The following is a 144179-nucleotide window of genomic DNA, read 5'->3' on the forward strand; positions in this document are numbered from 1 at the left end:
ACCAGTGGTTTCCCCCAGATAATATAACAGAAAATCAAGGAAATGAAAGACCGTCATGATGAGGAAACATATCTCAAAGCGACAGCAGTTTGAACTGGATCAAGAGGAATGAGTGGGATTCTGAAAGATGGGTATCAGCTGGATAATTCACACAGGGAGAGGGAAGGTGTGAGAGTGGGAGGCAGAGAGGCAGCAGAGAGAGCATAAGTTAGAAGATTTGAAGAAACCTGCAATCAGCGTTCTGAGGTATTAAAGAGACTCTTTCGATCTTAGTGATCTCTCTGCTTGCAAACTTAGACTCATTCACACGTGGCATTGAAACATGTATAATATCATATATGAAACGAGTCGCCAGTCCAGGTTCAATGCACGATACTGGATGCTTGGGGCTGGTGCACTGGGATGACCCAGAGGGACGGTACGGGCAGGGAGGAGGGAAGAGGGTTCAGGATGGGGAACACGTGTATACCTGTGGTGGATTCATGTTGATATATGGCAAAACCAATACAATATTGTAAAGTTAAAAAAAAAAAAGTAAATGCGGACGTGGTTGGTTATTCAAAACCTAAGATTCTGCAAAGTTTTAGGATAGGATTTAAATCAAACCAAGGAAATAAAAACCAATGTTTAAAGAGTAAAGTCATGAATCATAAAAGTCAGCTATTTTATAGCTTGAGCTATTTAAGTTTGAAGCTCAAGAAATTACATCTTTAAGTGCCTAAGTAGTCTTCAGTTGACTTTTAATTAACCTCTTTCTCCCATTTCTCATTTAGGGAAATTGAAAAATATTTTTATAGGCCAACAAAACTTACTTTAGAAACGAATTATCCAAATTTGAGAGTCACTTATAATAATCTTTCAAAACATGTGATATTTGCAGTTGAATCAAGCCAAAGTGTATTTATCCCTTATCAGTCCTAGTTATCTTGGCATCATTCTCCTATTAATAAGATTCAGGCAAAGCTTAGCCTTCCAGTGCAGAAGTGAAAACCCACAGTGATTTTTTGAAATGATTTTCTCTAATCAGGTTACATCTCGTTAGTTGTGATTATTTTCTTTTAGATTCTGATGTTTACAGATGCTTTTTGTGGTAACAATATTTAAAATGTTCTCCCAAGTATATGCCTGCCTCTTCCTACAGATCCTTCTTTCTCTGTCCTTCTGGGTTGGAGGAGAAAGATTTTTTTTTTTCCTATTTAGCTTAACCTATATCTCAGTACAGAAAAGGAAGGAGTTTCTATTTCTTTACACCTCCACCTCCAGCTCTAAAGAACAAGATGATGGTAGATTTGCTTTTATATATATATATATATATATATATATATATATATAGAGAGAGAGAGAGAGAGAGAGAGAGAGAGAGAGGTTAGGTCATTCATTTTCGTGGAGTCCCCTAGCCACTTTGTAACCCCAAATTATGAGATTCTTATGCCTTCCGTGATAACTGGCCACCAAAAAACGATCCCCTAGCGTGTCAGTCAGGGTAGGCTACATTGTGCTGCAGTAACAAATATACTTTACGATCATGGGGGCTTAGAAAAAATGGAAGTCGATTTCTTCCACACACAACGTCTGATGTGGCTTGCCTGGGATGCTCCTCCATCCTGTGATTCAGAGATCCAGGGTTTCTTCAGCTTATAATTTAGCCTCTTTAGCATGTTCCTTCTAAGGTCACTTTAGCATGGGGAAGATAAACGGGGGAGAAGCACACTGGCTTGTTAACTGTCTCCACCTGGAAGTAATGTATCATTCTGTTTCAGATTCTTTGGACAGAAGGAATCATTGGCCTCAACCTAATGGCAAGTGCAGGTGAGAAATGAAGGGAGATGCCCAGAATATTTGTTGAGAAATAACCATCTCTGCCTCAGTCAGATGATTGATTGCACTTGGTTATCCTAAATCAAGCTTGGAAGAAACAAATGGAAAACACATTCTTTTCAACACATTGAAATGAAATCACTGTCCAGAAGTAACCTGGAATGCAAAGTATATACATTCTGGAGAAAAAGTATACTTATTGCCCCTTTCCAGCAATAAGACTTTTGGCACATCTCATGGACACTCTGAGTCTCAGCGTCTTCATCTGTAAAATGGAAAGAATACCAACAAAACAGTTGTGAGGATGGAAAAGGAGGTAGCAAAAATACTACATATTCAATTTGAAAAGCAGTCATTATTATGATTGTATTTTGTTGATACTAATAAAATGGTGATATCATTATCATCATGCAAAATCATGTTTGTCATATTTAATTGACCAAAAATAATTAGGACAGTTTTGAAATGTAAGCATCTCTGAGACTTCCTAGTTAAGCTCAGAAGTGGCTTTTGAGCATTTAACTTACTATTAGCAGGAAATATAGCATATTATTCACCTTCAGAATTTCTCATTTCAGATTTTTTTTTAAACACCAAACTTTTGAAGTAATCCCAACAATTTTAAAGAGACCTTGGAGTAAGCAGAGAGGTGTGTTTCCATGACAACATTTGACCAACACACAGGGAAGAGAAGAAGGAAAAGGGGTTCTCATTTAATGAGCACCTACATGATGTTATATAGTATGCTTTAGATCCAATTTCTGTCCAGAATGTGGGGAAATGCTATGACATCAGTACGATGATCACAGTTTTATGGAAGAACAAACAGGGTTAAAGGTAGAGAGAGTTTCCTCAACCATTTGAAATGTGGCCCCAGTGGGATCTGACCCATCCTTTTGCCTGTAGCTCCTGCCCAGGTTCTCCCCGAACCACTGAATCTCCTGCAACTGCAACTTCTTTCTGATTCCTGTGCTGAGTTTCCCATGATCCCGTGGCTTTATTTCTCTTTGTTCTGAGACATTCTCGGGGCTTCTCAGGGGTTAACATATAAATCTTCATCTCCAGCTTGCTCTCTTACCAACACACTTGTCCCGTTCTCTTCTGACAATAGGATAAATATCCTTAGATTCATCAACTTGCCTACTCACAGAGTTCTTTCTTATTGTAGAATGCCTGGGATGACAGTGGAGAGAGGGGTCTTCCCTGGTGGCCCAGGCATTAAGAATCCATCTGCCAAAGCAGGGGACATGAGTCTGATCCCTGGGAAGATTCCACAGGTCGTGGGGCAGCTAAGCCCATGTGCCACAACTACTGAGCCCTTGCACCTAGAGCCAAATTTCTGCAACAAGAGAAGCCACTGCAATGAGAAGCCCATGGACCACAGTTAGAGAAAGCCCACGCACAGCAATGAAGAGCCAGTGCAGCCAAAAATAAATAACTTAAAAAAAAAAAGTGGGGAGCGCTGGAGTACTGGAATCACAATGCTGATCCATCCTAGGGAGGACCCAGTAGGCAAGGATCATCAGTGCTGACCCAGATCTAGGGGAAGATGTGGTGAGGAGCAGAATACTGGCATGATGTCAAAGGGGTCTTCCCACAGATTGCTTCTTAGTTGAAAAAGGAAGGCCAGTCACCATATGCTGGTGAGAACAGATGACACTTAGGCTTTGTGCTCAGAATTACCTTTAGCAGTGAGGAGCAGGTGGAGACCATAGCCTCTGGATGTAACGTGTTGAGGAGGAAACACCATTCCTTACAAGTCACCTGAATCTAATCAAAAGGGAAAAATCAGGCAAACCCACAGTTAACATTCTACAACTTGTCTGGATTCTTTAACGGCTGAGAAACCTTCCAGATTAAAGGAGACTAAATAGGCGTGACCACCAAATGGCCACCAGACCCTGTACTGAAAGAGAAAGGGCTTAAAGGATATCATGGGACAATTCACAAATATGTGATATTGGAAGGTAGATTTAATGAAAGTATTGTAATAATGTTAAATTTCCTAAATGGAACAGTGAAAGTGAAGTGAAAGTCACTCAGTCGTGTCCAACTCTTTGTGACCCCATGGACCATACAGTCCATAGAATTCTCCAGGCCAGAAGAGAATGGAGTGGGTAGCCTTTCCCTTCTCCAGGGGCTCTTCCCAACCCAGGGACTGAACCCAGGTGTCCCGAATTGCAGGTGGATTCTTTACAAGCTGAGCCACAAGAGAAGCCCAAGAATACTGGAGTGGGTAGTATATCCCTTCTCCAGTGGATCTCCCTGACCCAGGAATCAAACCAGGGTCTCCTGCATTGCAGGCAGATTCTTTACCAACTGAGCTATCAGGGAAGCCCCAATGAAACAGTAGTGTGGCTACTTAAGAGAATATTCTTATTCCTAGGAATTACACACCAAAATATTAATAAGTAAAAGGGTAGAATATAAGTAACCTACTTTCAAATGGCTCAGAAAAACAATATTTTGGAATTTATAATTCACACATACATAGGTGCATGTATATGAAGATACATGTGTGTATGGATATTTAGCTGTATGTATGTATGGAGGACAATAAACCAAATGTGGCAAAATGTTACAGACTGGTGAATCTGGCAGAAGTGTAACTACAAGTTCTCTAGAGAGAAAGAGGCTGTTTTTTCTGCCAATTCAATGAGCTTTAGAAGTTTAAACAAATTGAAGTTTCTATTAATAGTGAGTAATTATTGTGTGCCCATCATTTGCTATGGTGTGTCCCAGGCAGGTCACAGGCATTCTTTCTAATTTTTTTCAGTAGCTCTGGATGTGGAAATCATTTTCATGTTTTGAGGAAATTGAAACAGGATACACTCACTGCCGGATGTGGCAGAGTCCTGGATCTGAGCTCAGGCCAGGCTCATCGTGCATCACTAGAAGGGATCATTCATTTGTGGTCAGGCAGAAAGAGGCAGGGTTTTGCCCTTCCAGAGCTCACAGGCCTTGCAAGGCTAGAAAAGGAATATAGAAAAAACAAATACCATATGATAACCCTTATATGTGAAATCTATTAAAAATACAAAATACCTTATTTACAAAACAGAAATAGTCCTACAGACATAGTAAACAGCTCACGGTTGAGGGAGAGGGATAAATTAGGAAAACAGGATTACCCTATACACACTACTCTGTAGGGGCTTCCCAGGTCACTCTGCGGTAAAGAATAAGCCTACCAATGCAGGAGCCTCAGCAGACAGGAGTTTGATCCCTGGGTCAGGAAGATCCCCTAGAGGAGGAAATGGCAACCCATTCCAGTATTCTTGCCTCGAGAATTCCATGGACAGAGGATTCTGCTCAGCTATTTGCAATGAGTCCAACGTGACTGAGCAACAGAGCATATGCAAGTAATGCTGTATATAAAATACATAAACTCTAAGTATCTACTGTACAGCACAAGAAAATATACTCAATATTTTATAATAACCTACAAAGGAAAAGAATCTGAAAAAGAACAGATATACGTACATGTATAATTGAATCATTTTGCTGTACACCTGAATCTAACACATTTTAAATCAACTATACTTCAATTTAAAAAAACACATAAATAATAAAAAATTAAACTAGAAAGAAGGAAGAAAAGTGACTGGATGGCATAGAGTGCTGTGAGAAGTACTGTTACAGTCTTCCAACCATTATTCATTGAGCACCTACTAGCTGCCGGGTGTTATGCTCAGCTCTCTGGGACCAGAGCTGTGGGGAGCAGAGCCCAGAGCTCCCATTGCAGTGTGTGTGGTGACGCTTGAGGGCAAAGTACCTCAGGAGCACCTATGATGGACGGGAACCTCATCCAGACTGGGGGCTTCTCACAAAGGACGTGCCTGCTGCCTTAAGATTCCTAGAGATGGATGAACCTGTGAAATCTGGCTCACCTCTATGTTCTCAAGCCTAGCACGTAGGGAGCTCACTAACTGGTGAACTTGAAAATAGAGGTGTTCTATCTTGTGTGCCTGGAGAAGGAAATGGGACCCCACTCCAGTACTCTTGCCTGGAAAATTCCATGGATGGAAGAGCCTGGTAGGCTACAGTCCATGGGGTCGCAAAGAGTTGGACACGACTGAGCGACTTTACTTTCTTTCTTTCTATAGTTCCTTTTGGAGAAGGAATGGCAACCCACTCCAGTACTCTTGCCTGAAAAATCCCATGGATGGAAGAGCCTGGGAGGCTACAGTCCATGGGGTCGCAAAGAGTCGGACATGACTGAGCAACTTCACTTTCTTTCTATAGTTTCTTTTGGAGAAGGAAATGGCAACCCACTCCAGTGTTCTTGCCTGGAGAGGCCCATGGACAGAGGGGCCTGGTGGGCTACAGTCTACGGGGTTGCAAAGAGTCGGACACGACTAAGCAACTAATACACACACATACACACACACACATACATCTTGTGTACAGACTGCAGTATTCCTAATTGAATGAATGAGTGAATGCATGAGCAAATGAATAAATCCTTACCTGCAAGGAGCATAGTGAGACGAGCTCTGCCATCAGGCAAGCTTCTCTGTCATCCTTCCAGCCACCAGTGTCAGCAAGTCTTTCCCGCACTGATCTAGCATTTAGAGGAATTTTGGGGGAGGCAGCTGGCGATAAACCCATCAGGGTGGTTCCTGGTTACCCTGGCTTCTGTGTTTTCCTTTCAATTGGAGGAAATGCTTTATTAAGGAAAGCCATTCAGATCTCTCTTTCTCTCACAGTCTCTTTACTTGCTGCTGCTGCTGCTGCTAAGTCACGTCAGTCGTGTCCGACTCTGCAACCCCATAGATGGCAGCCTACCAGGCTCCTCTGTCCCTGGGATTCTCCAGGCAAGAATACTGGAGTAGGTTGCCATTTCCTCCTCCAATGCAGGAAAGTGAAAGTGAAAGTGAAGTCGCTCAGTCGTGTCCAACTCTTTGTGACCTCATGGACTGTAGCCTATCAGGCTCTTCCGTCCATGGGATTTTCCAGGCAAGAGTACTGGAGTGGGTTGCCATTGCCTTCTCCCCTCTTTCCTTGAGTCACTCAATATTTTTTCAAACTCTTACTTTCACCAAAGAAAATCAAGCCACCTTTCTGAAGCTCTGCCTCTGGTTTTGTCTTAGTCAATGTTGGGCAAAGCCAGCAGCCCACAGGCCTCTGTAGGTCAGAAACAAGGGTCCTTTCGCTCCATGCAAAGACCATAACCATCACAGTAACACAACTACATCCTTCCAGTTTTGCTAGGGGCTTTTCCGTATCTCTTTTCATGTACAGAGTACTTTTAAAGAATGTGTACAACATGTGTGAATATACTGCTTAGGGATTTCCACATTCCTTTTGGTTGTGCTGCAAAAACCTGTTTGGAAGCCTCGGGGGCCTGCTTTTGGTGGGAAGGGGCCCCCTTAGGGCCAGAAGCTCACTTATTTCTCCGCCCTTTGCTCAGCCAACCACATCAGCCAACTCAGCTGCTTGCTCCTGCAGGAGCAGTAGCAGTAGCAGCGTTAGTCGCTCAGTCGTGTCCAACTCTTTGCGACCCCATGAACTGTAGCCCACCAGGCTCCTCTGTCCCTGGGATTCTCCAGGCAAGAACACTGGAATGAGTTGCCATTCTCTTCTCCAGAGGATCTTCCTGACCTAGGGATCCAACCCAGGTCTCCTGCATTTTCAGTTCAGTTCAGTTCAGTTCAGTCACTCAGTCGTGTCCAACTCTTTGCGACCCCATGAATCGCAACACGCCAGGCCTCCCTGTCCATCACCAACTCCCAAAGTTCACTGAGACTCACATCCATCGAGTCAGTGATGCCATCCAGCCATCTCATCCTCTGTCGTCCCCTTCTCCTCCTGCCCCCAATCCCTCCCAGCATCAGAGTCTTTTCCAATGAGTCAACCCTTCGCATGAGGTGGCCAAAGTACTGGAATTTCAGCTTTAGCATCATTCCTTCCAAAGAAATACCAGGGCTGATCTCCTTCAGAATGGACTGGTTGGATCTCCTTGCAGTCCAAGGGACTCTCAAGAGTCTTCTCCAACACTACAGTTCAAAAGCATCAATTCTTCGGTGCTCAGCCTTCTTCATAGTCCAACTCTCACATCCATACATGACCACAGGAAAAACCATAGCCTTGACTAGACAGACCTCTGTTGGCAAAGTAATGTCTCTGCTTTTCAATATGCTATCTAGGTTGGTCATAACTTTTCTTCCAAGGAGTAAGCGTCTTTTAATTTCATGGCTGCAGTCACCATCCTCAGTGATTTGGGAGCCCAAAAAAATAAAGTCTGACACTGTTTCCACTGTTTCTCCATCTATTTCCCATGAAGTGATGGGACCAGATGCCATGATCTTCGTTTTCTGAATGTTGAGCTTTAAGCCAACTTTTTCACTCTCCACTTTCACTTTCATCAAGAGGCTTTTTAGTTCCTCTTCACTTTCTGCCATAAGGGTGGTGTCATCTGCATATCTGAGGTTATTGATATTTCTCCCAGCAATCTTGATTCCAGCTTCTGCTTCTTCCAGCCCAGCGTTTCTCATGATGTACTCTGCATAGAAGTTAAATAAGCAGGGTGACAATATACAGCCTTGACATACTCCTTTTCCTATTTGGAACCAGTCTGTTGTCCCATGTCCTGTTCTAACTGTTGCTTCCTGACCTGCATACAAATTTCTCAAGAGGCAGGTCAGGTGGTCTGGTATTCCCATCTCTTTCAGAATTTTCCATAGTTTATTGTGATCCACATAGTCAAAGGCTTTGGTATAGTCAATAAAGCAGAAATAGATGTCTTTCTGGAACTCTCTTGCTTTTTCCATGATCCAGCAGATGTTGGCAATTTGGTCCCTGGTTCCTCTGCCTTTTCTAAAACCAGCTTGAACATCTGGAAGTTCACGGTTCACGTATTGCTGAAGCCTGGCTTGGAGAATTTTGAGCATTACTTTACTAGCGTGTGAGATGAGTGCAATTGTGCAGTAGTTTGAGCATTCTTTGGCATTGCCTTTCTTTGGGATTGGAATGAAAACTGACCTTTTCCAGTCCTGTGGCCACTGCTGAGTTTTCCAAATTTGCTGGCATATTGAATGCAGCACTTTCACAGCATCATCTTTCAGGATTTGAAAGCACTCAACTGGAATTCCATCACCTCCACTAGCTTTGTTCGTAGTGATGCTTTCCAAGGCCCACTTGACTTCACATTCCAGGATGTCTGGCTCTAGGTCAGTGATCATACCATCGTGATCATCTGGGTTGTGAAGATCTTTTTTCTACAGACTTCTGTGTATTCTTGCCATCTCTTCTTAATATCTTCTGCTTCTGTTAGGTCCATACAATTTCTGTCCTTTATCGAGCCCATCTTTGCATGAAATGTTCCTTTGGTATCTCTGATTTTCTTGAAGAGATCTCTAGTCTTTCCCATTCTGTTGTTTTCCTCTATTTCTTTGCATTGATCGCTGAAGAAGGCATTCTTATCTCTCCTTGCTATTCTTTGGAACTCTGCATTCAGATGCTTATATCTCTCCTTTTCTCCTTTGCTTTTCACTTCTCTTCTTTTCACAGCTATTTGTAAGGCCTCCCCAGACAGCCATTTTGCTTTTTTGCATTTCTTTTCCTTGGGGATGGTCTTGATCCCTGTCTCCTGTATACTGTCACAAACCTCAATCTATAGTTCATCAGGTACCCTATCAGATCTAGTCCCTTAAATCTATTTCTCATTTCCACTGTATAATCATAAGGGATTTGATTTAGATCATACCTGAATAGTCTAGTGGTTTTCCCCACTTTCTTCAATTTAAGTCTGAATTTCGCAATAAGGAGTTCATGATCTGAGCCACAGTCAGCTCCCAGTCTTGTTTTTGCTGACTGTATAGAGCTTCTCCATCTTTGGCTGCAAAGAATATAATCAATCTGATTTTGGTATTGAACATCTGGTGATGTCCATGTGTAGAGTCCTCTTCTTGTGTTGTTGGAAGAGGGTGTTTGCTATGACCAGTGCATTTTCTTGGCAAAACTGTGCATTTTAGGCAGATTCTTTACCATCTGAGCTGCAGGGAAGATCTATACATGTTCCATAAATTGAAGTCCGCAATGGCAATCCACTCCAGTATTCTTGCCTGGAGAATCCCATGGACAGAGGAGCTTGGCAGGGCTGCAGTGCATGGGGTTGCAAGAGTCGGACATGACTTAGTGACTAAACCACCACCACCAGTTCCAAGTAACATACATTTCATTTGATACATAGATCTCATAGCAGGGGAAGAAAAAAAATATCAGTTGGAGACTAGTTCAGTTCAGTTCAGTCGCTCAGTCATGTCCAACTCTTTGTGACCCCGTGAATCACAGCATGCCAGGCCTCCCTGTCCATCACCAACTCCCAAAGTTCACTGAGACTCACGTCCATCAAGTCAGTGATGCCATCCAGCCATCTCATCCTCTGTCGTCTCCTTCTCCTCCTGCCCTCAATCCCTCCCAGCATCAGAGTCTTTTCCAATGAGTCAACTCTCCGAATGAGGTGGCCAAAGTACTGGAATTTCAGCTTTAGCATCATTCCTTCCAAAGAAATACCAGGGCTGATCTCCTTCAGAATGGACTGGTTGGATCTCCTTGCAGTCCAAGGGACTCTCAAGAGTCTTCTCCAACACCACACTTCAAAAGCATCAATTCTTTGGTGCTCAGCTTTCTTCACAGTCCAACTCTCACATCCATACATGACCACTGGAAAAACCATAGCCCTGACTAGACGGACCTTTGTTGGTAAAGTAATGTCTCTGCTTTTCAATATGCTATCTAGGTTGGTCATAACTTTCCTTCCAAGGAGTAAACGTCTTTTAATTTCAGTGGCAAAGTTACAATATCTTCTTCATAGTGTTTGTAAGAAATATAGGCCCAGAAAGGGAAAGTCTTTGCCTAAAATCACAAAGCTAATTAGTGAGGGAGCAGAAACTAAGTCCGCATCCTAGGTATCATTCAGATTTCTACTACAGAACACATGACTGCTGCATCTGGCTAAACCAATCACAGTGAACGAAAAGCAGAAGTGATCTGGACCAAGAAGGGAAAGAAACATAACAATTTTTAAAAAAAATCTTGCAAACTGAAGTCTCTGTGTCCCTGGTAGGTCTGGTTCTCTGACTCTTGAGAGGTTCCAGAAGGTGGGGTGAAGCCACCTCTCCCACCAGGAGCCATACATTCCCTCCAGAAACTCACCACCATCTCTTTTGGCTCCAGAATGTTCTTCCAGACAGGAAATAACTCACCCCTGTCCTGACTAAGTAAAAGACTGGATTAGAGGCTTGAATGAAATAATGGAAGGGGACACTTTCTTTCTAATGTAAAACAATAGGACTTTATCATGTTCAAGCTGCCTTGCAGCAGCAGAGAAAGGCAATCAGCTTTAGGTAATGGAATCACCAGGGCTTCCCTGGTGGCTCAAATGATAAAGCATCTGCCTGCAATGAGGGAGACCTGGGTTCGATCCTGGGTTGGGAAGATCCCCTGGAGAAGCAAATGGCAACCCACTCCAGTACTCTTGGCTGGAAAATTCCATGGACGGAGGAGCCTGGTAGGCTACGGTCCATGGGATCACAAAGAGTCAGACATAACTGAGCAACTTCACTCATGCACTCACTCAATGAAATTAAGGACTTCACTGGTGGCTCAGCAGAAAAGAATCCACCTGCCAATGCAGGAGATAAGGGTTCCATCCCTGGGTCAGGAAGATCCCCTAGAAGAAGAAATGGCAGCCAACTCCAGTATTCTTGCCTAGGAAATCCCATGGACAGAGGCTACAGTCCATGGGGCCGTAAAAGAGACACAACTCAGCGACTAAACAACAAGGGAATCAAGCCACCACCACAGCTTTCAAAAACCACAGAAGGGAGAAGGTCCCCAAGCTGCATGAAGTTCCTTTGAGAAGGCAAACTCAGATCTATTCTAGCCTCTTCCTGTGAGTGAATGGCAGCCCTGGAGATGATCCTTGGGGACACAGCCACACTTTGTCCCCCGGAGTCTCTGGGAAAGTAAGGGAGACCAAGGCAGTGGCTGCAGCTGAACTAGTATCTCCAGGGGGGCCAAAGGACTGTTATTTACAAATTGTCATCACTTTCAGCACACTTTTTCCTTCTGCAAAGAAAAAGATGTTGGTTTATAGCTTCCTTACCTGTAATTTCTTGCAATGGTTTTTATACTCTCTCTTTCTTCTTCCTTTTTTCCTTCATTCCTTTTTTCCTTCCTCCAGCAATCAATCTCTCTCTCTCTCTCTCTCTCTCTCTGTGGCAAAACAATACCATGTTTTCCTGTTCAATCCCTGAAGAGCGTACCAATTATACTTATTTTAAAATGATGATAACAGTATAATTACCAAAAACCATTAAAAGCAGTTAAATCGTAAAAGCTTGAAAGTGCTGATCCTCCATGAAATTATACTGATTTGATAGATTCAAGGGTTGAACATTGCCTACTCTGTCATGTGCATAAAATGTTATCTTTTCATCTTAAAAGAAGTGGTGATATCGGTATTTCTTTTATGATGTCTAGGTTGTTTCCTCTCTGTGAAGAAAGAACTTTCATTTTCATAGTCACAAAGGAAATTAAGGAATGTCTATTCAACTTTTCCAGATTGGGGCATGTACTGGTATTACCAGTTTCTTTCCCACTCTTAGTGCCTGGCTAAGCAAAAGAGAAATAATTTTGTGGTTGTTCGCTGTATCACAAAGCAATAATATTGACCAATAAACAAGTGAAATGACCTGTCAAATTTTCCACAGGTCCCATAGGTTAGAGTTTACCAAACAGCTTCAGGGTTTTTCAATACACATTTTTTTTTAATATTAACCTACATTTAATTCTACTCTCTCATGTTTGCTGAATCTATAAAGTTGAACATGTTACCATATTTCTCTGAAAGTCTCTTTCTGCATATGTAAAATGGAGACAAGACCAGTATTCACAGATTGTGGGTAGACTGAACAAGAAAAGATGAAGCTTAGTGGGATGTCTCACATATAATAGATCTTTTATCAATGTGGTTTTCTCTAATCTCACTGGAACTATGCACTGACCTGATGAGGTTGATGGTGCAGGTGAAAAATATAATTCATGTCCCACATGGAGGCAACTGAGCTCAGAGAAATAAAATGAACTGACCAGAATCTCACAAGTGGTTAACTATCACTTTAAACCCCTAGTTCTCAACCAAGGGTAATTTTGCCTCCAGGGGACATTTAGAGATGTTCAGAGATTGGGAATTGTCGCATTAGAGGGATTATGCTATTGACATCTAGTGGGCAGAGGCCAGGGATGCTATTAAACATCCTGCCATACACAAATACAACTGCTTACAGAAAAGAACTGTCCAGACTAAAATGTTCGTAGTGCCAAGGTTAAGAAACCCTGGCTTAGATCCATGTATTTTGACACCAAATCAAGAGTTCTTTTCAGTCGGCCTTACATTTCCCAAAGTACATCAAAGCACCTTGTAAAACTCACGCACTATTTTTGTTGTTTGAAAGGCAGTAGAATAGAATAGAAAACTTTAAGGTTTGACATATCTGGGTCTATTCTCAGCTCTGCTATTATTAACATTTAATCTGTGTGACCTCAGGCAAAATTAACTCATCTGAACCCTGGCTTCTCTATTCATGAATTGTAACAGGACACTTCAAAAGTTAGAAATAATATAGCAATGCACCATTCACAGCAGCTACAAATACATTTATTATTACAGTTGATGTATTATTTATGGATGCGGGTGCAGATAAATGAGGTACTTTCCATTTTTTCAACAGATACTAATGAATACCCACTATGTCCTAAGCACACAGGGGAAAGAGGGAAATAATACAAAAGAATGCATTTTTAACTCCATGGAAATCCATTATCCCCTAAAGGGGGGATTCCAAATAATCTAAATTATTGGATAAGATTTAATTTTCCAGGTAATTTAAATTTAGATTATCTTCCATAACCCAGTAGAATAGAAGAACTAAATAAGAAATAGAAAAATTTCTTTGCACACTTTGGGGGTGGTGGTTTAGTCTCTAAGTTGTATCTGACTCTTTTGTGACCCATGGACTGTAGCCTGCCAGGTTTCTCTGTCCATGGGATTTTTCAGGTAAGAACACTGGAGTGGGTAGACATTCCCTTCTTTAAGGGATCTTCCCAACCCAGGGATCAAACCCCCACCTCCTGCATTGCAGGCAGATTCTTTACCACTGAGCCATCAGGGAAGGCCTTTAAGGATACTATGAATATGTGTGACAACATAAGAGAAAAAAATTGAGATCAATCTAGAAGTTCCCCAAATGTAAGGTGAGCACAAAAGCAAAACTGCTTGTTTTAGAGAAATGAAAGAAGGAAAACAGGCCAATATCAGGTAGGGGAAGAGAGTGTCCTCCTGTAAGAGGGCCAAGTCCTCCAGGGGCCTGGGGATGTCTGACCTCCTCCTTTGTGCCTATCTTTTCTTTCTCTTTACCTCTGAGACTCACCCTCAGTGCCTGCCCCAAATTCTGTCTACCAGCCTGTTAATTGCTGATGTGTCAGTTCTCTGCCTGGGAAGCGCCTGACTTTGGTAAAAGCAGAATTTATGATTAGGGCTGGTAGATAAAATACAGGATGCCCAGTCACATTTGAATTTCAAATAAATAACAAATTAGTTCTTGTAAAAGTATAAAATCCCAAATGTTACATACAAATATTAGGACATACTTATAACAAAATGAATTATCATCTACCTGAAATTTAAATGTAACAGGATAGCCCATATCCTTTATCTGGTAACCCTACTTTGAACAATGGCAAACCTAGATTCTGATCCAAAACCAAGTTGAAGGGGAAGAGGGTACCCATATAATCATCCATCTACACTGTGCCCCGTCTAGACTGAGAGACAGAAAAGACCTCACCTCTAGTATTCATGAATGGATAAATATTAATACAATACAAATATAACTTTAAACGGAAGTATCTTCAAAACTGAAGTTCTGGGGGAAGAGTGCATTGGAAGGTTAAAAGTACCCAACCACCCTGGACCTCACCAAGGAAGGAGGCCTTCTCGTTATATCAATTTTATATCAATATTATTGGACCTCACAAAGCTCTCACAGACAAGCATCATTATGTGTATTTCACAAATGGGAAACTAAAAGTCAAGGAGTAAAGCAACATTGAATCTTAGTCAGAAGTGAACTAGATGGACACCCTGTGAGTGAAAGTCGCTCAGCCGTGTCTGACTCTTGGCAACCCCATGAACTATACAGTCCGTGGAATTCTCCAGGCCAGAATATTGGAGTGGGTAGCCTTTCCCTTCTCCAGGGGATCTTTCCAACCCAGGGATCGAACCCAGGTCTCCCACATTGAAGGTGGATTCTTTACCCACTGAGCTACTAGGGAAGCCACTAGATGTATACCCAGAAGGCTAAATTTTTAATTTCAGCTCTACACAGATATTACTACCAGAAATACCTTAATGTTTTTTAGTCTCTGATTATCACCTTGTGGCAAATAACACACAGACCACGGGGTAGAGGGAATATTTCATATTTGATGAATGCAAAATAAAAACTAGTACTGAAAGAGGTACCCCAAAACTGATAACTACTGGTATTAATTTCTATGGAGTAAGTTTCCCATGAACAGTGATGCTGTGACTAAAATCAGGGACCTGGTATGTAGCAGTCATGGGGACACGGAGTTATTTAATAAAGCAGATTTAAAATCATGCCTAGTACTCAGATAATGTCTTCAAATTAAGCACTGGCCTCCCCTATAACCCTATTTTTAAATGTAAATTATAATGTGATACTTTAGTAATATCTTAAATCACACACATGTTTAATGAATTCAATTTATCAAATCAATTTTCTTATTAACAGCAGACTCTGGCCAGTGACATAGCCTGACTGTAAAGCTCTTCATGGAGAATAGACCCATTCTTTGCTCATCTCTGAGAAATTGGAAGAGAGGGTATCAACAGGCAAAGATAAGGTGGTGGGCAAATCTGGAACACAAGCAGGGAAAGTGAAGGTCAGTGAGTGCTTATAGGAACTCTTTTGATGCAAATCTCTTTGATGACAGTATCTTCCATAATTCCCATCTCTTTAACTCTTTAAGAAATACAACAGCCATAGCATTTTCCAGTGAGGCAAAATCATTGTTATTTGCCACCAGGGATCTTAATCTTGCAAAAGGATAAAGTTAGTAATATAACTTTACTAATAATTATATCATTAACTTTAAACTTAGTGATATAAATATTCTAAATATTTAAAGTTAGTGAGATAAATATAAATATAACTTTAAAGTTAGTGATATAAATAAAGTTAGTAATATAAATATAAGTATTAGTGATATAGAGTTAGTGATATAAATATAATATCACTCAAAAAAAAAATTTGAGTGAAAGTCAGCCTCCCTCATTTATACTGGAATTAATAGCCAAGAGTCCTGGGACATAAGAAGTGGAGGGCTGAATGTGCTGAATGTAAGTGCCATTAGTTTTTGCCACACATCACACCTGTTCCCAACTCCAACCAACTTTGGAGACCTTCTCAGGAGTTGACTTTCAAGTTTTTGTGTGTACAATCAAATTTACTACTTGCTATTTCTTTAATGTTCAATGTAATTATACTTACAAGTATACCAGGTAAATTTTCTCTAAATATTTAAACAGACTTAATCTATTCGTAAACCAAAATTTAAACTATAAATCATCTTACACATTGAAAGGTTGATTGCAAACCTTAATCAAATTCTCTAACTCAAGAAAAGCAAAAACCTAATGCGTAACATTCCTTTAGTGCTTCAAACACCTTAGAAACATATTCACAAATATGTGATATTCACAAAGTATCATAATGCTTATAAAATATATTGTTATATTCATACTCAGCCTAGCAGAAAATTAGTGATCATACAGGTTTAGCTAATTTCTCCATTACTCACATACTTTAATATATTTTACTGCATCTTTCCAGGTTACAGAGATGTATTGAACATAAAGCAAAGAGATTATGGTTGATCAGCTGAGATCGTTGAGTTATCAGTGAATTCACTAGTAGTCACACCAAAGGCCACAGTTTGAACTTCTAGAGTGAGTGAAAGCCTAGCAGGTATTTCTTATCAAGGTTGTTTCATTTTGTCAGAATGTCCACAGTCACGTCTTTTCCTGCAACTTGCTGTCTCTGCTCTCGCCCTTCATTATTTCTGTGTCATGGAGGCATTGAGCTGACTTATGTCCTCCCCAAATTCCTCTTATGAAGTCTTAACCCACAGTATCTCAGAATGAAACTATAATTGGATATGGCATCTTTAAAGAGATAATTTAAATAAGCTGAGGTCATATGGGTAGACTCTAATCCAATATGACCGATGTCCTTATAAGGAAAGTAAATTGGGACTGTAGCCCACCAGGCTTCTCCATCCATGGGATTTTCCAGGCAAGAGTACTACAGTGGGTGGCCTCTAGGATCCCCTGGGAAGATCTCCAGGGGATCTTCCCGATCCAGGGATCGAACCCAGGTCTCCCACATTACAGACAGACGCTATAACCTCTGAGCCCATGAGACTCCCTCAAATTGGGACATAGATGTATGCAGAAGGAAGACAATATAAAAACAGAGCAAGATAGCTTTAAGTCAAATAAAGTTGCCTAGGACAGATTCCTCCCTCATGACTCTGAGAAGGGACCAAGCCTGCTGACACCTTGATCTCAAATTTCTAGCCTCCAGAACTATGAGAAAGTAAGTTTCTGTTTAAGCCACTCCGTCTGTGGTATTTTGTTCCACAGTCCTAGCAAACTAATATAAGACAGTTAACTCCAGTTTACAATTTAACTCAACCTTCACGTTTTGTATCTCAGGAAAATTGATGGACTCATGCAGACATTTCATTCTCTAGGAGATAAGAGGCTGAATTAACCCACCAGGTAGTCTTCTTGAATTTGATCCATTATATGGAAACCATAGGGCTTCCCTGGTGGCTCAGATGGTAAAGCGTCTGCTGCAATTTGGGAGACCCAGGTTCGATCCCTCAGTCAGGAAGATCTTCTGGAGAAGGAAATGGCAACCCACTCCAGTACTCTTGCCTGGAAAATTCCATGGATGGAGGAGACTGGTGGGCTACAGTCCATGGGGTCGCAAAGAGTCGGACACGACTGAGCGACTTCACTTTCACTTTCTTTTCATGGAAACCGACTGGCATGCTTTCTACTCTCATTTTTGCCTGTGGTCTCTTGTGCTCACAGATCTTTGCTCCTCTGGGTGTAATTTCTATTTCCTAGGTAAAGAAACAAAAAGACAAAATGTAATACTTACATTTACTTGGAAAAGCAGAATGTCATCTATGGCAATAGTTCCTTACCAATTTTAGCTCATTTAAAAATTTCATTCACCCTTTCTTTTGTATTATAATTATCATCTTATACATTTTAATGAACTTATTTCATCTTTGAATGTCATAGCTTTCTTATAGACTCAATTCATTCCAATTAGCTATAGTTAATATTCTTGTTTGATGCTTAAACTGTTATAACTTGACAAGTAGGAGTTTCTTAAAACTATCTCCTTTGTCCTTGCAGTATGACCCTTGCATTTTTAAAAAGTTTCCTTATCTTCTGGCACTCACTGTAGCTCAAACTCCATCCTAATTTTTCTCCATCCCATGGAGTCAGTTGACCTCCCCAGAGTCTTGGTTCTCTCTTACCTAGTATTGGAAGATGAGATGTGGCCACTTGGTATTCATAGCTATCTTTTCTACACGCGTGATGGGGGACAGGAAGACACCAATGCTGGACCACCCTGGGGATAAAACTGAAAACATCTATTTGTCATCAAGGTCATGAGGCGCACAAGCTCTAATTTAGCTGTAAGATTAGCATGTGTTAAGTCACTTCAGTCGTGCTTGACCCTTTGTGATTGTCAGGCCCCTCTGTCCATGGGCTACTTCAGGCAAGCATCCTGGAGTGAGTTGCCACACCCTCCTCCAGGGAATCTTCTCAACCCAGGAATCAAACTCAAGTCTCCTGCATCTCCTGCCTTGCTGGTGGATTCTTTACTATGTGGTGCTAGTGGAAATGGAAGCCCACTCCAGTACTCTTGCCTGGAGAATCTCATGGATGGAGGAGACTGGTGGGCTGCAGTCCATGGGGTCGCTAAGAGTTGGAGATGACTGAGCAACTTCACTTTCCCTTTTCACTTTCCCTTTTCACTTTCATGCTTTGGAAAAGGAAATGGCAACCCACTCTGGTGTTCTTGCCTGGAGAATCCCAGGGACAGGGGAGCCTGGTGGGCTGCCGTCTATGGGGTCGCACAGAGTCGGACTCCAATGAAGTGATTTAACAGCAGTAGCAGCAGCAGCTGGTGGAAAAGAACCCATCTGCCAATGCTGGAGATAGTGAAAGATGTGGGTTGGATCCCTGCATCTAGAAGATCCCCTTGAGTAAGGCGTGGCAACCCACTCCTGTATGCTTGCCTGGAGAAACCCATGGACATGGGTTTCAGTCCATGAGGTAGCAACGAGTCGGATACACTGAAGCAAAGCATTCTTTCATTCTTCTTTACCACTTGCACCACCTGGGAAGTTATTTTAAAAAGATCAATACTTTATTTTAATTTATTTCCATTTCAGTGTGCTTAATTTAAATTTTAACCTATCACCCCAATTGTAATCATGTCTCCATTTTTACTTTCTTTTTATGTCTCATCAACCACCATTTTGCAATCACTTTACTGACCCCAAAGAATCGAAAGCACCTCCTAAATTGCCTCTATATCTCCTCCCTCACTCTTGGGACAGATGCAAAGTAATCCAGCCCCTTTCACAGACGTGATCACATTTAGGTCCCAGAAGGTGATATTTCCCAGGCTTCAGGCCTCATTTTCTAAGGATGTAATTTACAGGCTGAGTGACCTTTACCTACTCTCTTCCCCTCTCTGGACCTCACTAACTCATTTATTTGGGATAAGGCAATGGCACCCCACTTCAGTACTCTTACCTGGAAAAATCCCATGGACGGAGGAGCCTGGTAGGCTGCGGTCCATGAGGTCGCTAAGAGTCGGACACGACTGAGCGACTTCACTTTCACTTTTCACTTTCATGCATTGGAGGAGGAAATGGCAACCCACTCCAGTGTTCTTTCCTGGAGAATCCCAGGGACGGCGGGGCCTGCTGGGCTGCCATCTATGGGGTCACACAGAGTCGGACACGACTGAAGCGCCTTAGCAGCAGTAGCAGCAACTCATTTATTTATACTGTTTTTGTCTTTTTTACTGAAAAAAGAAAAGAAGAAAAAGAAAAAGCCAGGTCTCAAATTCTATGATTCAGGAAGGCATGCGGTCCAGGATCAAATCTGCTTCATTACCTAAAGTATCTTTACAGAATGAATATGGAGGGAAGGAAGAACAAAACACCTAAGAGCTCTCCCGGTTCCTATAAAACCAGACACCAGAAGCCACTCAGCCATTCTTTGCCGATGCGAACCCAAAGATGAAAAGGGTTAACCTCTGTGTGTGAAAGTACTTTCTAAACTTAAACCCTGGGTACATTTTCTGCATTTTTATTACGAATTAGCAATCACAATAATGACTGAGTTAACACAGGCATTAAGCTGTTAAAGCCCTCACCTCGGTGTGAGCAGCAAAGATCTTCCAAAGTCCACGGACCCTGGACTTCCAATTCAGGGCTCCATCCACCAGGTCATGCGGCATTTCAAATATGAAAATGAACTCCGTGGGTGAAAAGCAATCATTCACCCATGGGCCAAGCTCTCATCTTTCTCTGCACACCTGTCGGGAAGAGAGCCAAGCGGAAAGGCCCCACTTACCTGAGATAAAGGCCAGTCCACTAAGGACCGTGACGGGGGTGCCCTGCCCTTGAGCCCCGTAGCACACCAGCTGCATCAAGACTGTAAGGCACACAAGCCTTCCTGGCCTATTTTATTCATGCCAGGTCCCGGGGATAGTGCTCCAAACTCTGAATGAAAGGCACATTTTTGTTTCCATCCCAGTGTAACCTAAGAAAGCAGGCTCTTGATACAGCGGTTGAATTAGAGTGTGCAAGTCGCTGTGTTTCCATTTCTCTCCTGTGTGTTACCATTTGTGCCTTATTTACAGGGGAAGAGAATGCAGCTCAGAGAAGTGGTGGGGATGATCAGAAAAATTTACAAAAGGAAAAAAAAAGGAAGCAATCTGCCCTCCTTCAGAACAATGTGCTGGTGAGGATGGTGAGGGATAAAGGGTCACAAACTTGCTCTCCCAATTCCCATCATGTGACACCATTCAATATGCTTACCTTGTGAGACAACTTTGGTTAAACCATGTCCAAAGTGAGGTGCATGCATTGTAAACAACATGTAAATTTTGTAAATTTATTTTTAATATACAGGCTCCAAAGTGTACTCTTTTATTATTGAGGTATAGTTGATTTACAGGTTGTGCTAGTGTCCTGCAAAGCAGGAGGCCTGGGTTTGCTCCCAGAGTTGGGAAGATCCCCTGGAGGAGAGCATGGCAACCCACCCCAGTATTCTTGACTGGAGAATCCCATGGACAGAGAAGCCTGGAGGGTTATTGTCCACAGGGTCTCAAAGAGTCAGACACGACTGAAGTACCTTAGCATGCATGCATGCATGACTATATCAGTTGACACATTGATCTTCATTTCATTTCCATGTTAGAATGGCAAATAAAGAATTCCATTTTGGACCTAAGTTTCTAATATCTGAGAGAGATTTGAATGGAGCTGTCAAGTATACAGTTAGACTAGCAATCACAAGAAAAGGTGAGTTGAAGCCATAAACCAACAAGGTGTCAGGACAGAGAGGGGAGTTGATGGGGTCCTTTAGTAACAAGGTTTTAAATAGAAGGGCGTCCCAGGTGGCTCCGTGGTAAAGATCTGCCTGTCATGGCAGGAGACACAGGCAACATGGGTTCAGTCTCCTGTGTTGGGAAGATCCCCTGGAGGAGGAAATGGTAACTCACTCCAGTATTCTTGCCTGGAGAACCCCATGGACAGAGGAGCCTGGTGGGCTACTGTCCATGGCATCACAAAGAGTCAGACAGGACTTGGCATCTGAGCACGTATGCATGCTAATATTTAGAGCTTAAGCAGGAGAGGGGAAACAATTCAATAAAACAGAGAAGGCAAGTGTAAAGAGTGTGCAGAGAAGCAAGCTTGTTCCCAGGAGAGAGTGGTGTTTCATAAAATGGTAGACAAGGGTGTCAAGAAAGACTGACGGACCATATTACATTTTGCTGGAGGGTTTAGTAAGATGAGAGAAGGACATGCCTACTGGATTTGATTCCCAGGATGTTTGGTGACCTCATGGTGATCTCAGCAAGAGGGTGGCCATTTCAGAAGACTCCAGTGCGAAGTGAAGCACAAAAAACCCATGCCCCAGGAAGGGCATTTTATTGTTACTGTTAACAGAAGCATATTTTATTTTGGTATAAAGAAATATATGCATGTTCTGACTGAAAATTAAGGGAATTAAAGAAATGCATGAAATGACCAACAAAAATGTGTTTTAAATTTAATCATCAATAATCCTCACTTAAAACAAAGCCCTGGAAGAATGTTGTGTGTCCACTTCCTCTGTTTTCTGTTGGTAGATTCTGTTCCTTTAATTTACTCCATGTAATTATGATTAGATTTTATGCACTGTTCTTTTTTCACTTCAGTTTTTAACAAACAAACTTTAAATGCTTTGTAAGCATAGTATACCACAAAGTGTGCACATCATATATTCATCCCATTTAGATCGTTTCTAATTTGAAAGCTATTACAAATAGAGCTGAAATGAATGTATTTCTGTATAAGCCTTCTCCACAATTATTCTGGATTAAATAAAAAACAGAAATATTCATAGGGAAAATTCTAGGTTAAATGGAAATATAGCTGATTTGGGGCTTCCCTGGTGGCTCAGCTGGTAAAGAATCTGCCTGCCATGCGGGAGACCTGGGTTCGATCCCTAGGTTGGGAAGAGCCCCTGGAGAAGGGAAAGGCTACTCACTCCAGTATTCTGGCCTGGAGAATTCCATGGACTGTATAGTCTATGGGGTTGCAAAGAGTTAGACACGACTGAGCAACTTTTGTGTTTGCATTGTATTTGTATAGCTGACTTACAACATTGTGTTAATTTCAGGTGTATAGCCCAGTGACTCAGCTCTATAGTGACCCAGGGATTGAACCCATGTCGTCTGCCTTGGCAGGCAAGTTCTTTACCAGCTGAGCCACCAGGGAAGCCTGGTGGGCTACAGTCCATAGGGTCATAAAGAGTCAGACACAACGGAGCAACTGCACACACACAGTCTGTGCTAAACAGTAGGTCCTTGTTGGTTATCTGTAACTTTTTAATGAAAATTTCAAACACACAACAAATTTGAAAGAATGTTACAGTAAGCACCCATACACACAAACCTAGATTCTACTATTAGTATTGTATTATACAGTGTGTTTGCTAAGGACTTATTTTTAAAATGAATATTAGTATGCTGTGGAATGACAAAAAGGACCACAAATTGATCCATAAACAAGATAATAAACTCTTGGTAGTTTTAATTTAGCAATTTCCATGAACATAATTTCCTTTCTCACCATTCAGAATATTACTTTTCTACCTTTACCTCCAAGGATTTAAAACTTGTCTAATACTGAGCAATAGAACATTGCTGCCAGTACAACAAGACAGACATGGGTCAGAGGAGAGAGAAGAACCAGACAGGAAAGGAAGGAAAGGAAAGAGAAGGGAAGACCATTTGCTACCATTGATTTCAAGAAAGCCTTTAAAATTGTGTAACTTTTTCTTCCCCCAAATTTTTGTGTTGTCCAAAGCAGAAGCATCTGCATAGTAGACACTGTTTCTGCTTCTGGGACAACCAGCCTCCTTTTCCTACCACCCTCAGTCTGTTATTTGAGAAATTCCTATTAGGTGGAGTCCTGGGGAGATACACCCAATCCCTCACTAGGCAAGGAGAAACAAAATAGTTCTTCTTGTTCTGTCTTGGGTCAGTAGGACGCTAACGCATGGACTGGGCTCCACAAGTTGGTAATCAATTTCAGCAATCAATTTGGGTCTTGAGAGAATGATGCACTTATGTGGGAATAGAGGTCATAGTCATCACTGTTGCAGCCTGAGCAGGCCAGCCCACACACGTCTGTAGTACCTTGTGCTGCAGTCTTTGGTGGTTAGCTGTCCCTGAATATCACTTGTTTCTACGTCTGGTCTTCCTCCTCTTGTCATTTCTATGAACCCTAAAAACCCTTGAATAATCACCCTTTCCACCTAAGTTGCCACAGTCCAGTTCAGTCACTCAGTCACGTCCAACTCTTTGTGACCCCACAGACCACAGCACACCAGGCCTCCCTGTCCATCACCAACTCCTGGAGTTTACTCAAACTTATGTCCATTGAGTCAGGGATGCCATCCAACCATCTCATCCTCTGTCGTCCCCTTCTCCTCCTGCCTTCAATCTTTCCCAGCATCAGGGTCTTTTCAAATGAGTCAACTCTTCCCATTAGGTGGCCAAAGTATTAGAGTTTCAGCTTCAACATCAGTCCTTCCAATGAACACTCAGGACTGATTTCCTTTAGGATGGACTGGTTGGATCTCCTTGCAGTCTAAGGGACTCTCAAGAGTCTTCTCCAACACCACAGTTCAAAAGCATCAATTCTTTGGCATTCAGCCTTCTTTATAGTCCAACTCTCACATCCATACATGACTACTGGAAAAACCATAGTTTTGACGAGATGGACCATTGTTGGCAAAGTAACGTCTCTGCTTTTTAATATGCTGTCTAGGTTGGTCATAACTTTCCTTCCAAGGAGTAAGTGTCTTTTAATTTCATGGCTGCAATCACCATCTTCAGTGATTTTGGAGCCCCCAAAAATAAAGTCTTTCACTGTTTCCACTGTTTCCCCATCTATTTGCCATGAAGTGATGGGACTGGATGCCATGAACTTAGTTTTCTGAATTCAGTCTTTAGTGTTTGTAAGAGGTCTCTACCTGAGCCCAGTGGGCAAGACCAGGCTGCATTAGGATTTTGGACTTTAGAGTGATGGAAAGTTTCTAGTGGGTAAAAACTCTTTCATCACAGGACTATTATCCAGGGAGGCTGGAGACCTCCCTGAAAAAGAGTGGCAGTCAGAACAAAAGGATACCCAGGAGTGAATGCCCGCAGATGGTAAGGAGTCAAAAGAAGGCTGCTCAGAGTGGCTGACACCCTGGGAATGAGGACCTTCTCATTTTCCCATCATGCAAAGGCTCAGGACTCCAGGGAAACGAACACAAGAGACACAGAGGCTGTGATTTCCAGGGACAAATGAAGATGCCAGTAGAGGCATTCCATGAGGCTCCTGTAAAGACTCCAGAGCTGTGTTTTTCCACTTCATGGAGCCAAAAAGAATGAAAAATTGATAATTATCGGTTCTTCTGACAGCTCCTGACTCCTCAACACTCATCTCCAACATGTTAGGTGGGAAAATTCCACCCAGCCCACAGCCCCCACTCCCACCTTCAAGAACAGTTTCCTAACTCAAACAGGGGCTCTGTTTCAACCTAGAGGGGTAGGATGGGGAGGGAAATGGGAGGGAGGTTCAAAAGCGAGGAGATACATGTATATTTATGGCTGATTCATGTTGAGGTTTGACAGAACACAACAACATTCTGTAAAGCAATTATTTTTCAATAAAAAAAAAAATTAAAAAAAAAGAAGAATACTTTCCTAAACTTCACAGATAAGATTTTAACATGAAACTCTAGTTAAAAACCCAGCTTCCCCAACTCTGCCCCCAGAAGGCATGAATCAGAGAGTAGAGGTGAAAGCTGAGACTGATTTTTACCATGTTCTGCTTTATGACTCTTGTTATCATGAAAGTTTGTGAAACACCATTTTAACGTCTCTTACCTGGTAAAGATATGAAGTAGATTCCTAGCAGGATTTCTCTGGTCATCTGTGGTATCATCACAGATAAAGGTGGTTTCAAGGGTGAGACTAGTGGTTCTTGATACATCCCAGCATCTCCTGGAGTCTCCTGGGGGACCTGTGACAAAACAGATCACTGGTCCCACTCCCAGAGTATCTTACTCAGAAGATCTTGGTTGGGGTCTTAGAATTTGTATTCGTGACAATCTTAGGTGAAGCTGAAGCTGCTGATCTTGGACCACATTTTGAGAATGACTGAACCAGAAGTCCACAGGTATTCATTCACCTAATTATCACTCACCTATATTACCAAAGGAAATCCCTCACCCAATCAATAAACTGGTAGAAAAGGACAGGAGATTCTCGGTCAGGAATTGCATACCCTGAGGCACTAGAGACCGAGATTCTCCCTCCATTATAACATATCAGACAATAAGATCTAGAATCCCCAGTGTGGTCATCATGTAGACTCAGAGATGCAACACAAATCCTAACCCTCTTTAAACTGAATAAAGTAGGAGGTTGTTGGGACATGGACGCCTATAGAGTGGTTGATGTTTCTACAGTACAGCCTTGGGAAACCCAAGGCAGAGTCAAAACAAGGAAACTGAGACAAGGACACCTGGGCCTTGGGACACATCCCTAGTGTCGGGAAGAGGACAGCTGACAGTAGGGGAGGTCATTCCGGGGGGAGGGGACAACTGGGGAGAGTTGACAAAGCCGGGCTGGAGCACCCAGCTTGCTCTGCCATGCTCTGGTGGGATGCCACTAGGCATAGAGTTGGTCTACAGAACCCAGTGCATATGGTCTACCGTTGGGTGGACGGGAGTTAGTTCAGTTGTGTCCAATTCGTTGTGGCCCCATGGACTGTAGCCTGCCAGTCTCCTTTGTCCATGGAATTTTCCAGTCAAGGATACTAGTCTGGCTTGCCATTCCTTATTCCAAGGGATCTTCCCAACCCAGGGATCCAACCTGCATTTCTTGTGTCTCCTGCATTGTCAGGCAAATTCTTTATCACTAGCACCATCTGGGACACCCTATTATTGGAATGCTTTGTAAATGCCTGATGATGCACTGTTCTAAGAGCCTTTCATGAAACAACTCCCTTAACACACCCCAGCCCCAATTAGCAGGTACTAATAACATTGACCTTTACTGATTAAGGAAGTAGGGCACAGAAAAGCCAAGGATGCTGGTGGAAGACACAAGGCAAGCATTCAGTAGAGCCACATATCAAGTCCAGGTCATGTGACTTCAGAGGCTCTTGGCTTACCTCAGTGTGCCACTGCTGCTGCTGCTAAGTCCCTTCATCATGTCTGACTCTGCGCAACCCCATAGATGGCAGCCCACCAGGCTCCCTGTCCCTGGGATTCTCCAGGCAAGAACACTGGAGTGGGTTGCCATTTCCTTCTCCAATACATGAAAGTGAAAAGTGAAAGTGAAGTCACTAAGTCATGTCTGACTCTTAGCAACCCCATGGACTGCAGCCCACCAGGCTCCTCCGTCCATGGGATTTTCCAGGCAAGAGTACTGGAGTGGGTTGCCATTGCCTTCTCCGAAGAGACTATGTAGTTCATGATTTATTGTTGTTTAGTCACTAAGTCATGTTCAACTCTGCGACCTCATAGACTGTGGCCCACCAGGCCTCTTTGTCCATTGGATTTTCCAGGCAAGAATACTGAAGTGGGTAGCCATTTCCTTCTCCAGGGGATCTTCCCAACCCAGGAATGGAACCCGTGTCTCCTGCATTGGCAGATGAATTCTTTACCACTGAACCACCATGGAAGCCTTATTTCATGATTATCTGCCACCTTTAAATCCCCGTTTTAGCCACCTTCTGTGGGGTCTAGAGGAGGGGCATGTAAAAAAAGATACTTTTCCTGGAGAAAGATGATCATCTAGTAGGACAGACAGACCCCTTACAGTTAACAAAACAGATGACAGGTAGAGGCATCTATGTCCAGCTAAAGGCTGTGAGGCTGCAGAAGGGGGAATTGAGGGAGTAGATGGTCAGTTCTGGAGACCTGGTTGATAGAATCAACCTTCAATCTAGGCCCTAAATGGATTACAAGCGAAAAAGAAAAGTCCTTCCAAAGTGGACACTTAAAAGAATATCTTAGCGGAAGAAGTACCTGATGCTGAGGTTCTCACCTCATTTTTCAGATTCTCCTTTGCTCTGCACCCTTCTCTGGTTTCTGCTACCACCATCCTGCTGGCCTCAGAGGGTAGTAATCTTCTTCAGATACCCTGGCCCAGACAGAAAAGACCTTTCTATTAACTCCCCACCATACAGCTGAGGCCAGGCTGGAATTAAAAATAATGAAAATCAGGGAATTCCCTGGTGGTCCAGTGGCTAAGACTCTGTGCTCCCGATACAGGGGGGCTGGGTTCGATCCCCGGTCAGGGAACTGGTTCCCATGTGCCACAACTAAGACTCTATGCAGCCAAATAAATAAAAATAAATATTTGAAAAAAAAATAATGAAAATCAATATGCCTTTTGCTGAATGCTCAGGAACAGAAACAAGGAAATAAACAGTCCTATCATATCAAAACTTTGTCTAAGAGGTCTGCTCCTTCTACATGGGATCCCTGGGGTAAGAGCATCAGAGCTGACGCCTTCCCTTCCTAGACCTTGGTCTCCCTCGACTTAGGGGATACTATTTTCATCCCCGCCTGCTATCAGGACTCCTCCAAGTCTAGACAGGAGATGGACAATGGTCTTCCCTGGATCTGTGTGCCTGTCCTTTCAGGTCTGGTGTCGTGTGTTCTCACCCACCTCCCCTCTGAGTAATTAGAAGTGATTGACTTTCTCCTCTGGACTTTAATTTCTTTACAGCCTTTTAAAGAACACCATGGCTACCTTGTCTGAAATCAAGTCTGGATGGAGCCATGAATTAACTGCAGAAATTTGATCCAGGCGTTTGACCTTTCTGTGTTTCTGTTTTTCTGCTGGCAAAATGAAGGGTTGGAATGAGTGGTTAGCTCAGTCTCCTTTCTGATCTCTCTATTATTCTAAGGCCATCTAACAGGCATGACTCAAATTGCTCGTAGCCTGTTTTTCTTCTACAGCGATACACTGGGGGAAATTGCCTGAACCTGAAAAGTCACGTCTAAGATCCCATTGCTTTTAAAGAACAAGCCTGGCTGAGTAGAATCTGGGCTTCTCGATTCTCTATCTCCATAGAGATGGTATTTAAAGTACATGAGGGGGGCTTCCCTAATGGTGCAGTGGTGAAGACTGTGCTCTCAATGCATGTCCGAAACCAGATCCTGAAATGCTGTAATTAGAGATTCCATGTGCTAAGACCCAGTGCAGCCACAAAAAAAAAAAGTGCATTAGGTTTAAAGAAATCCAGAGCCCTTCCTATCTCTGGCAAGCTCAACTGCATGTAAAAACAGCATGGCTGATACAAACACAAATGCCCAATCATCAGCTTCCTCCTCAGGCCCCAGTATCCAGTCTCTGATATTATAAGCAGGATTCAAGCTAGAGTCATGACAACAAGCACTTTTGCAGGAACAAACAAATTGGTATGGCTGGGACATGCCAATGGGCCATCAGGATATACATACAAACAACTCTGAGCTAAACACTGGTAGTCACAGTTTCCTTTTCATATGTGAAGATGTACACAGTTTTACTATGATGATGATAATGACAAGATTCATGTTCAAAGAGTAAAAGAACTCAAGTGAAAATAATAAAATGTTTGAGGTGACCCCACTGCTATCAGCGATATCTAAGATTGTGTGGAAATTCACACTAGTGCCTGAAGGCTTTTTACCAGTAAGGATCTAGAATATCAGATGCTTCTCTTTTGGCAGGAGACCTGGGAGAACTAGACCCGGAAGACATAGATATAATAGAAACTAGATGGAGACACCTCTCAGTAAAAGTCTAGGAGGCAGCAAAACCAGGAACCCTGATCCAGTGAAGAAACAAAGTTAAGAGATCAGAGTGCAGAAAGCAAAATCAGACTTCGGTACAGAAGCAAGGAATTCAAAGGCAGGAAAACAGAAGAGAGGACCAGTGAATGAAATGAATTAGCAGAAGATCATTTGGACAAATACCAGAAAAAAAATCTTTATTATCTGAGGTTGGATATTAAGATGATCTTCTAATGTCATGGTAATATGGGACACAGGGTTCACAAAAGGTTCTATAAGTCAATCTAACCCATCAAAAAAAGACAAAGGATGTGTGTTTTCTGGGTTTCATGATGGCTTGGGCTTCCAACTGAATTTGGTTTGATAATATATTAGCACATATCCTGCTACATATCCTTGAGTAACAATTAGCAAGAAACTTAGCAGCTTAAAACAGCATATTTGTATTGTTTCGCTCCAGTATTCTTGCCTGGAAAATTCCATGGACAGAGGAGCCAGTTGGGGTCACAAAGAGTGGGACACGATTGAGCACACACACCATTATTCTGTGGACCAGGAGTCCAGGCCTTACTTTGCTGGGTTCTCCACTTCAGAGTCTCATTTGAAAGCTTCAGCCAAGGTGTTGGCCTGGGCTGCAGTCTCACTTGGAGTTTCGCCTGGGGAAAAAAATCCTCTTCCAGGGCCACGTGACTGTTGGCAGCATCACAACTGAGGCTGTGAGACAGACCTCAGTTAGAAGCTCTTCTCAGTTCCTCATCATGTGGCTTCCTCCACAGGGCAGCTCATGACATGCCCGGCTTCTTCAGAGCCAGTTAGGAGAGCCTTCTAGAAAGACCATGTTACAGTCTCATGTAATGTTACCAAGGGCATGCACATATGTTCCATCACCTTTGCCATATTCTAGTGATCTGAAGCAAGTTAGAAGACACACAGGCACTCAAGCAGAGGGAATCATGCAAAGGCACTATCAGAAGGTGGGGATCATGGAAGTCCCTTCGAGTCTGTCACCCGTAAATAGAGGTGTTATTTGTTGCTGGATCTCAGTATTCTTCCATTCTCTTTGACAGATTCAGAGAAGACACCACATGCTTGGCAATGAACAACATCACACAGTTAAGTACAGGCTGCTGGACCAGACAATGGAGCTCTCTAATCATTCCTTAGTTGACGACACAAGGTTGTTTCCTTTCTCTTGGGTAATAGCTGAGTTTCCATTCCCAGAAATCTAAGCTTTCCTTTTCCCAAGTAGACAGAAACCACGAACCAGATGAAATGAGGTAAAAATTTAACAAGGAAAAGTATTAGGGTTGACATCTGGGTCCCTTAAACCTACCTCACAAGTCGGGGCACGATGTGGTCATAAAGACTTGTGAATAAGGCTTAAGGGATTTGATTGACTCAGTCTGAGTCAGCAGTGTGATGAAGCTGCCAAGAACAGCAAAGGCTTTGTTAGACGCAGTGTAATTAGTCCAGATGGGCGATTACTCCAGAGGAGACGACCCTTTCTCACTCTGGGCTGCTCTGACCACACACTAAGACTGGTGCTGATGCCAAATCTCACATTCTGCAGGGGACATGGGTACATCGTGCTTAGTCGCTCAGTCGTATCCAACTCTTGGCAACCCCACTGACTGTACCCTGCCAGGCTCCTCTGTCCATGAGATTATCCCAGCAAGAATACTGGAGCGGGTTCCCATTCCCTTCTCCAGGGGATCTTCCCAACCCAGGGATCAAACCTACATCTCCTGCATTGGCAGGCAGATTCTTTACCACTGAGCCACCTGGGAATCCCACGAGTCCATCTCTGCACTGAAAGAGTAGAACCTCTCAGGAGGCTGAGGCGGTGAAAGCATGAAAGATAATAAACCAAAAGGAACGAATTCCTGAATAGTGGACAGCACTGTTTTCAAACCCTAGAGGGCTGTCTTATGGACAGGTATGAGATGGTTTTATGTGAGTCCAAAGAAGAGCACTGATACCCTTAGTGGAAATCGTGGAGGATCAGAGTTCTGCTCAGAATGAGAAACATTTTCAAAAGCCACAGCTGCCATAGAAGAGGTTACATGTTTGTCACTGGAGAGCTTCATCAAGTCATTCAGTTATTCAACAAACATTTATTCTGCCGACAGCCAAGCACCAAATTATGTACATAACCAACAAAGCAAGTGCATTCCCTGTCTTCAAGAAAGGTATCTTGAATAAAACAAATTAATAAACAGTTTCAGTGACAAGAAGTATTCAACAACCTCCAAGCCTTAGATAGTCAGTTCTTACTGATGGCCCGTGTAGGAGACCATAGCTTGGTGCCATGTGCATGTTCATTCTGGAACCAGAATGAAGGAACTTAGGACAAGAGAAGAACAAGAGAGATGTCATTGAAAGCTTCCCCTTAGATGAGGCTTGTCTACTCACATCCCATTGGTTAAAGCACGTCACATGGCCAATGCCAATGTCCATGGACTGTACCAAAAAGTACAGTCTTGCCACATAATGACACAGCAACAGTCAAGTATGTATAACCCTATACAGGAAGGTGGGAGCAATCAGTTCAGTTCAGTTCAGTCGCTCAGTCGTGTCCCAGTTTTTCTGACCCCATGGACTACAGCGCGCCAGGCTTCCCTGTCCATTACCAACTCCCTGAGTTTACTCAAACTCATGCCCATTGAGTCCATTATACCATCGAGCTATCTCTTCCTCTGTCATCCCCTTCTCCTCCTGCCTTCAATCTTTCCCAGCATCAGGTCTTTTCAAATGAGTCAGTTCTTCCCATCAGGTGGCCAAAGTATTGGAGTTTCAGCTCCAACATCAGTCCTTTCAATGAACATTCAGGACTGATCTCCTTTAGGATGGACAGGTTGGATCTCCTTGCAGTCCAGGGTATTCTCTAGAGTCTTCTCCAGCACCACAGTTCAAAAGCATCAATTCTTCAGCACTCAGCTTTCTTTATAGTCCAACTCTCACATCCATACGTGACTACTGGAAAAACCATAGCTTTGACCAGATGGACCTTTGTTGACAAAGTAATGTCTCTGCTGTTTAACATGCTGTCTAAGTTGGTCATAACTTTTCTTCCAAGGTGAGAACAATATCAGGGACAAAAACACACTTTGTTCTTGAACTCAGTCTGTAGAAGTTGAGAGAACAAGATTTTGTGGACTATGTAACTCTTTGAAGGGGCTTCAAGGATGAAGAAGACTGTTTTCTTGACAGTCTTAGGCCAATCACTGTTCCTTTCCAAAATCATTCTATATTTACACATATACTTATATAGAATAATACAGTGTGGATGTTTATAATTTAGTTAACTCTGGTCTAAAGGAGATGGTTTTCTTGCCTGGGGAGAGAAATGAAAAAATAAACAAACTTTCCACTCAAGAAAAAAATCTCCAGAAATTTAAATAAGGTAAATGAAATTTAACAGTTGAGAAATTACAACTATGAAGAACTAGGTTAATCCAGGAATGAAACAGAGTGAATCAGGAAAAAAAAATATCAGAAGCTGAATTTAATTAAGGGACCAAGAAGGAAGATATTAGTAGCTGTTCTCTGTGAGGAATAATAAATGAAAGATTGTCATTTTTGGTTGTAAAGGCCTAAATTATGGTCTTCTGCATGCTTCCCTCCTCAAAAAAGAATGAATTTAATTTATCTGTAAAAATTTCACAAATGGAAGGAGCCAAGGCAGGCTGACTACAGTTTGTTGATTTGTTTGTTTATAAGAAATTCTACTGCCTTGGCTACTAGAGGCAAATCAATTCCCAAATGGGGAGAAAAGAAATGTCCTTTTTTCATAAGTGTGGTTGGTGAACCAAGAGAAGTTGTTTGAGGCAGAGACGGGCCCTGAGCCTAAAACACGTCATTGCTCACACTGCATAACTTCAAATACATTTAATTCCTGTGTTTGGGGAGTTCCTTTTTTTTGTTTGTGTGTCTGCATGTGTGTGTTCAACCTCCTGATGCAAAGTCATTCTATAAAAACTTTTGGAATCTTGGAATCAACATGCCAAATGCACCATAAAATGGCAGTGAGTTAACCGCTACTTCAGTAATTTCCAGTCAAAAACCACTTTGTTCTCTTCAGAGGAAAAACACAATTTTAATATTTTAAAAACAGTGTGGTGATTATAATAAAATGACAACCAGCATTTTCCTCTAAAGCTATGACTAGGGCCTTGGGTATGTCGCTCAGTCACATCTGACCCTTTCAACCCCACGGACTGTAGCCTGTCTGGTTCCTCTGTCCAAGGGATTCTCCAGGTAAGAATACTGAAGTGTATCCCCTGGGGAACCAGGGGATATCCCCAACCCAGGAACTAAACCCACATCTCCTGCATTGCAAGCAGGTTCTTAACCACTAAGCCACCAGGGCCCTAGTTGGGCCCAATCAGGGGTGACTAAGGTGAGTTCCAATCTTTCTGGATCTGTAAAGTAACGGTTTGCAAGGCAGTGTTGGTAAATGGGAGTTTGAAGCCTCTTTGGAGTTCTGTGTCCACAATGTGCTAGCCATGGGAACCTGACCGGTAACAAAAGCGAACGCTTACGGAGCACTTACTATGCGCCACATACGGTTCTAAGTGTTTACATGCATTAACTCATATAGTCCTAGCAACAACAAGATGTAAAGTAGGCATTATTATCATTCACATTTGTAGGCAGGAAAACAGAAGCATAGTAACTTGCCCCAAACATACAAAGATTGTCTATAAATCAATAAACACAAGACAATAGAAAAATGGGCAAAAGACATGAATAGGTGTTTTATAAAAGAGGGATACATTAGGGGTATGGGATTAACAGATACAACCTACTACATACAAAGTAGACAAGCAACAGGCTTATGTTGCACAAGACAGGGGGTTACAGCAATCATCATCTCGTAGCCTATAATTGAGTGTAACTGCAAAAATACTGATTCACTATGCAGAAACCCTACTCCTAAGTTTACAACAAACATAAATGTTTACATTTCTGCACCAAAAGGACACACACAAGAATGTTCACAGACGCATGATTTGGGAAAGTCCTAAACTGGAAACAACCTGAACGTCATCAACGGTAGGACTAAGAATCTTCCAACACTCACACAATATTCAGCAGTAATAGAGAATTCCATCTCCAAGCAATGGCATGGATGAATTGTATAAGCAATGTAGAGAACAAGATCTGGGACTCAGAATAGTGATGCGTGCTGGTATTTAAATCATATTCCGGTTTGCAAATTTAGTCTCTAACTTTAAAATTCAGGAGAAGGGGTGACTTTGGGGAAGGAAGAGGGGGAGGATGTTTGATGAGGAAGAGGCCTGAAAGTCTCCTGGAGGTAAAGACCTACTCCTCCATCTAAACCCACTTCTTCATTCCTGGCTCAAGAACCAAGTGAGAGTGAATTGCTTGACAAGTTGCCCTTCTTCAGACTTCCATGGGTCATCAGACAAGAATGTATTTGGTCATTTTCTATATAAAGTAAATATTGAAGTATTACTAAAACTGATTTTTTAAAAATCAGAGACTAGGCTCCGGTTTGCACCCTTTCCTAAGAAATCAGAAATCCAAATATACAATAATGTTATGTTTAATAAAGTTAAACATAAACAACTTTAAATGCTATAGACTTAGAAATACTCTAGTACAACAAACTGGTGATTTCAATTTCGTTTTTCATTTCAGTTATTATCTACCCAGTCTTAATCCAGGGATTGCCTTCAGGTAGTGGTATTATTGTTTTCTTTTTTTCTCTGTCTAGTTTTCTGTGATTTTTTTCCAAATTAGCTGTAATGAACAAGTATTACTTTATAAGAAAACAAATGCCAAAGCAAAGTTCAAAATTTAGCTTAACCCTTAACACTGGGATATGGAGGTTTAAAAACAGTATTTAGCCCTCGCTTGTGTGTCATTGGTGGCCTGTATGCTTTTTTCTCCTCTGATCTGTTCAGTAAATTCATTAGAGAATTTTGCCATTTGAAACGTCTACTGAAACCAAACATTATGGTACATGGATGTGGCCCAAATCCCACCTCTTTGTGAACGATTCTGTTCCCTGATTAGCTGATCTTTTTCTCTGAATCCATCAAACACTCTGAGGGTAGGGCTTCCCTGGTGGCTCAGTTGGTAAAGAATTTGCCTGTAAGGCAGGACACGTGGGTTTGATCCCTGGGTGGGAAGATCCCCTGGAGAAAGGAATGGCAACCCACTCCAGTATTCTTGCCTGGAAAATCCTACGGACGAGGAGTTTGGCCGGCTACAGTCTATGGGATGGCAAAAAGTCAGACACGATGAACATACTTTCGCATGCATAAGGACTTCCCAGGTTGTGGTGGTAAAGAAACCACCTGCCGATGCAGGAGACTCAAGAGTCTAGGGTTCAATCCCTGGGTCAGTAAGATTCTGTGGAGGAGGAAATGGCAGTTCACTCCAGTATTCTTGCCTGGGAAATCCCATGGACAGAGGAGCCTGGGGTCACAAGAAGTCTGACATGACTGATCATGTCCAACTGATCATGCATGAAGCAGCTGTCGTATGCATAGAACTTAGTGGTATCCATCTCTTGACTGATTAAATGATTTACTAATTAAGTACCTCAAAATTTGATTCCACAATTTTGGCTTTCTTTACTCTCTATTATAACATATAACTGCAAAGGTCATGTGAAAATTACAAGAAAAAATTTATAATACATCATGTAGGGGTGCCATTTCAAAGCTTCTAAGAAATAACATTGCATTTCACTGACTTTACGTTTTTTACATCTTAATATTTATGAAACTGAGATTATACCACAATGGATAGCATCTCACCATTGTGGTCGGCCAAGAAGTTGTCATGAGGCTGATGTCGCTGCCTGCTCGCGCATGGACTTGCCTGTTGCCGCATTTAGTGTGTACTATGTACCAGGCACTTTCTGCGTAATAAGAAGAGAAGGGGGCCATTTTCATGATTTTACAGAAGAAGAAGCTGAGGCTAAGTAACTCAGATGAGATCACAGAGCGTATTCTGCAGATCTAGGATCTGAACCCTGGCAACCTGGATCTGGAATCTGCCCTCTTGAGGTTTGTCATATGTCCTGAATGTTTATTTTGGAAGAATTCACCTCATGTTCTCTTTCCAAGAATGAGTAGGGCCTCAAAGGTATAAACTATGAACCCAACAGACTTACAATAACCCCAGGCATTGACCTTGGCCATGGTTAACAACTAGAGCACAGGACGGTACGTAATGAGTGCTAATTACGGGCAGTTCTGGGGTTCAGCTCAATGACACTATGAGCCGTGCTGTGTAGGACCAGCCAAGACGCACGGGTGATGGTGGAGAGTTCTGACCAAATGTGGTCCACTGGAGAAGGGAATGGCAAACCACTTCAGTATTCTTGCCTTGTGAGAACCCCATGAACAGTAAGTGAATTAAGGTAAAGGGGAAAAGAGTTCATCAGTTGGGAGACTTTAAATCAGCTTCTGTAAGTGGCACCCCTATTCCATGCCCATGCCGTAGAGACCAAGATGGACGTCGGCTAAATAAGTCCTTTATTACTGAGGGAAAAGAGATTGCAGAAATTTACCATATGAGAGCTAAGAGGGCTGCATAACTGAACCCCAGAACTGGGCACTTACCCATGGGGGAAGAGACAGCCCTGGGCCAGAACAGACCTCTCTCCCATAGAGGTGGATCCCAAAGAGGCAGCAGAGGAGTCGAGCAGGTCGGACATTTCCTACAGGCATCTTGCTCCCAAGAGGAAGAAAGGCAGAACTAACGGATAATCTGAAGATACACTTCCAAGTTCTTTCACAAGTAAGTCCATTCACTGGGATTCCCAGGTGGCTCAGTGGTAAAGAATCTGCCTGCCAATGCAGGAGATGTGGGTTCAGTTCCTGGGTTGGGAAGATTCCCCTGGAGGAGGAAATGGCAACCTGCTCCAGTATTCTTGCCTGGAAAATCCCATGGACAGAGAAGCCTGGTGGGCTACAGTCCATGGGATTGCAAAGAGTCAGACATGACTGATTAACTGAGCACACACATACACACTGACACACAAGTCCATCCACTTCCCTATTCAGGCAGAGTGTCTCTACCAATCAGAACAGCTTCCAGGTAGAGTGAATCCAGAAGGGCAGGCTGAGCCCAGATAAGGAGCAAGAGCTGTGAAGGGCATTCAACCCTCCAAAGGATATGTGGACACCTTCCTGATTTTCAGCTCTAAGACGACAGGAAGTGCTATCCTGTCCACTCCTGTATCTCCAGGGCCCACCCCTGTGCCTGGCACAGATGAAGAACTAAAAACTACATGATGCTGGAATAATGAATGAATGACCACAGACACCAGAGCCGAGATCTGAAACCCTGCATGAAATCAAGGGCCGCAGTGTGAGATAAAGTTTGCCAGCAATACATCTTCATCATAAATGTATGCAGGGTGAAAAAAACAATGACATTGAGAACTGAGCTTTTAAGCCTAGAGTTAGTTTACTAAATGCAATTATAACAGTATCATGAATATGGGATTTAAATACCTTATGGTTAATTCCTAGAATGTAAGTATCTTTTCAAGGCCTGAAGAGAACCCCTGATCTCTTCTTCATTTGGAAGAGATAGACCATAAACTCCACTGGACTCTTCTTTCTTTGATGAAGTGAATACATGAAATTAAGCAAGAAAACAGAGATTATATCATGAGACAGGAGGACAAAAACATAGAAAGACTTGATGTTCAGTTCAGTTCAGTTCAGTCGCTCAGTTGTGTCCGACTCTTTGCGACCCCATGAATCCCAGCATCCAGGCCTCCCTGTCCATCACCAACTCCCAGAGTTTACCCAAACTCATGTCCATCGAGTTGGTGATGCCATCCAGCCATCTCATCCTCTGTCATCCCCTTCTCCTCCTGCCCCCAATCCCTCCCAGCATCAGGGTCTTTTCCAATGAGTCAACTCTTCGCATGAGGTGGCCAAAGTATTGGAGTTTCAGCCTCAGCATCAGTCCTTCCAATGAACACCCAGGACTGTTCACCTGGTCCTAAATCCAGCACTGCTGGTTGTATGCCCTTTAGGAATCTCCTTAACTGCTCTATGTCTGTGCAAAACGAGGATAAGAGATATTCAGATCTCCTAGCACAAATCTTATCAATAAACACCATGATTTTTGCTTACCTCTTCATACCTCCACCTTATTTCTCATGCTGTCTAATACATTTTCCCAACTTTGTACCAGTTAGCCATTTTTAACATGGAATTCAAGCATGGTTTCATCTAATCAAAGTCACTCAGTCGTATCTGACTCTTTGTGACCCCATGGTCTTTGTGACCCCATGGACTTTGGAGTCCATGGAATTCTCCAGGCCAGAATACTTGAGTGCGTAGACTTTCCTTTCTTCAGGGGATCTTCCCAGCCTGGGGATCAAACTCAGGTCTCCCACATTCCAGGCAGATCCTTTACCAGGTTTCATCGAGTCTCTGTCCTAAACCGTCTTTGGTCCACTTGTTTTGACATCTTCTGTGTCCTGGAGGTCAGACTTTGTTTCCATGGTGAGGTCTCTCATGGTAACAGGATAGATACAAAACAGAATTGAGGTATCATATTTGCAAGGTAGCCATTTTAAAATTTTATAATAAATATTGTTACCAATATATTGAGATATGTCAACTTGATCATTTTAAATATCAAATGCTTTTTTTTTCTTTTAGAGCTAAGTTGTCTGAGCTTCAAAGTGTTCTATAAAATACACATTACTACCATAAAGGAGAAAAAAAAAAAATATATATATATAGCGAGCTCTTTTGGAGTGTCATTACAAACTCTTTTAAAAGAAAAGTATTATAAAAGTCAGAAAGAGAACTCACAAGCACCTTTCAAGACTTTTCTCATAGTTTTGATTCTATTTTAAATCTGGAATCAAAACAAGGCTCAGAAGTGAGAAGGCAGCCCTGCCGGTTTGCAGGGACAATAAGGCCACACTCTGGAGGACTTCAGCAGGGACTCCGAGAGGAGAGAGCTGCTAGAAATAGCAAGGGCTGCTTGAAGCTGCAAGTTCAGGGTAGAATGTAAGGGCGTGAGAATCACATTCCAAATGTTCTGTCGACCTTCCTAGTACACCGGGAACCTGAGCGCATGAGAATCGTCAGGCTGAATTGTAATTTTTCTCTTCTGCACATCTGTGAGCCCCTTTGGGGTTAGGGCTTACACTTTATTCTTCTCTGTACATCTCCACCCAGGTACTTACCACCGGGCTGCTATCTAGGACGTACCCAGTAAATGTTTCCACTGAACTGACAGGGCTAGAGAGAGGTAAAGATCCTTTTTTTTTCTCCTGAAGAGTTTGAACCTCTCAGGATCCTTGAATAAGGCCTAAAAGAGAGAATCAGCAAGACCCGCTTATCAAAGCATCATCAGCTTTGGTCCCTGCAAACCCGAAATCAAAGAGAGTGCCACAATTTCCCGTGGCCCTGAAGTCTTTCTGGCACTCAGCAGGGTCTAACAATTTGAACAAGAGGACCACTTCAGGGCTGCAATATTGCAATTTCTGCAGCACTGATGTGTGTAATTTGGGGCAAAGCTTGACCCAGGACCAGAAATAAAAGCAGCATGTTTTCTATAGTTGTTTATCCAACATAACAAATGGACCTTGAAGTATGAGTCTGGAATTGCGGTTTTCATGCATACTCTGTGTGATCAGTCTCTCAGTCATGTCCGACTCTCGGTGACCCCATGGACTGTAGCCCTCCAGGCTCCTCTGTTCGTGGGATTTTCCAGGCAGGAATACTAGAGTGGGTTGCCATTTCCAGGGATTCTTCCTGACTCAGGGATCAAACCCATGTATCTATCTCCTGCATTGGCAGGCAGATTCTTTACCACTGCACCTCCTTACCAGAATCAATTAAGCATTCATCCCCAACAACATGACCACCAACACAGGGCCAACCACTCCATTAGAAATCTTGAGATTTCTTGTATCTCAAGGTACTTTCAGGGCCTTTCAAAAATATTGTAATTTCTTTTAAACTCTCAAGAAATACTGATTTGGGGGACCTCATAAAATATTTAAATAAAAATAATATCAATATATTCTGGAGAAGGAAATGACAACCCTTTCCAGTGTTCTTGCCTAGAGGATTCCATGGACAAGGGAGCTTGTCAGGCTACACAGTCCATGGGGTCATGGGGAGTCAGATCACAACTGATCGACTGAAGACGCACACACATGCTTCTTTATGGCGATGTAGACGTGCCATATAATTTTAATGTTTAATTAATTACAAAAGCAATATGGGAGAAGGATAGGTCCTATAAAGGCAAAAGTTAGAACTGAAACTTGTCACCACATGTGCCATGAGTATCCAGTGTTACTAAGGGGATGAAAGTCCTGTTTTCAGAAAAAACATCCCATAGTCTATTAATCACAGAGGCGTGAGTCATTTTCAAGGACACACAGATAAGGCTGGGAGTTGGACAGGCTGGTGGGGTAGGCAGGTGACAGGTGTGCTGGCTGGGAGGAATCACAATCCTACATATTTTCTGGATATGACCATCATTTTTCTATTCTCACAAGCCTTCTGCTCCAGCTAATTAGCAAGTCAAAAGAAATGGAAACAATTCTAGACCTCAGCACAATCAAATTAGAGGAGTTATTTGAGGATACCATTTTCACACAGTGCAATCACACTCCCTTTGTTTTGGTCAAATGAGTGAAAACTATTTTTCAAAGCGAACGCCCTCTCCTCTCCCAACCAGCTCTGTGCACAGCGGCATTTCATATCTGCTCTCATCCATTATACACGTGATCTTTTCTATGAAGACAGGGATGCACAGTCTACAATTAAACACACCCATCCAGCTTTCTCTACAACAAGGACCTTTTAAAAGTACATTGACTTTTAAGGTGATTCAGCACTGAAAGCCATTAGTGCATCATCTAAATCAAGACTTGGAAAGTTTATTAAAATTGGATTTTTAACCTGATCCCAATTTCCTCTGCTTATAAAGAATCCCATTGGACTCCTTAATATTCATGCTATTAACCTGAAAGTTTCAAATGGCCATTAAGGGAGGAAAGGCTGAGGCTGTACAGGGGAGCCTTACAGATAAAATCAGGTTGAGCTCAGGAAGGTAGAGTGACTCTGAGTCCTCGACGTCATCTGAGGAAGCAAGCCCTCTCTTTCTCTCTCTCTCTCTCTCTCTCTAATTCTCCTTCTCCTGACCTCTCTTCCATCATATATTTGAGGAAAAGTAGAAAACCAGAGATAACAAAAGCAAACATAAACTATTCAAGTACAGAAAGCAGTGGGCTAGGAATCTTTTTCATGGCAAATAGATGGGAAAAAATGGAAAGTGGCAGATTTAATTTTCTTGGGCTCCAAAATTACTGTAGATGGTGACTTCAGCCATGAAATTAAAAGATGCTTGCTCCTTGGAAGAAAAGCTATGACAATCCTAGATAACGTATTAAAAAAACAGAGATATCACTTTGCTGACAAAGATCCATATAGTCAAAGTTGTGATTTTTCAAGTAGTCATGTATGGATGTGAGAGTTGGACTACAAAGAAGGCTGAGCACCGAAGAACCGATGCTTTGGAACTATGGTGGTGGAGAAGACTCTTGAGAGTGCCTTAGACTGCAAGGAGATCAAGCTAGTCAACCCAAAAGGAAGTGTTAGTCACTCAGTCATGTCCAATTCTTTGTGAGCCCATGGATTGTAGTCCACCAGGTTCCTCTGTACATGGAATTCTGGAGGCAAGGATACTAAAGTGGGTAGACATTCCCTTCTCCAGGGGATCATCCTGATCTAGGGATCAAACATGGATCTCCCACATTGCAGGCAGATTCCTTACCATCTGAGCCATCAGGGAAGCCAGGAAATCAACCCTGAATATTCATTGGATGGACTGATGCTAAAGCAGAAACTCCAATCCTTTGGTCACTTGATGCAAAAAGCCAACTGATTGGAAAAGACTCTGATGCCGGGACTAAGGGCAAGAGGAGAAGGGGGTGACAGAGGATAAGATGGTTGGTTGACATCACCAACTTAATGGACATGAGTTTGAGCAAACTCTGGGAGATAGTGAAGGACAGGGAAGCCTGGCGTGCTGCAGTCCATGGGGTTGCAAAGAGTCAGACAGGACTTAGTGAGTGAACAACTATAAGAGCAACAAAGATGCTAAATAAGAACAAATAACCAGTGAATACTTTCTTATTTACCTAAGCATAAGACTATTGATCACTGATCAATGAATGCTGGCCAAAATCAAAAAAGAGAGAGAAGCTAAAACACCAATCCTTGCCAGTGGCCAGATCTGTCTGGAGTCATTTGGGGCAAGAGAAGCTTGTGACAGAGTCTCAGGGCTGTGGCCTGAGGTTCTAGTTCCCTTTTGGGGCTTGTAGTGGGGAACTAAGTAGATCAGTTAACCGGACTTTGGCTCCCAGGGTACAAATGGAATCACTGCCAGTCTCACTTTGCATCTCACAAATGAGTTGTGAAATCCAGACTGTGGGCCCAAAGGCACTTTGAACTCTTAAGGAAAAGCAATCATACCAACTTAGGACATCAAAGTGGCTCCCTATTTTGAAGAACTTGTGATCTGCACTGGGCTTAGCTGCTGGTAGGAGCTTAAGGACTCCAGTACTTGGCAAGGGTATATTTGAAAATACCATTTGACCTGCACAACCTCATCATACATGATTTTACAGGGGTTCATTGAATGAGGCAGGAAAAGTACTTTTTTTTTAGAAGCTAATGCAAATTTGAATCTTAAGGCTTTTCAAAGAGAGGCTTTAAACTGACTTTGTTTTTTTCCAGGTTTACTGAGATGTAATGGATATACATCACTTTAAGTTTAAGGCATACAGCCTTCTGGTTTGATTTACATCTGTTGTGGTATGATTATGACAATGAGTTCAGCCAACAGACACCTTCTCACGTAAACCCAACAAAAGAGAAGAAAAGAAGAAAAGAAAAAAGTCTCTTTGTGATGAGAACTCTTGGGATTTACTCTATTAGCAACTTTCCTCTATACCATACAACAGTGTCAGCTATAGTCATTATGATGTACATTATACCTCTGATATTTATCTTTTAACTGGAAGCTTGTACTTTTTTCCTACCTTCTTCCACACCCAGCCCCCAACCACAAGTTTGATTAAAGTGACTTTTTAAAATACATATGTGTGTGTGCGTGTGTGCGTGTGTTCAGTGGCTCAGTCATGTTTGAACCTCTGCAGTCCCATGGACTGCAGCCCACCAGGCTCTTGTGTCCATAGAATTTTCCCGGCAAGACTATTGGAGTGGGTTGCCATTTCCTTGGGCTTCCCAGGTGGCACTGATGGTAAAGAACCCACCTACCAATGCAGGAGATGTAAGAGAGGACTGTTAGATCCCTGGGCCAGGAAGACTCCCTCCAGGAGGAAATGGCAACCCACTGCAGTATTCTTGCCTGGAGAATCCCCATGGACAGAGGAGCCTGGTGGGTTACAGTCCATGGGGTCACAAAGAGTGGAACATGACAGAAGAAACTTAACACAAAGGTACTCCAAAAGCATTTTAAAAGTTCTAAAATATTATGTCAATATTAGTCTGGCTCAAAGAAGCGATCAGGATCATTAAAACTTCTATAATCTTATTTTCCAAAATAAGACTTGGCCTTGGCTTCCCAGATACTACTGGTTTTATTAGACAGCCAGAAAATGCTGATCATGGTTTTGCTTTCCAAAAGGGCAGTGGGTAACATTACAAGAGAAAGAGGTCAATTTCCTACAGGATTTATTACTTAGGTGGGTGTGTATTTTTAATCTGAGCAAAGTTAATGAGGTTTTTTACACTTGAAGGGCAAATTTGATTTCTTCCAAACATTTATTTTCCAATACTTAAGATATGGAAGAGCGACTGAAATTTCATCTAAAATAAATTACTTTGACACTCATCTGGCACGTTTTCTTTTTCCTTTATTTAATTTCTTAACATATTGGCTGATCTGCCTTTTAGGGCCACTAGTTTGGGCTCCGATAGAGAGACAGCCTAGCTTCTCCAAGGGGATTCCTACTCTGGGTCCCTGGAAACCTTACATTTGAAATTAGACTGAAGGCTGGTCTAGTTCTGACACAAAACTTTCAGGTACAGGAACGCGGGGGAAGGGGGCAGGGGGACCGGCTTAATTTCAGAGCCCGCGTTTGCAATCCCGATGCCCTAGAGAAGGCAGAGCTAAAAAGCTCTGCGTTCTCCGGATGAATCCGCATCCGCTCCGGGGACGCGAAACCGAAGAGGGAGGGAGTGATCAATGGCGACACCGAGCGCTGGGGAGCCGGCTCCTCGCGCAGATCCTCGCTCCGGCTGCCCGGCCGCCGGCGTCCGGGTCCGGCTGCGGTGCGAGTGGATGGCTCCCCTCGCTTCCTGGGCGGCGCAGGGAGCAAGCGATGCCTAAGGTGGGCACCTGCCCTGACGGAGACCGGCCGCGCTGACGCACGTGGGAGGGCCCGGCGAGGCCGGGGAGTGGAGGAAGACGTGGGCTCCGGGTTAGGACCTCGCCTTCCCTAACGAGAGTGACGGTGGAGACAGGATGTCCCAGGTTCGCAGGGACGGCAGTCGCCCAACCCACAACCGGCCCCACCCTCCCGGGAGGGAGCGCTAGTCCCCTCCCCAAGTTCCATCCCCACCCCCAGCTTCCCAGGGCTGAAACCCCGGGAACTGCCGGGCCAGGGAAGGGGCGGGACTGACTCGTGCCGTACCTGTCCGCGGGATTTCCCGAGCCCTGCCCGGCCGCCCCGGGAGCGGAGTGGCGAGCCGGACTCCGAGTCGACCCGACCCCGGGGCAGCACCGGAGCGGACCGGGCAGCAGTGGGCGCTCGCGATCCTCCTCGGCCCGACACGCTCTCCCTTCGGGCCCGGCCTCCTCTGTCCCCTCCTCCCGCTCCCGCTCCTCCCTCTGCTCCTCCCCTCGGCGGCGGTGATAACCTCGCCTCCCCGCCTGCAAAGTCCCCGGCGCGAGGGCAGCCGCGAACCGCCGCCACCACTGGGTCTCCGCGGGCGCCTGCGCCGGTGTCTCGCCCTCCGGCCCGGGTCGTCCTGGAAAAACTCGCTCCGCTGGCCGCCGGGGCTCCACGGCGCTGCCCATGGCCAAGCCCAGGAGCCGACTTCGGGCGCCGGACCGGCTGGACAGCCGAGGCGCGGCTCAGGTGAGTGCGGCGCGCGCTTGCGGCGGCGGGGGTCGCCAGTGTGGGGAGCAGCAGGACCCGGGGCCATCGAGGTGCCCCGACCTGGCATCCTGGACTTCAGGACCAGAGCAGAGCCCAAGGTGAGTGAAGGCTGGCGCAAGTGGAGTGCACGTAGGTGGAGGAAGGAAGGAGAGCCCAGAGCTTTCCCCATCCTACTAGCCTCCAGACTTTGTCCCTCAGCTAGGCAAGTCTTCAGGGACTGGTTTTTTTCAAGCAGGTTTCTGACTCGGTGGATTTTTTTTCTCTTTTTTTCCCTTACCCCCTAGAAGAGTCAGGAGGTTTGCATCTGCCCGACGCGTCTCTCTAGGACCGACCGTGAGGGGCAGTAGGAGCGCAAAGCTCCGCGGAGCCTGGGTACCACTCTGGCTGGCAACTGGGGCGGGGATAACAGCAAAAACTCCGTCTTCAGGGAGCATCCAGGGTGGGGAAACCTCAGTGCGGTTAGCTTTGGGAACGAAGCAGAGATGGGACATCTCCCGAGGGGCGGGCAAAGCTCGGGAGGAGAGAGATGGAAGCGGCGGACAGACAGTAAGTAGCCTACCCCTTCGCCCCGCCCTCCCCCCCCCCACCAGTGCCAAACATGCACGGTTCTGGTTTTTCGTGTTACTTTTTACTTTTTTTTTTTTTAATCCTGCGTCTGTTTCTATTTCGAGCACCTTGGGTGGTGACGGCAGATGAAGGTGAGGGGAGGAGGGGCGCCAACCCGCGGTGGAAGCGCGTAGACTCGGACTCAGAACCGGGCACACTCGCGGAGCCTGAAGTCTGCAGGTGCGACCTCTAGGCCAGGCGGCCGGCTTGCGCTGCTGACCCCAACCTGTCCCGGAGGCCGGCAAAAAAATAAAAAAAAAAAGAGAGAGAGAGAGATGGAGAGGCGAGAGGGAGCGAGAGCTGGGATGCAGGGCGCCGGGCGCGGGGCGGGGGGGGGGGGGGGGGGCCGGTGCGGGGAGTGTGAGGTGTGCTTTGCTCCGCGGAGGTTTGCGAGCTCCGCGAGTCTTCCATCTCCTCCCCTCGGCGAGGCGATCGTCCACGCTTCTTCGCGCACCCAGGCCCCTCTCTCGGGAGGGGATCGCACCCCTCTTCCTCCGCCCTCCACTTTGCAGGACCAGTCGGATCCTTGCTTAGCCTTGCGTGAGTCTCGCTCCTCCCTCCCCCTCCCGGCGCTGTCCGCTGGCTATTTTTATCCACTACTTGTTCAGAGATGCTTTCGGGGGGGATTCTGGGGAGGCGACTCCAAATCTGGTGTCTTCTCGCTCCGCTCCCAGAAGCGGTCCCCTCCTAGCAGGGAGCAGCCGCGAGAAGCGGCCAAGGGATGTAGACGGAGCTCTGGAAACCCGGGTTCCACCTGCCCCGCTTCTCCGCCTGCCGCTAGGTGCGGGCGCGGATCCTCGAGGGTCCCATAGCGCCCTGGGGCCGGTACTTAGCTGGCTTTTGTGGCCGCAACCCGTTTACACTCAGGATCCTTTGGGCCCTACTTGGGCGTTATTGCTCTGCAGCCACATCTTACCCTATTTTGTTGAAATGCAATTGCCCACTGCCGTTCAAGGGTTAATTTCAGGAATTTTATGTTAAAAATAAAAAAAAAATTAAAAAAAATAAAGGAAAGAAAGAAAGGGCAGGGAGATAACCTAACTTCTGCCTCCTTGAATTTCTAAACCCCATCCTTTGGCGTTCGGAATTATTCTTCCTTTCTGCTTCCTCGGTACTGATTGGGTGCGACTCGAATAAGCCTGACCGAGTGAAATTCCAGAAGATGAACGCTTCAGCTGCAGATCCCCGCGTTACTCTTTGTATTTCTAGAGCTTAGATTTTTTTTTCCCTTTCCTCCCATAGGATTGCAGAAATAACATATTGAAATGGCCCACTGTGTTACATAAGATTTTCTCCAGCGCTCGGCAGAGCAAAATCAACTTCTCATGGAGCGTTTCAGGGCTTCAGCGGATCCCTCTAACTCAGCTGAGTTTGCCTGGGATCAACAACTTCGTGACTAAGCACTCTTAAGTCGAAACAGTTCATTACCATGACAGCATACACTGAGGATCCCTTTCTGAGGCATCCTGAGCCTTGCTTTTGCGGCTTCTGATTCAGGCTAAAGCTGCCCGCTGTACAGTGCACTGTAGCTTTAAGATGGGAGATTCTTTGCTTGGGAAACTGGTGAGAAAGTGATACCTTGAACTCTACAGGGGAGAACAGGAAAAGCCCATGGTTCTAGCTGTGCTGTTGGTGTGCCTTGTGTGAAATTTCAAGTCTTCCACGTTGTTGTTCAGGAGTCCTTTACTTGTATTCTCCCGTGTAATTGGGGATGTGCTTTAGTTCTGAAAAGAAGACCATTCTCTTACTGGAAATGTCCAGCGAGCTCCTTGAAGGGAAATGCAATGTGGAAGCTTTCCTTATGTTGAATTAAAATTTGATGACGGCTAAAAAGAAACTAGGGAGAGGGACTGGCTAATGTAATGTGCTTGATTGGTACAGAGTGGCTTTTCCAGAACAGAGCATCTACCCAGGGTGGTCCAGACCCACAGTGAGTCCTGAGTCATGTTCTGGCTATAGAAGCCAGTTTGGAGAAAGGCATAGTAAAAGGTACTGATGTCCTGGTGGAACTGAGTCTGTATTCAGGATTAGGACTGAGAATTCAGGCTCCAGGGCCTGCTTCTATGCCAGGGTTCTTGTATAAGAGACAGTCTTGGAGGAGTAAACACAAGTAGCAACTTTGGTGAGTAGCAGCAGCCTTCTAGCTGCTCTGTGGGAAATGAAGTGACTTTCTGGCTGTTGCTGAAAGCTGTAATTTTCCAGCTGATGTTGGAAAAGATCTGCCTTTTCCCCCATCACTTTGATGTAAGTATCTTCTGTCAACCCCACTAATGGCCCAGGGCTTCCCAGTCAGGCCAACCTTTTCCAGTAGGGAATGGCAAGACTGCTAACTGGATTTGGAACCAGCTTCTTGCTTCAGGACCCTAAGCAAATGCTTTGTCCTCTCTGAGCCTCAGATTCATCCTCTAAAAAATAGAGCTCGAAATATTATTATGAGAAAGTGGGAAAGATACATGTGGAGAGCATTTGGGCAGTTCTAAAACACTGGTGAAAAACATACTGGGTTAATTTCCTTTTCCTGCAAATTTCATTTGATCTATTTTAATGCTAATTTTCGTTTTAGTTTGTGAATGTCTGTGTGAATTACATGTTTTAAATATTCAATGAGGGAGAGGATTTCGTGTAATGGGCCAATATCTCCTGATTATTCCACCTGAAATTCACCAGCATCAGGCCTCACTACTTCTGAGAACCATTAGTTTCTTATTTGTAGAATCAGAGTTAAAGTTTTTTGGTGCTTCTTTTTTTTTTTTTTTAGCTTAATGCATTTTGTATATTAAAGGAAATGTATGTTTCAGGAAGGGCCTTGGTATTGATTAACCAAAAAAGGAAGAATGTTGCAGATTAGTGTTAGCAGTTGGGGAAAAGGGATACATGATCAGTTTTAGAAGATGACCTGGGTCTCCGATGTCTACATCTGTCATCTAGCATAAAGCACTGTCTCTCTGTTGCATTTTTGTTATTCAGAATTTGTCCCCAGGTGCTAGTTAAGTGGCTTAGTAGATGCTCAAATAGTAATTTCAAAATAAGTGAATGAATATTGAACTGAACCTTCACAGCAAGCTCATGCGGTACACGGGCAGATGGCAACTTTTCTATTTTAAAGATTTGGAATCTGCCGATTAGAAAAGTTAATTAATTTCCTAAAGGTACAAAGGATTCCAGATTGGAGTTGAGGTCTGCCTGTTCTCATTCCATTCTGTTCTTCATCCTGTTGCCCTCTCTCCCATCACCACTTAAAATTCTCCTAATCCATAGTGGACTTTTGCATTTTGTAAGGTTTCCAGCAATCAAACACCCTTCTTCTTCAGGGAGGTACCAACCTTCCCTCAGGTTGGCTTAGTAGTAAAGAATCCACCTGCCAATGCAGGTGACATGGGTTCAATTCCTAGGTGGGGAAGATCTCCTAGAGAAGGAAATAACCCACTCCAGTATTGTTTGGAAAATCCCACGGACGGAGGAGCCTGGCATGCTACAGTTCATGGGGTCGCAGAGAGTTGGACAGGACTTAGCCACTGCTGCTGCTGCTGCTAAGTCACTTCAGTCGTATCCAACTCTGTGCGACCCCATAGATGGCAGCCCACCAGGCTCCCCTGTCTCTGGGATTCTCCAGGCAAGAACACTGGAGCAGGTTGCCATTTCCTTCTCCAATGTATGAAAGTGAAAAGGGAAAGTGAAGTCGCTCAGTCGTGTCTGACTCTTAGCAACCGCATGGACTGCAGCCTACCATGCTCCTATGCCCATGGGATTTTCCAGGCAAGAGTACTAGACAGGGTTGCCATTGCCTTCTCCAGACTTAGCCACTACACAACAGCAACAGCAACCTCCCCTCATGGAAGGACTTTAACACGGGGCGGGGCGGCGGGGGATGGGGGGCTCTTTCTTTGTATCAGTATCTCTGAGCTCTGAACTGGGACTCAGCCTGGTGATCCCACCTGAGGCTTGGAATCTCAAAGGACTGACTGAAGGACAAAAGGACAATCAAGCGTTTATTTACCAGTGTGAGTCATGAGTCAAGAGGTGTCAGCTGCAGCCCCAGTGTCTTAGGATGTCCCAGGGATGCTATTCCAGGGGCATAATCCTGATGCTTCCAGGTTCTCTTCATTCCTTCTCGTTTCCAAGACCGGCTTTCCAGCTTCTCATGAATTCCTCGAGGTAACTCAATAGTCTTCAAGTAAATTCCTTCTCTCTCCGATTCAGTCAGTCTTGTAACCAACTGATGTCAGCCTCTCACAATGCATCTTCAGGCCTGCCTCGGGCATGAAGCTTTCTCAGCTTCCTCTACCCACAGGGAATTAAGTTTCATAGCTTTTTCAGGCCCTTAGAGGAATATTTACTGGGCCATAGTATGTCAACAGTTATGTGATACTACCAGAGTTCTAGAAAAATGAATACATTATTCTTCCGAGAAATAGCCTGAACATAAGGGAAATAGGTCCCAGTGGGCATTTTTTCTTTTCTTTTTTTTTTTTAATCCATGCTGTGTGTTTTTTGGTAACTTTCCAGCAGGGGTCGCTCACTCAAATGCCTTCAGCAACCCGGCAAGTAAATAGCCTGAGTGAAACAGGCCTGGAGGACAGGCCGGGTAAGGGGGAAGTCTTGGCTCTGATCCAGCACGCAAGCTGGGACCTCAGGCTCTGTCTTGCCGAGTATGATTTTATTTTCCAAGATAGGCTGTGAGTTTACAATTTTATGTAGAATTGACTGACTTAAGTTGTGTTAGTTGTTCAGTGTGTCTAACTCTTTGTGACCCCATGGACTGTAGCCCACCAGGCTCCTTTATCCATGGGGTTTTTCAGGCAAAGAAGACTGGAGTGGGTTACCATTTCCTTCTCCCGGGGATCATCCCAACCCAGGGATGGAACCCACATCTTCTGCACTGGCAGGTGGATTCTTTATTGCTGAGCCACCAAGGAAAGCCCTTGACTTTTAATTGTGTCTGTGTGTGATCAGTCATATTGGATTCTTTGTGACCCCATGGACTGTGGCCTGCCAGGATCCTCCGTCCATGGAATTTTCCATGGACGAGAATGCTGGTGTGGATTGAAATTTCCTACTCTAGGGGATCTTCCCAACCCGGGGATCAAACTCCAGTCTCCTATCAGCAGCTAATTCCGTATTTTTAAAATAATACGATGTGGATGAAACAAAGCATGTCTATACGTAGACCTCCTTCCTCATCTGTACCTGCATCCCACAGGCCTCCAGTTTATGGCCTCTGGGTTCCAGGCACAGAAAAGTAATGGGTGGGACTACAGAGGCTCAGTATAGTCAGTTATTTATAAGCTTGAAGCAAGAGTGCATCAGGAGTGTAGTGTAAACAGTGTTCCTGTGAGTTAAATTTTGCGTTTACAGAATTTCTGTTTGCGGTGTTACTTTTTCCTTGTGCTGTAAGCAGCTACACCAATCACATTTATGCCCTTAACACATGTTCATTGAGTTCCAGTCATGTACCAAGCGCTGTTCTTCTCACTGGTGACACAATAGGGGATAAAACAGATGGAAAGCTCTGCTCTTCTGCTTGTCTTCAGTGGAGGAGACAGGTAAAAGCAAGACGGGGAAGGACAGTCCATCTTAGGTCAGACTCTTAGGTACTAAGAATAAAGATAAATTAGGGGAAATGTCAGGGTACCAGGGTAACACCTTTGGCAGAGGGCCAGGAATCTCCAGGTTCAGTCTCTGATCCAACATAACGAAAGTCAGGTCCGACATAAAGGACATAAAGGATTTGAGAATTTGGGAGTTTGGACCTAGTATTATATTCCGGGACTTGCTATTGTGGGTAAACCCCTAAGAGCAGACTATTCTCTTAGTTTTAATGAGGTCACCTCTTGAGCCCATTCATTGAGTGTCCAGCAGGTGGTAGGTGCTACGTTAGGTGCTAGAATCCATTAACACAAAATTTCCAGTCCTCCAGGAAGTTGTAGGCCAGTGTGGAAGACATGACCAGATGATCACAAAAGAGATTACTAAAGTGAGTGACGAGGGCGAGAAGGGAGTCGTAACCGTTGAGTTTTGACACTCAGAATGCTGACATTCAGCATCTTTTTGACTTTTTTTTTTAAGAATTTTTACTTTTTAACATGGACTGTTTTTAAAGTCTTTATTGAGTTTGTTGCAATACTGCTTCTATTTTATGATTTGACCTGTTCCCTGTGAGGCATGTGGGATCTTAACTCCCTGACCAGGAATCAAACCCAGGTGCCCAGCATTGGGAGGCAAAGTCTTAACCACTAGTCTGCCAGGGGAGCCCCCATTTAACCTCTTTTTAATGGACCATCTGAGATGTACCAGGAACAGTTTAGATCTGTGCTTTTCATCATCAATACAATTTTTTGAAGCTTTTTTTTTTTTTTTCTTTTAAACCTGGCCATGGCATTTTGTCTGAGAAGGCACTGGCACCCCACTCCAGTACTCTTGCCTGGAAAGTCCCATGGACGGAGGAGTCTAGTAGGCTGCAGTCCATGGGGTCGCTAAGAGTCGTGTCACTTTCCCTTTTCCCTTTCATGCATTGGAGAAGGAAATGGCAACCCACTCCAGTGTTCTTGCCTGCAAAATCCCGGGGACGGGGGAGCCTGGTGGGCTGCCATCTATGGGGTCGCACAGAGACAGACACGACTGAAGTGACTTAGCAGCATGGCATTTTGTATTCTTAACCAAATTTCATTTTGTATCAAGACAATTGAGTCTTTAAAAAAATCTTTTCTAAGTGTGAAATGTACTTAGGCCCTTTGAGACTCTGGTACATCTCCCTCTCCAGTCGACTTTGCCATTGATGGTGACTGTTGTTGCCAGGGTAGCTGCACAGAAGCGAAAAAAAAAAAAAAGTTATTGTTCTTGAGGAACTTACAGTTTAGTATTGGCAGTCAGATAAATGAGCAATTTTTCTGTGTATGAACCGAGAAATGCATCCTGTTTGGGCCTTTGCTTGTGGCATCAGGTAGGCCTGCCTTTGAGAACAACTTCTTTCCAATCACTCTGTTTCTTTCTTTCATGGCAGTCCTCCTTCCCACAGCATGGTTTTGCAGCCATAATGTTGATCTGGAGTCGTCCTGTTACTTCGGTGGTTCTCGTCCTCCCCACCTTTCACGCCCCCGTCAGAATATACACCGGGTCTGAGCAGGCATCTGGAGCCTCAGGTTTGTTTCTGCCACCAGTTTGCAGAACAGTGTGTCTGGTTCCAAGTAGTTGCTCAGAAAAGGAGCAAGAGGCAACATTTCTGCCTGGGGAACTGGGAAAGGCTTCATGGGGGAAAGAAATATTTAAGGAAAGAGAGAGGCTTGCAGAGAAAAGCCAATGAATGGTGATGATACAAGATTATCAAAATATGGCCCCAAGCCATCCCATTTGTCCATTTTAGAGATCCTCAGTGTGGTCAGTCCAGGTAAATAGCTGGCATGTTAAACACAAACCCTTCCCTGAATAGATTCTGGCAGCACAAAAGTACTCTGGCGTGAAAAGAATGAAAATGATTTAAAAAGAATGAAAAAATGGAAAAAATAAATAACAAAATAAGAGAAAAGAATGAAAATGATAACTCTTAACTTCCATCTAGAACTTTCATACCCACTGTCTCCTTTTTGTCTTGTACCTGGTCCTTCAAGGGAGACAGGGATCTCTTAGCATTTTTATTTTATATTTAAGGAAACCAAGATTCTGAAAAGTGACTTTTCTTAGATCCTCAGAATGAAGACGGCAGACCCTGGTCCAGGGCCACAATTCTCCACTTGCAGTGAGCAGATGGCTCAAGATGGAGACAGGTTAAATCCCTGGGGGGCTGAGTAGCCAACATTTTCTATAAGCAAAAGAATGTTTTTAGATTTGAAACATTCACGTCTCCTTTGATTTGTTGAGAACTTCCACTTCAGCACTTTCCGAGATGCATTTTGTGTCTTGATGAATTTCCCCTAGAATTCCTACAGATTAGGTACACTCTGCAGTAGAGTTGTTTTTGTGTAAATATCTTTACTCCTTAAGGAGAGTAAATCAGAGGCCTGTATCAGCAGTTAACATACAGTGGGAGAAAGGTGATTGCAGATGCAGCTGAAATGAAAAGCCTTGCTCTTCTAGCTGTGCTCAGAGAAATACATACTTGAGTGGCACATAGTGAAAGCAGGCTGGCACAGCACCACCTCTGAAAAACTCAGTTTCACTTGATATAAATTCCATCTTCAGCCAGATTTTTCCCAGTGTCCCTGATAGGAAGGAAGGCCAGAGAAGGTGTTAATTACACGTTTCTGGAATTAGGTGTAGGAGTTATTCTCGAAGAGTGTGGCTTTTGAAGTCATGTCTGTTTGAATTTCTGATCTCCTCCTTACTGATGGTATCACCCCGAGAAATAGACAGTTTTTCTGGGTCTCAGATTTTTCAGTATTTTAATGAGGATTAAAGGAGATTCCCCTTGTCAAATGCCTAGCCTAATGCTCAAGAAAATGCACGTTCTTCTTATGCAGGGTTGCCTGATTTCACAAGTGAAAATACAGGATGATCAGTGAAATTTGAACTTTGAATAAAGAACATATACTCTTTTAGTATAGGTATATCCCGGATACTTCATATTAAGACATGATTGATTGTTTTTCTGGAATTTAAATTTAACTGGAAGTCCTGTATTTTATTAAGCATCTCTATTCTTGCAGTGACAGTTGTAGGTGATGCATTTGGTGAAACTTCTAGAGCTGTAGGCAGTGAGAGAGGGAAGAATACAGTCATTTGGAGGTGAAATAATTTAGCCACTGTATGATCCAAGTAGAGAAGGAAGGGCTGTTTTCTCTGATGAGCTTAGCAACAGATCAAACCAAGGCAAACTTACTTGTTTGCGAAAAGAAGCAGAAGAATTGTGGACAAGTCAGATCTCTCCCATCTATGCAGCAGATTATTCCCAGCACCCTTTGGGAAGAAGGCATTTCAACCCTTTAGGCCACCAAGGGAGCAGCCAGTCCACCAACGCAGCACATTATTCAACACAAACATTGCTCTGAGCTCATTACTGCAGGACCGGAGTTGGAACCAAGAGATCCACACAAGGGCTCCACTGAGTACAGTGAAGGAGTGCTTTGTGCTTTGAAAACTCACGCTTGCAATTGCTCCCTCCTCGGATGAATCCAAAGCTAATAAAACAGTGAGAGGGCCTTTCAGACTGGCTCCTCCCAAGCAGATGACCTCAGGTTATGAACTGAGGCCGAGATCTCCCGAGGACCGCTGGACTTTGTTGTTCTGAGGATGGCCATGGAACTGTGTTTCCATTTCAGGTAATAACCTGGCAGAAACTCAACAAGCAGTACTTTGGTTGCCAGTGGACTTTTCCCAAGCAGAGTTTAATGCTTTCTTCTATAGTAAGATACTGCTTATGCCAAAATGATGTTTCTGTTGCATCTGAAATTACTAACTCTTCATTTAACTTGAGCTGCTTACGAGCAGTGTGTTTATATGGAATATGGACCAGAAAGGAAGCAAAGTGGCTTGGCAGGTTGCATGTAGAATGACTCAGCCAGAGAGATCTGGTTACATCCACTTTTTTACCTCTTGGCCATGCAACAGGAAACGAGTTATCTCCCATCTCTAAGCCTCAGTTTCCACATCTTCAAAATGGGCATAATTAAAATTATAGCAGATAATTGTTTAGTGCAAATTAAACTAAATAAATAATGTCAAACATTTACACAATGCCTGACTCATCAGCATTAAAAAAAAAAAAAGATGCTGTTAATAAGATAACGAAAGCAGTGTAGACTTCTAGATTGCAAACTCAACGTTATATCACAGAGAGCGTGGATCTCATAGCTCACATTCTTGGGAGACTGTCTGGTCTTTTGCCCTTTGTTTCTTTAGTCTTAATTTATATAGTGTGAGCAAATCTTATTATTTCATTTTCTGGGCCAAAACTTAGAAGCAGCAATGCAGAAGGGGTACAGCAGGAACCGTCAGGGGAAGACAAAGTACAGAAAGAGAAGGGAAGGAGGAAGAACCCAGGAAAGAAGGAGGGAAGAGAAGGGAGGAGAAGCCAGGACAGAAAAGGATTATGAGCAGACAGAGGATTAGTAGCCCAGGGAAATGCTGTGGCCTCTTGTAGCATGAAGTCCCTGATTAAATCCTATCCAGACACAGTCATTTAAGTAAATGTCACTCCCTCTCCCTGTCCCAAGGCTTCTCAGGATCTGGGCTTAATACCTATGACCTTGAGGGAAGGACATACAAATTGTAATGGTGGAACTGGAAAAAATGTGGAACGTGATAGAACTAGAGAAGTTGAGGCCTTTCTCCCTGCTCTGAGTCAGCACGAAGTCCTAGATGACAGCTGAACACAAGGGAACCCAGTGCCATCTGCTGGAGACACCGGCCACCATGCCCCCCATGTTCCTCCGCTTGATGCCTGGAGTGGGTCTGTTACTTTGGGTTTGGTTTTATTTCCATTCAGTACACAGGAGCTCTCTTTACTTTAACTTTATTTTTTCTTGGGGTATAGCCAGTTAACAATGTTGTGATAGTTTCAGACGATTGGCAAAGGGACTCAGCCATACACATACATGTATCCATTTTCCCTTAAACTCCCCTCCCATCCCAGCGCCACGTAACATTGAGCAGAGTTCCATGTGCAGTACAGTAGATCCCTGTTGGTTATCTGTTTTAAACATAGCAGTGTGTACATATCCATCCTAAACTCCCTAACTATCCCTTCCCCTCATCCTGCCCCCAGCAACCATAAACTCTTTCTCTAAGTCTGTGAGTCTCTCTCTTAAACGTGGGCTCTTATTAGAGAGACTTTCGGGTGGCATCTCTCCTGCCGTGCTTTCTCCCTGTGAAATGGTTCCTCCCCTCCTGACCTCTCAGCCCCATCTACACACACATCAGAGGAACTGACCTTTTCTGGGGGACAAGTCGTCGGTCCTCAGTTGTTCAGTGAGGCAGGAGCATCCTTGGGGCCAGAGCATTATTGAAGATCACAGAACCACCCCTGCTCCCGACAGCACTGCATTATTTGAGGTTTTTGACATTGGAGAAAATGCTTTTGTTTTTCCCAACCTTGACTGTCCTGTTAAAGGGCATTACATTTCCTCATGGACCTTTTGGGCTCCCCTGGTGGCTCAGTGGTAAAGAATCCACCTGCCAATGCAGGGAACGCAGGTTTGATTCCTGGGTTGGGAAGATCCCCTGGAGAAGGAAATGGCAACCCACTCCAGTTTTCTTGTCTGGGAAACCCCATGGGCAGAGGAGCCTGGTGGGCTACAGTCCGTGGGGTCACAAAGAGTCAGACACGACTGAGCAAGTAAGCAACAGCAATAACCTGGACCTTTTGCTGGTAGAAACATTGGTTAATATATGTAAAATACCCATTGGAAAGTCTGGTACTGAGTAAGTGTGTATAAGGCGGCACTTAGTAGTGATTATGAGCTTTTCTTGCTGGTAAGCCTGATCTTGTGTGAAAAGCAGATTAAGAATGTTACTAAGGCTCTAGCTGTGTATCCCCACCCAGACCACCTCGTCCTTCGCTGATCTGTCCAGGTGGGGAGAAGCCCAGGACGACCCCGGCAGCTGCCCTTACCCTCCGTTTTCACGTAGGAAGGGAACAAGGTTGAGGGACTCCTAATCAGGGTAGAAATCTTTCTCAAAAGCCTGCAGGAGATTTCCCTGTAAAACAGAGAAGTTTGAAAGTTAGTCACTCAGTCGTGTCTGACTCTTTGTGACCCTATGGACTATACCCACCAGGCCCATGGAATTCTTCAGGCAAGAATACTGGATTGAACCCAGGTCTCCCCATTGCAGGCAGACTCTTTACCAACTGAGCCACCAGCAAAGCCAGATTTCCCTGTAGGTCCCCTTATCCAAAAGTTTGGTCACATGCACACAGGCCAGAACTGCGGAAGGAGAAACTAAGGCACAGCCATTTGAAACTGTGGAAGAGCCAATTAATCAAACAATAAGCCAATTAATCTGGGTCATCCAGAATCGATCCCTTTCACCTTTGAGCAACTACAGGAGACGTGAGGGAGACTCAGGTTCGATCCCTGGGTCGGGAAGATCCCTGGAGGAGGGCATGGCAACCCACTCCAGTATTCTTGCCTGGAGAATCCCCATGGACAGAGGAACCTGGCAGGCTACAGTCCATGGGGTCACAAAAAGTCAGACACAGCTGAAGTGATTTAGCATGCACAAGCCTTTGAGCAACAATTACACTTATGTTTGTATCTTGAAATTGGTGATGTATGCTGCTCCTCTCTAAAACATCTTTGACTACTGTCTTCAGCCAAAATGTAAATCTTATATTCTGGTTTTGCTTTTCTTTCCCCCCTCAGCTTCATAACTTTTAAAACTGTTTGCAATCTACAGTATTCTCTATGTTAATTTCTCTAGCTCTGACCCACTGTGCAGAACACAAATATAATCTGGTCCCGGCCCCGTCCCCCGGTGCACAGTGTCCCATGGAATCCATGGTTTACAGCATTGGTGTTTGAGTACAGGACACTTAAATGCAGATGAGCTCTGGGCCCAACTACATTGCTACATCACAGTATCCCTTTGGGCAAGGTTATCATTTCTGCAAACCTCACATACTCTTCATGATTTTTTCATAAACTTATTTAATGTTTAATCTGTTCCAGTAGATTAAATCACAGGAGGATGGAGGCTTTGTCTGGACCCCCCAACCCCTAGATCAATCCCGAACCAGGGTGTGGTAGGCATTGTCACCCAAGAAATAACTACTGACCAAAAAAACCAAGGACCCCAACATATTCTGTTTTATTGATTTGTCAGGATTAAAGGCAGTGGTGTATGGAGCACATTTAGTGTTCATGTTGTTATTTAGTAGCTAAGTCATGTCTGATTCTTTTGCAACCCCGCCTGACTGTAGTGCTCCAGGCTCCTCTGTCCATGGGATTTTCCAGGCAAGCATACTGGAGCGGGCTGCCATTTCCTACTCCAGGGGATCTTCCTGACCCAGGGATCAAAGCATCGTCTCCCCCATCTCCTGCACTGGCAGGTGGATTCTTTACCACTGAGCCACCAGGGAAGCCTCAATGCCCGTAGTGGGTTCTCCAGACCTAGCTGTTAATAATGCAAGTAATGTTGCAATTCCAAGTCCCGCAGCCTGGTGTTCGCACACTACTCTTTCAAGCCTTGTCCCTTGCCGTCCTCTGTTCTGACTCCCACCTCGTGGTCTGCCCACAGGACTCCCCACTGTTTCCCCAGATGAATCAGGACTGTGGGCATCCCCACCCTTTGCCCGGGCTGTGCTCCCTCTGCCAGCCCTGTCCCCTTTCTTCTTAGCTCCAGACTCTTGTCTTTCCCCCAGATCTGTCTTGGATGCTCTCCGCCTCCCACCTCCCATCCAAAATAATAATAATAATAATGCCTGTGGCAGCATCCTACTGTCTGTCTTTAGGTTCAGAGTAGGGTTGCACTCCCTCCCTGACCCCACCCCATCTGAAGGTCAGATGGCCTTGGGACTTGCTGCGGGCAGTGAAAGTGACAGGAAGCACTGTGTCACTTCCTGGAGCTGGAAGGGCCAGCTGAGGTTCTATGCACATTCTCCCCGATCTGGCCCCAGATGGCCGGCGCTGTCTTTCTAGGTCTCTGAGACCCTCGAGTGGGCAGAGTCCTGCCACCAACCCAAGTGGGACAAGAAGCTGAGGGTTGGAGGTGCTGAGATGCAGGGTCTATTCTCGGTGTTCCCGGCTCCTCCGGCGCTGTGACATTGCTGTAATTGACATGGGCTTGGCTGCTTCCCGCAGGAAACGCCTGCCACGGGAGAACAGGATAAACCTCTGCTGTCAGCTCTGCACCCGCTCCTGCCTGGTCCCAGATCTCAGTGCAGGATTGCGCAACAAAATATGGATCTATGCGCGGAGAAGGCAGAAAAAAAAAAAGCCTGCCTTTGCAGCTGCTGAAAGTGAAAGTACCGTTAAAATAAACAGAAACAGGAGTCTTTGAGAGAAGCCTGAGGTTTTAGTCCAGATTTGTGAGTTCAGATGGGCAGCTGTCGGTGGTGGTCCATCAGGGAATGAAAGTGACCTGAGTCGGTCTCTGGGTAACATCAGTGCCACCTGGTGCTTTGTTTTCTCATGAGCCCTCTGGTTGCAGGCAGCCCTGTGTGCACCAGCCTTCCCCCAGCCTGGCAGCCCCTGTTCCAAGGACTGCTTTACATTATTTAGTCTTGAAAGTGGGCTTCCCCCGTGGCTCAGCTGGTAAAGAATCCATCTGCCAATGCAGGAGACACAAGAGACGTGGTTTCAATCCCTGGGTCAGGAAGATCCCCTGGAGGAGGAAATGGCAACCCACTCTAGTCTTCTTGCCTGGGAGATCCCATGGACAGAGGAGCCTGGAGGGCTACAGTCCGTAATGTGGCAAAGAGTTGGATATAACTGGGCACACATGCACACACACACAGTCTTGAAAGTCAAGCTTGCCTTGACCTTACTCTGCTCCCAGCCACGCTTCCTGGCTGTACAGATTCCAGCAGAAGCTGCAGAAGGGCTCAGGGTTGGCATGGAGCCACTTAGGAGGATGCCAGTTACACCAGCCACCAGACCCTGATGATTGAAACAATCTCGTGTTCAGAATTGCCTTCACCTGCCGCCTTTTCTTACTTGAAGAGTTCTTTACAGTCCTCTGCAAAGATGGTGCCAAGGCTAATTATCTCATAAACGTTGTCCTTTAAAAATATTAGATTAAGAGCCACTTTGTGCTCTTTATTCTGCTATTTTCTTTGTTTTCTCTCTCTCTCTGTGAATGGCTCTCAATGCTCAAAATTTTCCGCTTTCCCTAAAGAATACTTTTCCTTACATGTCAGTTTTTGGAATGTTGCGATTCCTTTCTTTACTTAGGACCATTATTTAAGTAGGCTAGATGTTATAAAAATCTGAATTTTAATTGCTATTATTGTCCTTTTACTTCTCTTTTCAAGCTGATGTCATCATGCTACTGTTACTCTGGTATTTTTGAACTCCTTTGTCTTGAGGGTTTAACCTTGTATCAGGTGAGCTAAAGTGTTCTTCCTCAATATCTTATTTGAATCTTACAGTCACTCAACAATGTAGGAACCACCTCCTTTTTTGCGTATGTGGGTGCTTAGTTGTATCCAACTCTTTGCAACCCCATGGACTGCAACCCATCAGGCTCCTCTGTCCATGGGATTTCCCAGGCAAGAATACTAGAGTGAGTTGCCAGTTCCTTCTCCAGAGGATCTTCATGATCCAGAGATTGAACCCGCATCTCCTGCATTGGCAGGCGGATTCTCTACCACTGAGCCACACCTGGGGAGCCCCCTACTTTCTTTAGATGGGAAAAATAAGACCCAGAGAGATGTGTGACTTTTTTCATGATCAAATAACTAAGCCAGGATTTAAACCCCAGCAGATATCAACTCACTTGCTTTGATCTTCCCACACCATTCTATTTATTTCTCTGTTTATATGCTTTACCCTGGATGTCATTTTAAAGCATATTGAACTTGGTTTTTGTCCTCACCAGACTTCTAAGTGTTCCCTAGGTGTTTTTTCCATGAAGTATGTCCCAAACTTCCTCTTCCTGGCTTCCTTTATTTGCTAAAATAGTGTTCATCCCAGATCCTCCTCCAACTAATTGGGCCAAAAGTGTCTATTTTCCACATCCATCTTCCTCTGTCCACAGTGGGCCACTGGGGGCTGTGGAGGGACCTGTCTCCTTCTTGTATCCCTGACCAGTGTCCAGAAGGGACCTGTGCTCTGGAGACCTGGTATCCCTGTCCTGAGCAAACGATGTAGTCTCCTGGATGGTATCTGAGAGAAGAAAGAGGGTAATGTGTGTAAGAAGAAATCTTGAAATTTAATTTAGTGACCCACATTATTAAATGTCTTTCTTCCTGTGACTGTAAATACTTGAAAGACACTTGTGGAAAGCCAACCAGAAATGTCAGCATAATCATCAATACCTCATTTAATGGGAACTGTTGAGCTTGGGCCAAGCCCCTCATTTGCCCCAACATATGGGACACCAGATGCTGAAGAATTGGTACTTTTGAACTGTGGTGTTGGAGAAGACTCTTGAGAGTCCCTTGGACTGCAGGAGATCAAACCAGTCCATCCTAAAGGAAATCAATCATGAATAATCATTGGAAAGAGTGATGATAAAGCTGAAGTTCCAGTACTTTGGCCACCTGATGCAAAGAACTGACTCATTGAAAAAGACCCTGGTGCTGGGAAAGATTGAGGGCAGGAGGAGAAGGGGATGACAGGGGATGAGATGGCTGGATGGCATCACCAACTCGATGGACATGAGTTTAAGCAAGCTCCAGGAGACGGTGAAGGACAGGGAAGCCTGTAGTGCTGCAGTCCATGGGGTTGCAAAGAGTCGGACAGGACTGAGTGACTGAACAACAGCGAATGCTGGTTTGAGTTTGATCCTAGTCTGAAGCACAAAGCCAGGGCATCAAGTTCACACCGGCTGATGGGGAAATGAAGGTGATTGTCAACATGGGAACTCTGTGTGGCTCAGTGACCAAGATGGCTGTAGTGATTTATTCTTTGACATCTTTGAAAATGTCCCTTTGGAAATGCATTGTCATAGAAACATCTCACAGGCAAGACCTCAAGGTGTGTGTTAGCTCCCCTAGTGCCTTGATTGTCTTGAGAGGATGTAAAAGTTGCAGAAAGTCTTAAAAACCTGGTCTGTCATCAGAGCTCCAACACAAAAACACACACGCATACACATACATACAGATTTTATGTAGCAAATTCCTTTCAGAGGATGAACCTTCATGATGTGTGTGTGTGTGTGCTCATTTTTTCCAGGCAGGAATTGTGAGGCCGGTGGCCATTTCCTACTCCAGGGGATATTCCCAACCCAGGGATCGAACCCACGTCTCTTGTATCTCCTGCATTGGCAGGTGATTTTTTTTTTTTTTTTTAACCACTGATGCCACCTAGGAAGCCTGAACCCTATTGAAGTCCCGTCAAATCAAGTTGACACCATGAAAGAAGGAGCAATGAGAAGTTCACACGCAGACTCCTGTCTCTTCTCTCCCTCTCCCAACACCTTTGCTTCTTCCTTCTTGTTCACGAAGACTTGGAGGAAGAAATTCTGCCTATTATTGGGACATGAGGACTCATTCCCACACCATTTTCCCGCCTTTGGTTTTGACAAACAGAACAAACTATTTCTAAATGTAACTTTGTTACAGTTCTTCTTGTCTCTTGACACATTGATATGACCAAAATAATTTGATGTTGATGTATGTATACCCATCATTCTGTTGTCTGTGAATCTTTATGCTAGTAAGCTGTGCATTCATGGCCATTTCTCAGCCCTAACCTCAGTGCAGTTATCACGTATGTTGCCTCCTCTCTCTCATCTGCCCCCGAAAAACACCCTATACCCCTGCATATACCCGAGTTATTGGAGGGAAGGAACAAGGATGCAAGCTGTGTCTTTTAATTCCCCAGGGTCTGAGACACAGCAAATCCCTTTAGGTCTTGGCTGGGTTCTGGGTACGTTGGGCCAGCTGATGATTGTGTTTTGCACTTGCTACTATTCTTTAAAGATTGCATCTTCACTGATTTAGGAAGAGACTGGATGTTATGTGTGATCAGGACCAAGAAGCGGGACCCCTCTGGCAGCCCTCTGTCCTTTTCTGTTGTCTTAAGGAATTCTGCTCACTCCCAAACTACCCTCCCAAACATATCTAAGCAAAAGTCCTGAACTCAACTGCCTCCATCCAGCCCAGAAGGTGCTGAGGCTCACCCTTTGGAGTTGGGTGTGGGGGAAAGTTTATCCCATGACACACAACCCCTCAGCCCCCACCCCAGCTGGAAGGACTTGGTCTACTTTGTATATTTTCCTTTCATTGAGAAGCTTTTATATAATGCTATTTTTCTTCATCTTTTTTTTCCCCCTGGGGGTGATGAAGCCTCCTTCAGAGGGTTCCCCTCTCCTGCATATCCACCTCTTAATCAGGTCCTGGGTTTCAATAATATTTGTTGATTGAATGCTGAATATGATCTGAATAGAACCAGAGCAACAGGTAGCTTGGGAGACCCTACACCTGTCAGTACAGGAGACATAAGAGACGTGGGTTCAATCCCTGGGTTAGGAAGTTCCTCTGGAATAGGAAATGGCAACCCACTCCAATATTCTTGCCTGGGAAATTCCATGGACAGAGGAGTCTGGCGGGCTACAGAGTCGCAAAGAGTAGGACATGACTGAAGTGGCTTAACACACACACACCCTCAAAGGGAGTCCTTCCTGCTAGAAGCTATATGATTTTTCTGAATATCAAAAGGACCTCAGAAGTGTAGAAATTCAATATACATTGCTCCCGTTAGCCTATGAAATGGAAAGCTGATGCCAAGTGACAAAACATTATTAAGATTTATTTTTAACAGTGACTGTTTTGTTTAGAATCTTGGATAATAGTGTCTTGCTTTGACAGACAAGAATGTTTCTTAATTCTCTAAAGCCTTCATATTATAGATGGATATAAGAGGGCAGATGTTCTGAGAATTTATGGTCCAATTGTTTTCTTTTGTAAAAGAAGCTTAAGAGTATTTCTGGGTCTTGGCCAAGGTCACACAGAAGTCAGGACAGAACTTGGGACTAGACCCCAGCTCAACACCCTGCTCGCTCTTGTGTATGGGTCCTTTCAAGCCAAGACGACTTTGTGGAGGTGCATTTTATGTACCTGAAATGATCGGTGTTAGAGAAATTGATTATCTGGATTAAAGATGGAAAACAGAGTTCTGCCAGGGCTGATGATCACGCTTGGTGAGGGTTTCTACATGCCTGGCCTCTTCTTGGTGCTTTGTGTATGTGGTAATACCTTCTTTAAGTCTCACAGCAATCCTATAGTATTAATACTGTCATCCGTGCATGTTACATACAAAAACAGAGCCCACAGTGGTCACATGACCTTGGTCACACAGTGGGAGTAAGGGATGGAGCTGGGGTTCAAACCCACACTGTTAACCACCAGCTGGCCCCTCTGAGCTCGTCATTCTTGAAGATTCCTGAATGTCTCCCTCAGATGCCAGATTGTTTCAGATACATTATTTAAGGGGTAATAAATTGAAAATATTTTTAAACTATAAACCACTTTGCAACAGCATGCAGAAAGAATATGTGATCAGGCTGACGATGGTTGAACTGACTGTATAGTATTGTAGTTAATCTGAAGATACTGAAATTTATCACAAGCAATAACAAGAGATCACAGAAAAGGTTGTGTCAAGTGCAAGATCTAGATGTAGTTCTTCTGGACCGATTAAACAGCATTTAAAGATTCCAAGATGACTGAGATAATAAGGCAGATGCTTTCTGTTTAAATTTATTATAGATAAGTTCAAGCTCGATTCAGAGGCAAATGAGACACTAACTCATTTTGTAAAACCTGAAGCTTTAAGAATAAGGAAATATTTAACTTGAATAGTATTTAAAAAAATTTTTTTAAAGTAAGGGATGAACAGAAATCACAGTTCTGTGTGTATGTGTGGGAGGAGGGAGAAAACAGCCGTTACTTTATTCAGTACTGTTACAGGAACAGCAACAACTCAATTCTGAAAAGGAAAAAAAAAAAAAAATTACAGACAATGTAAAATCGAAACCAGCTATGGTGCCGTGCTTTAATTCTGCCCATGCCTGTTTCCCCCTCAGCAACTTGCAGTCAGGGGTATCTCAGTCCTTGCCCAACCCTGGTGTCTTTCAAGGTCAGTACTGAGCTCACACTCAAATGTCTGTTTTTAAATGATCACGTTAAACCAAGAACACGCATATCCAAGAGGAAAGACAAAAACAAGCTCTTGGACCAAGAGTGAGCAGTAGTTTCCAAGATTTTCCATTAACGTGTCCCAACTTGGAGTCTGTGAGTGGCGTTTCTGGGACTCAGGCTGAGGAATTTTTCCTTTGTTCTATTGCCAGGGCTCTTTCCCCTCCCTGTGCTTCTGAATTTCAAGTTGTGGCCCCTACGGGCTCCTGCAGTCTCGTATCATCTGCCACTTTTCCCCAAAGACCTTACCTCCACAGCCAACCCCAGCACGGGCTGAGTCCCTGCCCCCTGCCCAGCCCTGATTCTGCTGCAAACTCTTTCTGGGCTGATTGTCCCTGGGGACTTCCTGCCAAGCAGACCCCAAGCCTCCTCCTGGATTATTTCTGGCCACTGATGTTGATTCCTTTTAGTGCAATGATGCCAGGCCCTCCCTGTCTTCTTCCTGTGTGGCTTCTCTCCCCTGTGCTCTGATACAGCGGTGCCTAATCCCTGATCACCCTGGACACCGTAATAGGTTTCCTTCCACAGGTATCTTCTACATTACAGGGTGCTCTGAGGGCAGTGACTGGGTCATTTCTGTGTCCCAGGAATTCCCCTCCTCCAGGGGATCACATTTTGTTGGAACTCTTCACTGTGACCCGTCTTTCTTATATGACCCTGCACGACACGATTCATAGCTTCATAGAGTTACACAAGCCCCTTCGCCATGACTAGGCTGTGCTGCATGAAGGGGATGGAAGCATCATGCTGCTGCTGCTAAGTCACTTCAGTCGTGTCCGACTCTGTGCAACCCCATAGACAGCAGCCCACCAGGCTCACCCGTCCCTGGAATTCTCCAGGCAAGAACACTGAAGTGGGTTTCCATTTCCTTCTCCAGTGCATGAAAGTGAAAAGTGAAAGTGAAGTCGCTCAGTCGTGTCTGACTCTTTGCAACCCCATGGACTGCAGCCTACCAGGCTCCTCCCTCCATGGGATTTTCCAGGCTAGAGTATTGGAGCATCATAGGTGTCTTGTAAAAGTGTGAAGTGATCACCTGTGGGAAAGCATAGACCTGAGGCATCAGTCTTTGCAGACTTGCCTTCTAATCCTTTCATTTAAAAAAAAAAAAAAATCTTCACCTTTTTGAGCATCCATAAAAATCAAGAACTTTCATATAAGTATCCATAATAGAGTCTCAAAAAATCCAAAGATCATACGACACTGGTCCCTCTTCCCCAAAAACACCGGCCAGAGTTATGGCAGCAGCTTGCTCATTACACCGCCTGTGTACACACGGGGCTGCTTGCTGCTTTCCTTCGCCCCAGCCACCCAGTTTCCAAGGTTCATGTCACCTGCCTGGATCCAGGAGACCGTGGTGTGCCACCCTGGGAAGACTCACCCAGTGGAAACAGTCCCAGGCAGACTCTTTCTTTCTTCTTTCCCCTAAGGGCTGTGTATCAGCCCTGGTGGCTCAGATGGTAGAGAATCTGCCTTTAATGTGGGAGACCTGAGCTCAGTCCCTGGGTTGGGAAGATCCCTTGGAGGAGGGCATGGAAACCCACTCCAGTATTCTTGTCTGGAGAATCCCCAGGGACCAAGGAGCCTGGTGGGCTACTGTCCATGGGCCATGGGGTCGCAAAGAGTCAGAAACACCTGAGAGACTAAGCACGGCATAGCACGTGAGTGTGCTCCGCAGCTGTAACAAAATGCCAGAGGCTGGGTGGCTTAAACAACAGCAAGTATTTATTCTTCCCAGCTCAAGTTCAAGATGCGAACAGATTCAGTTCTTGGTGAGAGCTCTCTCCAGGTTGCAGATGGTTACCATCTAGCATTGGGGCTTCCCCGATGGCTCAGTGGGTAAAGAATCTGCCTGCAATCCAGGAGACACAGACGATGCAGTTTCGATCCCTGGGTTAGGAAAATCCCTGGAGGAGGAAATGGCGACCCACTCCAGTATTCTCGTTTGAAAAATCCCATGAACAGAGGAACCTGATGAGCTACGGTCCACAGGTTCACAAAGAGGCAGACACGACTGAGCAACTAAGCAAGCAAGCAAGAGCATGCTCAGGTGGCAGAGACAGAGCACGAATCTCTCTCCCTCTTTTCCCAGGGACGCTCATCTCATTACGGGTCTTATCCTCAGGACTTTATCTAACTCTAATTACTTCCCCAAGGCCCCATCTCCAAATATCCACCACACCAGAGACAAGGGCTTCAACCTATGAAATTTGAGAGGCAACATCATTCAGTCTATCCAGCCTGGCTCAAGAAATGAGACAAATTCACCCTCCACCTTTGCGTATCCAGGGGAAGAATTTACTTTGACTTGTATATATTTATTTTCAGTGGCAACTATTCTAGGGCTCCGTGACCCCAAATAAAAGAAACACAGGTTCCCGTGTGTTTGGGGTTCAGTGCATGGGTATCAGCAGACGTTGCTTTCTGATTCATTTCAGCCCCTGCACCCTTGACCTTGGGGCTCTGGTCCTCTGTGACCTGTGTCCTAATCAACAGGGATGCAGAAAGGACAGGGGGTTCTTTGGCCTCTGAAGCTCTGTGTCTCTTTCCTGTCCATTTCCGGGGAAATGGATTGCATGGGTGCTGGCCATGAGTGGGGTGATGAGGACTGTCCACCTCGTCCAGGGACGTTCTCACAGTCAGATGGCACCTGTGGGGAGATTGGCTCATACCTGGAGCGGGAGCTGAGCCGTGCGTATCCGAGCGCACCGAGGCAGTTGAGATCCTGTCTCCCGTCTGCTGGCACGGCCCCCTTTTCCACTCAGCTGCACTGAGTAATAAGAGAGGCCCCGTCCGCCCTCCCGTCACGGAGCTCAGCCTGTGCCAGTGTGTTTCTGCTTCTAATGAAGGATTTATTTAGGTCACCACTGCCTCCTGTGCACAGCACCACAGATTAAACATGAAGGGGGTGGAGGGGTCCTCTTCATCCCTCCTGCACACACCTGGCCACCTATCATTCAGGCAGGGGGCCTTTCTGGAGGACCCTCTGCGAGCCCCTCCCCAGACAGAGAGCCTGGATCGCCCCTGTGTGCCACTGTCCTTTCTCCTGCAAGCCTCTGTCTGGTTGAGTCACTGCAGTACTTTGGATCATGAACAAATGCGTTTGACTAATTATCATCCTTGATTCCCATTTATATCACACAGCCTCCCCCCTTTTTTTTTTTAAGAGACAAAAATAGCTGCCACGATTGAAGGGCTTGCCATCGGCCAGGCAATATGGCAACATCGTAAGCACCCTCATAGGCTGTTCTGTTTAATCCTTCCAATAGTGTACGTTGGCCAGGACATTCGATCGAAGGCTCTGGGTTTTCAGTGCTCTCTCGTGGATTTTAAGTTATAAAGCTGAGATTTGCGCCTGGGTTTTTGGCTCTAAATCCTCTGAATTCCAGCATCGGCCCTCCACCCCTGTCCACAGATAACACCACCTCTGTGACCAGACTGATCCCTCTCTATTTTGTCTCCTGCAATTGTTTCCAGCCTTGGATTTAAAAACAAACTACCCTAATAACCATAGGAGACCAAATCCAAAGGCAGCCTTCCCAGCCCAAGGCCAGGGGCATCAGGCTCCGAATCTGAATGGATGCAGTTGTTCCAAGCTCAGGGAGTTCTTTAGTTTTTACCATTCCAAAGGCTGTGGGTGGGCAGACCGGTTCTCCAGGCAACTGGTTAGAAATGCAGACTCCCAGGCCTCTGCCCAGAACTCTTGGATTAGAATCTGCATTTTGAACTACATCCCCAGGGAATCGATGTGCACTTGTAAGCCTGGAAAGTGCCTGGCGAAGGTGATGGAGCAGCCAGAGCTCCTGGTGGGGATGTGGGGAGCTTTAATTGACTCCAACTTGCAACGCCTTGCCCAGATCCTTCAACCTAATCTCTCACCTAATTTGGAAAAGTATATCCTGTGGGTTGACTTCAGGCTACTTATGGGGCAGTTGGCATTTATCATCCATCGTTGGATCAGGGAATTCTCAGAAGCTTGGAAATAACATGGTGATTGAAATCCACTGGCCCCAAATTCTTGCCCCACCATGCTGCCCTCCTGGGCTGACCCAGGCACCTCCTTCCTTCAATTCCGGGGAGTTGCATTCATTATCCAGGTACCCTTCTGTATATATGGAGCCTCCCGTGTCATGGAGGTAACAGAGCCTAGAAAGTGGAGGAGGGAGTGTTGGAACAGTCCTGGTCTTTTTCAAGAGGAAAATAGGGCTGGTTACTCCTCCTTTTCCCAGGCAGTCAGTGTGGCCCAGAGAAACTTTTTTTCTTTAAATTGGAATATGATTGCTTTGCAACGTTGTGTTTATTTCTGCTGTACAGCAGAATGAATCAGCTATCCGTATACATATAACCCCTCTTTTTTGAATTTCCTTCCCATTTAGGTCACCACAGAGCACTGAGTGGTATTCCTTCTGCTATACAGTAGGTCTTCCTTAGTTATCTATTTTATACATAGTACCAATATGTATTGGAGAAGGCCGTGGCACCCCACCCCAGTACTCTTGCCTGGAAAATCCCATGGACAGAGGCACCTGGTAGGCTGCAGTCCATGGGGTCGCGAAGAGTCTCACAGGACTGAGCGACTTCACTTTCACTTTTCACTTTCATGCATTGGAGAAGGAAACAGCAACCCACTCCAGTGTTCTTGCCTTGAGAATCCCAGGGATGGGGGAGCCTAGTGGGCTGCCGTCTATGGGGTCGCACAGAGTTGGACACGACTGAAGCGACTTACAGTGCAGTGCAGTACCAACATGTATAAAACAGATATATATCAACGTTCCTGTGTCAGTCCCAATCTCCCAATTCACCCCAATCCCCCCTTGGTATCCACATGTTTTCTGCATCTGTGCCTTTATTTCTGCTTTGTAAATAAGATTGTCTATACCAATATTTTTTTCCGATTCTACATATATGCATTAATATTCCATCCTTGTTTTTCTCATTCTGACTGACTTCTCTCTGTAGTAACATTATGTGAACTGACCTTGCGTCTTTTGTACCCTGAGCTCTTTTCTACCCCCAACTTACCTCACAGCAATTACCATGAGTAAATTCAAGCAAAAGTCAATGTCAACAGCTGTTGACAAGTGTCATGTGTAGGCAGTTTCAAGAAAATAAATATTTATGGGAGTCTTGAGATCTCTCTGTCCTTCTGTAGACTGACAGGCAGGAGCTAAATCTGCTTCCTCTTTCTTGGTTTCCACGATGACCTGCCAAGGATGGAAAGTTGACCCTGCTGCCACATGCTCTTAAATTAGCTAGGCAGAGGTAAAGGTCTCCTAAAGGCAAACAAAACATCATCTACCGTTGATTGCTCAGAAGTTTGGTTGGATACAGAAAGGACGGTTCTCATCAAACCGTCTTTACTTGGGTATTACTGCATGCCAGAAAGTTAAATCACTCGACACTCCAGCATGTGTGGAGAGAGGCAATTCTTGGAGAGTAACACAAGAGCTCTCCTCCTTTCTGCTGTGTTATCAGGCTTGGAGCAAGCTTGCCCCCTCTGCCTGGGATGTGCTCACCGCAGCCCAAGGAAGGCATCTCCACTCAGAGGCAAAGCACACTTCTTGCTCCTGTGACGTTTTTGTTCTAGTTCAGTTGCTCAGTTGTGTCCGACTCTTTGTGACCCCAGAGAACGCAGTACGCCAGGTTTCTCTGTCCTTCACCATCTCCCGGAATTCGCCCTAACTCGTGTCCATCGAGTCGGTGATGCCCTCCAACCATCTCACCCTCTGTCGCCCCCTTCTCCTGCTTTCAATCCTTCCCAGCATCAGTATCTTTTCCAGGGAATCGGCTCTTCACATCAGGTGGCCAAAGTACTGGAGTTTCAGCTTCAACATCCGTCCTTCCAATGAATATTCAGGGTTGATTTCCTTTAGGATTGACTGGTTTGATCTCCTTGCAGTCCAGGGGACTCTCAAGAAACTTCTCCAGCACCACAGTTCAAAAGCATCAATTCTTCGGCACTCAGCCTTCTTTATTTGAGAAGGTCTTTTAATCTTACTCAGCTGAGCCACAAGGGAAGCCCAAGAATATTGGAGTAGATAGCCAATCCTTTCTCCAGCCTTCTCCAGTGATCTTCCTTACCTAGGGATCGAAACGTGGTCTCCTGCATTGCAGGCAGATTCTTTACCAACTGAGCTATCAGGGATAAAGAATCTGCCTGCAGTGCGGGAGACCTGGGTTTGATCCCTGGGTTGGGAAGATCCCCTGGAGAAGGGAAAGGCTACCCACTCCAGTATTTCGGCCCAGAGAATTCCATGGACTGTGTAGTCCGTGGCATCGCAAAGAGTCGGACACAACTGAGCGACTTTCATTTTCACTTTAACCTTAATAGTGTGTTTCTGTGTCTGCCTTGGGGAGAAAGGCAGGCCATTAGCATTCGTAGTATGCCCTGTAAATGCCAGACATCGCCCTGTCTCTTTGGCATGGGTAATCTATTGGAATCATGATAGCATCCCTATGAAGTAGATTTTAGCCCGTTTTGCAGAATGGCACACTGAGGCCCAAAGAGATGAGAAGCTAACCTGAGCTCAGCTAGCTATAAGAATTCTAGCCTGGGTCTGTCCAGTTGCTTTTCTATTACCACTCACTGCCCTTTTATTGCTTACAAATATATAAGATAAAAGAAGAATAGCCACCCCCTTGATACTGTTACAAGTATTTGGAGGGATAATTTCTACATGAGGGCTTACTGCCTGACACGCGGTGGACACTCAGGGAGAGAGTAATTGCTTCCTTTCCAACCCTTCTGTCAAATCCCTTGGATGACTTTGGTCCCCCAGATAACCATCCTTGTCATCCAAGACCATCTTTTTCTGAGGGGCGAAAAGGTTTTCCTGCAGACAGAAGGACCACAAGCACCGCTGTGCTTGATGTACTGAATGTCCCTCCTGTGAAATATTCTAGTTCTTTAATTTTATCCATGAACATGTTCTAGTGATGGAGCTGAGAGCAGATGTGTTGTAGTGGTTACATTTGAAATCTCGGTCATAATGTGAATTTTGTGGTAAGACTTAAGAAGAAAATTAAAATATTTTTGAAGGGTTATCTCACTAGTTCCCATCCTTTTTTAATGAAAATGCATTCTAGGCTCTCAGGCGATTTTGTCCGTCCTCCAGGAGAAATTTTGAGCCCCCTTCTCAACATCTGGTTCCTATTTGATCCTCTAGGGAGGAAAGCTTGCTACTTTTTGCCACTGTCTTTTTCATAAGTGGCAAATGGTTAAGTTTCTCTTTCTGCTGAATGAAAAGCCTCTGTCAGTGCCTTCCGTCATTTGCCTGACTTGCCGCTACATCCAATGTGTTCATTCAGCAAACAGCATCTCTAGCACCCACTGGGTACCAGCAATCACACCAGCCCCCGAGGATGCAGCAGCGGGAGGTAGGATGCTGATAAGGAAGCTCTGAATTGACTTTATTGGGTGGAGAGGCAGGCAGTAAACAAGCAAACATAATTTTGGATAGTATATCAGGAATATAAAACAAGATGATGGGAAAGAAAGTGATTAAAGGCGAGAGGTTGAGCTCATGTTGCCGAGGAAAGCCAGCGTTTGAAATAAAATCCGTGACGGGACAGCCAGCCTCAGGAAGCATGTTGGGGGATGGAGCATCCTGGAAAGACGGAGCAGAGAAGGCCAAGGCACAGAGCTGGTGTGAGCTTGGTACCATCAAATGAACTGGAAGGCCCGAGCTTGGCTTAAAAGGGCAGTGAGGTGGGAGGGGCAGACAGATCCTATTCTAGGTTCATTCCTGACCCGAAAAGGATTTGCATTTAACTTGTATTTTTTTCACCTCAAAGCATGTGGCTTCCCAGTTCCCTGACCCCATGCCTCCTTCAGTGAAAGCTAAGAGTCTTAACCACTGGACCACCGGGGAAGTTCCCTTGGATTTAATTTTTAATGCAGGAGAATCTCCACCTGGAAAATTCTGTGTCCTTTCCCATGGGTCCCCCGTGCCTGGTGTGTGGTCAGCATCTTCATGTGGAATCCAAGGAAGCCTAGTGCTGCTGATGGGAAAGACTCTTGGCTTCAGAATTTTTGAAACTCAGGGCTTGGTTTATCACTGCAAGATGAAGCAAGCAGCCTGCCTGGTAAAAGGGAGTGAACAGAGAGTGAGTTAGATCTCTTTCAACAGGGAAGGATGGGACTTCTCAGGTGATGCTAGTGGTAAAAGAGCCCACCCTCCAATGCAGGTAAACAGAAGAGACGAGGGTTCGATCCCTGGGTCGGGAGATCCCCTCAAGTAGGAAATGGCAACCCACTCTGGTATTCTTGCCTGGAGAATCCCATGGACAGAGGAGCCTGGTGGGCTACAGTCCTTAGGGATGCAAAGAGATGGACATGACTGAAGAAACCACTCCGTTTCTCTGAGCCTCACTTTCTTGTGACAGGATCAGTTCCGTCCAGCACGCAGTGTGCGTCACATGGGTCCTGTGTGTAAAGTGGCTAGCCTAGTGTCTGCTCAGTAGCAAGTGCTCCGGATGACTGCTGCCAACATTGCTTTTTGGAGGAATGTAGACTGGCCTCCAGGTGCTGTTGAACAGTCTTTGTGCTGATGCCAGCTCAGGCTCCAGACTTCCAGAAGATTCCCTTTGATAGTACCTAGTTTACTTCTGAAGAGAGAATACTCCATTTATTTTTGTGCTGCTTGCAATTTCAAACTTTCCTTCCTGGTTCTTTTCCTGTTTGAGATGCTCCTGATTTGTGAGTGGGGTCAAGGATCTTACTTTTGAAGAAAGCAGGTTCCACAATTAACGAGCTTTCAGAGTAAGAATTGCAACATTGCTCAGTGCTGTGGATCTCTGGGCTGTCCACTCCAGTTGTCAGAAACCACATGTGGCCTTGGGCCCCAGAATCACCTCAGATGGTGATTTCAGCCACGGAATTAAAGGATGCTTGCCCCTTGGAAGTAGAGCTATGACAAACCTAAACACCATATTAAAAAGCAAGCCTGGCTTTGCAAAGGGGTTGCAAAGACTCAGACGTGACTTAGTGACTGGACAACAGCAACAAGAAGCAGCTTTGAGATGTCCTACAAATGTATACACACTGGCTTTTGAAGACTTAAGACAAAAAACTGCAAAAAATCTCCTTCATTTTGTGTTGAAGTAATAATGTTTTGGATAGGGTTACAGAAAATATTCTGTTTTTAAAACAGGGCTCCTGGAAAATGTACAAATGCATATGTGGGTCATTTTAACATCTATAATAAAAGTAACAATGAGATATGATCCATCTTAGGGCAAGCTGTGACTAAGTGTTGGAGACATAAATGAGCAGTGGTTACTGTCAGCTTTGAGAGGGTTGCTCTTACCTTTCGGAGAAGGCAGTAGCACCCCACTCCAGTACTCTTGACTGGAGAATCCCATGGTTGGAGGAGCCTGGTAAGCTGCAGTCCATGGGGTCGCTAAGAGTCTCACAGGACTGAGCGACTTCACTTTCACTCTTCACTTTCATGCATTGGAGAAGGAAATGGCAACCCACTCCAGTGTTCTTGCCTGGAGAATCCCAGGGATGGGGGAGCCTGGTGGGCTGCCGTCTGTGGGGTCACACAGAGTTGCACATGACTGAAGTGACTTAGCAGCAGCAGCAGCAGCAGCTCTTACCTTCCTGAGCAGCTCTTAATGACCTGTGATGATTTGAGGTTTTCTGAATATCTTGTAAAACAGTGTGTTACACTTTTACTTACATAACTCCTTTGGGGAAGGCAGTGTGGTTGGAAGAGTGGAGGGGAGAAGGTATTGGTGAAAGTAGGGAATACCAGATCACCTTACCTGCCTCCTGGGAAACCTGTACGCTGGTCAAGAATCAACAGTTAGAACCAGACATGGAACAGCAGATGGGTTCCAAATTGGGAAAGGAATAGATCAAGGCTGTATATTGTCACCCTGCTTATTTAGCTTATATGCAGAGAACATCATGTGAAATGCCAGGCTGGATGAAGCACAAGCTGGAATCAAGATTGCCAGGAGAAATATCAATAACCACAGATAAGCAGATGATACTGCCCTTATGGCAGAAAACGAAGAGGAACTAAAGAGCCTCTTGATGAAAGTGAAAGAGGAGAGTGAAAAATTTGACTTAAAACTCAACATTCGCAAAACTAAGATCATGGCATCCACCCATCACTTCATGGCAAATAGATGGGGAAACAATAGAAACAGTGTCAGACTTTATTTTCTTGGGCTTCAAAATCACTGCAGATGGTGACTGCAGGCATGAAATTAAAAGACGCTTGCTCCTTGGAAGAAAAGCTATGACCAAACCAGACAGAATATTAAAAAACAGAGACATCACTTTGCCATCAAAGTTCCATCTAGTCAAAGCTATGGTTTTTCCACTAGTCATTTATGGATATGAGAGTTGGACTATAAAGAAAGCTGAGCGCCAAAGAATTGATGCTTTTGAACTGTGGTGTTGGAGAAGACTCTTGAGAGTCCCTTGGACTGCAAGGAGATCCAACCAGTCAATCCTAAAGGAAATCAGTCCTGAATATTCCTTGGAAGGCCTGATGCTGAAGCTGAAGCTCAATTATTTTGGCCACCTGATGCAAAGAGCCAACTCATTAGAAAAGACCCTGATGCTGGGAAAGATTGAAGGCAGGAGGAAAAGGGGATGGCAAAGGATGAGATGTTTGGATGGCATCAGAGACCCAATGGACATGAATGTGAACAAGCGCTGGGAGATAGTGAAGGATAGGGAAGCCTGGAGTGCTGCAGTCCATGGGCTTGTAAAGAGTTGGACACAATTAAGCGACTGAATAGCAACAAGGAGTTTTTAAACTACATACTAGTCTTTTGGTTGTTTTGGAGGGGGGGTTGTTTCAGAGTGGTGGTGTTTTTGTTTTGTTTTTGTAAAAGACAAATTATATTTAGTTTCTTCTCAGGAATTCCCTGGTGGTTTAGTGGTTAATACTTCAGGCTCTCACTGCTGAGGGCCCAGATTTAATCCCCGGTAGGGGAACTAAGATCCCACAAGCCTCGTGGTTCAACCAGAAAAAAAAAAAAAAAAAAGTTTCTTCTTTTTGCTGTCTGCTGGTAACTCCCCTTTAGGAAAGTGATCTCAGATGCTCCCTGTGCTAATCCGCATGCCTCATAATAAAGTGAAAAGAGCATGGATAGTCAAAGGGTGTGGATCTCAGGTCTGGCCTCTGGCTCTGTTCCTTCGGTGTCCCAGGATCGGGCTGTTTTCTGGGATGTGAGGCTGTGAGATGGGGAGAGTGTGGCTGCTCAGTGTGGAAGAGCTGCTCTCTCCCTCACTTCACCCACGTAACACCCTGCACATGCACACACATCTACACACATGTACACATAGATGTGCAGATACACAAGCACACGCGTGCACCTGCTCACATACCCTAAACGTGTGAAAGGCAAGCACAACTGGTCCCTTTGGCTGACCCACACAAGCAGTGGAAAAGGAAATAGAATTTCACTGAGTCATGCTAAAACATGCATTTGACTAAAGCAAATGGCCCATTAAATTGAGCTCATCCAATCAGTAAGACCAACCTTGAACCCCATCTTGTTTGGCCAGCTCTCTGAAACGTTTTTTTTTTTTTTTTTCCTAAATAAGCATGTGGTGATTTTGCAGTTTCCTTTTCCAGTGTTCTATGATTTTCAACTTCTTAATTGTTTGGTCTTGAATATACATTTTTCAAAGTGGTTAATACAATTGATATCTGAAGGATATCAAATCAATTTGATCATAAACAGGGAAGCCCTGTATATTGTTCTTCATTACACATTCAAGACAAATTTTAGTACTTCTCTAGTGGATCAGCCAGTAAAGAATCTGCCTGCAGTGCAGGAAGTCTGGGTTCAATCCCTGGGTCGGGAGGATCCCCTGGAGAAGGGAATGGCAACCCACTCCAGAAGTCTTGCCTGGGAAATCCCATGGACAGTGGAGCCTGGTGGGCTATGTAGTTCATGGGGTCAAAAGAGTCAGTGGAGCCTGGCGGGCTATGTAGTTCATGGGGTCAAAAGAGTCAAACACAACTAGCAACTATACCTCTACCACCAGACAAGTTTTAAACTATTAAAGTGAATTTTAAACCTGGCATAATGAAGATGATGGGCCTTCTTGATGGAAAATGTGTTTTCTGGCTTTGTAAGTCCTACAGTCCCCAAACTGGGCCTGTCTCCAACTCTCCCTAAGCTGTGTTTAGACAGAGATTATTTAAAACAGAGCTTCCAATCGCCTCTTTCCTGGAGAGGGTCAAACACGGATTGCTGCTTATCAGCCCCGTAAAAACATCAACCGTGGCTCATGTGTCTTGGGGGCCCATACGCTGCAGCTCAGCAGTGCCTGTGCTCCTTAGGGACTTTAACGCCCAAATGTGATAAATCTCAGAGTTAAAGGAGGAGAAGGCATAAAGCAGGCAGTTCATGGGAAGAGCCCTGCGTTTAGAGCTTTAAATTTAGACCGTGAATCTTGAAGTGGAATAAATTTTTGTGTCCCTGGGCAAGACCCTCATCTATAACTGTCCTGCATTTCTACTTTCCACTGCCGTGTTGGGGTGACATTCCACTGAGCAGACTGCAAGACTCGCTCTTTATAAACAGTTAACCTTTGCTTGTGTGAAAGTTTTTTGTTCCTTCCAGTAACCTCACCTGTTCATCCCTCCAGGCCCACTGCACACACTTGCTCTACTAGGAAGACATCCCTAATTGTTTCAGGCAAAATGAAGGAACGCAGGTCCTCAAAGTACCTGAACTGTGATCATAACGGATACCATACTGATGCTTGCAGTCAGGTTGTGTCGGTTAACTTTTGCCAAATTTGTACTGCAATACAAACCAGCCCCAAACTCAACAGCTTAAAACCACAAGCATGCATTCTCACACACGAGGGAAATGGCTAGGCTGCACACATGGGGTGGCTCTATGCCAAGTGCGGTTTGTCTTTCTCCTGGGACCTGGGCACATTTTTGTTGTTGTTGTTCATCACAATGGTGTAAGGACTGAGGACATGTGAAAACACACTCCTCTTAAGGCCTCTGCTGGGCACTGGCACACTGTCGTTTCTGCCCACGTTGTTGTGCATTCACTAAGTCGTGTCCAGCGCTTTGCAATGCCATGGACTGTAGCACACCAGCCTCCTTTCTCTTCCACTATCTCCCTGAGTTTGCTCAAACTCATGTTCATTGAGTCAGTGATGCTATCTAACCATCTCATCCTCTGCAGCCCCCTTCTCCTTCAGCCCTCAGTCTTTCCCAGCATTGGGGTCTTTTCCAATGAGTGAGCTCTTTGCATCCAGGGCCAAAGTATTGGAGCTTCAGTTTCAGCATCAGTCCTTCCGATGAATATTCAGGGTTGATTTCCTTTAGGTTTGACTGGTTTGGGCTGAGTTCCAAGGAATTGATGCTTTTGGATTGTGGTGCTGGAGAAGACTCTGGAGAGTCCTTTGGACTGCAAGGAGCTCAGACCAGTCAATCTGCCCACGTGCCACTGGCCAAATCTTAAAATCACTGGGAAGTACGTTCCCCTCTGCACTGAGGCCACAGCAAGAACTGGATCCAGGGACAAGTGAACAACAGGAACTAACCGTTCCATTTTTCAAACAAGTTCGCCGGTCCTATTAAATCAGAAGCCCCTCATGGGTAGGGGAGCAGAAACCATGGCTGCTTCGCTGTCTCTTGCCCCTCTGCCTGGGGCTCGAAGCTAGTTGCTATTCACTGATGTTTCCTGAGGTCCAACAGACCTTCCCAATCTTTTTCCTTTGTAGCAAAGTTTGGCAAAATAGGACTACAGGCCAAATCTGGCCTGGTTTTTGTGTCAATAAAGCACTAAACATATAAATATTGGGGGGAAAAAAAGTAAAAGAATAATAATTTTTAATGATCCATGAAAATGATACGGAATTCAAATGTCAGTGCCCATAAATAAGACTTTATTGGAACACAACTACACCCAAGTCTCTGTGCATTGACTGTGGACACTTAAGAGAAAATCAACATAGCTGAAAGAGTTCCCATGGAGACTATATGTCCCCCAAAGCCTAACCATTTACTCTCTTGCCTGGTGCAGAAACTGTTTGACACCCTTGCTTGATAGGATAAGTGAAAGTGAAAGTCACTCAGCCATGTCACACTCTTTGCTACCCGACCCTGTGGACTCCTCTGCCAGGCTCCTCTGCCCATGGGATTCACCAGGCAACAATACTGGAGCGGGTTGCCATTTCCTTCTCCAAGGGATCTTCCCCATCCAGGGATCAAACCTGGGTCTCCAGCATTGCATGCAGATTTTTTACCATCTAATAAAGAAACAGAAAACCCCGAGGAGCTGAATGTCTTGCCAAAGATGACAGAGTTGTCAGCTTGATTAAGCCAAGTATTTACGTGGGGTTAATATTTTCCCCTTTGTTTCCTAGTAATCAGAAGCCTGCAATACCCATGTGTCACTGATCTGGAGACGACCCCCCGCGGGCAGCACTTCATGACCCAGCGGCGCCCGGCCCAGTGAAGCCACCGTGGTGTCCGGCATGGCCCCGCTGCTCCTGGGCGCGGTGATGCTGGTGGCCCAGCTCCAGCTAGTGCCTTCCCGCCCCGCGGTGGTGCCAGGGGACGAGCCGGGCCTGCCGGAGCTGGTGCGGAAAGCGGCAGCCCTCCAGGAGGAGATCTCCGACGGCGCAGCCCCCAATGGCTCCGCCCAGCAGCTGCCGCAGACCATCATCATCGGAGTGCGCAAGGGCGGTACCCGCGCACTGTTGGAGATGCTCAGCCTGCATCCGGACGTGGCGGCCGCCGAGAACGAGGTGCACTTCTTCGACTGGGAGGAGCACTACAGCCAAGGCCTGGGCTGGTACCTCAGCCAGATGCCCTTCTCTGCCCCACACCAGCTCACGGTGGAAAAGACCCCTGCGTACTTCACGTCGCCCAAAGTGCCTGAGCGCGTCCACGGCATGAACCCGGCCATCCGGCTGCTGCTTATCCTGCGGGACCCGTCGGAGCGCGTGCTATCCGACTACACGCAAGTGTTCTACAACCACGTGCAGAAGCGCAAGCCCTACCCGTCCATCGAGGAGTTCCTGGTGCGCGACGGCCGCCTCAACGTGGACTACAAGGCTCTCAACCGCAGCCTGTACCACCTGCACATGCAGAACTGGCTGCGTTTCTTCCCGCTGCGCCGCATCCACATCGTGGACGGCGACCGCCTCATCAGGGACCCCTTCCCCGAGATCCAGAAGGTGGAGCGGTTCCTGAGGCTGTCGCCGCAGATCAACGCCTCCAACTTCTACTTTAACAAAACCAAGGGCTTCTACTGCCTGAGGGACAGCGGCCGGGACCGCTGCTTACACGAGTCCAAAGGCCGGGCGCACCCCCAAGTGGACCCCAGACTCCTCAATAAACTGCACGAATATTTTCATGAGCCAAATAAGAAATTCTTTGAGCTTGTCGGCAGAACATTTGACTGGCACTGATTTTTTTTTTTTTTTCCGATAAGCTAGGCTCGGAACCTTTCCTATTGTAAGTTCTGGTGTACATCTAGGGTGGGGGAAAGAATTTTAAAAGGGCATTTAAGTATAATTTATTTGTAAGATCCATAAATTACTTCTGTACAGTATTAGATTCACAATTGCCATATATACTAGTTATATTTTTCTACTTGTTAAATCGAGGGCATTTTGTATTGTTTTTCATGGTTGTTAACATGTGTAATATGTCTCTATATGAAGGAACTAAAATATTTAACTGCAAAAAAAAAAAGAAAGAAATTCTGGAGATGCAGTCTTTTTTGAATATAATTAACTTGCCCCCAACTCCAAATAGCTGTGTGTGTTCATTCATCGCGTATATTTCTTTGTTATGCTTTAAAAAAAATGTTTTTCATAGTTATTACCTTCCTCTCCCCTTCTCTCCTGTCTTCATTGTCGTTTAAATTTTTAATGTCTCCCTGAGGTCATCAGATTTATTTTTTACTTGCATTGTGAGACTTATCTTCATTGAGATGCCTGTTATTCTTGGAGGTGACAGTTTCACCCATTTCCAGCTTTAGCAGGTCCCTGAGTGTGGATTCTAACTCCACGTAAACTCCAAGAGGACAAAGCAATTAAGCTGGAGAAGTTAGTTGCTAACCAGCAAGAGACTTGCTTCAAAGAGTGCTTACACTTCCTTCTGATTGCAGCAATAGATGAAACAACAATAAAGGAAATTAAACCTGGCTTTCAGAATGATCTTGGGGCTGTGTACTTTGCCCCAGGTGGCAGTGGGTCTCCAGAAAGTCACTTAGAATAGAAAAGAGGAATTGCAGAATCTTTGCATGTCCCCATCTGTGAAAAGCTGACTAAAGGGATAACCGTTTGCTTGGGCTGCTGCTGCTGCTAAGTCGCTTCAGTCGTATCCGACTCTGTGTGACCCCACAGACGGCAGCCCACCAGGCTCCCCCATCCCTGGGATTCTCCAGGCAAGAACACTGGAGTGGGTTGCCATTTCCTTCTCCAATGCGTGAAAGTGAAAAGTGAAAGTGAAGTCGCTCAGTCGTGTCCGACCCTCAGCGACCCCATGGACTGCAGCCTTCCAGACTCCTCCATCCATGGGATTTTCCAGGCAAGAGTACTGGAGTGGGGTGCCATTGCCTTCTCCGAGTCTATTAATCTCTTTCCTGAAAGATCAATATGCACTTATAGACATATATTCCATATGCTTTGAGATCTGGGTGTGTGCATGTTTAAAACATCAGCTCCAAATTTGGAGTCCTGAATGTGAAAAGAAATTTAAATTCCCAAGGGTTGAAATTGAAAAGAGAAAAAAGTTCAAAGCAGTGGCGGATATAGGTTTGGAACCCCTTGCACCTGCCTCAGAGACGAGGGGCCCAATTTCAGTTTCACTTCTGCCCTGAACAACTGGGTTGTTAGGAATGATCAGATAAGCCCCTCTGAGCCTCAGTTTTCTCCTGCATTCTTCGTTCAGTCAGCCTCATACAGAATTAAATAAATCAGATTTTTTTTTCTTATTATGAATACAAATATGTTCGTTACGGTAAAACAAAAAATTACAAGGACACAAATGCGTCTCCTGACATAGTTCTTACTTAAGGCAGAGGACTGAAATAGACATTTTGTAGAGGAACTCATTGAGATTTCCCTCAAGCAACCCCAGGAAGGAGGAATTATTCTGGTAAGTTCACAGTGGAAGAAACAGGCACAGTGAAGATAAGGAACTCACCCAAGTTCACGTTGACTATAAAACAGAGCTCAGAGTCCACTTAGAGTCAAAGCCCAAGGGTTTTTTATTTTATTTTATTTTTTTGGTTTTTTTCTCTACCCATTTTCCCCCTAAATGCAAATGGAAAGACCTAGAGACAGTTCTTCCTGACATATTCCTTTTCTGGTGCCAAATGTCTTCCATCCCAAGAGGTGAGCCTGAGCCAGAGGGAAAGAGCAAGAAGGAGCCTGAGGTTTTCTCAGCCGTGCTATCAGGAAAGTGAGTCACCTTAGTTATGCTTCACCAGTCTGGCTGGACCTTAGCATGGACTGCGTCCCACCCTGGGCCCTGCACAGACAACAGAAAATGCCTTCTCTGCACCTTCATTCGGAGAAGGCAATGGCACCCCACTCCAGTACTCTTCCCTTGAAAATCCCATGGACGGAGGAGCCTGTTAGGCTGCAGTCCATGGGGTCGCTAAGAGTCGGACATGACTGAGCGACTTCACTTTCACTTTTCACTTCCATGCATTGGAGAAGGAAATGGCAACCCACTCCATGTTCTTGCCTGGAGAATCCCAGGGACGGGGAAGCCTGGTGGGCTGCCATCTATGGGGTCGCACAGAGTCGGACACGACTGAAGTGACTTAGCAGCAGCAGCAGCACCTTCATTAAGTGAAAGTGAAGTCGCTCAGTCGTGTCCGACTCTTTGTGACTCCATGCCTACCAGGCTCCTCCATCCATGGGATTTTCCAGGCAAGAATACTGGAGTGGGTTGCCATTTCCTTCTCCAGGAAATCTTCCCAACCCAGGGATTGAACCCCGGTCTCCCGCATTGTAGGAAAATCCTTTACCGTCTGAGCCACCCGGGAAGTCAAGGTTGTCATTAAAAAAAACCAGCTCCCCAGAGGGTGTGGCAGAAATAGAGTGGGCTTCCTGTTGACATGGTACTTTACCATCTGCAGAGTGTTTCCCTTTATAGTGCACCACTGGATCTTACTTCTATTATACCCACTGTAATAGATGAAGGCTGAAAAAATGAGAGACAAAGATGAAATCAAGTTATCAAGGTTGCCCAGGAATTGGGTGACTAAGGGGAGACTCTGATATGTGTTTTCTGACTCCAAAGAGGATGGTTTTTGCAAAATACCTAAGCATGCCAGCACCCTCGGGATGGTGTACTTGAAGCTTGTGCTGTTGGGGCAAGAAGGTGGTGGGTAGGGATGAAGGAGGGAGGGACCAAGCACTGGAGACATGATTTAACTTTTGTGGCTGACACAGCTGATGCTAGGGGATGACTCAATTTAAGATGATCAATGGGTATAAATTCAATAATTGTTGGTTTGGAGGTGTGCTTATATGCTCAGGTACATCTGATTCTTTGCAACCTCATGGACTACAGCCCCCCTGGCTTCTCTGTGCATGGGATTTTCCAGGCAAGAACACTGGAGTAAGTTGCCATTTTCTGCTCCAGGGGATTTTCCCAACCCAGGGATCGAACCCATATCTCTGGCATCTCCTGAATTGGTAGGTGGATTCTTCCCCACTGAGCCACCTGGGAAGCCCAATGGGGGTGTTGTTGACTAAAAATGCTGTCATGGAGGTCTACCACAGGCAAGGGTCAGGGGCCCTGGTAGCTATTTCTATTCACCTGTTTTTGGTACCCCCTGAGCCAGCCATTTGGAAGGGATAAGCAGTATGAGGCCGTTGCTCCAGACCTGTTCCAGGCCCTTGGCTCTCATCTGAGCACGGTCAGATTCAGAGGGGTCCTGCCGTAGACCAGGGTGGGCCTACTCAGAGGCCCAAATGCAGTGACTCAGGAGTCAGATGGACACCTGATCCGTCTCCAAACGCCTCACAGGAAGTCTATTAACAGAGAAAAGCCTAGGGAGTGAGGTTGCTGCCTGGATTGGTCTAGGCTCAGGGCCAGCCTGGGTGATGACCTCCTCACAGGGCGACGGAGAACAGCTGAGCAGGGTCTCAGCTATTGTGTTCCGGATATTTGGAATATTCACTTCACTTGATGCTTCTGAGGCATCAGACAGCCCCCTCCCATCCTCCAGGAATCAGATAGTGCTGAAACCCTGATAACACTATTTTGGTTATCAGCTCACAGCCTGGAAATTTGCTATTTTAGCAAAACTGCTGGTGTGCCTCTGAGCAGAGTGCCTTGCTCTTTCTATCTTGGGAGACAGTACACAGCAGAAAGGACATGTGGGGCAGAAGAGGCCAGTGTTCAGAGTGCCTGCTACCGCAGAGGTAGAGTCAGAGATCACTGCTGAGAGTTTGAGTATTCATTACAATTGTGTTCTTCTTTTGAGACCCTACTACGTGCTTAGCATGGCACTAAGCTCTCAGGAGAATGAAAATGTTAATCCAGGAATAAATAGTCATTAACTGTTCTGTGTTTAAAATAAAAACAACAAAAGCATAGAAGCACTAGGAAGGCTATTCTGTGTTTAAATTAAAAAAAGGAAAGCCGGCAGCTTAAACTGTACAGATTAGCCAGTGTAGTGTGCTTAGGGCCTTCAATAAGGATTCAAGAATATCCCTGAGAGAAGTCAGTTAGCCCCAGGATAGAGTGGACTAACTGAGGCATAAGACACGGACCTGCCCCATTGTTTTAAAAGAAAATAAGTAGAGGGAGCTTCCCTGGTGGTCCAGAGGCTAAGTCTCTGCATCCCCCAGGCAGGGGGCCCAAGTTGGTCCCTGGTCGAGTAACTGGATCCCACAAACCACAATTAAGAGGTTGCATGCTGCAGTCAGGAATTTGCCTTCCTCAGCCGGGGGTTCACATGCTGTGACTGGGGATCCCACATGCCACAACTGGGACCTGGAGCAACCAGATAAATATATATAAATATTTTTAAATGATAATAATAAAGAGAGGAATACTATTCCGGCTATAGGGATGGTGGTCTCAGAGATGGGGAATGTTGGCATCAAGGGTCATATAAAGTGAGAGATGACAGAGGTATCGTTTAACCACACCATTGCTCAGAGTAGGAAGAAATGGGAAGGGTGGCGTGGCAAAGCTGTGACCTAGATCGCTTATCCTGTGTGCCACAGGACCCTGTCCTTACTGCAGGAAGGCTTCTTGGGGGAATTGCCATAGAGCCGGAGCGCAGGAGGCAATGGAGGTAACCAGAGCAGGGCATTCTGGACAAGAGCAGGTTAAGGAATCAAGGCAATGGGGGTGTGGAGGCGGAGGAAGTAGAGATGCAAGCGGGAGAAGGTCTCCTGGGCATGGGATTGGGTTCAGCACACTGGGAGCTCACTCTGTGGCCTTGACATCTGCTTCCCAAGTGGTGGAAGCTGGCTTAGTAGGCATCCATGCATCTCTCTCTCTCCTGTGCAGGTGTATATCTGTCAGATAAAAATAACTACCATTTTTGCATACCTGCTATGTGCTTGGTATTTTAAATATGTTGTTTTTAACCCATGTGGTAACTCTGAGAAGTAGGAAATGACATAGCCCTAATTTTACAGGGGAGGAAATGCAAACTCAGAGGCTAAAGGGCCTGACCATGATGCCAGAGCCACTGATGGCTACAACTGGAATTTAGCCTCTAGTGTCCACACCCTGCTACTAAAAGTCTATGCAACTGTGAGTCAGCAGAGGAAGAAGTAAAGCATATGCCTCGGGCTCCTCCGTCCATGGGATATTCCAGGCAAGAATACTGGAGGGGGTGGCCATTTCCTTCTCCAGGGGATCTTCCTGCCCCAGGGACTGAACCAGGCCCCCTTAGGACATTGACAGGCAGATTCTTTACCACTGAGCCACCAGAGAAGCTCCTAAAAACATAAGAGGCATCCAGAATCTCAGGAGGCACTCTCTAGTGCTATTGGATCATCTTCAAGCCAAGAGTCGCTGAATCCTGATACAAAAGGGATGTGATAAATCAGGTTCCTTACAAGTAGATGTTCATTTAGAAAGTCTGAGCTTGAGCTAAAGACCAGAACAGCACAAAGGCGCTCTCCAAATGGCAAGCAAGGGATGAGGACCAAGATGCTGAGATGCTTGACTGAGGTGTTTAACTGAAATATTTTGGTGGAAGGAATGACCCTGACTCTTCCGTTCACCCTGAAATCAAGATCCTCACTCCACTTTCCTCAAATTTCCAAGTTAGGTGACCTGAGAGAAAAAGCAAGGAGAGCTAGGAGACCTGAATCAATCTGAATCCCAATTCCACCAGGTATTAGGTTCAAATTCCCAGAAACTCAATTTTTTTTTTTCTGAATATAAATGGACTGACATTTACTTAACTCTATTTTGGGGAGCATTCAGTAAGATAAAGTAAAACCTGTTAACTTTGTGGGTATGTGGTTTAGTGGTTAAAAGCATTGAGAACTTTGGGAAGTAGATCAAGACTGGTTTTGAAACAGGAGGCCCCAAGGCCCTGGTTTCCCACCATTTCCCAGCTTCAGGACCATGGCTTTTGCAGTTGGTGTCCAGTCTGGACTCCATTCATCAGAAAAACACTCTGATTCCCCATCGCCCATTCCCCACCCCCATCTGGCTGCTGAAAGCTCACCCTGTGTACTATGTTCTGGGGCATTTCTCTTAATTGTCGGTTTCTGCCGTCCCTGGAGGTGCCTGGGAAGTAATGCCCACACTTCTTCTCTACTCTCCATGGGGTTGCCTGTGACTAATGATTGACTGATGTGGCATGAGGCATAGGATCACGGGGAAGCATCCCAGCCTCCTGGTCTCTGGGCAGGACAACCTCTATGGTACAACTCACGTTCCAGAATTCGTGGGATCAAGTGGAGGCTAGACTTCTCCTGAGGGTTTCCCAGGTGGCACTAGTGGTAAAGACACGCCTGCCAATGCAGGAGATGCAAGAGGCATGGGTTCGATCCCTGGGCCCAGAAGATCCTACTGGAGTTGGGCATGGCAACCCACTCCAGTATTCTTGCCTGGGGAATCCCATGGACAGAGGAGCCTGGAGGGCTACAGTCCATAGGGTTGCACAGAGTCGGATACGACTGAAACGCCTTAGCACACGTGCGTGCACACAGACTTCTCCTGAAGCCACACTTCTGCCTAGTTTCCTCTCCTGTTTTATTCTGTGTCCCTGATTATCTATTTCTTCCACAATCCCATTCCTAGTAAATGACTTGCCCAAGAATACAGGTGGAGAAGGAAATGGCAACCCAGTCCAGTGTTCTTGCCTGGAGAATCCCAGGGACGGAGGAGCCTGGCGGGCTGCCGTCTAGGCGGTTGCACAGGGTCGGACACGACTGAAGTGACTTAGCAGCAGCAGCATCAAGAATACAGGACTCCCCATCTCGGGCTTTGCTTCTAGAGCATCCACTCTAAGATAGTAAACTTGCATAGAGGTCTTAGTCTCTCTGTATTTCTTATGAATAATATGACCAGCCAGTAATACAACAGGGTTATTCTAATTTTTCCCATAAGGAATGAGACCACTTTGTTCTCTGACACACAGCAGTGCTAAATACAATGATAGACTTAACCATTATCAAGGAGTAGTCTCTTCTTTTGGCTTCTCAGACTATCAACAGTGTCCATGCATTACCATCAACCTCCAGCTTCATGAAAGCTTCCTGGTTCTCACCAATATGAGGGCATCACTCTATCTTACTTATTTTACAAGATATCGTATCTCTATTGTTTGGTTAGTAATTAATTTAGAGCTCCTGAATGAATGTCTTTTCCTCTTGGTTACAACACCCTGGCGCTCAGCATTGTGCCTGGCACATGGTAGATAGCAAATACTTGTTTGTGGATTGAATTATAATTCTAGCCCAGATGTCAATCTGATGTGAAAACCCCCTTCCCATATCCTGGCTTCGGGAGCTGCCGTCCTGGGAACCCCTTCTCTGGGCCACCACTGTTAGCAGTTCACAGTATGCTGTTTACTTAATCCTTACAAAACCCGGGGGAAATACTCAATCCAAGCTCACTGTTTTTTTTCTGACCATCATATCCCAAGCAAATAGAACAATGTTTGACCTAAGAGTTACAAACATTTATGAACGAAATGAATCATTCCAACATTCAAGCTTTCTCCACTATGCCGTATGATACAACCTCTTTCCGAATATTGCACTAGTAGAGAATCCAGTATTCCCTAAGGCAAGCCATTGCATCTCCAGATTGGCCACTAAAATTCATGCTTCCTCCAACTACATCTCTATTCCCCTAGCTTCCTCCAGTGGATATGAGTTCTACACCAGGTCCTATGAAGAACAAATCTCATTCTACTTTTTTCATGTTGGCACACTGGAAAGTATGCTGACCTTGGATTCTGAAGTCCTAAACTTAGAGAGCTAATCCCGAACCTAGTTTTTCACAGCAGTGTGGCCTTGGGCAATTTCTGTAGCTTCTCTCAACTTCTGGTACCTTTCTGCAAAGCAAGATAAGTGATGCCTTCTTCACATAGATTCTATGAGTCTTGCATGGCTAGTGGCCAATGTACAAATATAAGGGATCATAATTCTACAAAAACTCATCAACATTGAAAAGCAATTTAGCTCTCATGACTGGTGTCACCCCATTTAGAGGGTAATGGAATAATACTGAGTATTAATGAAAAGCTGGGTATGTATTATCTCATTTAATTTTCAGATTAGCCTCTGAGGCAGACATTACTATTAACCTCATTCTGTGGATGGGACATCTAAGGCAAGAGACATTAAGTAATTTTCTCAAAGTCACATGACTAGTAAATAGAGCTAGATTTGTTCCCTGAACTGTCTTCTTGGCTAGCATATATGTAGTACTAGCTAGTACTAGTAGGGTAGCCTAGTATCTCCAGGTTACCCCACCTTTCAGTGCAGAAGAGAGTCCTTTCTTTAACATACTTGCTCATGAAAAGAACTAGAGCGTAAAGAAAGCAAACATAGAGATTAGGAACTTAAGATAAACATCAGCAAGGAGATGTAGTAGGTAGAATTCAAGAATGTCCTCCCAAGATTCCTCGTCCCTGGTGTACATACTCTATATAATTTTCTCCTCTTGAATGTAAGCTGAACTTGTAAATGAGATGAGATATTTACCCTCTTGATTGAGTTACATTATCTGGTAAGGATAATTGCATGTGACGTTATCAGGTTTTCTGAGACTCCAAGTCAGCTTAGCATACTGGGGAGGGAGAAAGATTCTCCTACTAGATTTGAAGTCACCTGCCATGTAAGAAGCTTATCAAGGGACTGCAGTGGCCAGCAATACTGGAAGGGTCCCTCAGCCATCATCCAGCAAGGAAACAAAAGCCATGGTCCTACAGGTGCAAAGAACTCAAGTTTCCCAACAAGATGTCAACTTGGAAGAGGGCCCCAAGCTCCAGATGAGAACATTCTGGGTGAGACCTTGACTGCCACCCAGTGAGGGCCTGCTTGGACTCCTGTCTCATGGAAACTGAAATAATAGAAGTATGTTGGTTTAAGCTGCTAGATTTATAAATTTTGTTATGTATTAATAATAGAAAATTCCCTGGTGGCTCAGATGGTAAAGAGTCTGCCTGCAATGTATAAGACCCAGTTTGATCCCTGGGTGGAGAAGATCCCCTGGAGAGGGGAATGACTCCAGTATTCTTGCCTGGAGGATTCCATGGGCAGAGGAGCCTGGTGGGCTATACAGTCCATGGGGTTGCAAAGAGTCAGACATGACTGTGCAACTAACACACACACACATACACACACACACTACAAAGTCTTAAATCTACTTTTTAGCCATTCTTCTCAATTTATACTCACTTTTATATACTGTCTATTGAAAACAAACAAAATGCATGACTTTTTTGCTACCCAAGGAATACATATTTGTTGTATGAAAACTGAATCCTTCAAGTAAGATTATCTATAAATAATCACTGCCAATATTTTGCCTTGCTTCAGATTTTTCCAACACATGACTTGTGTGTATTAAAAATAAATTACCTCTTTTTGATAACGCAGTCAACAACCAGAGGGTAAACATCAGCTGATACCTATCCACTGATAAAGTTGAAAGAGAACTTAGAAATAATTTAAGCTAAGCTTCTTGTTTTATGGAAGAAGGGTGTGCGTTCTAGAGGAGTCAAGTCACTGTTCATGCTGAATTTATAATGGATGAGAACTCAGAACTACCCCTTAATACCTTCCACGCTGTATGTTTGATGTCATATCACTTGTATAACTCCCCACCAGACACTTTGGTCCCCTGATGAAATCCAGTTGCTTCCTATGAAACCACTGCCTCACAGTGTTTTGCAGGAAGCCAATATCTAGATGACAGCAGCTGAGTAAAGTTAACGTCTTCATTTAGTAGTCGTTTTGCTGCAATGGGAAAAACAACAAAAGTTAGGTAGAGTTGGTATTCTGGGCTTAACTGATGGTGCAGTGGTAAAGGAATCCACCTGCCAATGTAGGAGAAGTAAGAGATGCAGTTTCAATCCCTGGGTCGGGAAGATACCTTGGAGTAGGAAATGGCAACCCAATCCAGTATTCTTGCCTGGAAAATTCCATGGACTGAGGAGCCTGGCAAGCTGCAGTCTATGAGGCCACAGAGAGCAGGATATGACTGAGCAACTGAGAACGCACGCGTGCACACACACACACACACACACAGACCTAGTATTAAAATTACCCATTGCAATGTTACAAATTACTCTAAAACTTAGAGTCATGCTACATTTATTATCTCTGGTAGTTCTGAGGGTGGGCTGGGAAATTCTGGCCAGTTCTTCCTAGCGTGTTCACCCAGTTGCATTCAGATAGTGGCTAGGATTGAAGCTGCCTGAAGGCTGAGCTGAGTTGGAGATCCAAGACAGCTTTGTTAATGACATGTTTGATGCCTTTATATTTTTGGGTTCCAAAATCAGTGCAGATGGTGACTGCAGCCATGAAATTAAAAGACACTTGCTCCTTGGAAGAAAAGTTATGACCAACCTAGACAGCATATTACAAAGCTGAGACATCACTTTGCTAATAAAGGTCAAAACTATGGTTTTTCCAGTAGTCATGTATAGATATGAGAGTTGGACTATAAAGAAAGCTGAGCGCTGAAGAATTGATGCTTTTGAACTGTGGTGTTTGAGAAGACTCTTGAGAGTCCCTCGGACTGCAAGGAGATTCAACCAGTCCATCCTAAAGGAGATCAGTCCTGAATATTCATTGGAAGGACTGATGTTGAAACTGAAACTCCAACACTTTGGCCACCCGATGTGAAGAACTGACCCATTTGAAAAGAACCTGATGCTGGGAAAGATTGCAGGTGAGAGGAGAAGGGGATGACAGAGGATGAAATGGCTGGATGGCACCACTGACTCAATGGACTTGAGTTTGAGCAGGCTCTGGGAGTTGGTAACGGGCAGGGAAGCCTGGTATGCTGCAGTCTATGGGGTCACAAAGTATGGGACATGGCTGAGCGACTGAACCGACTGACCGACTGACTTGATGTCTCAGTTGGAACGACTGCCATGCCTGGGGGCTGGCTGGGTCTCCCTCCCTCTGCCCTCCGTGTGACCTACTTGTGCTTCCTTACCGCATAGCAGACTTAAGGTCATTGGTGGAAACTTTTCTATGGTACTTGACTTTCCCCAGAATGAGTGTTCTAAAGAGCAAAGCAAAAATTGCAAGTGTTACCTAGAGAAACTACTGCTACATGGTATTGTTACAGTGGGGCCACCCCAGATTCAGTAGGAAAGGACTATTTAAGGAGCTGAATAATAGAAGGCGTGGTTCACTGGGGGGACCTCTTTGGAGACTAGCTGCCATGCTTGGTTGTTCCTTGACAATAAAATGGACAGAACACCTATTTAATGGATTTTTGGTCATATTTAAAAGAGAGATTAATATAGGTATAAGCTTTCATGAATCTTAGAATCCATTATACAAATGCAAGGTATCATTATTAAAAGTCCTCAGGCCAACTATGTAATTTCAACTATTTTGACCTAAAGCATTTGCCTATTTTCAGCCCAATCTTTTGATTGTGTGTGATGGTGATTAAGTGATTTTGCATGAATCATTTGTTCCATGATACACTGTGTTTTTATTATAGCCCAACCAAACCTTATGAGGAGAAAAGATACACTTAGAACAAACTGTGGACTGGGTCAGCAGGGAAATTTGGTCCTCTGTGTAGGCAGAGCTACAGGACCTCTCAGATAATCTGTCAAACACAAAAGAAAGTTACTGAGACATTTAACACTGCATATTAGAAGCTGTGTACAGCATTCTAAAAAGAATGCATGGCAGATTCGTTTTCTACTTTCTTTAATTTGGAAGTTCTATCTTTAGTAGCGATTTGCATTTTCCACACAATTAAAGACTCTACCTAGTTCTGATTTGCACTTGAAGTATCCAATTCAGCTGTGATTTACATTTTTTCCTCTATTTATCTGTTTCCCAGTTAAAAAAAAAAAACTAGGTCTTAAATCTTGACATTAATTTGGGGTCAGATCAGATCAGATCAGTCGCTCGGTCATTTCCGACTCTTTAGGACCCCATGAATCACAGCACGCCAGGCCTCCCTGTCCATCACCAACTCCCGGAGTTCACTGAAACTCACGTCCATCGATCAGTGATGCCGTCCAGCCATCTCATCCTCTGTCGTCCCCTTCTCCTGTTGCCCCCAATCCCTCCCAGCATCAGAGTCTTTTCCAATAAGTCAACTCTTCACATGAGGTGGCCAAAGTACTGGAGTTTCAGCTTTAGCATCATTCCTTCCAAAGAAATCCCATACCAGACCACCTGATCTCCTTCAGAATAGACTGGTTGGCTCTCCTTGCAGTCCAAGGGACTCTCAAGAGTCTTCTCCAACACCACAGTTCAAAAGCATCAATTCTTCGGTGCTCAGCCTTCTTCATAGTCCAACTCTCACATCCATACATGACCACAGGAAAAACCATAGCCTTGACTAGATGAACCTTTGTTGGCAAAGTAATGTCTCTGCTTTTGAATATGCTATCTAGGTTGGTCATAACTTTCCTTCCAAGGAATAAGCGTCTTTTAATTTCATGCTGCAGTCACCATCTGCAGTGAATTTGGAGCCCAGAAAAATAAAGTCTGCCACTGTTTCCACTGTTTCCCCATCTATTTCCCATGAAGTGATGGGACCGGATGCCATGATCTTCGTTTTCTAAATGTTGAGCTTTAAGCCAACTTTTTCACTCTCCACTTTCACTTTCATCAAGAGGCTTTTGAGTTCCTCTTCACTTTCTGCCATAAGGTTGGTGTCATCTGCATATCTGAGGTTATTGATATTTCTCCCGGCAATCTTGATTCCAGCTTGTGTTTCTTCCAGTCCAGCGTTTCTCATGATGTACTCTACATCTAAGTTAAATAAACAGGGTGACAATATATAGCCTTGATGTACTCCTTTTCCTATTTAGAACCAGTCTGTTGTTCTATGTCCAGTTCTAACTGTTGCTTCCTGACCTGCATACAGATTTCTCAAGAAGCAGATCAGGTGGTCTGGTATTCCCATCTCTTTCAGAATTTTCCACAGTTTCTTGTGATCCACACAGTCGAAGGCTTTGGCATAGTCAATGAAGCAGAAATAGATGTCTTTCTGGAACTCTCTTGCTTTTTCCATGATCCAGCAGATGTTGGCAATTTGATCTCTGGTCCCTCTGCCTTTTCTAAAACCAGCTTGAACATCAGGATGTTCACGGTTCACATATTGCTGAAGCCTGGCTTGGAGAATTTTGAGCATTACTTTACTAGCGTGTGAGATGAGTGCAATTGTGCAGTAGTTTGAGCATTCTTGGACATTGCCTTTCTTTGGGATTGGAATGAAAACTGACCTTTTCCAGTCCTGTGGCCACTGCTGAGGTTTCCAAATTTGCTGGCATATTGAGTGCAGCACTTTCACAGCATCATCTTTCAGGATTTGGAATAGCTCACCTGGAATTCCATCACCTCCACTAGCTTTGTTCATAGTGATGCTTTCTAAGGCCCACTTGACTTCACATTCCAGGATATCTGGCTCTAGGTCAGTGATCACACCATCATGATTATCTGGGTCATGAAGATCTTTTTTGTACAGTTCTTCTGTGTATTCTTGTCGTCTCTTCTTAATGTCTTCTGCTTCTGTTAGATCCATACCATTTCTGTCCTTTATCGAGCCCATCTTTGCATGAAATGTTCCTTTGGTATCTCTGATTTTCTTGAAGAGATCTCTAGTCTTTCCCATTCTGTTGTTTTCCTCTATTTCTTTGCATTGATCGCTGAAGAAGGCTTTCTTATCTCTTCTTGCTATTCCTTGGAACTCTGCATTCAGATGTTTATATCTTTCCTTTTCTCCTTTGCTTTTCGCCTCTCTTATTTTCACAGCTATTTGCAAGGCCTCCCCGGACAGCCATTTTGCTTTTTTGCATTTCTTTTCCATGGGAATGGTCTTGATCCCTGTCTCCTGTACAATGTCACAAACCTCATTCCATAGTTCATCAGGCACTCTATCAGATCTAGGCCCTTAAATCTATTTCTCACTTCCACTGTATAATCATAAGGGATTTGATTTAGGTCACACCTGAATGGTCTAGTGGGGTAATTTGGGGTAATACTGGACAAATGTGATTAACTATTTCAGAAGATCAATTTGCTCATATGTTAAATAGGAATATGATACTATTTAAGGAATTCTTGTGCATATTAAAGGCCACAAGCACAGACTGGCACATGGTAGACACTCAACACACGTGCATTCATTGTTCTTTAACACACTCTTTGTGGATCCCTTCAAAAGGTCTGTAATAAAGAACTGGCTGTTGGAAACAGAACAGCCCCTTGGTATCACTGCCCATTTTGAACATCAAGGCCAACACTTGAAAAAATCAGTGAAATTTTGTTGTGCCTCTAAATATAAGCATTCACATAAATCCAGGCCATTGACAAGCAAACACAATTTTTGAGACAATTATCTGAATGATAAAGGTCTATTTGTTTTTCTGAAGTATTCAAGTATTGAAGAAGGTAAGTCTGAATGTCCTCTTCCTTCCTTTCTTTTCTATACATGTCAGATGCAGATTAAAGGTATTTTAAAAAGAAAATCTTTTCCACTAAATAGTTTGGAAATTTACCTGTTTTGGTAGAGAAGGCTCCTAACCATTTGCTAAGGACATAAAATTACTGTTTTTCAATTAGCTGCCATTTCTCTCATCTGTGTGTGTGTGTGTGTGTGTGTGTGCGCATGCGTGTGATCTGTACCATAATCATTCATTTAAGATTCAGTTCTCCCATCTCCCAATGTATGAACTTTGAAAAGGAAACTTGAAAGAGTTTGAAATTTCAAGGGATATTTTACCCATGCTCATCATCTATCTATTAAAATCCAATATTTTATTTATAATCACCCACTGGTAGAAACTGGAGAAAGAAATGGCAACCCACTCCAATACTCTTACCTGGAAAATCCCATGGACGGAGGAGCATGGTAGACTACATTCCATGGGGTCACAAAGAGTTGGACACAACTGAGTGACTTCACCTTCACTTTCACTGGTAGAAACAACTCAAGTGTCCACACACAGGTGACCCGGTAAACCAATGTTTTCTCTCCATACAATAAAAAGCTATTCAGCTGCGGAAAGGAATGAAGTCTTGTATATGCTACAACGTGGATGAACCTTGAAAGCTTTATGCTGACTGAACTAAACCAAACACAGAAGAAGAAACACTGTATGATTCCAATTATAGGAAATAAATAATTGATCAAATTCATAAAGACAGAAAGACAATTAGAGGTGACCAGGGGCTGGAGAGGAAGGAGAAATGAAGAGCTATTATTTAATGATGGTAACGACAAAACTGTATGCGAGACAGCAAAAGAGACACAGATGTATATAACAGTCTTTTGGACCCTGTGGGAGAGGGGTGGGGGGATGATGTGGGAGAATATCATTAAAACATGTATAATATCATATAAGAAACGAATTGCCAGTCCAGGTTCAATGCAGGATACAGGAAGCTTGGGGCTGGTGCACTGGGATGACCCAGAGGGATGGTATGGGGAGGGAGGTGGGAGGGGGGTTCAGGATGGAGAACATGTATACACCCGTGGTGGATGCATGTTGATGTATGGCAAAACCAATACAATATTATAAAGTAAAAAATAAATTAATTAATTAACTTAAAAAAAAAAAAGAAAGAAATGACTTTCAAATTTTTAGCCTACACACACACACACACACAAAGAAAGTTTCTGCTACAGGGCTTCCCGGGTGGCTCAGTAGCAAAGGATCCACCTGTCAACACAGGAGATGGGGGTTCTATCCCTGGGTCAGGAAGATCCTCTGGAGAAGGAAATGGAAACCCACTCCAGTATTTTTGCCTGGGAAATCTCGTGGATAGAAGACCTGGTAGGCTACAGTCCATGGAGTTGCAAAAGAGTGACACACATCTGAGTAACTGAACAGCAACAACAGCAAAGTTTATGCTGAGATGACAAAGTTTTGGAAATAGTGGTTACCAATGTACATTTATTTTGGGAATAGTGATGACCGATATGATTAAAGTATATGCTTAAAAATGGTTAAAATTTATGTTATATTTCTTATCATTTTATATATATATATATATATGTATATATATATATGGACACAAATTCAACCTAAGGTCTATATTAACTTTTCACTTCATTGCAAGCAAGTCAACCATGTTCTTAATTCATCTGCAATTTATGCAGGTGGACTTTCATAAAAGTATTAACTTCATGTATCACCAATCATTGCATAACAATTCTAGTTTATAATTGCTGCATTATATATCAATTTACAGATGGAAAATAAACATGATACTTACTGTAAAGCAGGCCTAATTGGATCCACTTTTCATGTGCCTAACTGGTGATTTATCTTGAGACCAAATACATCATTTACAGTTATAATTTAAGCTACTGTACACAGTTTTACACTGTGGTATTGAAGAAGACTCTTGACAAGGAAATCAAGCCAGTCCATCCTAAAGGAAATCAGTCCTGAATATTCATTGGAAGGACTGATGCTGATGCTGAAGCTGAAACTCCAAAACTTTGGCCAATTGATGGGAAGAACTGACTCACTGGAAAAGACCCTGATGCTGGGAAAGATTGAAGGCAGGAGGAGAAGGGGACAACAGAGGATGAGATGATCGGATGGCATCACCAACTTGATGGACGTGAGTTTGAGCAAGCTCCAGGAGTTGGTGATGGACAAGAAAGCCTAGCGTGCTGCAGTCCACGGGGTCACAAAGAGTTGAACAGGACTGAGTGATTGAACTGAACACAGTTTTCCAATCCCTCCCATGAGAAGTGCATTATTTCCTATCTAAACGATGCTCTTCCCAACCTTCCTGTGAAATGTTCAACATCACAGCCTTAGGGTGTCTGCATCATCCAGGATGAAAATTAACCCATGACACTGTCAGTTCTGTTTGACAATAATTTCTCATCATGAGTTGGGACTAACTGATCAAACTGTTGGAAATAAATGATAAAAAAAGATTACCTTCTTATAAGCAAAATCAAATTATATATATAATTAGAATGTCTGCCTTGTATAGGAATGGGTTGTTCACCAACATGTTGGTTAAGCTCAACCCAGAAGACCCATCAATGTGCTTATATTTTCTTCCTAAGGATGTTGTAACAAATTACATGCTCAGCCACTCAATCGTATCTGACTCTGGGACGCCATGGACTGTGGCCTGTCAGGCTCCTCTGTCCATGGGTTTCCCCAGGCAAGAATAGTGGAGTGAATTGCTGTTTCCTTCTCCAGGGCATCTTCCCAGCTGCATCTCCTGCATTGGCAGGTGAATTCTTTACCATTGAGCCACCTGGGAAGCCCAGAAAGGAGTGTAGCTGTTTACAAAATGGAGGTGGTAGATGGGATTTTTTATTTTAACAGCTCTGAGTTTTGGTCTGGAGCTTGTTTCTGCCTCCCAGCCATGGGCAGGTTGAGAAATGGGACCAGAAAAGGCAGACTTGTTTTCACTCAGTTTCTTTTCTCCCCAGACCATCCTGTTGTTGCCTCTTTTCACAGTTTGTGTCTCTGGGTCTGCATGCTGAAATCCTAATGTAGGTACCCATGGGCATTCTTTTCAATTCATGCAGTGCATTGCAAGAGGTCTCTAATGTTTACAAAATGGGAACATGGCACCTGTCCTGGAGGAGCCTATGGCCCAGGAGAAGGGATATGACCACATACCCTGCCAGCTGTGATAGACAGGTGGACAGAGAGGAGGTAAGAGGGGACATGGCAGTCACCTGGATGGGGGAAGGCATCATAGAACAGGTGACATTTGCTCCAGTTCTTGAGGAGGGTCCTGAATTTGTCTCCATCCACCACTGACTGCAGCCCCCATTCTTCAGTGGATTCTTGAATAGATATGCAAGGTTTTCTTGAATTTCATTCCACCCCACCCCAACCAATGTTGTCAATCATCGCTAGATGTACATGTCACTAAGGGAGCTTTTTGAGAAGCATAACTCTACCATACTCCACTTCTAACAGATGCTGATTCACAGTGAGGGGTGGATAGGGTCGTCCGGATTCTGAGTTTTTGTTGCTTGGTTGGCTGGGTGGTTAGTTTTGAGGCATCACAGATTATGAAACAGGGCATGATTGACTCTTTGTTAGTTGGATCTGGAGAAGGGGTGGTTCCAAAGCTTGAGAATGTATCCCCATTTGATAGAATTGAGGCAGTGCCCCTATAATGATTGAAGGCACAGCCCCAGAGTCAAGCTGTAGGTCTCAAATCCCAAGCTCTTCTCTTTCCAGCTGTATTACCCTGGGCAAGTTACTTGATTCCCATTGCTTCATGTCATTGACATTCATATGGCCAATGTTAGACACCTCCTCACTGGGCTACATGCTGCTGCTGCTGCTAAGTTACATCAGTCGTGTCCAACTCTGTGCGACCCCATAGATGGCAGCCCATCAGGCTCCCGTTCCTGACTAATTTAACACGTGGAAAGCTGTTAAGAACAGTGTTTACATGACTACATGATTCATAAACGTTAGCCATGATTATTACTTCACTTGAAATTATATCTCTGCTCAGATATCACCTTCCTATAAGGGCTTCCTCTATTCTGAAACTTTTTTTTCCACTCTGTTTTATTTATCTTCATAGAACTGATCATTACTGGAGATGATATATATTTGTTTTTAGATTATATATATATATATAGTTGAAATAATAGAGACTGTTTACATAAATATATATACAGATGTAATTTGTTCAATTGAATAAATATATTTATAATAGAAATATATTACTATAATATTTATAATAGTAATATATTACTAGTCTCTCCTATTTCAATTTTTTGTGCCAGATGGAATTTATTCAATCATTCCATGAATATTAACTGAGTACTTTGTGGGCCAGACACTGTTCACAGGGTAAGGAATGCAACAGTGGATAAAAAGCAAAGTTTTTTCCATCACGAAGCTTTCCTTTGGTGTTGACTTGCTGCTCTTCCCTGCTAGAATTCCAACACCATGAGAATAGGGATTTTGCATCTTCCATTCCCTCCTGAACCCTCAGAGCCAGCAGAGCATCTGAGCCCTACTGTCAATATTTAGTGAATGAACAAACAAATGATCTTTCATCCGGCACATAGAATTTGACGCCAAGGAGGAAAGAGTCTCTGACATAAAAACTTGAGGATCTCTAACAGAGAACGGGAAATTGGATTCTTCTCTTATTTCACTCTCGTGATTCCTTGGGGTCTGTGTTTGTCCCTGTGTTCAGCTATGGACAGGGAGAACCAGAGACATCCAGTAACTTCCTCAAGGACACACAGCTAGACAGAAGCAGAGTCTATTTGACCCCCCAGCTCGATACTCTACATACTGCATTTGTTCAGAGTAGCACAGACTTATTGATTAGTGACTGAAAGAAACAAGTGAAGGATTGGCAAGGACCTCAGTGACACATGCGGTTTCTCTACACTCTCAGTACCACCATCGCACTCCATGTAAAGCAAATGTTGGGATGAACAGCTTGGGTTTAGATACCTGAACGTATAAATCATCTCATAAAAGAAGGAGAAAAAGAAGGAGGAGGGATTCAGGGAGACAAGGAAAAGGAAGAAGAGAAAGAAGAGACTAATTGAGTCGGGACGTTTAATTGACTGTTTGCTCACATCAGTATTTCATCCTGGCCTACAATTCTGCACTTGATGGTGTTTACCATCCTAGAGGGATTTCTCACTGGTTTCTTAGGCCCGATTCTTACGCACTCTTCAGCTGAGAGCCAAGATTCTCCTCCCAGTTGGGTGGCTCCCTCCCATTCACTGCAGTCCCTCGATGCCTGTCCAGAGCCCAGCTCCCCTGGCCGGTGGCCAGGAACTCAAACAAGCATAAAAATGAAGTACATTTATACAAGTGGGCGGCTAGACTATGCAGTTCAAATCTGGACCAGAAAATCACTGAGCACGCCTTCCCCTCATCTAATCTGTTGTTTATCTAGACAACAGGGGACTATGGGAAGTGCTGCACAAAGTTTCAGTTCATCCGTTCACTGGCTCTGTGGTTTTAGACACACATTGTCATCTCTCTGAAGCCTGAGATTTCCTTCTTTGAAAAGGGTTGTAGAACTAGATAATCTTTAAGTCCCTGGAAAGTTCTAGAATGTTGTACCTTCTCCTAGGTAAGAAAAAGAAGAAAGTTTGTTTTAGCTCCCTCCCTTCCTTCTTTTCCCTTTCTTACTCCTTTTTCTTTCTTTTCTTCTTCTTTATGCCAAGATTTTAAGTCACAGGCTGTTCTGGCTGAAATTAGTACCTCAAATTTTTGAAACTGTTTTGTGTAGAAGCCAGAAAAAATAATCTCTTAAAAACTGCTACCATTTTGTTATGCTCTTAGAGGAGGGGACTGAAGGGCTCCTTTGTTGCCTGTGTCCAGAGAACCTCTATTTACACATTTTTGAAAAGTCATTCACCCCTCCATCCTGACAGGATATAGAGACAGGATTTCAGCATGGGTTTGGAGGTGCAAACCCATTTTCGTTTCACGTCTTGTTGATCAGTCGCTGATGAGGTGTGAATGGCTAAGTCAGGCTGTCTTAGTCTAGAGTTGGAGCCTTGAATGTTCTGCAAACTATACCTTATCGCTATAGAAATGGAGGTGATGTTTTAATGTTTGCTTTTTGAGATTTGCATACAGGGGGAGGGGCCATGGAAGAGGGTAGCTGAAGGTACTAACTTCATGGGAGATTTTGTGAAATTCTGGGTAGAGTAGGGTTTCCTTAGGATCAATGAAAAATTGCCTCTGAATAGAAGGGGGTCCACTGTCCACATCCCTGCCGTTTCCTCCCCAGCCATACAGACGGTGGTTGTCAAGCCTTTGAGATTCAGGACTGTTGCTATTGTATCATACATTGCATGATATAACCTAAAGCTTAACCAGACAAATAACCCACAGAGCTATAACAATGAATTGATAACTGTGAGCATGTTATACTCCTTTTCGGGATCCAAGAAAGAATTGGAAGATGTTGATGATAGGAGATAAGATCTTATAATCAAGCCAGGAGTATTCAGTGGCACCATGATTTTGGACTGCATGTAGATGAGAACTTGCTTGGATTCAGCATTCATGTCTTTGGTATACTCTGTGTTCTTGAACCTTGAATATGACTCCTTAGAGGAGAGGACCTTGAGGCTGGGGTCTGAGCCAGGACTGTCTCACCTTACAGTCAGCTCTCCCCATCACACAACACTGACAGCATCTTCTCTTTCACTCTGCTCTTGTCCCTGTCCGGCATGTGCATCATTTTAATACATGCATAATCATATCACACTATGTATTTGATTATCACACTGCTAGAGACAATGGACCCTTCCTACTGAAGACCTTGACATATTCATAGTGTACAAAACAGTTAATGTTTACAATACTTCAGGCTTGGTTCCTCTTCCTACGAAACCTGCTTGGAGTTTGAAAACTTTAACTCTTGTTCCAGAACTGTGTGGGGCTGATAGAATTGAGAAGGTTTCAAATGTAGAGGCATCTGCTGTTTCCTTGACAAACATCTCATCTCATAATTCAAATGACTTTAAGTTTTTGAGTGGTACACTTGTGATATACTATGCATACTAAGTTGCTTCAGTCATGTCTGACCCTTTGCAACTCTATAGACCATAGCCCACCAGACTTCTCTGTCCATGGGTTTCTCCAGGCAAGAATACTGGAGTGGGTTGCTGTGACCTCCTCCAGGGGATCTTCCTGACTCGGGGATCAAACCCACATATCCTGTGTCTCCTACATTGGCAGGCGGGTTCTTATTACTAGCACCGCCTGGAAAGTCACTATCAGTCAGTTCAGTTCAGTCGCTCAGTCGTATCCGACTCTCTGTGACCCCGTGAATCGCAGCACGCCAGGCCTCCCTGTCCATCACCAACTCCCGGAGTTCACCCAGACTCACATCCATCGAGTCGGTGATGCCATCCAGCCATCTCATCCTCTGTCATCCCCTTCTCCTCCTTCCCCCAATCCCTCCCAGCATCACAGTCTTTTCCAATGAGTCAACTCTTTGCATGAGGTGGCCAAAGTATTGGAGTTTGACTTTCATCTAAATTTCAAAAACCCATTTATGTTTATTAATGATATTTAACACTGAGCTGAGTGCCAAAGAACTGATACTTTTAAACTGTGTTGCTGGAGAAGACTCTTGAGAGTCACTTGAACTGCAATGAGATCAGATCAGATCAGTCAATTCTAAAGGAAATCAACCCTGAATATTTATTGGAAGGACTGATGCCGAAGCTCCAATATTTTAGCTACCCAGTGGGAAGAGTCAAATCAGTGGAAAAGACCCTGATGCTAGAAAGATTGAAAGCAAAAGGAGAAGTGGGTAGCAAAGGATGAGATACCTAGAAAGCATCACTAAGTCAGTGGATATGAGTTTGAGTAAACTTTGGGAGATAGTGGAGGACAGAGGAGCCCCGTGTGCTATAGTCCATGTGACCGAAAAGAGTCGGACATGACGTAGTGACTGAACACCAAATAACAAGTGGTTAACACTGATAAAGATCTATGGATAGATTAAAGCATGCTCATAAAATCTCAAATTCAAAGGGTAAAAACATTCTGAAAAGCAACTGAACAATATATATATATGAAGGTTGTTAAAATGAATAGAGTCCTCTGCTCACTAATTCTGTGGCAACAAATCTCTTTTAAGAAAATAACAATACCTGGGATAAAGAAGATATGGCACATAAATGCAATGGAATATTACTCAGCCATTAAAAGGGATGAATTTGAGTCAGTGGTAATGAGGTAGATGAAGCTAGAGCCTGTTATACAGAGTGAAGTAAGTCAGGAAGGGAAAAACAAATATCCTATATTAACTCATATCGATGGAATCTAGAAAAATTATACTGATGAACCTATTTTCAGAGAAGGAAAATAGATGCAGAGAACAAACTTGTGGACACAGTGAGGGCAGGAGCGGGTGGGACGGATGGAGAAAGTAGCATTGAGATGTATTTACTATTGTGTGTAAAACATCACTGGTGGGAAGTTGCTACAGAACCCGGAGAGCAGAGCCTGGTGCTCTGTGACAACCTAGAGTGGTGGAATGGGAGTAAGGGGGGAGGCTTAAGAGGGAGGGGGCATATGTGTCATTATGACGATTCCCATTGTTGTAGGGCAGAAACAGCACAACATTGTAAAGCAGTTTTCCTCCAATTAAACAATAAATTTTTTAAAAAGATGTATAGTTTGTCTTCAGAAGAAGTTTTTGCATAGTCAACTGAGGGCAAATTAAAGGCTATAATACTTTATTCAACACAGAGAGGGCATCTAGCATCACAAAGGAATGAGAAAAGGGAAAGCATTTTCCATCCTTGGTGGATGAAGATGGTGAAGACTGGTAATATAAGCAGACTATTAAAAGTCTTGGACATTTTTTGAATGGAAGGTGTACAAAGGATTGTTGAGTTCAGTAGGATATATAAGGGAAATACTTAGCCTCTGAATTTTGTTTTTCATGAAATGCTTTCAAATTCTTTATCACAAAAGTCCCAAAGTGAAAATGTCCAGATTTTTAGGTTTCTATTAAGATCTGCCTTGCATACTTGAAGGACTTTTATTTGAAAAGATAGATGGGACCCTTTCTGTCTGATTCCAAGGAATGGAACAAGGGTTTCCATGACCTCTATAAGGAAGATCTTTCTATCAGTTATCAACATCCGTAGTAGTGAGATACCAATGAGAAACAGATGGTAAAATCAAATGGAGTTATTTGAGATGGGCTTACCAGTGGAATTAGCTACAAAGGCATGGGTGGCCTGTCAGAGAATCACAAAGGATAATCTGATAACCTGGGCTAATAAAAACAGGTTGAGATGGTTACCAGCACCCACTAGCTTGAGGGGAGCAGTGACTTCAATCAGGGACTTGCCTGTCCTGCATTATGCTTCAGATAGGACCCAAGGAAAGAAGGAGCTGACTTCTCTCTCCAATCCACCAATGTCTTGCCAGATGTTGGCTAAATCTATTGGTGAAATCTAGCTGGAAAGAAGAATACAGTTCATAGAGAAGTTTCCTTGGCAGTTCAATGGTGAAGACTGCACTTTCACTGCAGGGGCTTGGGGTTCAATACCTGGTTGGGGAACTAGGAAACCACATGCCTTGTTGCATGGCCAAAGTAAAAATAAAATAAAATTTAAAAATTAAAAAAAAAAGAATACATAGAGATCCCCCTTCATGGAGAAAAGAAAAGGGTGGAAGAGAGTGGGGAGCAGATCTAGAGTCAGATGGAAAATAGCTTGAACACATTCTAAAAGGAATAGCCAACTGTATAAGACAGTATGTGTTTCATCATTGCTGTTGGTGAAGAAAGGCTCAAGGATTATTTCACTGGAAAATCCAAGCAGAGCATGGGGTTTGGACCAGATGGCTTAACATTTTCCATCAAATTCTGAGACTTTGTAATTCTAAGGTACCTCCAGTGAGCTAGAAACGTAAAAACAACCAGTGCTCCGTCCTTGTGTATCATGGTCACCAGCCTCAAGTCAGGGAAATTGAGCTCCTTATTCCTTTTACTGAACTGACTGACTGACTGATGCCTTTTACAAGAGCAGTAACCTTTTTGAGCATCCACACTGATTATCTGCGGAAGATTTTTACAAAGCAATAAAGCCAATGATATATTTAATTGAAGTGTAGGTGTTGGTGATCAACAAACATGACCTGGGATGAATGTGTAATGAGCACTCTTTACATTTGCCTCCCAAATACAAAAGTGTATGAGAAATGCATTTTATAAGAGCTGATGAATATTAAGTGGTCGCCATGTGGCAGACCTTAAGCTCTGTGTGTGTGTGTGTGTGTGTGTGTTCATTCTCAGTCATGTCTGACTCTTTGCAATCCCCATGGACTGTAGCGCACCAGGCTCCTCTGTCCAGTAAATTTTCCAGGCAAGAATACTGGAGTGGGTTGCCATTTCCTTCTCCAGGGGATTTTCCTGACCCAAGGATTGAACCTGTATCTCTTGCATCTCCTGCATTGACAGGTGGATCTTTACCACTGCAGCACCTGGGAAGCCTTTAAGCCATATACTTTAAGTTAACTCATTTCATCCTGCCAAGGATTGTTTGAACAATGCTCTGTTGTTAGTATCTTCTAATCTTTGCCTAGAAGCAGCCAGGGAAATGTACCCCTCGGATCTCTTGCAGGAGGAGCGCACTTTGCTAATGGTCGTAGCAACTGCCCCCTTGCCTTCATTACCACAAGTGCCACACTTCCCTCGGGCTGCTCCCAGCTCAGTGACAGGGCACTCCTGTCATTCCAATAAGATGTAAGACTCCTCCAGTGAGTGACTGTCTCAAGAACACCTACTAGAGCTTCCATATAATCCAGTTATCCCACTCCTGGGCATCTGTCTGGAGAAAACAGTAATTGAAAAAGATACATGCATATCAATGTTCACAGGGCTCCCCTGGTGGCTCAGTGGTAAAGAATCTGCCTGCAATGCAAGAGACCTGGGTTTGATTCCTGGATCAGGAAGATCTCCTGGAGAAGGGAATGGCAACCTACTCCAGTATTCTTGCCTGGAAAATCCCAGGATAAAGGAGCCTGGCAGACTACAGTCTATTGAGTTGCAAAATCAGACACGACTTAGGATATATATATAATGGAATATTACTTCACCATGAAAAATGATGAAATAATGTGAAATGATACCATTTTTAGCAACATGGATGGACCTAGAGATCATTTACTAAGTGAAGTAAGTCTGATAGAGAAATACAAATATCATATGATATCACTTATATGTAGAATCTAAACAAATAATACAAATGAACTTATTTACAAAATAGAAAGAGACTCACAGACATGGAAAACAAACTTGGAGTTACCAAAGGAGAAAGTTGGGGGGATGTGATAAATTAGGAGGTTTGGATTAACATATACACAATACACTATATAAAATAACCAACTAAGACCTTCTGTATAGCACAATGGACTCTACTCAGTACTCTGTAATGACCCATATGGGAAAAGAATGTGAAAAAGAGTAGATACATGTATATGTATAACTGAATCACTTTGCTATATACCTGAAACTAACACAATATTGTAAATCAACTCTACTCTGCTATAAACATATGTTTTTAAAAAAGATAAATACGTGAGGTGATGAATGTATGAATTAATTTAACAGGGGGCACTGCCACAATGTCCATGTATTTCAAATCATCGCATCGTACACTTCGGACATCTCACAGATTTTATTTGTCAATTATAACTCAATAAAGCTGAAAAAGAGAATTAAAAAAAAGGAAAGAACACCCGTTAGCCTGGCCAGAACTTTCTTGAAAGTGTGTTTCAGTCAAAGACCCTTCGTACTCAAACCTTCTTTCTCCCTTTTCTTCTTGCACCGATATCAGAACCACGTAGAGGGGAGAAGGCTCTTCCTGCTTTATCCTGCTCCCTGCATGTTACAGACTGTGTTTTAACCCCTCCTCCTACTCGTAACCTCTCTCTCTCCCATATGAGGAAACTGACCATCTGAAAGTCAGGAAGCAAGCCCTCACCAGAAACCCGATTCCCAGTACCTTGATCTTAGACTTCCCAGCCTCCAAAATGTTGATAAAAATGTTTTTCTGTGGCTTAAACTACCCACTCCATGGTATTAATATTTTGCTCTGGCAGCCTGTGCTGCAACTGATCCACACCCCCAGTCTAACACGTGCAATCCCGTCTTGACACCTGGTTCTGGGTGGACCCAAACTAACGCACACACCATCACGACTTTCATGTGTTTGCCTAAGTTCACAGGCCTAGGATGGAGCTCAGTCCCAGCAGCCGGACTCAAGGATCTACCTGTTTCCCACACTGCCTCCTGAATTACGGCCTTGCTCCACTTGCCTAAGGACATCTTTTTGCAACCCCTTCTATCTTCATTCAAGCAAGGCATTTCTGCTTTCTTCATCTATTTTGCCTGACTTGAAGTCAGACATCTGTTGTATCCTATTTGAGACTTCAGCACTTCAGGAAAACACCTCTGGTACTTTCTTTCATTCTCGTGATGGAGCTGCACTCAGATGCCTCTTCTCTCTCAGTCTCCGGAGGCAATTTAGACAGATGTGAATGTAACCGATTCCAGCATTTCCCAGCTGCAAAACTTCAGACACACTGACTGCCCCGAGGCTTTGTTTAATTATATGAGAAAAAAAAAATGAGAACATCCATTCCTAACTCATGGGTTCCTTGGAGGCCTCAGTGAGTGAACATATAAGGACCTACGACACCAGCTGATCCACAAAGCCATTTATAAATAATATGGTCTACTCCTATTTACAGACACTTTTTGATTTATTTAAATTGATGCTCCTACAAGTGCATAAAATGCTGGCATTTGCAACACTCCTCCCCTCCTGAAATTTCTGATGAATATATTCACAGCATCTGACTCAGATTTTGTACCTAGATTTGACATTTACCCTTATATTCCTGGGAATCAAGAAAAAACATTTTGATTTCCCAACCTGACTGTCTCATTCCCAAAGTCTATTTTGAATTTGATAGTCAAATTCATACTAACTTCTGAGTAATTGTGCCAGTTTATGGCAGAAGTTGCTTTTTCCAAGGAAGAAAAGTGAGTCAGGAAAGTCATTCTTTCTCACTAGGATTCCATCTTCAACAAAAATTACTCTACTTTCAACTATTGTTAATTATTCTTTACTTGAACCCATCTTAAAAAAAAAAAAGTTCAAAATCAATTTTAAAGCCATTTTGAAAATTGGAAATGAGAAGTGGTCTGTTATCCTGGAACTGGAATGGCATTTAGAGTAACAAAGATGAGAATTCTGCTCTACTGATATTGAGCTGTGTTACCTTACACAGTTTCCTTAACTTCTCTGTGTTTGTTTCCTGCAACCAGTGGAGGAGTATAACATCAACTTTTGTAAGATTACTTCTTTGGAGGATTAAATGAAGCTATGAACAAAGTGCCTCCTTGCCAGCAGACAGAAGCGCCTAAATACATGGTCATTTGTATTGTGCATGATATTCTCATTAATTTTGTATCCATACCATCTCTTCTCTTTCTAAATAGTTAAGTGTTCAAAGCCCTTTAGGATCTTTGAGAACTTCTAATAAAGAAATTCCACTGTTTTTGTTTTCAAGAAAGTTTAGGATGGCCTGTCAGGACTTGGAGGTCCCACTCATGATTAATATAACTGATGGACTCTGTTATAGGTTTTTGTTCCTTTGATTGTTTATTTTAAATAAGAAGAATTATTCATTATCTCCATCAAATATATAGGTTTTGTTGAGAAGTTAAATCCTAGGTCCCACACAATACTCCTTTGGCTGTGTTTATTTCCTTGCTTACTGGTCTTGAAAAGGCTTCTTTTGAACATACTAGAACACCTGGAAAGTCCCACTGAATGAACCCTTGGGTCATTACCTGCATTGTGAAATACAGAAGGCAGGAGCTGTTTCCTGTTCCTATAAGTTCTGGAAGAATTATACTATTCTCTGAAGAATAATGCACCTTATTGTGTTATCTTCTTAAAAAGGATTTTGTTGCATATGCTATGATTTTTAAAAATCTTAAAAAGCTTTTTGTTCTCTAGCTCACTTCTTAATGTGTCTCTCTGCATGGCAAGCTCTGATGTTGACAAGCAAAAGCATACGCTTGTATTGTGCCATGATTCTTTCATAACATTAGCTTATAGGAATTCTTGGCCCCGGAACAAGTGACTGCATCTCAGTGAGATGGGCTCATGGCTGGTGTGCAAGGCCTCTGAACTCTTGTGATAATCAGTGACTTTCATGAGCCGTATGTCTGTGTTAGGTTTTCTTCTTACTATGTCATTTTAGACATTCTCTCTACATGCATCATCCAGTGAAAAACAAACTAAAAAGTAAATAAAGTATTTATTTTAGGCTCCTGAAAAGAATCCGTAAGCCCTGCTTTTGACTTTGTGACAGTCCACCTCCCGAATGGACCCCAGGACATCCTTAAAGAACAAGACTTGTCCCTGTAGCTGAACTGTGTCGGCAACCTCAGTCTCGGACTCCAGGGGGAGTCTTGCAGAACGGAAATGACCCTAGAATCCTGGCACCACCACTTGCTAGCTCTTTGAACTAGGGGTACTGAACTCTGTACCTCAGTTTCCTCTTCCATAAAATAAGAATATAATACCCATTTTAGTGGTGTACTTTGAGGACAGTATATTCCATACAAAGTATCTGATACATAGTTGACCCTCAATAAATGTAACCTCTCATTGCTGTTTTTTCCTCTCCCTTCACATGTTCCCTGCTACTGAGTCACTGAGTCACAATCCATCTTTTTTGCTCTAAGCCTGTCCCTGTTCGTGAACAAAGAGTGACCAACAGACTGGTCAGATCTTGCAGGGTCATGCTGAGTCTCACCCTTTCTTAGTGACTTTGGAAATTCATTTCATCTGCAACTTAATTTTCTCATCTGTACTTGGGGTATCATACCATCATTGGTATGTTAGTTGCTCATTTGTGTCCAACTCTTTGCCACCTCATGGACTGTACTCCACCACCACCTCACAGGCTTTTCTGTCTGTGGGATTTCCCAAGCAAGAATACTGGAGTGGGTAGCCATTCCCTTCTCCAGGGATCTTCCCAACCCAGGGATTGAACCTGGGTCTCCTGCAGTGCAGGCAGATTCTTTACCATATGAGCCACCCATCATTAGGGATGATATAAAGATTACATGAGCTAATTCATGTTAAGTGTTTTATAAAATTACTTGGCAGTACTGCTACCCAATAAATTATATCAACATGTATACACAACTGAGTTATATAAAGCTTTGAGCCCACAATATACTGGGGTTGCTCTTTTAAGAATCCCTTTTGTGTCTACCTGCTGATGTTCGTTCTTTCATTCCTGTAAGAGTCAACTTGCACTGTGTCTTGTTTGTTTTTTTCTTTTTGTAAAATAGACCATTGTTCTGCAGAGCAGAGCCTTCACTTTTGAAAGTGAAGGCACAGAGCAGGTGTCACTGCTCCTGTTCTTACTGCTGTCCATAAAATGGCATAATTCATATAGGGACACTGAATACATTACTATGCTGAAAACTGAAACTCAGCTAAATAAATATTCATAAAGTGCCATTTACAAAATGAGTATCTGTGCTAAGTGAATATGCATAAAGCAAAACCTCATTGAACAGGTACAGGATTTAACCAAGTTATAAAATTCATTAACCAGTGAGCACACTGGTCCATTAACAAATTAATCAGCTCTCTTTAAAAATGAATTCATAATTGAATGGCTTATTATACTGATCTTTCCTCATTGAAGACTTTTAATACAGGAACAGTGAACAAGGAGGCAAGGAAGGGGACTTCCCTGGTGGTCCAGAGGCTGAGACACAGACTCTCCAAATGCAGGGTCCTGGGTTCGATCCCTGGTCAGGGAACTAGATCCCACATGCTGCAACTAAAGATATCGCATGCTGCAACTCAGACCTGGTGCAGCCAAATAAGTAAATAAAGAGGCAGAGAAGGTGTAGCTAAGGTGTTTCTCTATCTTTGAAATGCTCCTAAAGGTGCTCCTTCCTTGGAGAAGGAAATGGCAACCCACTGCAGTAGTCTTGCCTGGATAATCCCATGGACAGAGGAGCCTGGCGGGCTACAGTCCACTGGGTCTCAGAGTCGGACACGAATGGGCAAGTTCACAAAGGTGTACTGAGTCTTCAGTGAAGACTCATGTAAATTAACTGCATGACAGTGAAAAGACACAGTGTTTTTTGTTTTGCTGGGTTTTGGTGTTTCTGACATTTACTAAAAGTCAATGAGCATACCTCATTTAATTTTCATAGGCAGCTTCGTGGGGATAGGGAGCCATTTCGCCTTGGAGTTGGCTTGGACAGCATTACGGGCCACCAGTGTCTCGGAGCTGGGACTTCACTAAGGACTGTCTGATTCTGCAGGCTGGGCTCCTTCGGTCACAGCTGCCAAGTGGAGATGTTAACACTGGTAACTGCCCTAACTGACGGCAGGATGCTAGCCAAGCTCTGCAGCAAATCCCTGCTGCAGGCGTTTGCCTCTGTTCACAGACTTGCGGCCCGAACCTGCCGCCTGTGATAACTATTCTTGGCAATTCTCCTGTCCTCCTCTCGTGAGCGAGTATCCTGTCCGTAGCCCTCGGCAAAGCCCTGGTATGAACGGGGGCTTTATCACACTGGAATCATTCGAACTTAAGGTTGAGGGAAGCCCAGAGGCCATTTCCTTAAACCTACTTGGAATCAATCAGGTTCATTGTCTTGAAGAGAAACAGAGCCAGTATTTAAGGAAAGTCAAGGTGGTTGTGGGTCACAGAAATCCCGAGCTGGGTGTCCTGTGTTCATGCCCCTCATTTCCTCATAGATGAGGAAACTAAAACCCTCTTTCTTATGCTTTTATTGGCCGAGTTGTGTAGCTTGGAAAAAAAACATAGTCCGACAGTGTTTAAAGCTGAAATAGCAACTGTTATGAGTTGAAGTGTGACTTCCCAAATGCACTTGCTGAAGTCCTAATGCCCAATACCCCTGAATACGACCTTGTGTGGAGGCAGGGTCTTTACAGACGGAATCAGGCTAAAGAGAGGCCATCAGCATGGGTCCTAATATTGGGTTGGACAAAATATTCTTTGGGTTTGCCATAAGGGTGTATAGAGAAACCCAAATGAACTTTCTGGCCAACTCAATACAGTAGGACTAGTGTTCCAGCAGAAAATACTCTCGACCCAGAGACAGACACCTGCAGGGGGAAGACAGCGTCAGGGGACAAAGCGAGAAGGTGACTCCATTAGCCTGCTCAGGCTGCCGCAACAAAGTGCCACAGGCAGGGAGACTTGAAAAACACATGTGTTATCTTGTCACGATTCTGTTTTGGAAGTCCGAGATCAAAGTGTCAGCAGGGGTGGATTTCTTCTGAGGCTTCTCTCCTTGGCATGTCGAGGGCTGTGGCTTCACGGGGGCTCCCTGTGTGTGTCTTGTCCCACTACCCTCTTTCTGTCATATTATTAGATCAGGGCTCACCCAGAGGACTTCATTTTAACCGAATCACCCCTTTGAATCCCTTATCTCCAATTATAGTCACATTCTGGAGTATGGCAGGACAGGGAGCGGCTTAGGGCTTCAGTGTTTGAATTTGGGGCAACACAGTGGACCCCCAAACAGCATCCATCTACAAACCAAAAAGGGAGGCTTGTGACAGCTACCTCTTTTATAACCACCAAGAGTCAGCCCTGCTGTTACCTCGCTCCTGGACTTCTAGCCTCCAGAACTATGAGAAAATAAAAGGAGTTTGTGATATTTTGACAGGCAGCCACAGAAAACTGACATAACGATGTTTCTCTCAAAGTGCCTGCCTGGAGTTTTCAGCCACAGGTTGAACAGGGCTAGAGATTTTCACTGATTTCTAGAAAAAACAAAGTTGCCTATTGTGCACCCAGCTTCCTATCCTATAAAAAAGTGTTTCTGCCTTGTATTGTTTTATCCTAGTCTCTCACCAGGTCATTCTATTGGGTTTGGAGTATTTTATAAACTGCTTACGTTTGGGGGGAGAAAACAAGATGTATCATTTTAGGGTGATAAGTATCCCAGACAAAATTGGTAGGGATTTGAAATTTACAAGAAAACATTCTGAAATTAAGTGTTCTCAGAATGACTGCAAAACAAAGGCCCCTTTCTCCATCCTCTAGACATGTTTGTCGTAAGACAAGGCAACAGTTTCTTCACTTGCCTCCCTGTTCATCCTCCTGTGGGTGTGAAGGAGTGGACCCTTCACACCTGAGTAACAGCTGTGTTATACTGCCCTCCAACTCATTCCTTCCTGCCAAGTCCAGACCAAGGTCTGTCATTGATCTCAAAGGAGCAGCACTTAACAGTGGTGCCAAGTGAGATCTTAATTCCCTGCCCAGGACTTGAACCTGGGTAGCCTGGATGAAAACCAGGAATCCTGGCCAGCAACCCAGCAAGGGCTACAGGCTAGAGCTATTTTTTCCTGGATCTTTGCCCCCAGTGAAAAATACATTTCTTGCAGAGGCAGAAACTATAAAGGCAGGTAAAAAGTTTATTACTGAAGACATAGCACAACAAGTGGGAGGAGAGTACACAGGGAAACGGTTTCTTTAGTTAAGACAGAAGCAAGGCAGATGCACCTTGAGAGAGAAATGACACGGGCAGCCCCCAGTGACGAGGAGTGCAGTAAAGAGGAGTTGAAGTCACTTACACAGCTCAGTTCTCCCGACTCTTTGTTTCAGTTCAGTCGCTCAGTTGTGTCCGACTCTCTGCGATCCTATGGACTGTAGCACGCCAGGCCTCCCTGTCTGTCAACTCCCAGAGCTTGCTCAAACTCCCGTCCATTGAGTCAGTGATGCCAGCCGACCATCTCATCCTTTGTCATCCGCTTCTCCTCCTGCCTTCAATCTTTCCCAGCATCAGGGTCTTTTCTAACGAACCAGTTCTTCACATCAGGTGGCCAAAGTATTGGAGCTTCAGCTTCAGCATCAGTCCTTCCGATGAATATTCAGGACTGATTTCCTTTGTTTACATTTGACCAATTATCTTGCTTCTTTTTCCACACCTAACCTACCCTAGAACCCTGCCCAACATGCATGCACGGCTTTTTTTCCTGAGATGGACTGCAGCCCACAGGTCTATGGGATCACATATTAGCATCACATATTATGGGGTAGTGCCCCCTGCTTTTTGACCTCCCAGGAGCATTTCTGTGCACACGAAATGTCTGTCTTGCCCCAAGGATAGGAAATACATATGAGCTCCTGATCCTTTACTCATTGAGGTTTAGCCCTGTTTGCTCCTGCCATGACTGTTATTTTAAAGCCTCCACAGAAGACAAAGTCTGACTGTTTTACCCTCTTTCAATTGTTACTTCCATTTTGGAGAGCAGACAGGAAGATGGTTATAAATATCTCACCTGGAGCCCACCTAGCCCCAGTTCCAAAATATGCGAACAGGAGGCTAGTTTTAAGTGTCTAGCCTGGAGCCCACTTTTTTCCTGCCCCAAGAAATGTAAACAGGAAGCCAGCTGTAAATGCCTATCCTGCAGCTCATCTGCCTCCTGCCTCACTACTGGTTGAATTGTGTTCCTCCAAATTAATGTTTTTAAGACTTAACCCACTTTTAGACTTCTCCAGTGGCTCAGTGGTAAAGAATTTGCCTACTGTGTAGGAGACACAGGAGATGTAGGTTCAATCCCTTGGTTGGAAAGATCCCTTGGAGGAAGAAATGGCAACCCACTCCAGTATTTTTGCCTGAAAAATACCATACAGAGAAGAGCCTGAGAAGAGCCTGGTGGAAGACAGTTCATAGGGTTGCAAAGAGTCGGACAAAACTGAAACAGCTGGGCACGTACGCACATATAACCCCCTTTACCCCAGAAGGTGCCCTGTTTGGAGACAGGGTCTTCATGGAAGAAACTGAGCTATAGTGAGGTCACTATAGTGTGCTCAATCATTTTGTGCACAGTCATGTTCAACTGTTTGCAACCACATGGACTGTAGCCCACCAGGCTCCTCTCTCCATGGGATTTTTCAGGCAAGAATACTGGAATGGGCTGCCGTTCCCTTCTTCAGGGAATCTTCCTAACCCAGGGATCGAACCTGTGTTCACCTGTGTTTCCAGGATTGGCTGGCAGATTCTTTACTACTGAGCCACCAAGGAAGGCAGTGAGGTCACTGGAGAAGCCTAATCCGGTATGATTGGTATGCTTATAAAGAGGGAAAATTTGGAGTCAGGCAGGCATGGAGAAAAGTCTAAGTGAAGAGACACAGATAGACGATGGTCACTTACAAGCTTAAGAGAAAGGTCTGGAATCAGTCTTTCGCTCACAGTCCTCAGAATGAACCAATCCTCCTGACTCCTGGATTTCTAGACTCCAAACTGTGAGACAAAACAATTCTTTTGTTTAAACCACTCAACTTGTGGTACTTTGTTACAGAAGCCCTAGAAAACTAATACAGCAGGGCTCATGCGTCTTATCCCACTCTGCCGTTACCTGCCCTGATCCAGCCTCTTCTTATCCCAAACTTCAGGTTTATCTCACCATGTCTTTATCTTCCACTGTCAGCCACTCCCAGCATAGCACTGGCCTTGGAGGAAACTTTTAATGAATACCTAGGGAATGGATTTCATTTGCAAAGAGCACAGATTAGAGCACAGAATCTTCAGGACTACCGGCCCTGCCTAGGTCACCCTTCAGAAGGATGTGTCTGCTAAATAGGGGAATAGAAAAAAGTCATTCTGAAATTGTGTAACTCAGACTGGGATTTGAACCCATGTTCTTTTAACTGAAATCACACATCTGGTCTCAAGAGCTAGCGAAACTCAGGCTCTTGATGTCTCATCTCAAAAAGAATTCAGTGAGAGGAATGTTGGCAATTTGGGGGAAGGGATGGGATTTCCAGGAATTGGGCCACTGCCCACTTGTTGACCATATGTGGTCAGTTTTTGAACAGTTCTGGTGCCGGCAGTTGTGTCGTTTAGCTTGCTGATGCGTTACAATGAAGGTATCCTGAGGCTCAAGGACTAGAGGAAGTCTCATACACCATCTTGGATCTAATTGGTTCTAACTATTCATGTCATGGGGCTTCCCTGGTGGTGCAGAGGTTAAAGCGTCTGCCTGCAATGTGGGAGACCTGGGTTCGATCCCTGGGTCAGGAAGATCCCCTGGAGAAGGAAATGGCAACCCACTCTAATATTCTTGCCTGGAGAATCCCATGGACGGAGGAGCTTGGTGGGCTACAGTCCACGGGTCGCAAAAAGTCGGGCACGACTGAGCGACTTCACTGTCTTTCACATACGTGTCATGACCTATGGCTATGTCCTTCTTTTAAAGGCTGTGCCCTACCCCTTTATCTCCTGTTTCAATTCTGCAATCATTCTGACAGTATCAATAAACAGCTCCAGAAAAAGTGATCAACGTGGTCTTTGCTGTTTTATTTTGCACTTGGTTCCTGCGTGCATGAATGCTAAGTCCGTTCAGTCGTGTTCAGCTCGTTGCAACCCTATGGACTGTAGCTGCCAAACTCCTCTGTTTATGGGATTCCCCAGGCAAGAATACTGGAGTGGGTTGCCATTTTCTTCTCCAGCAGATCATCCCGACCCAGGGATTGAACCCCAGTCTCCTATGTCTCCTGCAGTGGCAGGCAGATTCTCTACCTCTAGTGCCACCTGGGAAGCCCACTTGGTTCCTGATAATTCATCAAGTAGGGAAAATGTGTAAAAAATGATTTCTAGGATTACACTGTATTTCCAAATATCATGGTGGCCTGAAGGAGAGGTTTTATCTTAGAGACCTTGGAGATGAGACCTTCCTGGGAACACGGTTTGCAACACTGTAACTTAAGACCTTCTGCCCTGTTGTCCAGGCGATTATACCTAACTAATATTGCAGGAGAGAACAAAGTACCATGAACTCACACGATGCTTATCTTCCTGAATCTCAAGAAATTATTTTTTCTAGGAGTGACTAAGTTTTTTGAAATTGATAAAACTTGAGTCCTTTAAACTTTTACGTTTAAAATGAAACTATTCTTGATGGATTCTTTCATAGCAATGAAGAGCATTTTCCTGTGTACTAAGATGGGAAAGCTCTTTTCTGGAAAACTATTTTCATGTTCATAATATTTGTGGGATCATAATATGTATCCTTAAGCTTCACTGAAAGGCAAGTATTCCCCTAAGGGTATGTTCATATACGTAACATTTTCCATTTGTTTACTCTGGGGTACTATTCTTCTGAAATTTCTATTTCTTCTTGAAGGCAGCTTATGTAAGTGGAGAAATCATGCATGTTGGATTAAACATCTTAAATCAAAGAAGTTCTGTAAGTTATGAATGGTATATAGTAACTGTAACTAGCAAACAGAGTATCTGTTACATGTTGGTTCATCTCTGTCCTGATTGGACAATGTATGTCAAACTAGTCAGAATTGTGAATAAAATAAAATGGGTGTTACATGTTGGCCTGAGGAGTAGTCCTGTGAAAGTTGTACATGAGCTTTAATTTCTGAAGTTTCTTGGTATTTTGAAGGGTGTGTGTGTGTGTGTGGATTCTTGATTCTCAGTTTGCTTGTAGGTGGGTAATGAGTGCTGTGCTTCAAGATAGACGTGGGATTGAATCCTGTTGTATCAGTTTGCTAAGACTTTCATAACAAAACACTACAAACTAAGGGCTTAAAAAGAAGAGATATGTTATCTCACAACTCAAGGGTCCAGAGCCAAAGATCAAGATATCAGCAGGGTTGCTTCTCTCTGAAGACTGTGAGAAAGAATCTGTTTCATGCCCCAGTCCCAGCTTCTGGGGCTTTGCTAGCGATCTTTTGCATCCCATGGCTTATAGAAGTATCACCTTTTATGTTAACATGGCATTCTCCCTGTGTGTCTGGTTGCTCAGATTGTAAAGAGTCTGCCTGCAATGCAGAGATGCGAGTATGATCCCATGGTTGGGAAGATGCCCAGAAGAAGGGATTGGCTATCCTCTCCAGTATTCCTGTCTGGAGAATTCCATGGATAGAGGAACCTGGCAGGCTACAGTCCATGGAATCACAAAAGAATCAGACACTACTGAGTGACTAACACTTTCACTTTCTCCCTGGGTGCATGCTTTCCTCCAAATTTCCTCTTCATTTAAGGACACCAGTCCTATTGTATTAAAGCCCACTCCAAAGACCTCATTTTAACCCAATTCAGTTCAGTTCAGTCTCTCAGTCATGTTTGACTCTTTGTGACCCCATGAATCACAGCATGCCAGGCCTCCCTGTCCATCACCATCTCCCAGAGTTCACTCAAACTCACATCCATTGAGTTGGTGATGCCATCCAGCCATCTCATCCTCTGTTGTCCCCTTCTCCTCCTGCCCCCAATACCTCCCAGCATCAGAGTCTTTTCCAATGAGTCAACTCTTCACATGAGGTGGCCAAAGTACTGGAGTTTCAGCTTTAGCATCATTCCTTCCAAAGAACACCCAGGGCTGATCTCCTTTAGAATGGTCTGGTTGGATCTCCTTGCAGTCCAAGGGACTCTCAAGAGTCTTCTCCAACACCACAGTTCAAAAGCATCAATTCTTCAGTGCTCAGCCTTCTTCACAGTCCAACTCTCACATCCATATGTGACCACAGGAAAAACCATACAGTCACATTCTGAGGTGCTTGGATCAAGACTTCAACATACAGGTTTGGGGGAAGAAGGACACAATTCAGCTCATAATATCTGGCATTTCCAGTGACTTGCTTTAGTTCCGGGCAAGTCATTTGACCGTTCTTCAGTCTCAGTTGCCTCATCTGTGAGAGGAAGCACACCTCCCAGGAGGTATGTGAGAATTTCTGGTGATATTGTAACATATGGAAAGGTGACTGGCAAAGTGCTACCCATGGGTATTAGATGGGGGAGATGTCACCGCACTGCGGTAGAACATGCAAGTGAGAGCCTAGGGCAGTTGTCAGAGTACTTGAGTTTCAAAACTAATACGGAAAGTGAAGACTGTTTGATAAGCCCCTACCATGTGCCAGTATGACTCCAGTCATATTAATACTGATGGGGAGCTCAGGTTTGCCTGGCTCTGTCTAAAAAGGGCTGAGTGAGTGGGCTGCAAGCATCAAGTTGCTTGAACTGAGCTTGTTGGGATTTTTTTGGCTGAAATCTGAGGAGGAGGAATAGGTGTTGGAGGAGTCACAGTCACAGGCATAATCACAGCCTATGGGTTGAAGTTAGATGTGGAAGAATTCGGAGGAGAAACTAAAGGAACTCTTCTCTGGAAGCATGCTGGGGATCCAGGATCTCCACCAACCCACTGAGATCCCATGGGTTTTGTAGGTTTGAGATGCCCTGGATGAAGCATCCTTAGCTGGGCATGCTAACTTCCTGGGACAGCAGGGCAGGTGCTATGGAACACACACCAGGAGGAGCAGGCAAGGTTGGCCTTGATCCTGGATGTTAGTGGCTCAAAAATTCCCAGGAATTATACTGCAGTGGAGGGGCCACTTTGAAGGAAATTGAGGTCATGTGATTATGCTGCAAAGTTAATACGCTTATGAAATCCACCTGTACCCCTAAGCTGAGAAGACTGGGGAGCTCTCACATTTGTCATTGGATTTCAACCTTATAAACACCTGTGACATTGTTACTATGTCCCATTTAAAGAATTAAGAGAATGAGCCTCTTGATTTAAGCTGTTAGCCTAAGAATTTCTCAAATAGGTCCTGTCTTGCCTGCCCAACACATGAACCCACCACTCAGACTTTATTTGTACCTGATATTTTTTAAGTTGATTTTAATTGCTTAGACTTGCCTTGAGAAACAGTTCACATACATAAAGTCAAGGACTTTCTGTTATATATATATATACACACACATATATATATACACACACATATATATATACACACACATATATACACACATATACACACACACATATATACACACACATATACACACACATATATATACACACACATATATACACACACATATACATATACTACACATGAAAGTGAAAGTGTTGGTTGCTCAGTTGTGTGGGACTCTTTGTGACTCCATAGACTGTAGCTGCCAGACGCTTCTGTCCATGGGATTCTCTGGGCAAGAATACTGCAGTGGGTATCCATTCTCTTTTCCAGGGGATTTTTCTGATCTAGTGATCAAACCCAGGTCTCTTTCATTACAGGCAAATTCTTTACCATCTGACTCACCACGGAAGAACTATTATATAAAAATAACTTTGTGTACTGATTTCAATAATTACATATTTATTTATTTAATTTATAAATATTTGTTTATTATTTAATTAGTTTATGTGTATTATATATATAATATATAACATGTATTTATGAATATATATATATGTCTGAAGTCAAGGGCTTACTTGTATTATATATAAACAAATATAAAAATATATAAACAGTAAGCCCTAAAGTCAAGGGCTTCCTGTTTATATATTTATATATTTTTTATTTTTATATGCTGCTGCTGCTAAGTCGCTTCAGTTGTGTCCGACTCTGTGCGACTCCATAGACGGCAGCCCACCAGGCCCCGCGGTCCCTGGGATTCTCCAGGCAAGAACACTGGAGTGGGTAGTGAAAAGTGAAAGTGAAGTCACTCAGTCGTGTCTGACTCTTAGCGACCCCAAGGACTGCAACGCACCAGGCTCCTCCGTCCATGGGATTTTCCAGGCAAGAGTACTGGAGTGGGGTGCCATTGCCTTCTCCTTTATTTTTATATAATTTTATATAAAAGTTATATATTTTATATAAATTTATATATTTTATATAAATTTATATGAAATTTATATATTTTATATAAATTTATATGAAATTTATATATTTTATATAAATTTATATGAAATTTATATATTTTATATAAATTTATATGAAATTTATATATTTTATATAAATTTATATGAAATTTATATATTTTATATAAATTTATATGACACTTATATGTTTTATATTTTATATGAAATTTATATATTTATATAATTTTATATGAAATTTATATATTTACATATAATTTTATATTTGTGAACATATAATATAAATAAGCCCTTGACTTCAGACAGTGTATACTCATGTATACATATATATATATACACACACACATATGATACACAAAATAAGTAATTAAAATAAATTTTAAAAATATCAAGTACAAATAAAATACGAGTGATGGGTACATTTGTTTCAGACTGTGCAGGTAATAAAGGACTTATTTGGGAAATATTTATATATGTACACTGAAGAATTTGGTGCTTTTGAACTGTGGCGTTGGAGAAGACTTTTGAGAGTCCCTTGGACTGAAAGGAGATCCAACCAGTCCATCCTAAAGGAACTCAGTCCTGAATATTCATTGGAAGGACTGATTCTGAAGCTGAAGCTCCAATACTTTGGCCACTTGATATGAAGAGATGACTCATTGGAAAAGACCCTGATGCTGGGAAAGACTGGAGGCAGGAAGAAAAGGGGACAACAGAGAATGAGATGGTTGGTTGGCATCACTGATTCAATGGACACGAGCTTGACCAAGCTCTGAAAGTTGGTGATGGACAGGGAAGACTAACAGGTTGCAGTCCACAGGGTCACAAAGAATCAGACATGATTGAGTGACTGAACTGAACTGATATATACACACATATATACATACACATAAAATAAATATATATAAAATTATTAAAACTGTTACCCAACAATTTCACTCCTAGATATATACCTGCTAGAAGAATGAAAACGTATCCATACAGACACTTGTATATAAATGTTCAGCGTTATTCCTAATAGCCCCAAATGGAAACAGCTCAAATGTCCATCAATGATAAATGAATAAATAATGTGGTATATGTATAAAAAGAAATATTATTAAGCCAGACAAACAAAAGAAGTTCTGATGTGTGTTACAACTTGAGTTGACTTCAAAACATTATGCTAAGTGAAAGATGGTTGTTGTTCTTTAGTCACTAAGTCATATCTGACTCTTTTGCAACCCCATGGGCTGTAGTTTGCCAGGCTCCTCTGTCCATGGGATTTCCGAGGCAAGAATACTTCCTTCTTCAGGGGATCTTCCCAACCCAGAGATTGAACCCAAGTCTCCTGAACTAGCAAGTAGATTCTTTACCTCTGAGTCACCTGGGAAACCCTAAGTGAAAGAAGGCAGATCCAGTAAGCCACATATTGTATGATTCTTTTTATAAGAATTATCCAGAATGAGCTAATCCACAGAGACAGAAAATCAATAAACATTTACCAGGGGATGGTAGAAGTCAGGAATGATTATTTGCTGGCTATCAGTTCAGTTCAGTTGATTGGTCATGTCCGATTCTTGGAGACCCCACAGACTGCAGCACACCAGGCTTCCCTATCACCAACTCCCTGAGTTTGCTCAAACTCCTGTCCATCGAGTCGGTGATGCCATCCAACCATCTCATCTTCTGTTGTCCCCTTCTCCTCCTGCCCAGAATCAAGGTATTTTCCAATGAGTCAGTTCTTCGCATCAAGTGGCCAAAGTATTGAAGCTTCAGCTTCAGCATCCGTCCTTTCAATGAATGTTCAGGACTGGTTTCCTTCAGAACTGACTGGTTTGATTTCTTTGCTTTCCAAGGGCCTCTCAGGGATCTTCTCCAACACCACAGTTCAAAAGCATCGATTCTTCAGTGCTCAGCCTTTTTTATAGTCCAACTCTCACATCCATACACGACTACCGGAAAAATCATAGTTTTGACTAGATGGACATTTGTTGGCAAAGTAACGTCTCTGCTTTTTAATATGCTGTCTAGGTTGGTCACAGCTTTTCTTCCAAGGAGCAAGCGTCTTTTCATTTCATGGCTGCAGTCACCATCTGCAGTGTTTTGGAGCCCCCCAAAATAAAGTGTGTCACTGTTTCCATTGTTACCCCATCTATTTGCCAGGAAGTGATGGGACCAGCTTCTATCTTAGTTATTTGAATATTGAGTTTTAAGCCAACTGTTTCACTCTCATCTTTCACTTTCATCAAGAGGCTCTTTAATTCTTCACTTTCTGCCATAAGGGTGATGTCATCTGCATATCTGAGATTATTGCTATTTCTCCTGGCAATCTTGATTCCAGCTTGTGCTTCATCTAGCCTGGCATTTCACATGATATACTCTGCATGTAAGTTAAATGCTGGGTATAGAATGTTCTTTATAAGATTATGAAAAGCTTTGAAACTAGAGAGAATTGATGGTTGTGTGACATTATTAATATACTAAAAAAAAAAAAAAACTACTGAATTCTTCACTTTAATATGTTTAACTTATTCATGTGAATTCACCTTCAACTGAAAAATCATCATCTATGTGCATAAAATTGCCATGTGTATCCACAGGGGCATTAAGTTTATACTTTGGGAAACACGCGGTTCAGGTCCTTCACTCTCAAAGCATGGTAATCAGGATTCAAGGCTTTCATTTTTGACTCCAAAGCTCTGCCCCACTTTGCCTGATATTGCTACAAGCATTGAGATGGAATCCCAGCTTTCGCTTCAGCCAGATATTTGCAGATATCAACTTCTGCAACTGCAGAAGGGGATGGCAGGAACAAGAGGGGAAGAAAGAAGGAGAACTGGTCCCACCTAGGGAGCCCAGCCTTCAGCAGTCACACTCATGGTCAGCTTACAGGGCTCCCTGGCAGTGGTCCTCAGCTCCCCTAACAACCCCTCACAGTTTCAGGTGCCCATAGAGCAGATTAAAGATAAGAAGTTAGTGTGAGGCCAGTGGCTTTGTGTGGACCTGTCCTACCTGGTTGGTCAGCCAGCCAGACTGCCAGAATCACACAGGACACAGGATGGCAAGCCTGGTAATTCCAAAGGATGCTGGCTGCTGCGCATGGGGCACAGGGGTGTGGTCAGGGGAAAAATGGTCTGAACAGCCCTGCCCCAGGGGGTGGGGAAGGATGGGAAGACAACTTCTGGGTGTGGGGGCTGGGCTCTTCCAGTCATCACCTGCCTTCAGTGTAGACTTCAATCTGCTCCTTTGCTTTGGCATTTATGCAGGCTCATTTCGCCTCATTTTAATAAAAGATCCCCGAATCTCATGCCCACCTATTAACACTTCTTTGCTTTTTAGTGAAACTTTTCCAAAGGGTTTTCTTTGACTGCCTGCCTCTATTTTTCACATCTCCCCTCATTCCTCAATCCAAAGATCTATACCTGGCTTCTATCCCCAGCCTGGCCCTTTCAGAGTTCCCGTTTTGACATCTATTTTACAGGGGTTCCCCGAAGCCTTTGACCTTACCCAGCACACCCTCCAGTTTAGAATGCTCCATTTCTCAGCATCCAGGAAACCTGGCTCCCTGGACGTGTCTCCTCCTCTGCCCTCTCCACTGGACCCTAAGCAGAGTGAGGCTGGGGAGATGTCTGCTTCGTTCCGTATCCGCGAGCCTGGCAGTGTCCGCATCACCGTGAACACCCTTGTGGGAAGAAACTGATGAATACCTCTGTTCTTGCAGGTGAGAGACCTGGTGTCTGTTCTCTGAGATGTGATAAACTTTTAAACAGAAGCTCTGGACTGTGTCACGCTTTACATTCCCCTGGATAGCATCCAAGCTCTGAAAATTTTAGCTGGACATCTTCAGATGCTCTGTGAAAGCTGATTCTGGTACTGAGTATCTCTTAAGTAATAAGGAAGTAGAATTCTTCAATTCTGGAAACACTAGGGCTAAGAGGCATGCTTGGGAATCTGATGAACCTGAGTTTTCATTTCAGCTTTACCAAGTAGTAGATGGAAACCTGGGTTAATCGTTATCTGTTATTGATGAAAATAACATCTACCTACTAAATACTGCAGATCGTGACTGCAGCCATGAAATTAAAAGATGTTTGCACCCTGGAAGAAAAGCTATGACCGACCTAGACAGCTTATTAAAAAGCCAAGACATCACTTTGCCAACAAAGTTCTGTCTATTCAGAGCTATGGTTTTTCCAGTAGTCATGTATGGATGTAAGAGTTAGACTATAAAGAAAGCTGCACACTGAAGAACTGATGCTTTTGAACTGTGGTGTTGGAGAAGACTCTTGAGAGTCCCTTGGACTGCAAAGAGATCCACCAGTCCATCCTAAAGGAAATCAGTCCTGAATATTCATTGGAAGGACTGATGTTGAAGCTGATACTCCAATACTTTGGCCACCTGATGCGAAGCACTGACTCATTGGAAAAGACCCAGATGCTGGGAAAGATTGAAGGTGGGAGGAGAAGGGGACGGCAGAGGATGAGATGGTTGGATAGCATCATTGACTTGATGGGCATGAGTAACTCCATGAGCAAGCTCTGGAGGTGGTGATGGACAGGGAAGCCTGGCGTGCTGCTGTCCATGGGGTCACAAAGAGTCAGATGAGACTGAGAGACTGAACCGAACTGAGTAAATACTGACATAGACCCACCTGCTACTATTAGGCTAAATTAAATAAAATTATGTACAGCCAGTTTTGTTGTAATGTGACTTACGAGTCCCTAAAAATCATCGCACTATGCGCATTCATGCAATAAAAGCCACAGGGCTCAACGGAAAAATGGAGTTATTGGCACAGAACTCCAAAACTTCATCACTGATACATTAAAAAAAAATGTGGGAAATTAATAAAAAGGGTAGCACTGTTTCACACAGAGAAAGAAGATAGAAAATAAAATACATCAGTAAGTATTGACCTTGACCTTGAAAAAGACTGAAGCTTGTATACTGTGAGTAATGGAGAAGTGAGGAAGGGGAGGTATAATACTGGATGAAAAGTCACCACCCAGGATGTAGATGGAGAGTGTGGCTGGGGGCACACGTGATGGACTGGGTAGCTGGCAGATGTCTGAGGTCTGTTGTGTGTTCATTTTATGTATCTTCATGTGTCTCTATTCACATGGCAGAAGTTTTCTTTGTTTATCAAAGTTTCTTGTAGACAAAATTTCACTAAGCAAACATAAAATTTGCATTATGCTCAGACTGTTCCCTGACATATCAATTGTGCTAGAAAACATTTGTGTTATAAAAATAAGTCTGGTATCAGAACTGGCTGTAAGGAAAGTGCTATAGTATACCTGTGTGCATGCTCAGTCGTGTCTGACTCTCTGACCCTATGGACTGTAGTCACCAGGCTCCTCTGTCCTTGGGGATTCTCCAGGCAAGAATACTGGAGTAGGTTGCCATGCCCTCCTCCAGGGGATCTCCTTGACTCAGGGATCGAACCCAGCCAGGTCTCCTGCATTGCAAGCAGATTCTTACTGTCTGAGCCACCAGAGAAGCCCATAGTGTCCCTGGCCTGCAGTAAACATCGAAACAAACGATTGCTATTTGTCCTTTCTTTGTCTCTCCTTTAAAATCTGATCTTCCTGTGGGCAGGTGCTATGTATTGTCCATCTCAATGATCCCCATGGGGGGCACCCACTAGCCAACCAGTAAGTACCCCCAGATGGTAAAAGCAGGACAAGGCTTCGGCCTCTGGGAGAGGGACTGCTGCTTTGACAAGGCTTCGATCACAAGAGAAAGTACAGCAACTCCAATATCTGATGATCCACAGGTTGGAGCAGGCCCGGGTCCAACGGACCCCATGCTGGACCCTGAGCATTGACATAGCGAGGACCTGGGCCCGCTGGTAGAGGGGCAAGTATTTCTCACAGAGGAAAGTGGAGGGTTCTACCGGTAAGAAATGGCCATGATATGGTTCCCCTGGGGCAATTGACACCTTTCAGAGCTTGTGACACTGTCACATATCTGGTAAGTGACAGACTGACGTCTTTATCTTGGGCGGAGCTGTCTCCAAGCCCATGCTTTTACCTTCATGTCACTACTGATTTTGCCTGTGACAGAATCAATCAGATCTATGAGGTGCTTCCATAGCGCAGTGAACTTCCTACTTGACATTTCACCACTCATCATATTTAATCCTCAAAAACCACCACGTTATCTAAGATTGATTTTCTTATTTTACAGATTAAAAAAAATAATAAGCTCAGAGATGGAAAGTAACTTGCACAAAGGCACACCAGGAAAATGTGGACAGCTGCCTCTGCTCTTTATTTGAAGCAGGACAAGGGGAGTATTCCCTGGTGGCTCAGTGGTAAAAACTCTGCCTGCAATGAAGGAGATGCAGGTCCAATCCCTCAATCAGGAAAATCCCCTGGAGAAGGGAATGGCTACCCACTCCAGTATTCTTGATGGGAAAATCCCATGGACAGTGGAGCCTGGTAGGCTACAGTCCATAGGATTGCAGAGTCAGCCATGACTGAGCGACTTAACACAAGGGGAGTACCAGCTGCCTGCCATGTAGGGCAGGGGAGGAGGGATGAGGGGATGGCTAAGTGAACAACAGCGTTGCTGTTGGCTCTCTGCAGAGAGAGGGCACCAGCAGTCTCAGAGAACAGCATCACTCTGCTCTTTCCCTAATAGAAGCATAAATATGGCCCTTCTCTGCAATGAGCAATTTCCTTGGCTCTGCTGACACAATGGGATATGTCCTCAGTGAGAGAATTAAATGTTGGTGTCACAGGACTATTAGAGAAACAAATAGCACCCCACACTTCCTCCTCTCCTCCTCTGCCTGCATCTCCATCTTTTCTCAGGCTGGCATGAAGCCCCACACAGGCATCCAGGTCCCAGCTTCGAACATAGAGATTTTTGAGATGTCTGGGACTCAACTTTGTAAGGTAAGTCATTCATTCACTGATTTGACACACTTCTATTTGAAACAGCATGAGGTGTTACTGAGATCTTCCGATTCACATTTTTGAGCTCAAGTGTAGTCAGTCCTAAAGGAAATCAACCCTAAATATTCATTGGAAGGACTGATGCTGAAGCTCCAATATTCTGGCCTCCTGATGTGAAGAGCCAGTTCATTGGAAAAGACCCTGATGCTGGGAAATATTGAAGACAGGAGAAGGGGGTGACAGAGGATGAGATGGTTGGATGGCATTATTGACTCAACAGACATGAGTTTGAGCAAACTCCGGGAGCTGATGGACAGGGAGGCCTGGAGTGCTGCAGTCCATGGTGTCACAGAGTCCGACATGACTGAGCAACTGACCACCACCACCAACTGAGCTCTGGCTCTAAGGTGTTGTGAACTTGAAGGATTATTTAATCTGGTTGAACTCCGGGTTCCTCTGGACCTGTTCCTTCATTTGTAAAGGAAAAATTCCCACCATTCCTATAATCATCTTCATGAAAACACCTCCTTCGCTGGGTTAATTTAGAGAGTAAGTTGTGTGAGTATCCCATATCTAGTGCACAGACTGTGTGAAACCTCCTCAGGAATGTGATTTTGCTTTCATTCCCATGACATCCCAGAGCTTGTGCCCAGCAATGTCAGAAGCACACGACAGCATCAGGGGCAGCCCCGTCCTCACAGTCAGCTGTCCGGCAGACCAAGGACCCATGTGCCTGAATCCTCAGCCTGTATCTCAGAGAATACTCACCTTTTGGAGTGTAAAAAGTGAAAGTCACCCGGTCGTGTCCGACTCTTTGCGACCCCATGGACTATAGCGTCCATGGAACTCTCCAGGCCAGAATACCGGAGTATGGATAGCTGTTCCCTTCTCCAGGGGATCTTCCCAACCCAGGGATCGAACCCAGGTCTCCCACACTGAGGACAGATTCTTTACCAGATGAGCCACAAAGACCTTCTTAAAAGTCTCTTTTGCCACCACCACAGGAAAATGCTTATAAATTTAGTATCCGAGTATTGAAAAAAATACAACTGTCATGTATTATTAAAAATGCATCTGAATTTTATTCCACAAAACATCATTAACATTAGGGGTGGAAACAAAGCATGATGTATATATTGGTTCAAGAGCTCTTGTCATTGCTCAGTGTCTCCAATCCCTGGGGTCGATGAGTTGAAAATTATGCCTCCTCCCTACACACACACACACACACACACACACACACACACACACAGAGTCCCAGAAGGACATGCGCCTTTTTGCCTCTTGAATACAGGCTAGAATTGAGTCATTTCCTAGGCAGGTTGATAAGGAGTCTAGGGGTCCCCAAGGAAAGAGGGGTCTGGAATTCTCAAGGAGGAGGAAAGGACAAACCTTTTTTTCCTTCTCTACATTCCTTAGGATTATATAACAATAATGTATCCTGCCTGAGGACAGTCTCTGGATTAAACCTTCTGGTTAATTCTTTTATCTTAAAATGTAAATTATGGGAGTAGACCTGGTCTTTACAAGGATTATATAACAATAATGTATCCTGCCTGAGGACAGTCTCTGGATTAATTCTGTTATCTTAAAATGTAAATTATGGGAGTAGATCTGATGAGGTCTTTACAACCTCCAGACATTCTTTGGATTCATTGGAGAGTATATAACTTCATTGCTAACACTAGCAAGGGGGTACTCTTTCTGCCCTCTTCTGATGCCTATGTCAGAAGCTTTCTCTATCTCCTTTATACTTTAATAAAACTTTATTACACAAAAGCTCTGAGCGATCAAGCCTCATCTCTGGCCCCGGATTGAATTCTTCTCCTCCGGGGGCCAAGAATCCCAGTGTCTTTGTGTGATTCAACAACAACCTTTCAGAATGACCAACATATTTTGTGATGATGAGATGACACCTGCAGAAGGAATGACGTCTCCAAAGTTAAGGCTTCAGTGACACGCATAGAGGGGTAGTAGGTAATTTAGGAATAGAGGATGGAGATGCTCCCTAAACGTAACATTACAAATCATTCCTGGTCTTCCCTGCTGGCGGTGGCACAGTGGATGGGAATCCACCTGTTAACGCAGGTGACATGGGATTCGATCCCTGATCAAGGAAGACTCTACCTGCCATGGAGCAACTAAACCCAGGCACCACAGCTACTGAGCCCATGTGCTGCAAGTACTGAAGCCGATGTGCCTAGAGCCCATGCTTTGCACAAGAGAAGCCACAGCAGTGAGACGCTCGAGCCTTGCAACAAAAAGTAGCCCCTGCTTGTCTCAACTAAAGAAAGCCCATGTGCAGCAAAGACGAGCCAGTGCAACCCAAAAAATAACAAATCAATTAATTAATTAAAAAAAAAATCAATCCCATGGATGGGAAAAGAGAGAACTGTAGAAATGAAGGTGCTTTGGTCAGATGACCAAAAGTTAAACTCTAAATTAACATTAACATGCTCTGCTCTATTGAGGATGGAGAAATAACACAGTGGCAATGCATCTTACACTGGATTTGTTCATTTGTGCTTCTGCTTTGGCTCACAATGTCCACGTCTTGCAGAGCGTAGCATCTAAAGGTCTGCTGAAGTAGAAAGCTAAGCTTTTGAGATGGAAGTAGAAAATTGATCTGAGGATACATTTTTAGTTTTCACTCTTGACTGATGCTTTTCTGAGGATAGAAGGAAGCATCTGATGTGGTTTCCAGTGGGACAGATTTACCATTCCAGGTGGAGGCTCGTGCCCTCTAACACAAGATCGCTTGTAAATGCTAGGTGCTAAGTGTTGAAACACTATTGCCATGCCCACTCCAAGCTCGGGTTTCTCATGTGGGCGGAAGAATAGCCCCCTAACTGATACCTGCATCTCCTCCCCCACCTCTCATTACACTGCCATCACCCACTACCCATGCAAAAGCCAGAGGGAGATTTTAAACTTGCTCTTCTGATCACAGCACTGCTCTGCTGACCTGGCTGCCAAGATCTCACTAATCTGGGTCCTGCCTTCCTCTTTGACCTCTGTGTGACCTCCCTCTCCCTTGCTCCCTGGTTTTCCAGCTGTGCCTCAAACACCCCAACCTTGGGCATCCTTCTCACCATGTGGCTTTCAGCTTCAGAGTCACTTCCTGTGAAAGGCTCACTCACCTCTGCCTCTAATACACAGAGGCTCACACGGGCCATTTTCTGTACCATTTTTAAAAATCGTATTGTCTTCCTATCAGTGGCCCTTATCTGAACTTACCCTGTTTGTGCTCAGTGGCTGAGTCATGTCTGACTCTTTTCTGACCCCTATGGACCATAGCCCACCAGGCTCCTCTGTCCATGGGATTTCCCGGTAAGGATCCTGGAGTGGGTTGCCATTTCCTTCTCCAGGGGATTTAGTTGCAACTTATATATTGTCTGCAGACACCCTACGTGAAAGCCAGTTATGTGAGAACCAGAACCTTGTCTGTCTGGTTGAAACCAAATCCCTAGCACCTGGAATGTGGAAGGTAGGAAATAAACAATGAATGAATGAATGACTAAATGAGCCAGTGAGTGAACTAACTTAGCAGATTTACAAGGCTTTGGAATAGTCTGGGGAAATCTGGGAAAAGAAGTGCAGCTAGAAATACTGTTGGAAACATGAGTGGCTAACTATGTAAATAGAATGTGTTCAGCTGTTACCACTGAGTCATTCAATCTTTCTGATTTCACCCAATTTCTCACAACCATTACCAGAGTAGGCAAATCATGCACAACATCATTATGTATATTTCAGATCAGGACAAATCCGAAGGTTATCAACCTAAAGAAAGATTGAGAGGAAGGGGTGGAAGGAGGGAAAAGGGATCAATCTGTGCACTGGGGTGGGTCCCAGAACTCAAGACTTCTTCCACACCCAGTGACTTGTTCAGCCTCTGCAACATCTCTGAGAGGTGGTTGGATGAGCACAACACAGAGGCAAACACAGAGGGATGGTGTGAGCACAGAGCGTTAAGGTAATGTTCCTGCTCCTCCTGTACTTGTGTCAGGGCTTCGGGGACATAATAGAGTCATTTTGTGCCTCAGTTTTCCTCTTCTGTAAATGAAGAGGAACAGAATCTCATAGAGTGGAATGAAGTTGCACGTCTGACTCTGCGACCCCATGAACTGTAGCCTACCAGGCTCCTCTGTCCATGGAATTTTCCAGGCAAGAGTACTGGAGGGGGTGCCACTTCCTTCTCCAGGGGTCTTCCCAACCAAAGATCAAATCTAGATCTCCCGTATTGCAGGCAGACGCTTTACCATCTGAGCCACCAGGGAAGCCCACAATAGAGTGGAACTGAGGATTAAGTCAGTCACTCCAGGTAAGGCAGTGAGAAGGACTCCTGCCACATAGAAAATGAACAGTTCCAATGTGTTCCATCATCGATCAGAGAGTGATGAGAGTCCTTTATAGTCCTATATTGAGCAAGTGGTAGAAATAGGATTCAAACTCTGATCCGGAAGCTTCTAAAGCCGAGTGTTGCTGGACTGTTTTCAGTTACTGACAGTCAATTCTGTATAATTTGTTCACTTGAGCTGCCTTCCTTGCCATTTTAATGTGTGCAATTTTATCTTCCTCAGTTGAGCTATTGGCACCTGGAAGGCAAAGCTTGCCCGTCTGGACAGCAGGGCTTTGTTGTGGTTTTTCAGTAGCTCAGTGGTGTCTGACTCTTTGTGACCCCATGGACTGCAGCATGCCAGGCTTCCCTGTCCTTAACCATCTCCCAGAGTTTGCTCAAACTCATCTCCATTGAGTGGGTAATACCATCTAACCATCTCATCCTCTGTCGCTCCCTTCTCCTCCTGCCTTCAATCTTTCCCAGCATCAGGGTATTTTCCAGTAAGTCATCTCTTTGCAACAGGTGGCCAAAGTATGGGAGTGAAGATTGCCCATCTGGAAAGTAGGGCTTATTGTTTGGTAAATCCCAACACTTCTTGTTAGTGTATAGAGTTTCACTCAAACTATTGTCTGAAACCATCTACCCCCAGATGATTCTGAAGGTGAGTTTGCCTCTAAGCCAACATCCTCAGAATCCCTATGTCACGTGTCGCTGGTTTTAATTGTTCAGGTTTTTCATCTCAGTACTAAAGAGCTCAGCATGTCTGTACAGATCCTTAATGTGGCCTCTGCCATTAGCTGGAATTGCTACTGTTTGTCTAAGCAGCTTGGATAGCAACACAGATCATCCACTGCCTGGAGGGTGTTTATGATAACAAATCTGAGAGCAAAATGGTGCACCAAATATTGAAATGCACTTAGGATGCAGAGATGGCCTCACCGTCACGATGGAGCAGTCCACTGAGGAAATGATATCTATGAAATAATCATAGGACAGTGTGATAAAGAGAATGGCAAGAGCCCAGAGTAGGTAGGGTTCAGAGGAAGCATCTAGCCAGGTTGGGGAAGAAGGATCAGGCCAGGCAAGGGCTCAGGGATGATTTCCTGAAGAAGGTAAATGCCTGAATTGAGTTTTATAGAATTTAATGGAATTACATCCCCTAATTCCATTAAATTATATCCTGTAATGGGAAGGCAATTTAATGAAACTGCCTGCAATGTAGGAGACCCAGATTCAATCCCTGGGTCAGGAAGATCCCCCAGAAGAGGGCATGACAACCAGTATTCCAGTATTCTTGCTTGGAAAATCCCATGGACAGAAAAACCTGGTGGGCTATAGTTCATGGGGTCACAAAGAATCGGACACAACTATGTGACTAACACACACACATACACACACACACACACACACACACACACACACATCCCCTAATAACGGTGCAGAGATTATTCTGTGGATGGAAGGGAGAGGTAGTTTGAACAAAAGCATGGAGGCCTGAGGCAGCATAGGAAGGGGGTTGATGGGACATAGTTACTTTTGAGTGTTTGGCGCTTTAACTCAAACACTTAGGGTCAGAATGAGTTTCTGTGCATGTTTCAGGCAGTGCTAGGGAGCTGGGACATTTTCCTGGAGGTATATGAGAATTCAGTCAACAACAGCGAGACAAGGGAGACAAGTCAGAAGCAGCAGCATTTGTTCATTGGCATCTGACAGCATTTGTTCAGTGCTTTACAAGGTAATGCCATCTTTACAACAGCAGGCAGAACAATGCCCTGGAAAGGTGTTTGCGTCCTAATCCCACAAATTTATAAATGTTATTCTACGTGGCCAGAGAGACTTGGCTGATGTGATTAAGTTAAAGGTCTTAAAATGGGAACATTTTCTGAATTATCCAGATGGGTCCACTATAATCTCAAAGGTCCTTAAGAGGCAGGAGGGTCAGAGATGGAGAAGGAGACGTGGTGATGAAAGTAGAGGCTGGAGGGGAATGGTGAAGACGAGCCAAGGTATGTAGACAGCCTCTAGAAGCTGGAAAAGGGAGGGGAATGGATTCTCTTCTTGAACCTCCAGACAGAACCCCCTCTGCCAATCCAGTTTATACTTCTGGCCTTCAGAACCATAAAATTAAAAAAAAAAAAAATGTGTTGTTTAAGCCATTAAGTTAGTGGTAATTTGTCACAGATGCCTTGGAAGCTTATTCATGGAGTCAGGTATTTAAAAAGAAAAAAAAAATCATCTTCATTTTAGTGACGAGGAAACCAAGTCTCAGAGGCTTTAGCTTGTCCCAGGTCACAGTGCTGAGAAAAGGCAGAACACTAGCACCATGGTTAAACCGTGCAAGTTCCGCTTCCAATATTGCTTATGCTGCACAAATCAATCTTTCGCTTGAATTGAAAGTAGTTTCTTGTCAGTTTCTTCCACTCCCAATTCTTGGCAACACTCTTCAAGCAGTATTCATGCCCACCAACATGTCATTCTTTACCAAATAAATGAGAGCTGAGGGATCTTTGACTCTTGCCAAAAAACCTAAAGGGGAGGGAGAAAACACAGGTTATTAACATCGCAATGAGATTAGAGAATCTGAGTTTAAAAATTAGATTGGGTGATAAAAGCACATTCTTCATAAATATTTAACCTCTGTTAGCATGACAGTAATTAGAGAGCTGAGCAGAGCACACTGCTGGCAGTGGGCTGTCCCAATTTCTGAAAAGAAAGTCCCCTTTTTACAGGCCTATAATCCTTCTATGAGAAACACATGATTGAAGTCCAGGAAAATGTAATATTGCATTGGCCACTAGCCTTTTATTTAAAATTCCCCCCAAATTCTGCTTTTTAAATTGTTGAACTCCTAGCAAATCTGCCTTCAATTATAAAGCTATAATGGGCCTGAAAGCTATATGTGGTCTTCACAGACACTTATCCCATTTCATTCTTTTATATTCACTTGCTATTCCTCTTGTGGTGGATTGATCAATAATGGTTCTGATTTTGCAAGCCTCCCTGAATGCACACCTTTCGGAAATGCCCTTCAATATTAGCTCTGTCTCCACTTTTGGCCATTTGCCTTGCTTTGGTCAAAAAACTGTAGCAAATATGAGACAAGATTTGAAAAGTGCTTGCACGTTAGGGTTTGCCCTCTTCCCTCTCTTAGAATCCTGAGTGTGACAAGCTTGGACAAGCCTATTAGATGATAAAAGGCATGTAGTCCAATTGTCTTATCAACGTAGATGGCAGCAAGCCAACCTGCACACATGAAATGCGGCCACCTTATAATACCCAGATCAGGAAAACCAGCATTTGCCTGCTGACCTCTCATCTGTGACTAAGACCAGCCCAGACCAGCTGAATCTGAACCCAACCCAGATTGCCGAACTACAGAACCAGGAGTGTTAAACAAAACAAAAAACAAAACCACTGACTTAAGTCATTTAAGTTTTAGATCAACCTGTTACACAGGAAAGCAGAACTAATATACTTCTTATCAGTTTTCCAGCATGCTCTTGGGTCTTCACTATTAAAGTAACACAACAAAATAATACAAGCAAAAGGAAACAGACCCATAGCTCATCCTTGCAGGGAAGCTGCTTCACGGTACCAAGTCTACATCGCTGAAGGGGAACAGCTTTGTTTGGGGGTCACTAGCTATCTCTGGACTTCCCTGGTGGGTCAGATGGTAAAGAATCTCCCTGCAATGTGGGAGATCTGGGTTTGATTCCTAAATCAGAAAGATCCCCTGGAGGAGAGAATGGCTATCCACTCCAGTTTTCTTGTCTGAAGAATTCCATGGTCAGAGAAGCCTGGTGGACTGTCTCTAATATACTTCTTAGACACTAGCTCTGCCCTGGTGTCACTTGCACAGCCTCACTTGTACGTTTCTTGAAAATGTTCCCTATTCATGCTATTCTTCTTTAGCTTCAGGTTACTCTTGATTCACTTTAGCCTGATTCCCAATCCTAACACTTCACTGAAATTGTTCTTATCAAGGATTGGTTAGGATTCTATAATTTAGTGGCAAGCAGCAGAAACCCAAATTAAATAACACAATAACCCAGTCAAAAGGAAAGTTACAATTAGGGTATAGAGTATCTCAAAGAACCATCACTGGAATCACATCTTGATCTCTTTGGGTCTCACCCTTGCACTTCGTCACATATTTTCTTCTTCCTTCTGTCTTGTTACAAGTTGATTGTCTTTGTTCCTAAGTCTGCAAAACAGAAGACAAACAAACAAAAAAAACCCAGCAGCAATCAATAATCTCTGTGTTGCAATACTCCAGTTCAAAAGAGTAGCCAGACCTAAATGTCATCTCTTGGATGGATTTCATCTTCCAGAATATCTTTTCAATTGGCTTCATTTAAGGGAGACACCAATTTATGAACTGGCTTCTCCTGTTCAGGGTTTGAGCTCACATTTTGTAATTACACAGAATCTTTTATGATAATCATGCAGATAGAATTGACGGAAGGAGGGACAGATTTCAGAAAAGAAAGGCCCAGAAATGTTGCAGAACTTGGCAGATGAAGCAATGGTTGTTCAGTAGCCCTTCCCTCTTGGCTACAATCATACATTCTATCAACATACATATTTTCAAAATTTTCCTACCTTAAATGACCAAAAATCTTCCCACTGTGGATCTTAATATCAGCTCTCAGAATTGCAGCTTTCTTCCCCCTCCCCCCTACTTTTTGTAAAATTATATGATTCATATCTATCTTCCTCACTAGCTTACATCTGCATTAAAGCAGTGTTCAGTTTGTTGTTTAGCTCAGGTTCATGGTAGGAACTTAATAAATGTGAATTCCTCAGTGAACACCAGAGAATGTTTTAGATTTGCCATCTAAAAATAATGTCATGAGCTACCAAGTTCTGATCCGCATTATCTGTATTGTCATGTGAGCAAAGTAAGACATCAAAATGTTAGCTAATTTACCCACGTTTGTACAGCCAATCCATGATAGATCCTGGACTTTGATCCTTACATTTTTGCTTCAGAATCAACACTTTTAACGAGTCTGTTCTGTGGATTCTCAAACATATTAGTATACAATACTGGAGGAAAAGCAGGATAGTGGCAATAAACTTTACCAGGAAAAACAAGGAGGAAAGTTGATGAAGCATATGTGGATCATTGATCCAGACCACAAATCATATTCAGTTGGATAAACATAGTAAGAATCATTGAGAGGATGAATGGAGCTCTTGGAGATGACTTTTCTGAATTACCTCTTCGACCAGGGAGTGAGATTTGTGATCAGCCATTTGGCTGCCTCTAATTCTGTTCACTGGGAGGATTTCTCTTGCATATAAACCTTTATTGGAAATCTTTATCATCTACTGTAGAATACTGCCTTGCTTTGAATCACATTATAACTGAGTACTTTGGAAAGAAGACTTCACCACCTTAGAAAGAAGACTTTAATACATTAGTCCCACAAGACAAAGGGCATAAGCAGAAGTCCTTTGGGGAGGCATGCTGGTTCAAATTGTCCCAAGTCATCTGACACCTTCCAGAGATCCTTAATCCATATGTTCATTATTATACACAGTTACCTGGGCTCTCAGATCTCTAGGAACATTAACAAATTTGTGTTCCTGTCCTGATCCTCTTTTTTTGGGGGGAGGGGGCTTTAAGGTAGAACAGCTTGAATCTGAGAATGTTTCTCCTATGGTGTCTTACAGACTATCATCAGTAACTGCATACACACAGTATAACAACCTGATAAAGTGCTTTTAGGCTTTAGTCTTAATGTCACATCCAAGACCGAAAGTCAGCAGATAATAGATTATCCAATTAGTACACTACAGCACAACAAGAATGGCAAGCTTCCTAGTCCAGAATGAATATGTTGTCATTGTTTCCAATATCCACTTCTCTGCCAGTTTTGAGCATCTGTTACTTATAATACTGCTTGTGGTGAACGTATGATGTAGTGGTTCAAAGTATGAAATGTGCATATAGAACATGTGTGTTAAGTCCATGACACCCACTGGCTCCATGGCTTTAGACAAGTTGCTTGACCTCTACGTGTCTCACATCCCCTGTTGTGATGAGTTAGTAATAGGGTTATAATGAGGATTTTCAGATAAAGTAGTATGTAACTATTTTATAATATTCCTTCACTACCATAGTATACATTCATTTATTTTTAGAAATATTATTGGTATTAATAACACAGTTATACTTGAAATAACTGAGGTGAAAATGACACAGGTTTGTGAAAACAAAGGCCAGAATGAAGCTAGGAATTTGGAAAAATTGGACATACAATCCCATACACCATCATGCATTCTTGCTGCAGATAGTGTTTCTCTTTTCTATAGTCTGGACAGAGCAAAAATGGCCACAAGTCGACACTTTCCTTGGCTCACTTCTCAATACAAAGTATCATTCAAGCTTAGCTTGTATATTCCTTTAGTTTCCATTTGCCAGCTAAGTATTCTTATTGACAAGTTTTGGATCAGGTGTTGTTCCTTGATTCAAACAACTGTGGCCAGGACATGGGATGACGTTATACCAGGGAACATCGCTCAGAGTAACCATCTAGGCCGAGGAGGAAGGAAAGGAGATTTTTCACAAAAGGGCAGAAGTGAACAGTTTCCAGTGAAGAGCAGTAACTCTTTGCGGGAAAGAACAATTATTTTCACCACAGAATCTGTTAATACCAATGTGGCAAAATCTGAGAAACATTTTAAAATCTTCATTTTGCTTGATATCTCTATAACTAAAAAGCCTCCTGATGAGAGTGAAAGAGGAGAGTGAAAAAGTTGGCTTAAAGCTCAACATTCAGAAAATGAAGATCATGGCATCTGGTCCCATCACTTCATGGGAAGTAGATGGGGAAACAGTGGAAACAGTGTCAGACTTTATTTTGGGGGGCTCGAAAATCACTGCAGATGGTGACTGCAGCCATGAAATTATAAAAGATGCTTACTCCTTGGAAGGAAAGTTATGACCAACCTAGATAGCATATTGAAAAGCATAGACATTACTTTGCCAACAAAGGTCCATCTAGTCAAGGCATTGGTTTTTCCAGTGGTCATGTATGGATGTGAGAATTGGACTGTGAAGAAAGCTGAGCACCGAAGAATTGATGCTTTTAAACTGTGGTGTTGGAGAAGACTCTTGAGAGTCCCTTGGACTGCAAGGAGATCCAACCAGTCCATTCTAAAGGAGTTCAGCCCTGGGTGTTCATTGGAAGGAATGATGCTAAAGCTGAAATTCCAGTACTTTGGCCACCTCACATGAAGAGTTGACTCATTGGAAAAGAGTCTGATGTTGGGAGAGATTGGGGGCAGGAGGAAAAGGGGAAGACAGAGGATGAGATGGCTGGATGGCATCACCGACTCCATGGGTGTGAGTCTGAGTGAACTCCAGGAGATGGTGATGGACAGCGAGGCCTGGCATGCTGCGATTCATGGGGTCGCAAAGAGTCAGACACGACTGAGCGACTGAACTGAACTGAATGCAATTAATCAAATTCCTTAAAAATATTGTCTTTCCTTGGAGACTATGACATATTTATTTCTCGCTTTTTCATTGCCCTTTCTATGCCTGTGTTTGATGTATTTTCCACCACCATCCCATAGTTGACTACTGTTTGTTTGTTTTTTTTTTTAATTTTTTTCTGGGTATTTTTCTCTTTGTATATTTTCTTCTAGGGCTTCCCATTGGCTCAGTGGTAAAGAATCTGCCTGCCAAAGCTGGAGCCACAGGAGATGCAGGTTTGATCCCTGGGTTGGAAAGATCCCCTGGAGGAGGTAATAGCAATGCACTCCAATATTCTTGCATAGGAAATCCCATGGACAGAGGAGTCCACGGGGCTGCAAAGAGTTGGACATGACTGAGTGACTGAGCATGCACATATTATCTTCTAGGTAATCTTATCAACTACAAATTTCAAAAACCATTTGCCGATGGCTCCAGATTTATATTTAGAGGTCCAGACTGTCCACTCAACTTTTACATTGGATTTTCTCACAAGGATGTTGAACTAAACATGTCCAAAACAGAACTTAAAAGTTTCCCTTTTGAACTAGCTTCTGATCCATTACTCTACCACTTGGTATTTTATGCACACTCTCTCCAGAAACAGGCATAACAGAGGATAACTGACTGCATTAGGGCTTCTATTTTATTGAAAGCTCCAGTTTTAGTAATTCTAGAAAGATGAAAGGAAATTCCTTAAACTCACAGTAATAATGTAGTGGAAAAGAGCCTATCAAATGTCAAAGAGGTAGTTAATTTAAGGTTATTGACATGGATTTAGTTCTTCAAAGCTGAGTTGCTGCCTGATAGCGTTAAGTAAATATAGGAGACACGAATCCTAACTGCTTCTATATAGTCTGTAAGCTTTATGGGCTCTCCTCGTGGCTCAGTGGTAAAGAATCTGCCTGCAGTGCAGAAGACATGGGTTCGATCCCTGGGTTGGGAAGATCCCCTGCAGGAGGAAATAGCAACTCACTCCTGTATTCCTGACTGGAAAATTCCATGGACAGAGGAGACTGGTGGGCTACACTCCATAGGGTCACAAAGAGTGACACAACTTAGTGACTAAACAATAACAGTAAGCTTTCATGAAAATCTTACATAAATGAAGATTATGATTATCTATGATATTTAGGGGTGGGAACAACTGATAAAATAACAGACTTGGGATTAGAAGCACCATCCATTCGATTCCAAGGGAAGTGTGTCAGGATCAAAACAGAAAGCAAAACAAAACTGAACAGTGAGGAAATTTCAGAGACAGGAAATGTTTAACCCATACTTGAAAAAGCTCTCTAGCCCATGTGCCTAGGACAGGTTGTGGTCCCTGGTAGAAGCTGTGTGCTTGTATATTGACCAGACAGAGAGCGATCACATCCTAGAAGACCCTGAAATCCATCATGGTAGCACAGCTACTCAGTGAGGCTGGAAAAGGAGAATCCTGCAGGTAGCTCCCAGACTAGCATTTGAAATGGAGGGAAAGATGAGTTAACACTCTGGGATACAACTCTTTATGTGATGAAATTGTACTTCTTTCTTTCTTTTTTTTTTTGGCCCTGCAGCTTGTGGGATCTTGGTTCCCTGATCAGAGATTGAATTCTGGCCCTTGGCAGTGAAAGCGGGAGCCCTAAAAACTGGACTGCCAGGGAATTCCCTGTGATGGGTGTTTGCTTTATAGAATACATAAAGGAAAGCATTTTTGCCTAGGAAACTCCAGCATTTTTTAAAACAGTATACTTTTATTGTAGAAAACTAGATATGTGATTATTGGGGCACAAAAATGAACTTCTATTAGGGAAGATAAATGTTAGTGTTTAAATGATAATATTTGAATCCTGGGATAATGGAATTGGAAGGTAGCCTAGAAATAATCTATTTCAACCATTTCATTTTCCATTTATGGAAACAGACAAGAGAAGTGAGGCATGAGAGGAATCTGTGTAGAGAGAATTGTCGTGCCACATTTGACCCCCCAAAATTACCAGGTAAACCTCTCTTCTTCTATTAATGTATTAAAGTAAGTTACACACCCTTGTTACTTTTCAAATCTGTAGCAAAGAAATCCATTGCAAAAATAATCACATATGACTGATTTTTTATTTTCCCATAATACAAAATAATTAACAGAGAATGCACGTTCATTAAATACAACTTAGAAAATATAAGAAGATAGGATATTAAAGAGGATGATTGTATGATAGTAATGATGTTATTAATAATAATAGAAAAATCATTCATAGTCCTATCACTGTTAGGTAGGTATTTAGGATTCAAACTGATCTCTAAATCCAACCCCAGACATGCCCTAATTGGCCCAGGAGAGCTCACAGATATGCTACAAAATAACCACAGAGACTTTTCTAACTCCCAGCTATCTGCCCTACAGGGGTGGCTCCAACTCTGGGCACAGGTGCCCTTCATGCACAGCTCAAGTGACCTTAGGCAATGGGAGGCCCATTAAGGGCTCATTAATATTCCATATATACATACATCTGATTAGAATAGACTGAATTACGGGAAAGACATGCACAATAGACCCTGATGCTACTAAGTCACTTCAGTCATGTCCAACTTTGTGCCACCCCAGAGATGGCAGCCCACTAGGCTCCTCTGTCCCTGGGATTCTCCAGGCAAGAATACTGGAGTGGGTTGCCATTTCCTTCTCCAATGCATGAAAGTGGAAAGTGAAAATTGAAAGTGAAGTCACTCAGTCATGCCCGACTCTTAGCGACCCCATGGACTTGAGCCTACCAGGCTCCTCTGTTCATGGGATTTTATAGGCACGAGCACTGGAGTGGGGTGCCATTGCCTTCTCCCAATAGAGACTGCTGTTATGTAATTTGCAACTGTCAATCAAAACTCTCAGTCCACGACCACCTAGATGAATATGTAAAAGCCCAATCTTGAAAACCCCTTACCTCATCATTCTGGTGCCAGTGCTTCTCTCAACCTGACCCACCTCTCCCTTGAGATGTTCTTTCAGTTCTTTCTCCAATACACTTATTTTTGTCATGGTTAAGACCCCAGATTCTTCTTTGTGTCCTTAACAAGAACTGAGACCCTTAAGGGAAGGTCCTGTTTGACTCTCCCCAAATCTAGTAACATCACTCAAAGATAGTCATTATTATTATTTGAGTACATATTTTCTTTAACTTCATCTAAAGACATAGACTCAAAGACATAGATTAAGAGTGCGGGCTTTCCTTTGAGGGAGATAAGTTTCAAATCTCAGTCTTCTGCCAGCAGATGTCTGACCTTGAATGTATGTTCTGATGTCTTGGTGCTGGTTTTCTCATCTGTGAGCTCGAGATGCTACCAGCATCTGCCTGATAGGCATGTGAATATTTAATTATGAAACCTTAGTCCATTCCAGGAATAAAGCATGCAAAGCTGCTAGTTTTTGTTATTTTAATAAATACTTTAAAATCTATGCTTGAAAAATGTAGCAAATACTTATAGCTGTACTCTAGTGGAGGTGATTGAATTCCAGTTGAGCTATTTCAAATCCTGAAAGATGATGCTGTGAAAGTGCTGCACTCAATATGCCAGCAAATTTGGAAAACTC

At 43.8% G+C, this 144179-nt stretch overlaps 2 protein-coding genes and 2 long non-coding RNA genes across 8 annotated transcripts; 1 reads left to right on the top strand and 3 right to left on the bottom strand.

Moving 5' to 3' along the window:
- Positions 1-873: 873 nt before the first annotated feature.
- LOC147370269 (uncharacterized) lies at positions 874-12041 on the bottom strand. Its single transcript, XR_015166089.1, has 4 exons — positions 11930-12041; positions 6289-6466; positions 3502-3588; positions 874-2083 (listed from the first exon to the last, which is right to left on the bottom strand). It is a non-coding gene; the product is annotated as an uncharacterized LOC147370269 (long non-coding RNA).
- A 3535-nt stretch (positions 12042-15576) lies between these two features.
- On the bottom strand, positions 15577-39047 carry LOC147370270 (uncharacterized). Of its 2 annotated transcripts, XR_015166091.1 has the most exons (8): positions 38704-39047; positions 38071-38179; positions 25665-25800; positions 20388-20549; positions 19760-20033; positions 18469-18575; positions 17690-18042; positions 15577-15766 (listed from the first exon to the last, which is right to left on the bottom strand). It is a non-coding gene; the product is annotated as an uncharacterized LOC147370270 (long non-coding RNA). The 2 variants fall into 2 exon arrangements; XR_015166090.1 differs by lacking the exons at positions 15577-15766; positions 17690-18042; positions 18469-18575; positions 38704-39047 and adding exons at positions 36364-36467; positions 37174-37450 and having other exon boundaries at positions 19974-20033; positions 38071-38191.
- A 5419-nt stretch (positions 39048-44466) lies between these two features.
- LOC147370271 (uncharacterized) lies at positions 44467-46225 on the bottom strand. Its single transcript, XM_086407314.1, has 3 exons — positions 46012-46225; positions 45267-45802; positions 44467-45071 (listed from the first exon to the last, which is right to left on the bottom strand). Exons 1-3 carry the CDS (start codon positions 46223-46225, stop codon positions 44652-44654), a joined length of 1170 nt encoding a protein of 389 aa, XP_086263440.1. The 3' UTR covers positions 44467-44651.
- HS3ST1 (heparan sulfate-glucosamine 3-sulfotransferase 1) lies at positions 45519-81830 on the top strand. 4 transcript variants are annotated; one of them, XM_086407491.1, is made up of 4 exons: positions 45519-45832; positions 46019-46280; positions 46406-46520; positions 80435-81830. In XM_086407491.1, the coding sequence occupies exon 4, from the start codon at positions 80546-80548 to the stop codon at positions 81482-81484; it is 939 nt and encodes a 312-aa protein (XP_086263617.1). In that variant the 5' UTR covers positions 45519-45832; positions 46019-46280; positions 46406-46520; positions 80435-80545; the 3' UTR covers positions 81485-81830. The 4 variants fall into 4 exon arrangements, with proteins under 4 accessions (XP_086263617.1, XP_086263618.1, XP_086263615.1 ...); XM_086407492.1 differs by lacking the exon at positions 46406-46520; XM_086407489.1 differs by lacking the exons at positions 46019-46280; positions 46406-46520.
- Positions 81831-144179: the final 62349 nt, after the last annotated feature.

This window comes from Bos grunniens, chromosome 6 (assembly GCF_055505025.1).
Source record: "Bos grunniens cultivar Pamir isolate PY7600 chromosome 6, Bosgru_T2T1.0, whole genome shotgun sequence".
NCBI classification, from domain to species: Eukaryota; Metazoa; Chordata; class Mammalia; order Artiodactyla; family Bovidae; genus Bos; species Bos grunniens.

Coding starts and splice junctions, on each gene's coding strand:
- HS3ST1 (XM_086407491.1), top strand. CDS start 80,546: ATGGCCCCGCTGCTCCTGGGCGCGGTGATGCTGGTGGCCCAGCTCCAG.
- LOC147370271 (XM_086407314.1), bottom strand. CDS start 46,225: ATGTCCCATCTCTGCTTCGTTCCCAAAGCTAACCGCACTGAGGTTTCC. Junction 45,803..46,011: donor CCTCCTGACTCTTCTAGGGG/GTAAGGGAAAAA, acceptor CCTGAAGTCCAG/GATGCCAGGTCGGGGCACCT. Junction 45,072..45,266: donor TCGGGAAATCCCGCGGACAG/GTACGGCACGAG, acceptor CACTCTCGTTAG/GGAAGGCGAGGTCCTAACCC.